This window comes from Bufo gargarizans, chromosome 3 (assembly GCF_014858855.1).
Source record: "Bufo gargarizans isolate SCDJY-AF-19 chromosome 3, ASM1485885v1, whole genome shotgun sequence".
Classification (NCBI taxonomy): domain Eukaryota; kingdom Metazoa; phylum Chordata; class Amphibia; order Anura; family Bufonidae; genus Bufo; species Bufo gargarizans.
The window spans coordinates 99,599,251-99,743,429 of record NC_058082.1 but is presented as its reverse complement, the minus strand read 5'-3'; the positions used below and the strand labels follow the sequence as shown (position 1 = coordinate 99,743,429).

General features: G+C 45.1%; 1 protein-coding gene across 1 annotated transcript; it reads left to right on the top strand.

Annotated features, from left to right (window-relative positions):
• Positions 1–39,437: 39,437 nt before the first annotated feature.
• Positions 39,438–104,832, top strand: ENDOU (endonuclease, poly(U) specific). Its single transcript, XM_044288044.1, has 12 exons — positions 39,438–39,547; positions 63,495–63,614; positions 68,955–68,999; positions 69,125–69,181; positions 83,573–83,617; positions 88,248–88,292; positions 94,005–94,152; positions 96,070–96,269; positions 98,239–98,352; positions 101,926–102,032; positions 103,538–103,680; positions 104,134–104,832. The coding sequence occupies exons 1-12, from the start codon at positions 39,472–39,474 to the stop codon at positions 104,243–104,245; spliced, it is 1,212 nt and encodes a 403-aa protein (XP_044143979.1). The 5' UTR covers positions 39,438–39,471; the 3' UTR covers positions 104,246–104,832.
• The last annotated feature ends 39,347 nt before the right edge of the window (positions 104,833–144,179 follow it).

The following is a 144,179-nucleotide window of genomic DNA, read 5'->3' as shown; positions in this document are numbered from 1 at the left end:
GAGACAGTGGAAGATAGAGGGGACTGGCGTGCTGTGGTCCATGGGGTCGCAAAAAGTCGAGCACGACTAAATTGCGACTGAACAACAACAAAGTCGCATTTTAACTAGTGATGAGGGGCATAGGCAGTATTTGAATTTGCAATATTTTGGAAATTGTTAGCTGAATATTTGTGAATTTGAATTACTATACTGTTGTCATGTAAAATAATTTACATAAACAAGGGCATATGGGAAAGACATGGAAATTTGCTGAATCTGCCTTGCTTTTCAGCTGAAACACTATTTGCATGTCTTTCCCATATGCCCATGTTTATGCAAATAAGTTAGAATGACAAAACAGTATAGAAAGGTTATTGAATATAAATGTTAGGACAATAAGAAAACTGAACATTTTTCTTTTTATGCAGCCCTCCTAAGCAGTGAGAGAGGAGTTAGCTGGCATTCAAAACAAAAATTTACAATCTTTGTCACTCTAATGATAATGATCTAGGTGCGCAGGACCCCAAGTCATCCGACTTAAGAAACTTTGAGGCTTACTGGCTCTCAGTCAGGTCTTGAATGTCTCATTGCACACACAGCTACCATTGTAAGGTATGCTGACTGTACCTGTCTAATGGATAGGTTGCTGGCTTGCACATACCTGGCTTTTGGCATACAGCCTTTGTGTGACTGGCTGTTATATGTTGTTTATTATGAGTTATAGGTAATAATTTAGTTTAAAAATAATATAACCTCTATAAAAATAAATTATTAATGATAAGTAGGAAAATACTTATAATAGAAGTTAATTAATTTTAACAGGTAAAATAATAACTATGGATGATAAATAGCGTAATAAAGATTAAGAGTAGATATATAAAATAAGTGAAAATAAAAATCTAGAATATTTGCTATTGCTAATATTTTCTAGAACTTTGCGAATTCACGAAAGTGCCGATATTCACGATAAAATTTTGCGATTAGAATATTCGCGCTCAACACTAATTTTAACAGACATAAAGTAGGTGAAATTCCAGTGATGTCACTCTCGTTTCTCCTACATGGACTGGACACTATGGCTGGATTTGTTGTTAAACTCCTGTCGCCACAAAATGTAGTGCAATCTGCAGGCCGCATATTATAGAGCAAGAGGAGCTAAGCAGATTGATATATAGTTTTATGGGAAAAGAATAAGTAAATGTATAAAATATTCTGTAATTTATACATTTATATCTCTGCCTTTCCTAATTTAAGACCATCCCCTTGAACAGTTCTCAGTACACAGGGCAGGTGTTATCAGTGGCTATCTGTATATACACACTTATACATACAGTGCTATCACTCACTGTGTACTGAGGGGTGTTCTCAGGGATGGTCTTGAAGGGAATGTCTAACAAAAACTATTCTAGTTTTCAAACCAGCACCTGGATCTGAGACGTCATGTACTATACTATGTCTGATTATATATTTTTTTTACATTATTCATGGGATAACCCCTTTAAGTTAGAAGAAGCTGATTTATAAATGTATAAATTACAAGTTTTCCCACAAAAATACACAACAATCTAATCAGCTCCTCTGGTTCTGTAACATGCTGCCTGCAGTTTGCATTGCATTTTTGTGGTGACAGCTTCTCTTTAAAATATGGTTGTGTGTAAGTACCATTAATTGCACAACTGAATCCTTGGAGTGCTGACTGTGCTTCCTGTTGTATATGTAAAGACATGTGGTCACATGAAACATGCATCAATAGTTTGTCATCCAACCACTGGAGAGACTGGTTCACTGTGAAGACTGCCAGTGACCCTAATGTCAAAGTCATCAGCACTATTTCTATGTGAAAATGTTGTGAAGCTCATAAGTAGAGTTGAGCGAACACCTGGATGTTCGGGTTCGAGAAGTTCGGCCGAACATCCCGGAAATGTTCGGGTTCAGGATCCGAACCCGATCCGAACTTCGTCCCGAACCGAACCCCATTGAAGTCAATGGGGACCCGAACTTTTCGGCACTAAAACGGCTGTAAAACAGCCCAGGAAAGGGCTAGAGGGCTGCAAAAGGCAGCAACATGTAGGTAAATCCCCTGCAAACAAATGTGGATAGGGAAATGAATTAAAATAAAAATTAAATAAATAAAAATTAACCAAAATCAATTGGAGAGAGGTTCCATAGCAGAGAATCTGGCTTCCCGTCACCCACCACTGGAACAGTCCATTCTCAGATATTTAGGCCCCGGCACCCAGGCAGAGGAGAGAGGTCCCGTAACAGACAATCTGGCTTCATGTCAGCAGAGAATCAGTCTTCATGTCATAGCAGAGAATCAGGCTTCACGTCAGCCACCACTGCAACAGTCCATTGTCATAAATTTAGGCCCAGCACCCAGGCAGAGGAGAGAGGTCCCGTAACAGAGGATCTGGCTTCATGTCAGCAGAGAATCAGTCTGCATGTCATAGCAGAGAATCAGGCTTCACGTCAGCCACCACTGCAACAGTCCATTGGCATATATTTAGGCCTAGCACCCAGGCAGAGGAGAGAGGTCCCGTAACAGACAATCTGGCTTCATGTCAGCAGAGAATCAGTCTGCATGTCATAGCAGAGAATCAGGCTTCACGTCAGCCACCACTGCAACAATCCATTGGCATATATTTAGGCCTAGCACACAGGCAGAGGAGAGAGGTCCCGTAACAGACAATCTGGCTTCATGTCAGCAGAGAATTAGTCTGCATGTCATAGCAGAGAATGAGGCTTCACGTCAGCCACCACTGCAACAGTCCATTGGCATATATTTAGGCCTAGCACACAGGCAGAGGAGAGAGGTCCCGTAACAGACAATCTGGCTTCATGTCAGCAGAGAATCAGTCTGCATGTCATAGCAGAGAATCAGGCTTCACGTCAGCCACCACTGCAACAGTCCATTGTCATAAATTTAGGCCCAGCACCCAGGCAGAGGAGAGAGGTCCCGTAACAGACAATCTGGCTTCATGTCAGCAGAGAATTAGTCTGCATATCATAGCAGAGAATGAGGCTTCACGTCAGCCACCACTGCAACAGTCCATTGGCATATATTTAGGCCTAGCACACAGGCAGAGGAGAGAGGTCCCGTAACAGACAATCTGGCTTCATGTCAGCAGAGAATCAGTCTGCATGTCATAGCAGAGAATGAGGCTTCACGTCACCCACCACTGCAACAGTCCATTGGCATATATTTAGGCCTAGCACACAGGCAGAGCAGAGAGGTCCCGTAACAGACAATCTGGCTTCATGTCAGCAGAGAATCAGTCTGCATGTCATAGCAGAGAATGAGGCTTCACGTCACCCACCACTGCAACAGTCCATTGGCATATATTTAGGCCTAGCACACAGGCAGAGCAGAGAGGTCCCGTAACAGACAATCTGGCTTCATGTCAGCAGAGAATCAGTCTGCATGTCATAGCAGAGAATGAGGCTTCACGTCACCCACCACTGCAACAGTCCATTGGCATATATTTAGGCCTAGCACACAGGCAGAGCAGAGAGGTCCCGTAACAGACAATCTGGCTTCATGTCAGCAGAGAATCAGTCTGCATGTCATAGCAGAGAATGAGGCTTCACGTCACCCACCACTGCAACAGTCCATTGGCATATATTTAGGCCTAGCACACAGGCAGAGCAGAGAGGTCCCGTAACAGACAATCTGGCTTCATGTCAGCAGAGAATCAGTCTGCATGTCATAGCAGAGAATGAGGCTTCACGTCACCCACCACTGCAACAGTCCATTGGCATATATTTAGGCCTAGCACACAGGCAGAGGAGAGAGGTCCCGTAACAGACAATCTGGCTTCATGTCAGCAGAGAATCAGTCTGCATGTCATAGCAGAGAATGAGGCTTCACGTCACCCACCACTGCAACAGTCCATTGGCATATATTTAGGCCTAGCACACAGGCAGAGCAGAGAGGTCCCGTAACAGACAATCTGGCTTCATGTCAGCAGAGAATCAGTCTGCATGTCATAGCAGAGAATGAGGCTTCACGTCACCCACCACTGCAACAGTCCATTTTCATAAATTTAGGCCCAGCACCCAGGCAGAGGAGAGAGGTCCCGTAACAGAGGATCTGGCTTCATGTCAGCAGAGAATCAGTCTGCATGTCATAGCAGAGAATCAGGCTTCACGTCAGCCACCACTGCAACAGTCCATTGTCATAAATTTAGGCCCAGCACCCAGGCAGAGGAGAGAGGTCCCGTAACAGACAATCTGGCTTCATGTCAGCAGAGAATTAGTCTGCATGTCATAGCAGAGAATGAGGCTTCACGTCAGCCACCACTGCAACAGTCCATTGGCATATATTTAGGCCTAGCACACAGGCAGAGGAGAGGTTCATTCAACTTTGGGTAGCCTCGCAATATAATGGTAAAATGAAAATAAAAATAGGATTGAATGAGGAAGTGCCCTGGAGTCCAATAATATATGGTTATGGGGAGGTAGTTAATGTCTAATCTGGACAAGGGACGGACAGGTCCTGTGGGATCCATGCCTGGTTCATTTTTATGAACGTCAGCTTGTCCACATTGGCTGTAGACAGGCGGCTGCGTTTGTCTGTAATGACGCCCCCTGCCGTGCTGAATACACGTTCAGACAAAACGCTGGCTGCCGGGCAGGCCAGCACCTCCAAGGCATTAAAGGCTAGCTCTGGCCACGTGGACAATTTAGAGACCCAGAAGTTGAATGGGGCCGAACCATCAGTCAGTACGTGGAGGGGTGTGCACACGTACTGTTCCACCATGTTAGTGAAATGTTGCCTCCTGCTAACACGTTGCGTATCAGGTGGTGGTGCAGTTAGCTGTGGCGTGTTGACAAAAGTTTTCCACATCTCTGCCATGCTAACCCTGCCCTCAGAGGAGCTGGCCGTGACACAGCTGCCTTGGCGACCTCTTGCTCCTCCTCTGCCTTGGCCTTGGGCTTCCACTTGTTCCCCTGTGACATTTGGGAATGCTCTCAGTAGCGCGTCTACCAACGTGCGCTTGTACTCGCGCATCTTCCTATCACGCTCCAGTGCAGGAAGTAAGGTGGGCACATTGTCTTTGTAGCGTGGATCCAGCAGGGTGGCAACCCAGTAGTCCGCACAGGTTAAAATGTGGGCAACTCTGCTGTCGTTGCGCAGGCACTGCAGCATGTAGTCGCTCATGTGTGCCAGGCTGCCCAGGGGTAAGGACAAGCTGTCCTCTGTGGGAGGCGTATCGTCATCGTCCTGCCTTTCCCCCCAGCCACGCACCAGTGATGGACCCGAGCTGCGTTGGGTGCCACCCCGCTGTGACCATGCTTCATCCTCATCCTCCTCCACCTCCTCCTCATCCTCGTCCTCCTCGTCCTCCAGTAGTGGGCCCTGGCTGGCCACATTTGTACCTGGCCTCTGCTGTTGCCAAAAACCTCCCTCTGAGTCACTTCGAAGAGACTGGCCTGAAAGTGCTAAAAATGACCCCTCTTCCTCCTCCTCCTCCTCCTCCTCCTGGGCCACCTCCTCTTCCATCATCGCCCTAAGTGTTTTCTCAAGGAGACATAGAAGTGGTATTGTAACGCTGATAACGGTGTCATCGCCACTGGCCATGTTGGTGGAGTACTCGAAACAGCGCAACAGGGCACACAGGTCTCGCATGGAGGCCCAGTCATTGGTGGTGAAGTGGTGCTGTTCTGTAGTGCGACTGACCCGTGCGTGCTGCAGCTGAAACTCCACTATGGCCTGCTGCTGCTCGCACAGTCTGTCCAGCATGTGCAAGGTGGAGTTCCACCTGGTGGGCACGTCGCATATGAGGCGGTGAGCGGGAAGGCCGAAGTTACGCTGTAGCGCAGACAGGCGAGCAGCAGCAGGATGTGAACGCCGGAAGCGCGAACAGACGGCCCGCACTTTATGCAGCAGCTCTGACATGTCGGGGTAGTTGTGAATGAACTTCTGCACCACCAAATTCAGCACATGCGCCAAGCAAGGGATGTGCGTCAAATTGGCTAGTCCCAGAGCTGCAACGAGATTTCGCCCATTATCACACACCACCAGGCCGGGCTTGAGGCTCACCGGCAGCAACCACTCGTCGGTCTGTTGTTCAATACCCCGCCACAACTCCTGTGCGGTGTGGGGCCTGTCCCCCAAACATATGAGTTTCAGAATGGCCTGCTGACGTTTACCCCGGGCTGTGCTGAAGTTGGTGGTGAAGGTGTGTGGCTGACTGGATGAGCAGGTGGAAGAAGAGGAGGAGGAAGCCGAGAAGGAGGAGGTGGCAACAGGAGGCAAAGAATGTTGCCCTGCGATCCTTGGCGGCGGAAGGACGTGCGCCAAACAGCTCTCCGCCTGGGGCCCAGCTGCCACTACATTTACCCAGTGTGCAGTTAGGGAGATATAGCGTCCCTGGCCGTGCTTACTGGTCCACGTATCTGTGGTTAGGTGGACCTTGCCACAGATGGCGTTGCGCAGTGCACACTTGATTTTATCGGATACTTGGTTGTGCAGGGAAGGCACGGCTCTCTTGGAGAAGTAGTGCCGGCTGGGAACAACATACTGTGGGACAGCAAGCGACATGAGCTGTTTGAAGCTGTCTGTGTCCACCAGCCTAAATGACAGCATTTCATAGGCCAGTAGTTTAGAAATGCTGGCATTCAGGGCCAGGGATCGAGGGTGGCTAGGTGGGAATTTACGCTTTCTATCAAATGTTTGTGAGATGGAGAGCTGAACGCTGGCGTGTGACATGGTTGAGACGCTTGGTGACGGAGGTGGTGGTGGTGGTGTTGGTGGTACATCCCCTGTTTGCTGGGCGGCAGGTGCCAACGTTCCTCCAGAAGCGGAGGAAGAGGCCGAGGCGGCAGCAGCAGAATAGGCCGAGGCGGCAGCAGCAGAAGAGGTAGCAGGGGGAGCCTGAGTGACTTCCTTGGTTTTAAGGTGTTTACTCCACTGCAGTTCATGCTTTGCATGCAGGTGCCTGGTCATGCAGGTTGTGCTCAGGTTCAGAACGATAATGCCTCGCTTCAGGCTCTGATGGCACAGCGTGCAAACCACTCGGGTCTTGTCGTCAGCACATTGTTTGAAGAAGTGCCATGCCAGGGAACTCCTTGAAGCTGCCTTTGGGGTGCTCGGTCCCAGATGGCGGCGGTCAGTAGCAGGCGGAGTCTCTTGGCGGCGGGTGTTCTGCTTTTGCCCACTGCTCCCTCTTTTGCTACGCTGTTGGCTCGGTCTCACCACTGCCTCTTCCTCCGAACTGTGAAAGTCAGTGGCACGACCTTCATTCCATGTGGGGTCTAGGACCTCATCGTCCCCTGCATCGTCTTCCACCCAGTCTTGATCCCTGACCTCCTGTTCAGTCTGCACACTGCAGAAAGACGCAGCAGTTGGCACCTGTGTTTCGTCATCATCAGAGACATGCTGAGGTGGTATTCCCATGTCCTCATCATCAGGAAACATAAGTGGTTGTGCGTCAGTGCATTCTATGTCTTTCACCGCTGGGGAAGGGCTAGGTGGATGCCCTTGGGAAACCCTGCCAGCGGAGTCTTCAAACAGCATAAGAGACTGCTGCATAACTTGAGGCTGAGACAGTTTCCCTGGTATGCATGGGGGTGATGTGACAGACTGATGGGGTTGGTTTTCAGGCGCCATCTGTGCGCTTTCTGCAGAAGACTGGGTGGGAGATAATGTGAACGTGCTGGATCCACTGTCGGCCACCCAATTGACTAATGCCTGTACCTGCTCAGGCCTTACCATCCTTAGAACGGCATTGGGCCCCACCATATATCGCTGTAAATTCTGGCGGCTACTGGGACCTGAGGTAGTTGGTACACTAGGACGTGTGGATGTGGCAGAACGGCCACGTCCTCTCCCAGCACCAGAGGGTCCACTAACACCACCACGACCATGTCCACGTCCGCGTCCCTTACTAGATGTTTTTCTCATTGTTATGGTTCACCACAACAACAAATATATTATTTGGCCCAATGTATTGTATTCAAATTCAGCGGAATATAAATTTGAGGCCTAGTATTTAGGCGCTGGGTGACCGGTATGGATTTAGTGACAGAATTAGACTTGGAAATGCACAGAAGCGTGTGTGTGAAGTTATTCTGAATGACCCTATGTGCACCTTGAATATTATATACCCTTTTAGGGATAGATTTCAAATAGCTCTGATATAGCAGGAACCACTAAATTATGAAATTGCTAAATTGGGAATTGTACTTCAACCCAGAACAAAAAATGTGCTTTGACGGACACTAAATAACTTTCCCAGCTACAACAGGACAGCGGTAACGAGAGATTTAGCGGGATATAAATTTGAGGCCTAGTATTTAGGCGCTGGGTGACCGGTATGGATTTAGTGACAGAATTAGACTTGGAAATGCACAGAAGCGTGTGTGTGAAGTTATTCTGAATGACCCTATGTGCACCTTGAATATTATATACCCTTTTAGGGATAGATTTCAAATAGCTCTGATATAGCAGGAACCACTAAATTATGAAATTGCTAAATTGGGAATTGTACTTCAACCCAGAACAAAAAATGTGCTTTGACGGACACTAAATAACTTTCCCAGCTACAACAGGACAGCGGTAACGAGAGATTTAGCGGGATATAAATTTGAGGCCTAGTATTTAGGCGCTGGGTGACCGGTATGGATTTAGTGACAGAATTAGACTTGGAAATGCACAGAAGCGTGTGTGTGAAGTTATTCTGAATGACCCTATGTGCACCTTGAATATTATATACCCTTTTAGGGATAGATTTCAAATAGCTCTGATATAGCAGGAACCACTAAATTATGAAATTGCTAAATTGGGAATTGTACTTCAACCCAGAACAAAAAATGTGCTTTGACGGACACTAAATAACTTTCCCAGCTACAACAGGACAGCGGTAACGAGAGATTTAGCGGGATATAAATTTGAGGCCTAGTATTTAGGCGCTGGGTGACCGGTATGGATTTAGTGACAGAATTAGACTTGGAAATGCACAGTAGCGTGTGTGTGAAGTTATTCTGAATGACCCTATGTGCACCTTGAATATTATATACCCTTTTAGGGATAGATTTCAAATAGCTCTGATATAGCAGGAACCACTAAATTATGAAATTGCTAAATTGGGAATTGTACTTCAACCCAGAACAAAAAATGTGCTTTGACGGACACTAAATAACTTTCCCAGCTACAACAGGACAGCGGTAACGAGAGATTTAGCGGGATATAAATTTGAGGCCTAGTATTTAGGCGCTGGGTGACCGGTATGGATTTAGTGACAGAATTAGACTTGGAAATGCACAGAAGCGTGTGTGTGAAGTTATTCTGAATGACCCTATGTGCACCTTGAATATTATATACCCTTTTAGGGATAGATTTCAAATAGCTCTGATATAGCAGGAACCACTAAATTATGAAATTGCTAAATTGGGAATTGTACTTCAACCCAGAACAAAAAATGTGCTTTGACGGACACTAAATAACTTTCCCAGCTACAACAGGACAGCGGTAACGAGAGATTTAGCGGGATATAAATTTGAGGCCTAGTATTTAGGCGCTGGGTGACCGGTATGGATTTAGTGACAGAATTAGACTGGGATATGGCCAAAAAATAACCACACTATTGCTGGTTAAATGCACTTGGTGACGGGCGCAGCTTGCCCCTGATGTAGTATATGGCCAAAAAATGAACAGACTATTGCTGGTTAAATGCACTTGGTGTCACAGCTTGACCAACCACACTACTGAGGGTTAAATGCACTTGGTGACGGGCGCAGCTTGCCCCTGATGTAGTATATGGCCAAAAAATGAACAGACTATTGCTGGTTAAATGCACTTGGTGTGACAGCTTCACCCTGATGTAGGCTTTAGCCAAAAAACAACCACACCATTGAGGGTTAAATGCACTTGGTGACAGGCGCAGCTTGCCCCTGATTTAGTATATGGCCAAAAAATGAACAGACTATTGCTGGTTAAATGCACTTGGTGTGACAGCTTCACCCTGATGTAGGCTTTAGCCAAAAAACAACCACACCATTGAGGGTTAAATGCACTTGGTGACAGGCGCAGCTTGCCCCTGATTTAGTATATGGCCAAAAAATGAACAGACTATTGCTGGTTAAATGCACTTGGTGTGACAGCTTCACCCTGATGTAGGCTTTAGCCAAAAAACAACCACACCATTGAGGGTTAAATGCACTTGGTCGCAGCTTGGATGCACTTGGTCGCAGCACCGCACAAGACACAAAATGGCCGCCGATCACCCCATAAAAAAGTGACTGACAAACGGTCTGGGCAGCCTAAAAACAGTGAGTGAGCATTTGAGTATCAGCAGCTCAATGATGCACAGCTGCAGATCGATCGATTAATCAAGTGAAGTCCTTTGGAGGAGTTAATCTGCCTAATCTCGCCCTACTGTCGCATCCGCAACCTCTCCCTACGCTAATCAGAGCAGAGTGACGGGCGGCGCTATGTGACTCCAGCTTAAATAGAGGCTGGGTCACATGGTGCTCTGGCCAATCACAGCCATGCCAATAGTAGGCATGGCTGTGACGGCCTCTTGGGGCAAGTAGTATGACGCTTGTTGATTGGCTGCTTTGCAGCCTTTCAAAAAGCGCCAAGAAAGCGTCACAAAAGCGCCAAGAAAGCGACGAACACCGAACCCGAACCCGGACTTTTACGAAAATGTCCGGGTTCGGGTCCGTGTCACGGACACCCCAAAATTCGGTACGAACCCGAACTATACAGTTCGAGTTCGCTCATCCCTACTCATAAGATATGGATGAATTCACTGAAATTCTCTGTATATTCATCATACTTGAATTATTCAATAATAAACTTGAGAGCATTAAATCAAGCTGGACTGCATCAATAGTTCATCCTTCTGGAGTCCATCCATAGTCTATCCAGCTGAAGTCTATAAGTGGTCTACCCCAAGGTTCAGTGCTGGGCCCTCTATTATATCATTTATTTATTAATGATATCGAGGACAGGATTAATAGCACCATTTTGCAGATGACACTAAGCTATGTAGTACTGTACAGTTTATGGAAGATGTCCATAAACTACAAGTTGGCAAATGAGGTTCAATGTGGATAAATGTAAAGTTATGCATCTTGGTAGTAATAATCTCCATGCTTCATATGTCCTAGGGCAGGGATGCTCAACCTGCGGCCCTCCAGCTGTTGTAAAACTACAACTCCCACCATGCCCTGCTGTAGACTGATAGCTGTCTGGGAATGCTGGTTTTGCAACAGCTGGAGGGACACAGGTTGAGCATGCCTATCCTAGGGCAGTGATGACACAGTCCTGACCTCAGTATCTGAGGAAAGGGATTTAGGAGTAATTATTTCAGAAGACTTAAAGGTGGGAAGACAATGTAATAAAGCAGCACGAAATGCCAGCAGAATGCTTGGATGTATAGGGAGAGGTATAAGCAGTAGAAAGAGTGAAGTGCTTATGCCGCTGTACAGAGCACTAGTGAGACCTCATTTGGAGTACTGTGCGCAGTACTGGAGGCCATATCTCCAGAAGGATATAGATACTCTAGAGAGAGTTCAGAGAAGAGCTACTAAACTAGTACATGGATTGCAGGATAAAACTTACCAGGAAAGGTTAAAAGACCTTAATATGTATAGCTTGGAAGAAAGAAGAGACCGAGGGGATATGATAGAAACTTTTAAATACATAAAGGGAATCAACTCGGTAAAGGAGGAGAGCATATTTAAAAGAAGAAAAACTACCACAAGAGGACACAGTTTTAAATTAGAGGGGCAAAGGTTTAAAAGTAATATAAGGAAGTATTACTTTACTGAGAGAGTAGTGGATGCATGGAATAGCCTTCCTGCAGAAGTGGTAGCTGCAAATACAGTGAAGGAGTTTAAGCATGCATGGGATAGGCATAAGGCTATCCTTCATATAAGATAGGGCCAGGAACTAGTCATAGGATTCAGATATATTGGGCAGACTAGATGGGCCAAATGGTTCTTATCTGCCGACACATTCTATGTTTCTATGTTTCTATGATGGCAAACTGTTTAGTTGCAAAGTGCCCAAACTGCAACCCAAAAGCCACTTATTTATCTCAAAGTGCCAACACTGCAATTAATTCTGAATCAGTGGCATAACTAAAAATTACTTGGCCTCACAGCAAATTTTTGAACGGGGCCCCCTCCCTAGCAACTTCATCACAATCTTTACTCCTGTGGCTAGTCAGACAAGGCCCAGCAGCCACTCCGTCCATTTCCTACAGTGTCACTGCATATAATGTCATTGTATAATACTGTTGAGGGGGCTCTGATATTAAAATCATTTAGTCCACCTCCTGGATAGGCCCGTTCTAAGTTGGGGCCCCAAAGCAGCAGCTTCCCCTATAGCTATGTCCCTGACCCAGTGGCGTACACACATTCCATGGGGCCCCGGTGCGAAATTGATCCATGCCCCCCCCCCCCAACCCGCCGCCGCACCCACCGCCACTACCGCCCCTACCATTCACTCAACATGCCTCCAGTCCCAATAGTACCACTTTGTGCGGTAAAGTCTGATTTTGAATGCCAATCTTGCTGTCCTGCCAAGCTCCACCTCTGAGCGAATTGCCAGGGGTAAGAGTTGGGAGGTATGTACATTATATGTCATAAGCATGCAGAATGAAAAAAAAAATGGATGCATACTGTACTTATTCCACCAAAAACAAACTTTATTTAGGGGCATTAACAGTTTGGTGTTCTTCCAAAAACTATCCTCATCCTTCTTGAAAAGAGACATACCTACAAAATAAGAAAAAGGCAGACACATTACTACAGGAAATTTAATTCTGTTGTGCTAAACTAGTCTATGAAGCTAATTTTCATTCACCAATTAAAGACATTTTTATTTACTATCCTTTTGCCTTTGCCTCTATTGTGACAATTATTGTACAATTGGACCAAGAAAAAAAAACCCAACAACTTACTCAAATTCTCCGCTGGTTCCAAACCGTATTTTATTTGCTACAGCAAGCTGGATGAAGTCTGAACCTGCAGAAATAAGAAACAGCAATAACTTACCACTTTATACTATTTCCACTGTAGTTCAGACACATAATAGAAGTAACTTACTCAAATCTTCCATAACGAGGAATCTTATTCATGAAACAGGATTGCTAGACAAACAATGGTAACTTCCAACTTGGTAAATTCAAACGTGATGCCTTCCAGCTCCATAACATTAAAATCTTCTTTAACAGAACTTTTCAACAAACATCCACAACATAACGAGAAGATCGATCTGCAGAAAGTAACCAAAGAAGAACCATGTATTAGCACCTTTTAGTAACAATAAAGAATAAACTGTTAAATAACTTGGTTAGTACAACAATTTAAAACCATGCAACAAAGGTTAGTATAAACTCAAAACGGCAAGCCAAACTAAGGGCCAAAACGAGGCCCGACCACAAGGCAGAACTGAGGGCCGAACATCAAGGCCGAACACAAGGCAGAACTGAGGGCCGAACATCAAGGCCGAACACAAGGCAGAACTGAGGGCCGAACATCAAGGCCGAACACAAGGCAGAACTGAGGGCTGAACATCAAGGCCGAACACAAGGCAGAACTGAGGGCCGAACATCAAGGCCGAACACAAGGCAGAACTGAGGGCCGAACATCAAGGCCGAACACAAGGCAGAACTGAGGGCCGAACATCAAGGCCCGACACAAGGCAGAACTGAGGGCCGAACATCAAGGCCGAACACAAGGCAGAACTGAGGGCCGAACATCAAGGCCGAACTGAAAACTTACGAATCTCTTTAAAATGGACGCTGCCGTGCTTTCATTTCAGCAAAGTTGTCCACAATGGCTTCAATGTTAAGTCTTCTAGCTCTCTGATTTTCAATACTTAACAGAGCCAGGCCAGAAAGTCTCTGTTGGGACATGGTGCTTCTCAAGTAATTTTTTATAAACTTTAATTTTGAAAAGGACCTTTCTGCACTTGCAACTGTAACTGGAATGGTGAGGAACAGCAGCAACGCTATGCACACATCTTGTAGATTGGATGACAAGGCACAATTTTCAACAATTAGAAGGTGAGAAAGGTCCTTTACAGTGGAGCATCTACGAATCTCTTCCTGAAATGTTGATCGGAAGCTCAGAAGCTGTTCTGGGAAAGCTGGTGACATGTCCTCTGGGTAGCATTCCTGTAGCTGTGAAGCAGCTTTGAACAAATCATCATCGGTTTCAGAGGCAAGTACTGTAGGCTGTAGTATATTAAATCGCTGCATGACATTGCTCATTCCAGCAAATCGGTTAGACAGCTGGTTGGTCACAATGTCTAAACACCTATAAAACACACCCGTTTTAAAGTATTGTTCTGGATCCTGCAACCTTTCATCTATTGAAAGTTCATCAAAGTGACGCTTCACTTTTCTTGCTCTCTTGTTTTCAAACTGCGGCTGGATGTTCCACTTTTCTGCCAATTCTACCGCTGTTTGTTTTGCTCCATCAAAATTATCCCTATATTTTGTAAGGACTTGAGCTGCCTTTTGTATAAGATGTGCTGCACTGGATAAATCTATATTTTTGGACTGCAACAATTTAGAAACCACATTTATGGTGTCAAAAATCTTGCTTTGCAGGACAACGAGACAAACAAATTGAAAAGATCCTAATTTTTTTCTAAGGCGAGCAGCATCATCCCTTTCTTTTGGCTTGGATGACATCAAGTTTATTTTTGTTAAAGCTTGCATAATGTCCACAAAACGAAAGCGTAGAGCAAGCAGTGAATCATGGCGAGATGACCATCGAGTGGGGCAAAGTTTTTTCAATGTAATTGAGGACTCTGTAGAGAATGATGAAAGAATGTTCCATCTGCGTATGCTTTCCCCCAAAAAAACATACAATTCCTGGACCACTTCAAAAAAACTAGAAATTTCTGGTATGTTCCCAACAGCATCCTGAAGTACCAGGTTGAGATTGTGAGCTGCACAATGTACATACAAGGCATTTTTTTCTCTCTGTGCAATTCGAGCCTGAACACCAGAATACACCCCACTCATTGTCGCTGCCCCATCATACCCCTGGCCACGACATTTTGTTATATTGAGGCCGTTGCTCTCTATGCACGAGACAATGTCATGTTCAAGGCCTGCAGCACTCTGGTCCTCAACGGCATGAAACCCTAGGAAAACCTCTTTGATCTCCACACTAGTTGCTCTATTGTTTTGTTCTTCCTCCACTGTTCATACACTACACAGGCTTCTATATGAGTTTTGGAAGACTCATGAGCCTGAATTCTTGCAGAAAGCCTTTGCCATTTCTGTATTCCTTTGGCCCATGCAGGTTCAAATCCTGTCTTTTTACGGTCCCCAAACAGCCAGCATGGTTCACAGTAGGCTACGTTAAGTTTAGGCGAGTAGCATAGCCACATCACAGGGATCTTAAGGCCTGTTTTTGTAACGCGTACATAATAGCTTTCAGAAAAGCACCTTCTCTCATCATCTCGTGGAAAAGGTCCTGGAGGTCGGCACGGGCCATGAGCTATTATAAATCTTTTGACATTTGAATCCATTATTGTAATAGGGTAATGTCCCCTATCAGTAACATGTTTCTCTCCCACAATACTTTCTATAGAAACCTCTGTAGATTTCAACAATTCAAAATCATCACCTGATTTGGTGCTTTCTGTTGACTGCACTATTTCTTTAGTTGGTAGACTTGTGCTACTACCTTCATCGGGATTCTCGTCACCTGCTACATCTAAAGAACTGGAGTAAGTGCACTAGCTGATTTCCACCTCTCGGACATCAACAGCACTTTCCACCTCTCTGACATCAACAGCACTTTCCACAGACATTTCACTTTCAGTGTTACTCTGTACAGGAGGAACACTAGCAGGTGTAGGAGTGGAAAAGTAGCTGCTTATTTTTGGAAGTTTGGAAGTTCTCAAACTGTCTTCCCTTTTTTGTTTACGTTTCTGAGCACCACTCTTATGTTGATAGGATGCCATACTTTGAAGAATTAGTTTTCTGTAAATAAAGTTAAAAAAAAACCTTAACCTAATTATTCTTATAATTCCACCATAAACTGCAGCCCTGAATATGCGTCCCCAACTCCTCCATGTGTCTCCAATATGAAGCATGCTGGTATAACCTATGCATCTCCTGTATATAAGTATATATGTATAGCTGGTATAACCTGGACATCTCCTGTTATGTATATATAATAAATCAGGGAATGTGGGCAGCACCACTATCAGAATAGTACGGACGGAGTGCCAGCGGCTGAGTCGGCGATCCACCTCCAAATGGTATAGAAAAAATGAACTCCGCGGCACGTCCAAGTCGTGAAGAAGTAAAAGAAATTTTAATCACCAAACATGCGACGTTTCAATCCTCTCAATGGGATTTTTCTCAAGCAATGATTGCTTGAGAAAAATCCCATTGAGAGGATTGAAACGTCGCATGTTTGGTGATTAAAATTTCTTTAACTTCTTCACGACTTGGATGTGCCGCGGAGTTTATTTTTTCTATACTGTTATGTATATAATATATATATATGTACAGCTGGTATAACTTATACATCTTCCTGTATATAGTGATAGGGACCATGCTGGTATAACCTGGTATCTCCTTATATGATTATATATATACAGCTGGTATAAGTTATACATGTTAATATACCAGAAGATGTATACCTTATACCAGGTCAGCTGACATATAATAATATACAGAACATACCAAGGCCAGATAGTAACTCTTACCTGAGCTTGCTCCGGCTGAAAGCTGCTGAATCGACCTGCTGAAAGTTTGTTGCAACTGTCTGGCAAGGCTGAATGCTGGAGGCTGGATGGGCTCAGTGTGTGCTCTGGCTGGCTGAATGAGTGCTGCTCCTGGGCCAGGTTTCAGGCTGGCAAAAATGTCTAGCAGAGAGAGAGAGAATGAGGTGGGTGAGTGACTGTAGTATAGAGTCAGGCAAGGGGGCAGTGGCAGACGAGCAGTGACTATGCCTAAGCCGGACCTGCCGTCGCATCATCTTTAACAACAAAAAAGGGGGACTTATTATGGCCGTCTGTCGTGGCCTTGTGTCAGACCAGGAGTCTAAAAAACAGACTGTCAGGCCTAAAACCGGACGTCTGGCCACCCTAAAAGCAGCAGTGGCACAGACTGAATACAGCAGCAGCCATTACAGTCAGATTAGAGACAAAGCTGCAGAGTAGCTGTAATCTGACTAAAATGGCTACTGCTGGCCTCAGTGAGTCTCTCTGCAAAGAGACCTCATATCAGCTACCTCAATCCCCATCAGCCCAAAGACCCGCTCCCACTCAGCCACCAGATCAATCATCAGCCCAAAGACCCCCCCAGTCATCCCCCCATGCCCATCAGACCTCAGACTCAAAGTCGTCATCCCCCCATCAGCCACCAGATCAATCAGCCAATTGCCTTGCTTTGATGGGATTGCCAGATTGGGGCCTGGGCTGATTTGATCATCTGAGGGGTCTTTGAAAGCAAAGACCCCTCAGATGATCAGATCAGCCCAGGCCTCAATCTGGCAATCCCATGAATAAATTCAGGCTGCCCCCCAGGGCCCCACTGCTGCAGGTCATTGTTCTCAGCAGCAGGCCAGGGCCCTCTACTAAAAGTAGTCAGACTCTGTAAAGCAGCTGGCCTGCTGCTGAGAACAATGACCTGCAGCAGTGGGGCCCTGGGGCAGCCTGAATTTATTGATGGGATTGCCAGATTGGGGCCTGGGCTGATCTGATCATCTGAGGGGGTCTTTGAAAGCAAAGACGGTCTTTGCTTTCAAAGACCCCCTCAGATGATCAGATCAGCCCAGGCCCCAATCTGGCAATCCCATCAAAGCAAGGCAGATGACGGGAGGGAGGAGGGGGGGGGGTAGGGTTTACAGTCACTGGCACTCGTCTCTGGCAGGAAAAGCCCGCAGCAACAGGGCAAACTGAGCCCCCCCCCCCTGACAGACTACAGTCACTGGCACTCATCTCTGGCAGGAAAAGCCCGCAACAGGGCACACTGAGGCCCCCAGGCATCCCCCCTGGCAGATGACAGGGGGAGGGGGGGGAGGGTTTACAGTCAGACTCAGTGTGCCCTGTTGCAGGCTTTTCCTGCCAGAGACGAGTGCCAGTGACTGTAAACCCTCCCCCTGTCATCTGCCAGGGGGGATGCCTGGGGGCCTAGTGTGCCCTGTTGCTGCGGGCTTTTCTTGCCAGAGATTGCCACTGCCCCCAACTCCCCCCCCCTGGTCATCTGCCAGAGGGGATGCCTGAGGGGCTGGCGGCCTAGTGTGCCCTGTTGCTGCGGCCCTGCAGGCTTTTCCTGCCAGAGATTGCCGCTGCCCCCAACTCCCCCCCGCCCTGGTCATCTGCCAGGGGGGATGCCTGAGGGGCTGGGGGCCTAGTGTGCCCTGTTGCTGCGGCCCTGCAGGCTTTTCCTGCCAAAGATTGCCGCCGCTAAACCCCCCCGGATCATCTGCCACTCCGGGGGGGTGCCTGTGGGCCTAGTGTGCCCTGCCGCTAGCCCGCTACCCCCCCCCGGTCATCTGCCAGGGGGGGTGCCTGGGGAGCTGGGGGCCTGGTGTGCCCTGCTGGCTGCTGCAACCCCCCCCTGCCAGGGCCCGGGGGGGGCATAGTGTGCCATGCTGCTGCACCCCCCCCGGTAATTTGCCTGGGGGGCTGTGGGCCTGCTGCTGCCCCCCCCCCGGTCATTTGCCTGGGGGACTGTGGGCCTGCTGCTGCCCCCCCCGGTCATTTGCCTGGGGGGCTGTGGGCCTGCTGCTGCCCCCCCCCGGTCATTTGCCTGGGGGGCTGTGGGGCTGTGGGCCTGCTGCTGCCCCCCCCCCGGTCATTTGCCTGGGGGGCTGTGGGCCTGCTGCTGCCCCCCCCGGTCATTTGCCTGGGGGGCTGTGGGCCTAGTGTGCCCTCCTGCAGCTGCTACCCCCGTCGTCATCTGCTGGCGGCCCCAGGGTCCGGTTGGGTCGGGTCCGGTTGGGTCGGGGTCCGGTCCCGGTCCCGCGCGCCCCCCCCCCCCCGGCTTTTACTTACCGACTGTCGCGGGCAGGGCAGAGGAACTTCGGTTCTTCTTCTTCTGTTCTTCCGGTCGGCGCCTCGGCGGGTCCTCTTCTCACAAGACACGTCCTCTCGTCGTCACGTCCGGATCCCGTCTGAGAACAGGCGCGTGTTCCCGCGAGACCTGCACAGGAGTTCGCACAGGTCTCGCGGGAGTTCACGGGCCCGGCGCCGGCGCTGACGTGAGTGACCGCAGGGAGGAGGGAGGACTGGGAGGAGGAGGAGGGAGGACTGGAGGAGGGAGGAGGAAGAAGGAGGTGGAAGGAGGTGGAACTTGGAAGGAGGAGGAAGGAGGGCGGGCCCGGGCCGGGGGGCAACGTATGTGACGGTCCGTCTGAGTCTGAGACACAGCTGCAGCAGGGGCCCCAGGGGTCCGCAGGCGGCCGGGCCCCCCTGGGGTGCCGGGCTCGGTCGCAACTGCGACCCCTGCGACCCCTATATGTACGCCACTGCCCTGACCTGAATACTACAGTCCAATATAGTATATCTTCCACGTACTTTATCATTTAGCTATAATAGCCTGCCTGTATTCAATGCGCTGCCTATGCCGTTTATAGTGCGCCCTGCGCTAATTGAATGGCAGGAAAAGTCTAATGCATATTGGTAGGAGGTAGGAGGAGGGCTCTGAGTGTCGCCTCTGGCACCTGTGCCATATGTTTGCCACCACTGTCCTAGAGGATATAATACCGGGGGAGTCACTTGTAGAGAAGGAGTTCGGTGTCCTTGTAGATCATAGATTGAATAACAGCTTGCAATGTCAATCAGCTGCTTCTAAGGCCACCAGGATATTGTCATGCATTAAATGAGGCATGGACTTGTGGGGCCGGGATATAATATTACCGCTTTACAAAGCACTGGTGCGGCCTCATCTAGAATATACCAATCTGTAGAAAGGATGCACTGCAGCTGGAAAAAGTACAGAGGAGAATGACTAAACTGATAAGGGGCATGGAGGGTCTTAGTTATGAAGACAGATTAAAAGAATTGAATTTATTTAGTCTTGAAAAGAGACCTCTAAGGGGAGACATGATTAACCTATACAAATATATAAAATGACCATACAAAAAATATGGAGAAAAACAGTTTGATGTAAAATGCCCTCAAAAGACAAGGGGGCACTGGCTTTGACTGGAGAAGAAAAAGTTCAGTCTCAAGAAGCGTCAAAACTTCTTTACTGTAAGAACTGTGAATCTGTGGAATAGACTTCCTCAGGACGTGGTCACAGCAGGAACAGCGGACGGGGTTGCTTGTCGGGGAAGTGCTGCTAGGACGAGTCCTCCAATGTCAATCAGCTGTTCCTGGAAAAAATCGTGAAGTCCAACGCGATCTAGTGATGAAGGCTTCAGCCAGATCGCGTTGGACTTCACGATTTTTTCCAGGAACAGCTGATCGACATTGGAGGACTGGCACCGCCAGTTCTGTGAGAAGGTCTGGCAGACGTCCTTCTCTACCTCTTGCATGATGTTCTTTGTTTTGGTTTCACTTTGTCATCTCCTTTCCTTCTCCCATACTATACTGTCCTCATACACGTTAGCACGGTGTGTAATCTGACATGTAGCTAAACCTTTTTGTCCTCTGAGAGAAAAGAGACTGTTCCGCTTTAAGGTTCTCTTTATTGCTCATAGACTGACAGGAAAAGGTGAAACTACAGAATAAAACAGTAGTATTTTAGAACATAAATACCATGGTATATGGCATAAAACACAGATTAACCTCCTATACATTCAGTATATGATATAATACAATGATAGTAATGAGCTATCAATACAAGAAACATAATAAAATGCAGTAAATGACACATAGATAGTGCTCTTACCGACTATGCTCAAAAACAGGCTGAATAACAGATGATGTGACAAGAAAACCAGTGAGAGAGCATGATTGCTGAGACATAAGATGGTGGCTGCTTGCTGTACCAGCACAAGACTGGCAAGAACCAGGAACTACCCACAATGCACTGGGACTCCCATAATGCATAGAGAAAAACAGGCTGGGTGAAATACCTAAACTCATCAATAGATGGTGCTGTTACGACACAATGTAATGCAAATGAATTACAACAGTTAAAAATGCCATGTCAACTGATAATGAGACAGAAACAACTGGAACTGAATCTGGGGACAGAACACATACTAATCATCTCAATTTATTTTCCCTCCCATACTGCCTCACTTTGTGGTTTATACTACTTCCTGGATGAAGTGTTCACTGCTGGAGGCTGCTGCTGCTGTTTACTCAGATAAGTCTTTTCATGTATTGTGTTTTCTTGCTGGCTTGATTCTAGGTGACCCTGACTCCGTCCGTATTAAGTGCAGGGAGCCGGTGGTCGTGTCCCATCACTATTATAGGGTTTTCAGGTGTTACACAGTCTTAGGTACGTGGGGCATGCAATCGTCTACCATTGAGACCCTTGCATGGGAATAGCAGTCAGGGAGAGCTCTTAGGGTTTTATATGGCTCACCTATATGTTCCTTAGTTTGGGATTAAGCCAGTCGGACGTTTATTCATAAGTTCCAGCTATCTGCAACATTATCCGAGACAAGGACTCGTCCTAGCAGCACCGGTTGGTGGGTAAGTGATCTCTGAATCCGGAGACAGCGTGGGACGCCGCGCTCAGGCACAGAGCAACTTCTTTTCCCACAACACCGTGCAGCATTACAGCTACTTGACTTTATATACATTGTTTTTATTCATACATCCTGAAGCCTCAGATCAAGCAAGATCATTCCTGATATAATAAAAAGTAAAGAGATAAGCAGGCACACTCATATAGTGTGCTAGAAGAGAAAGCAGGAGGAGCAAGGGTGCACACAGTGGCTTGGGCCCACCCTTGCCTGGTTTTACAGTGACTTTCTGGTGACAGACTCTCTTTAAATGTATTTAAACTGCCTTTTCATTATGACCGTTGCCCTGGTGTCCTGATTTCAGCACTGGTCTGCTTCACTTGCGGGTTCGTTCTGGCACAGGAAAGGAAGTTTTCCCTCTCTCTGTTTCGGCACATGATTAGTGAGGTGCTTGAAGGGGACTGTCTGTTTGACGTGATCTGACAGGAGAGTCATGAGGCCTCATGCACATTAGATAGTTGGGCAGTCTCGACAAAAATAACAGGTTCAGTGGATGATATTCTAATATGTAGGGGGATTTTTTCCACTTATGGCTATTAATTGCAAAGTAAGATAACATCAATGAAAAAATTACTTTTACATTGTTCTGTACAATCATGAAATGTTATTGAAAAGGTAAAACTGATATAATACAAGATCTGTGATCATCACCACGTATCCTCATAATACGGTGGAACTCTATTTATTGAATACATTTATTCATTTATTACCATTTTTTACCATAAGTGGCTATTATATATATTTATTTATATTTTTATTTTTATTCTCTATTTTTATTTTTATTTTTACTCCAAGGAATATTTTATTGAATTACACTTTGGACTATTGATTTTATTTGTCTCTTAATTAGCACTATCTATAATATTCCTATAAATAAATTAGATCAGACTCTACCCATATATGAGTGTGCCTGCTTATCTCTTTACTTTTTATTCCACTATCCTGACTGGGTGAGTCAGATTTAGCAGTTCTTGCACCTCTATCATTTGCTTGAACAGTAGAGACGTCTATCACATTCACCTTTTCATTCATTGTCTAATAGTTGTAATTTTTTTCTCATCTGAAGTTCAGATTGGAAAAAAATTACAACTATAAAAAAAGATTATAACACTATATTAGCTAAATTGTTCTACATTCGTTTTTTATTTATCTGTACTGTTGTTTCACTTTGGGATACTCCTCCCCGACAAGCATCCTCGTCACCATCGGAATGCCTGGGGGTTAGAATATATCATCAGATCTGAGTTTTCACAATCTCTTTGATTCTCATTACAAAAATTAGCATTACAAAAATTCACATTACGAAAATTCGCAATCAACACTACTCCTAAAGTCAAAGATATTGTGGCCTTCTCATTGGCCCACAAGCTAGAAGCAGGGAGGGATCATGTCTATTGATAAAAAAAAATCTCGAATATTCAAAATTACGAATATATATCACTATATTCTAAATATTCGCGAATTCTCGAAGTGCCGATATTCTCAATAAAAATTTGCAATTCAAATATTCGTGATCAACCCTAGTCCCTACCTATCCCTTGGTTGAACTTGATGGACTTATGTCTTTTTCAACCGTATTAACTATGTAACTATCTACATATGGTCTGCAATAAAGTCAAGTTGACCTTTTACAGAATGCTGTGTAATAAAGCGGTCTATTTTTTTTATATATGGTTTCTACAGTTAATCTCTCCCAATAGCAGAAATTGTGACAAAGTCAAATAGTGGTTGTCTAGCAATATGGAAAGGTATACCGGCACAGCACCTTGTAGGGCTAGCTCAGCTGAATGTAATGATACATTTTACTTAATGATCCATTGCTTAATTTTGGAGAAAAAGTACTTTTAATTCATATGCAGATGAACAGTTAAGTGCACTGAGGGTGGGACTAAGTCACTCTGTGGACCCTTTTCCGGATTTCACTTCCAGACCCTCACTCTCCTTCCCTGATTCTTAGAGCCAAGAGAGATGACTATACAGGAACCTGGCCCTGTCAATGAAGAAGAATGAGGAGCTAGAAGAGAAATCAGGAGGAGCAAGGGTGCACACAGTGGCTTGGGCCCACCCTTGCCTGGTTTTACAGTGACTTTCTGGTGACAGACTCTCTTTAAATGTATTTAAACTGCCTTTTCATTATGACCGTTGCCCTGGTATCCTGATTTCAGCACTGGTCTGCTTCACTTGCGGGTTCGTTCCGGCACAGGAAAGGAAGTTTTCCCTCTCTCTGTTTCGGCACATGATTAGTGAGGTGCTTGAAGGGGACTGTCTGTTTGACGTGATCTGACAGGAGAGTCATGAGGCCTCATGCACATTAGATAGTTGGGCAGTCTTGACAAAAATAATGGGTTCAGTGGATGATATTCTAATATGTAGGGGGATTTTTTCCACTTATGGCTATTGATTGCAAAGTAAGATAACATCAATGAAAAATTTTATTTTACATTGTTCTGTACAATCATGAAATGTTATTGAAAAGGTAAAACTACATTGTTTATGTAGTGCTAATATATTCCGCTGTGCTGTACAGAGATTGTCACTTTTTACATCATTTCCATGCCCAATAAGGCTCATAATCTCATTGTCTATCACATTTACGATAGGGCCTTTTTAACAGAAAATAAGTTAAAGGGAGTCTGTCACCACTATATGAGCATATACAGCACTTACATGGCGCTGTAGCACACCTATGCAGGATTCTAATGGTACCTTTGTTATTTTCTTTAGACGTCCAGAAGCAGGAAAAACAAAGTTTTTTTCATATGCAAATGGAAACTCGCAAGTGCCCAGGGGCAGTGTTCAGTGTGTAGGTGCCCAGGCTGCTCTGCCTTTTAAACCGTTACTCCTCCCCCAGCCTCTTCCTTTGCCCGCCCTCCTATTCCCTTGTATCATGCCTTAGTCCGGCTGAGTTCCTGCGCCTGCACACTGCTTTGCCGGGCCAGGGCATGCACACTGCAATGCCCATTTTGGGTACGGCATCAATTCAACTAGTGCGCATGCGCCAGCCGGTGAGGCGCAGGATCTTGGCCGGACCTAGGGATGATACAAGGGAATAGGAGGGCTCATTTGCATATGAAATAAACGTTGTTTTTCCTGCTTCTGGACGTCTAAAGAAAATAACAAAGGTACCATTAGAATCCTGTAGAGGTGTGCTACAGCGCCATGTAAGTGCTGTATATGGTCATATAGTGGTGACAGACTCCCTTTGAGTAACCTGCATGTTTTTGGCTCTGGATGGAAATTAGAATGTTTAAAAAAACAACAACATACAAATACAGAGGAAAAATATGATTGCTTTAACTATATTAAAATGAGCCTGACAGCATGAAAATGCAGTGCAGTCTGCAGGCAGAATGTTATAGAGCAGGAGGAGCAGAGCAGATTGATATATAGTTGTATAGGAAAATAATTATGAAAATCACGTAGGAGATCCGATCAATGACTGACAGCCTTCCATGTGTAGTACCCCAGACCTTTGAGTACTACAAATTGTATATCGTTGTACATTATGTACAGTACAGACCAAAGGTTTGGACACACCTTCTCATTTAAAGAGTTTTCTTTATTTTCATGACTATCAAAATTGTAGATTTACAATGAAGGCATCAAAACTATGAATTAACACATTTGGAATTATATACATAACAAAAAAAGTATGAAACAACTGAAAATATGTCATATTCTAGGTTCTTCAAAGTAGCCACCTTTTCCTTTGATTACTGCTTTGCACACTCTCGGCATTCTCTTGATGAGCTTGAAGTGGCAGTCACCTGAAATGGTTTTCACTTCACAGGTGTGCCCTGTCAGGTTTAATAAGTGGCATTTCTTTCCTTATAAATGGGGTGGGGACCATCAGTTGCGTTGTGGAGAAGTCAGGTGGATACACAGCTGATAGTCCTACTAAATAGACTGTTAGAATTTGTATTATGGCAAGAAAAAAGCAGCTAAGTAAAGAAAAATGAGTGGCCATCATTACTTTAAGAAATGAAGGTCAGTCAGTCCGAAAAATTGGGAAAACTTTGAAAGTGTCCCCAAGTGCAGTCACAAAAACCATCAAGCGCTACAAAGAAAGTGGCTCACATGCGGACCGCCCCAGGAAAGGAAGACTAAGAGTCACCTCTGCTGCGGAGGATAAGTTCATCCGAGTCACCAGCCTTAGAAATCGCAGGTTAACAGCAGCTCAGATTAGAGACCAGGTCAATGCCACACAGAGTTCTAGCAGCAGACACATCTCTAGAACAACTGTTAAGAGGAGACTGTGTGAATCAGGCCTTCATGGTAGAATATCTGCTAGGAAACCACTGCTAAGGACAGGCAACAAGCAGAAGATACTTGTTTGGGCTAAAGAACACAAGGAATTGACATTAGACCAGTGGAAATCTGTGCTTTGGTCTGATGAGTCCAAATTTGAGATCTTTGGTTCCAATCACCGTGTCTTTGTGTGACGCAGAAAAGGTGAACGGATGGATTCTACATGCCTGGTTCCCACCATGAAGCATGGAGGAGGAGGTGTGATGGTGTGGGGGTGCTTTGCTGGTGACACTGTTGGGGATTTATTCAAAATTGAAGGCATACTGAACCAGCATAGCTACCACAGCATCTTGCAGCGGCATGCTATTCCATCCGGTTTGCGTTTAGTTGGACCATCATTTATTTTTCAACAGGACAATGACCCAAAACACACCTCCAGGCTGTGTAAGGGCTATTTGACCATGAAGGAGAGTGATGGGGTGCTGCGCCAGATGACCTGGCCTCTACAGTCACCGGACCTGAACCCAATTGAGATGGTTTAGGGTGAGTTGGACCGCAGAGTGAAGGCAAAAGGGCCAACAAGTGCTAAGCATCTCTGGGAACTCCTTCAAGACTGTTGGAAGACCATTTCAGGTGACTACCTCTTGAAGAGAATGCCAAGAGTGTGCAAAGCAGTAATCAAAGCAAAGGTGGCTACTTTGAAGAACCTAGAATATGACATATTTTCAGTTGTTTCACACTTTTTTGTTATGTATATAATTCCACATGTGTTAATTCATAGTTTTGATGCCTTCAGTGTGAATCTACAATTTGCATAGTCATGAAAATAAAGAAAACTCTTTGAATGAGAAGGTGTGTCCAAACTTTTGGTCTGTACTGTATGTTATTGATATTTGCCTGTATCTTCCAGTTAAGAAATGCTTGACAAGGAACAGAGATGTTCTTCCCCCCTTGGTCGAGAGGGCGGTACCTGCTTCCTGCTAAGAGGGTGGGTTCCTGTCCAGCGGCAGAGAGGAGAAGAAGAAACCTGCAAAGCTCCTGGTCCTGTTACAAATTCTACAATTACTCCAATTTTCCTCAATTAAAGCATTGAAGACACTACTGTTAGGTGTGTGATTACAGCCAAGCCACCCATCACCAGACTACCACTAGGCCAGCATCACCTAAGTGCTGAATTGCCACCAACCAACCTGCTTCCATAGACTTACTGGTGCCAGGAAAGATTTGCACTTGAAGCCTGCTGCTACTGTATGTATTTAAAGTTCTATGTTGCACTAAGTAAAAAAGACGTTTAAATCTGGCCTCATTCTACAGTACTATATTTCCACTGCACCTATTCCCATGGAGCCAAAGCCTGAGGGAGTACACCATGACACAACACTTCATCAGGGTCACTACCTCTCCTATCCTATACAACGGTTGCTCAGGGGGTCACCGCACAAATATGCAAATTCATACTGACATAGCTGTCGATTAGAGATGAGCAGGGGCATCACTAGGTTAAAACATTCGGGGCCTGGGCCCCGGATGTTTTGTCCCAGGCCCCGAATGTCCTGCCTGCCTGCTAGATACAACTGTATTGCCATAGGCAGAACGGCAATACAATTGAATCTTACACTGGGAAGAGGTGAAGAACCTGTGGTGACATCACAGGTCATGTGATCAGCAAAACAGGCTGTGGTAGGATGACCTGGATGATGTCACCATCATGTGACCAGTGCAGTGACACCGGAGTGAAGAGGAGAAGGAGCCTAATGGTGATATCTGTACATGAGGAGAGGTAAGTTAAGGGAGAGGCAGATGCTGGGAGTTGTAGTTATTTAACTGAGATGTATGTTAGGGCTGAAGGGAGGGATGTTATTGACATGGAACTGTGTGCTTGAGGTGGCTGGGGGAGGGAGTGATGTTATTTACATGGGACTGTATATTTAAAGTGGATGGTGGGGGAGAATGATTTTTATGTCCATGGGACTTAATCTTTAGGCTACGTTCACACTTGCATTTGGGGATCGGCTTGTGAGATCCGTTTCAAGGCTCTCACAAGCAGCCCCAAATGCATCAGCTTAACCCCAATGCATTCTGAATGGATGCGGATCCATTCAGAATGCATTCATTCGGCTCCGTACGGCCCCCCGTTCCGTTTTGGAGGTGGACCCCAAAATGCTGCAAGCAGCGTTTTCGTGTCTGCATGGCCTTGCGGAGCCAAACGTATCCGTCCTGACTTACAATGTAAGTCAATGGGGACTGATCCCTTTGCATTGACACAAAATGGTGCAATTGTAAACGGATCCGTCCCCCATTGACTTTCAATGTAAGTCAGGACGGATCCGTATTGAGACATAGAAATTCAAATCTAATACAAACGAATTGGTCCTGAACGGATGCATTCGTTTGTATTATCGTGCGGATCCGTCCTGTACAAGTACAGGACAGATCCGCACGAACGCAAGTGTGAAAGTAGCTGTAGGGGGTGATGTTTACATTGGATTGTGCGTTGGAGGCGGCTGGGGAGGAGGTGATGTTATTTACATGGGACTGTATGGTGGAGGGAGGAGTATAACTGCATGGGGCACTGCAGATCCAGGGGACATTATAGTCGGCCTTATTACTACAGAGAGCTCTATAGGAGGGTCTTATAGATCCGCCTTATTTCTACTAAGCGCACTATGGTGGCCTTATTACTACTGAGGGGTCTGTAGGGAGCTTTATTACCACTGGGGGAACAATAGGGGGCCTTATTTCTACTGGAGACTCTGTGAGGGTATTATTAATATGGGAGGGCTCTTCTAATAATGGGGGCATTGTTGAGGAGCATTATCACGGTTGGGGCAGTGTTACTAATGAGGGCATTCTAGAAGGGTATTACTATTGGTGGGACTATGAGGAGCACTATTACTATGGGGGTAGTAATGTTTCTTCAGGATAGTACTTGGGGGTATTGGGGGGGCAGGGGCGTAACTAAAGGCTCATGGGCCCCGGTGCAAGAGTTCAGCTTGTGCTCCCCTTCCCTCAATGCTTTGTGTGTCTTCTTATGCAGCACAAGTGTCTTTGGGCCCCTTCAGGCTCCTGGGCCTGGTAGCGACTGCTAGCTCTGCACACCCTATAGCTACACCGCTGGGAGGGGGCACAACAAGCAGAAGGATAACACTGTGGGGACTCCAGTTGGGGGATAATGATAGAATGTGAGGAAGCTAAGATGTCTGTGTGTCACACTCTGCAGAGACTAGGCGGCTGAGAGAAGTGTCCGGACCGAGTGGAGAAGATCTACAGAGAAGATGATGACAGAGAGGAGACGTCACCTGGAGGCCCTGGATGTGACAGGTAAGTGCTGCTGTATAGCAAGTACAGCAAAGTGCGGGGGGGGGCAAAATTTTTTTGGGGGTTTGTGCCCTGGATCTTTTGAGACCCTAGCAACGCCCCTAGAGATGAGTGAGTCGAAGCTAATAAAGTGGAATTCGATCCAAATTTCGGAAAAATTCGATTCACACCGAATCCAAATTTCCTCACGCTTTGTGGTAGCGAATCACATTTTTTCCTAAAATGGCTGCTGCACGTGCATGAGGACATGGAGCAAGTAACTCTGGGAAGGCAGGATCACCCATAATGCCATGCATGCAGCCAATCAGCAACCAGACAGCCCTGTGATGTTACAGCCCTATAAATCTTGATATAGTTTGGGTTGGACGGCACTCCTCTAGTTTCGTTCGGTACGGTGCTCAATGGTAATGGAGGTAATGTAGTAAAAAGTAAACCACGGCACTCGTATTTGTAGTTATGAAGATTAATATTTTCATTAAATTTTTCATTTCATTTGTTTTTTCATTTTTGTCAGCATCCAGGAATAATATATGCAAAGTGGCCGCATCCCATAGGCAACGTGCTGCATACAACTAAGGCCGTGAACAAGATCCCGTGTTAGGACGGAAACGTTGGCCAGTTTGCATATATTATTCCTGGATGCTGACAAAAATGAAATAACAAATGAAATGAAGAATTAAATGAAAATATAAATCTTCATAACTACAAATACGAGTGCCGTGGTTTACTTTTTACTACAGACCTATAAATAGCCTCAGCCATCTTGGATTCTACAATTTTTCAGTGTACTTAGTGCAGGGAGAGATGTCTGAAAGCGCTAGGGACAGTGTTAGAAAAAACTTCATTGTGCTAAAAAACGATTTACAAGTGCAGGAAAAGATTATTTATGGTGTAGGGAAAGGATAGGGAGGAATCATTTCACAGCATTTATGTTGAACAGGGTTTAGTAGGGGAGTTTACAGCCTGGGTAATAGGAACAATCCATCGGATCCAGGGATGCAAGTACCAACATGCATGCTGAGCCCACTATATACCTCTCCTGGAGCCAAATGGCTACTAGTAGGCGCTATAAAAGCAGACTCAGTTTTATACTGACTTTAAAACCAGCCTCCAGGGCAGACTAACTGGTCAGGTGTGCATGACTGCATGGAGATCACCACGCCTCCAATATATACTACAAAGAAAAAATGTGGGGGGTGCAGTCAGCACAACCCTGTATGTAGGTGCACATTGCTATGGTGAAATACACATACAAACGCAAAAACACAAATGCAATCGCACTCTGCAACCAGCACTCTGCCCTGCCTCTATGCTGGATGTTGAATGAGGCATTAGTGTACATTTTGGCCAAAATATATTTGCCGTTCAGCTGTGCAGTTATATATTCTAAAGCCTTTTGTGGCGTGTATTAGTGGCAAAAGAAAAATATATTTGCCGTTCAGCGGTGCAGTTGTATGTTCTAAAGACCTTTTTTGTGTGTATTAGTGTTTCATTTTACTTTTTATTTATTTATTTGATCTAACAGTATGTCAGACAAAGAAGTGCCATGCCTTGCACAGGGGAGTGGCAGAGGCCTAAATGTTTCTGGCGCAGGCAGAAGTTGCGGCAGAGTAAAGGGCCGTGGCAGCAGCGGACATTTCAAGAGGCCTGAGCTCCCAGTGTCAGCTAGCAGTCATGTCTTGACCAGCAACCCAGCGGTTCTTGAATAGTTGACTCAATTTTCGACTTTGTCACAAGTGACAACAGACACCCCCAGCCAAGAGTCAGTGGGTTCGTCGGACACAACCCTTAGTTGGCATGTTCCGGGAGCAGGCCCTGTGCCCTCACCTGTCCTCAACCTGCCTCTGGCCTTTTCTGTTCCCTCAGCCAGAGAAGTATTGTATGCTGTGGTCTGAGCTCCACTATACAGTGAGGACAAGCTACTAGAAGACAGACAGCAGCTACTGGCAAGCCAAGACATCCATCGCTTCCTTCACTAGGCAGGCAAGTAGTAATCAGGAGATAGGCATGGGAACTGGTGTTGTGAGCAGTCAGGCTCCTGAGAAGGACATCAGTGACCTGCAGACAGTACTCGATGATGATAATGTAGCTGATCGCACTTGGGAGCCGGGTGAAGAAGGGGCTTCATCATCATCATCATCGGGAAAGGAGGGTGGCAGCTTGCCCATGAGGCAGCAGTGGAGCCAGGAAGTCGCTAGTGTGGCCGGGAGTCAGCAGGGTGGCAGCAGTGGGAGGTCGGGAGCCAAACGTTCTCGGGGTAGACCACCTTCTTCAGAGGAGCCTAACTGCCCGGGAAGTAGCGGTGCATGGGTTCACGGAGGCAGCAGCGGTAGCAATAAGTCAGTGTGTAGTGTTGGGGGTTAAATCAGTGTTGTGTTGGGGGTGTGCCAGTTTTTTGTTAAGCCGCCGGGGAAGGTGAACATGGCCATATGTAGAATCTGTGGGCAGAAGGTGAAGCGAGGCCAGGGTGTCAATGTTGGCACCACGACCCTGCGTCAACATATGCAGCGTCACCATAAAGTGGCCTGGGAGAACTGTGGCTCCGATGTGGTGATCCAGCCTGCCGCAGCAACCGTTGCATCACCTAGCGGCACCCAGCCTATTTCAGGCAGTGAAGGCTCCACCACCTCAGCCGAAGGAAGTTGTCTGTCCTTCCCATCATCTGCTGGTCCTGATGCTCCTCGCCCTCCTACTCCTCTTCAGTCATTCTGTCAGCAATCGATCACCGAAGCGATTGCCAAGAGACAACAGTATGCGTGTACTCATCCAACGGCACAAAAGCAGAATGTGCTCCTGTCCAAGTTGCTGGTGCTGCAGTTCCTCCCTTTTCAAGTGGTGGACTCTGCACCCCACTGGGGGAATATGGTTCCTTTATAGCCATACCAGCAACTTGGCCAGGTGATGCCACTTCCGCATCCACATTCTGACGCTGTTGGGCCTGCAACAATATCCGCCTCTACCTCCTTATCCTCCACCATGTCCTCAGCCTCCACTGCAGGGACAATTACCAGTGCCCTTCCAGCCTACCACATGTGCAGGGCATGGCGGTGTCACGCTGTTCTGCAACTTGTTTGCTTGGGCGAATGGAGTCACAAAGGGGAGGAACTGCTCCGTGTCCTTCATCTAGAAATCGAATCCTGGATTTCTCCGCAACAGCTCAAAATCGGAACCACGGTTACCGAAAAATGGAAAGAACATGGTGTCGGCTCTGCGTCAAGGAGAGCTGAGCCATGCGCCCTGCATAGCACACATGTTCAATCTGGTTGTCAAGCGGTTCCTGAAGTCTTCCACCCATCTGCAAGACATCCTAAAAATGGCCTTTGCATTCACTTCAGCCACTCGTACACCGCAAAGCACACCCTCCTTGAGCTGCAGCAGCAGAATGGCATCCCCCAACATAGCCTGATATGCGACCTTTCCACCTGTTGGAATTCTACCCTCCATATGTTGGACCGACTGTAGGAACAGAGAAAGGCCATAAATGATTTCTTGATGATCCAAGAGGACAGGAGTACTCCCCTGTGTAACTTCAATGTCAGCCAGTGGCAGCTCATGCGTAACACCTGCTGTTTTCTCAGGCCCTTTGAGGAAGCCACGTTATTTGTCAGTCGCCAGGGCTACAAGATGAACAATGTCATTCCACTGCTTCATGTCCCGGAACAGATGCTGGTAAATCTGGCTGGTCAGGGGACTGGAGACGTGGCGCCTATATCTCACAGCCACATGAGCCCTGTGGGGGCTGAACTGGAGGAGGACATTAGAGCACAAGCAATGTGTAGTGAAATGGGTGTTTTTTCTACAAAGGTGACAGGAGAGGAGGAGCAGGCAGAGGAGCTACAGGGCAATGAGGAAGACGAGGCAGAGGACCCAGACACACTGTAGCAGTATGCAGTGGAGACAGAGGCAACGATTCTCTCCGAGTCAATTGCACAATGCTGATGCTGCTGCCACCTCCACACTATGTCACCTTGCAACTCTGTGGTCTCCTGATGCTGCTGCCACCTCCACACTATGTCACCTTGCCACTCTGTCGTCTCCTCATGCTGCTGCCACCTCCACACTGTCACCTTGCCACTCTGTGGTCTTCTGATGCTGCTGCCACCTCCACACTAAGTCACCGGGTCACTCTGTGGTCTCCTGATGCTGCTGCCACCTCCACACTGTCATTGTGCCACTCTGTGGCTTCCTCCTGATGCTGCCGCCACCTCCAGACTCTGTGGTCTCCTCATGCTACTTCCACCTCACCACTATGTCATAGGGACACTCTGTGGACTTCTCATTATGTTCCCACCCTCCCCACTTCATGACTGGGCCACTATTTTTCCTTTCGACCTTGGTGACATCATCATTTATTTCACCCTTCTTCTGATCTAACATAGTAACATAGTACATAAGGCCGAAAAAAGACATTTGTCCATCCAGTTCGGCCTGTCATCCTGCAAGTTGATCCAGAGTAAGGAAAAAAAAACTGTGAGGTAGAAGCCAATTTTCCTCACTTTAGGGGAATAAAAAATTCCTTCCCGACTCCAATCAGGCAATCAGAATAACTCCCTGGATCAACGATCCCTCTCTAGTAGCTATATCCTGTAAATATTATTACACTCCAGAAATACATCCAGGCCCCTCTTGAATTCCTTTATTGTACTCACCATCACCACCTCCTCAGGCAGAGAGTTCCATAGTCTCACTGCTCTTACTGTAAAGAATCCTCTTCTATGTTTGTGTACAAACCTTCTTTCCTCTAGATGCAGAGAATGTCCCCTCGTCAGAGTCACAGTCCTGGGGATAAACAGATGATGGGATAGATCTCTGTACTGACCCATGATATATTTATACATAGTAATTAGATCTCCCCTCAGTCGTCTTTTTTCTAATGTGAATAACCCTAATTTTGATAATCTTTCAGGGTACTATAGTTGCCCTATTACAGTTATTACTTTAGTTGCCCTCCTCTGGACTCTCTCCAGCTCTGATATGTCTGCCTTGTTCATTGGAGCCCAGCACTGTACACAGTACTCCATGTGTGGTCTGACTAATGATTTGTAAAGTGGTAGGACTATGTTCTCATCATGGGCATCTATGCCCCTTTTGATGCAACCCATTATCTTATTGGCCTTGGCAGCAGCTGCCTGACACTGTTTTTTGCAGCTTAGTTTGCTGTTTATTAAAATTCCTAGATCCTTTTCCATGTCAGTGTTACCGAGTTTTTTACCATTTAGTATGTACGGGTGACTTGCATTATTCCTTCCCATGTGCATAACTTTACATTTGTCAGTGTTAAACCTCATCTGCCACTTATCTGCCCAAGCCTCCAATCTATCCAGATCCCTCTATAGTAGTATACTGTCCTCTTCAGTGTTAATTACTTTACACAGTTTAGTGTCATCTGCGAAAATTGATATTTTACTATGCAAGCCTTCTACAAGATCATTAATAAATATATTGAAGAGAATAGGGCCCAATACTGACCCCTGAGGTACTCCACTAGTGACAGTGACCCAATCTGAGTATGTACCATTAATAACCACCCTCTGTTTTCTATCATTGAGCCAGTTACTTACCCACTTACAGACGTTTTCTCCCAGTCCGAGCATTCTCATTTTATATACTAACCTTTTATGTGGTGTCAAATGCTTTGGAGAAGTCCAGATACACGACATCCATTGATTCACCGCTGTCAAGTTTAGAAGTTACCTCCTCATAGAAACTGATTAAATTAGTTTGACATGACCGATCCCTCATGAAGCCATGCTGATATGGTGTTATTTGCTTATTTCCGTTAAGATGCTCTAACATGGAATCTCTCAGAAAACCTTCACACTGTTTACCCACAAAAGATGTTAAACTTACCGGCCTATAGTTTCCAGGCTCTGTTTTTGGACCCTTTTTGAATATTGGCACCACATTTGCCAATGTGCCAATCCTGTGGGACATTCCCTGTCAGTATAGAATCTGCAAATATCAGAAATAAGGGTCTGGCTATGACATTAGTTAATTCCCTTAGGATACGGGGGTGTATGCCATCCGGTCCTGGCGATTTGTCTATTTTAATATTTTTAAGTCGCTGTTGTACTTCTTCCTGGGTCAGACAGGACACTTTTAATGGGGAATTTATTTCAACATTCGGCATTTCATCTGACAGTTTATTTTCCTCAGTGAATACATTGGAGAAAAAAATATTTAACAGCTTTGCTTTCTCCTCGTCGCTCTCTGCGACTCCCCCCTCATTACTCTTTAAAGGGCCGACACCTTCAGATTTATACTTTTTAACATTTATATAATTGAAGAACATTTTAGGGTTAGTTTTACTCTCTTTGGCAATTAATCTCTCAGTCTCTAGTTTGGCCTCTTTTATTTGTTTTTTACATGTTCTATTTTTTTCCTTATAGTTTTTCAGTGCTTCCGTGCTACCCTCCTGTTTTAGTGTTTTATATGCTTTCGTTTTGTCATTTATTTATTTCTTTACATTTCTGATTATCCACATTGGTTTATTTTTGTTCTTTAACCTTTTATTCCCATACGGTATGTACCTCTCACAATGAGATTTTAAGATGCTTTTAAATATATCCCATTTTGTGACTGTTTTTTTGTTTGTGAGGACTTTATCCAATTTAGTTAGGCCTATGGCCTCTCTTAGTTGGCTAAATTTAGCTTTTTTGAAGTTTGGTATTTTTGTTCCTCCCTCTAGAAACGCTCTTTTGAATGATAATTGGAAGGTTATTACTTTATGGTCACTATTTCCCAGGTGTCCCCCAACCTGCACGTCTGTTGTTCTGTCAGGCCTATTGGTTAATACTAAGTCCAGTATGGCCGTCCCTCTAGTCGGGTCCTGAACCAGTTGGGAGAGGTAATTGTCTTTGGTTATTGCCAAGAACCTGTTTCCTTTATGAGATACACAAGTTTCCGTTTCCCAGTCTATATCTGGGTAGTTGAAGTCCCCCATAATAACCACCTCATTATGATTTTCCGCCTTGTCTATCTCATTTAGTAGTAGATTTTCTGTGGACTCTGGTATATTAGATGGTTTATAGTAAACTCCTATTAGTAATTTATTATTGTTTTTAGCTCCATGTATTGCTACCCACAGTGACTCCTCATGTTCATGTCCCTCACTTATATCTTCACGGAGTGTGGGCTTTAGACAGGACTTTACATAAAGGCAGACCCCTCCCCCTCTCCGGTTTTGACGATCCTTTCTAAACAGACTGTAACCTTGTACATTAACTGCCCAGTCATAGCTATCATCCAGCCATGTCTCAGTTATTCCCACTATGTCATAGTTCTCCTCACACATAACTCATTACAGCTTCCCAGTTTTATTAGTCAGGCTTCTGGCATTAGTATACATACATTTGAGAGGTTTATGTATATTATTTACCCTACACCTTTCCTTCTGAACTGTTCTAGTCCCTCCTTTCATTCCTCCCCCAGTCCCACTACCTTGCCCCCGGTCTCTATCTGCACTATCTTCCCCTCCTATAACATAATTACCCTCCCGCCCAGTCCCTAGTTTAAACACTCCTCCAACCTTCTAGCCATCTTCTTCCCCAACACAGCTGCCCCTTCCCCATTGAGGTGCAGCCCGTCCCTACGATAGAGCCTGTAGAGGATAGAGAAGTCGGCCCAGTTCTCCAGGAACCCAAACCCCTCCTTCCTACACCAGTTCTTGAGCCACTTGTTAATCTCCCTAATCTCCCGCTGCCTTTCTTGTGTGGCCCGTGGTACAGGTAGTATTTCGGAAAATACTACCTTTGAGGTCCTTGCCTGAAATCATTTTTAAGGACTCTCCACCTACCCCTAACGTTGTCATTGGTTCCGATATGGACCATGACCGCTGGATCTTCTCCAGCCCCTTCCAGTAATCTATCAACCCGATCCGCGATGTGTCGAACTCTAGCGCCAGGAAGACAGCACACTGTTCGGCGATCACGGTCTTTGTGACAGATTGTCCTATCTGTTCCCCTAATAATTGAGTCTCCCACTACCAGCACCTGTCTGGCCTGCCCTGCTCTCCTGGTCCCCTGCTTACCGGAGCTGACATTCCCCTGACTGGCAGAGGAAGTGTCCGGCTGCGGCAGTGCCGTCCCTGGATTGACATCCCCCTCACCTGCCAAATGTGCAAACTTGTTGGGGTGTGTCAGATCAGGGCTAGCCTCCCTGGCACTCTTCCCTCTACCCCGCTTTCTAACTGTTACCCAGCTACCTCACTTTCCTCAGCCTCCTCTCTGTCACCCTTCCCCTCATCTACCCCAAAGAGTGCTTGCTTGGTGAGAAGCAAACTCTTTTGCAAATTGTCAATGCCTCTCAGTGTTGCAACTTGCCCGTTTAGAGACTCGATTTGCGATTCCAAACGGGTAATTTGCTCACATCTTGAACAATGATATACACCCTTGAACGGCTGTTCCAGGACTGCATACATCATGCAAGATGTGCACTGGACTGCGTTGTCAATTGTGCAACACATACTAAATGGGGATTACACCACAAAAGCGAAAAATACAATATAATGTAGTACTAAGAAACTGGATAATTAAAGTCCCCCACTGAAGTCCCTGAATCTAAAGTCACTTAATCTTAAGTCACACACTTACACAACCACACTTAATCAACCACGCGTCGCGGTCAAACTCGCGTTATATATCTCCTTATATAAATATAAATGCAGCTCACTACACCAGCCTGGTTTGTTTTCCCTCTGGAAGAAGAAAATAAAAATTAGACGAACAACGGATCCTGTCTGTGTAGCAGCTGTAAGGCCTGTATGGTCCCATCAGAATTGGCTCGTGATTTGGTAGCCAAAAGCAGGAGTGGGTACAAAACACAGAAGACATGCAAATATTCCGTTCATGTGTCATTTCTGTTTTGGATCCACTCCTTTTTTTGGTATTAGCAATACTGATGGATTACTGACCAAATGCTGACCGAGTGAAGGCGGATGCTCAACAGACAGGATCCGTTTTTTTGGGGCTATTGTTCTGACGAATGAGAGGAAAGGCAAATAATCAGTGACATCAACACAAACTTACTGCTGACACCCTCTCCACTCTGTTGGGTTGCTCTACTTGTATTAGCGTTTAATAGAACAGGTTCTGTAGACATCTATGTGGAATCAGCTGCCGACGGTGTAAAAGGAGTGCGCTTCTTCTTGGTGCTAACATCGACCTGTAAGGCTGAGTTCATACTTGAGTTATTTGGTCAGTTTTGGCCCGTGACTGCCCAAATAAGTGAAGTGTGCAGTGATTCTAAGAGCGACACCTGTCATCTGAATGTCATACTGACTCTCAGAATAGTTTCACAAGCACAGCAGACTCCCTTTGTGTGTTACTTTAAGGCACAGTGTTCTACATCGCTATAAAGGCTCTCTGCAGCCAGGAAATAGTCGTTTTTTTAACAAGATTTTCAAACAATCCTGCAAACTGGCCGAATTGAATTTTTTAAAAATTGGCTCATCTCTATTGTCGATAACTGATGGGACCTCCTACAGGATTCCTGAGCCAAGAATGAGCAGTGGCTTAAATAAATGAATTACAAGTTTTACTGAATACTTTCCCATAAAGCTAGATATGATTCTGCTCAGCTTTTCCTGTACTATGGGGGCTATTTATTAATCTGAAATACACCTAAATTAGGCGTATTTCAGGAGAAGATGGCGGCGCAACGGTTAGCTCACTTCAAGTCTAAAAAAGTGGGCATGACGTGGATGGAGAAGGGAACGGGCCGGTAGGCCCATCTCATTCATCATTTTCTACCACTGTTGTAGGCATAGAAAATGGTCTAAATGTAAGACAGGCTGTAAGCTATCTTACATTTAGACCTGCGCTAGATGCGCCAAAGTTAGTTTCAGCAGTTACACCGCCAGAGCAGGCCTTTATTAAGACCGACATCTAAAAACGCCGGTCTTAATAAATGTGCATTTATGCCTGCAGACTGCACTGAAGTTTTATGACAGCGCGTTCCCTTTAATTTAGGTTATAGAAGAAATCGCTGAGTTTAAGCATAATTGTATATGCTATGCACCTTGAGCAGCCATCTGACATTTTAGAGGCATTCAGCATTTGGGTGGTACCGTCCTGCTTGCTATAGACAATAGTATAAGGAAACTATATTCTTTACACTGTCAGAAGAAATGCCGTAATGAAGAAATGTAATAACAAGTTGTTTCTTGATTATAACCTTTGGAGTGTCACCTCCTTGACAAATTAGCATAGAAGAAGTCACACCCTTCTTTATAATGAGTATTTCACAATAAATTGGATTCAGTCGAGGACTGGTGCAGCATTCTCATCCACAATGAAGACGCTGCTTGCTGTCCTTTTGCTGTCTGGCTTTGCAGTCATTTGGGCATCCGAGACCTGCTCCAGTGATAGTAAGTTGACAGGTTACTTTCTTCCGCACTACTAGTAAGATTATAATCAATAATAGCAATTATTATCCTAAACATCAGGGGTATTAGTAATAATTATAACTATTCTTTATATTTTTACTGCTACATTTTGTATAACCTTTCTCATGTGTTTGTTCGACCACATGACCACTTAACTAGTAAAATCATTGGTGCATACACAATGGGGGAGATTTATAAACAATTTTTTATTTATCAAAATGACACAAGTGGTATGATTAATTTGGCATAGCTAAGCATATTGTACTATACACATCCTGTACAAATGGCTGGTGCTTAAATACAACAAAATGGTAAATTTGGTTCTTCCTTCACTCGAGAAAACATTTTTTCTACACACTTTTCGGAATTGTGGACATAGGGTTTTAAAGTATGTGAAAAGTAATACATTCTGCCATGGACTCTACTTTAATAGATACAGTAACCCCATTATATAACAAGCAACTTGGAAATTGACTTGCTCTAGTTTCATATGGTTCTTATTTAGTATATAAATCGATTATATGGACAAAAGTTTTGGGATATACCTTAAATCACTGAATTCAGGTGTTTCATTCGGTCCAATTGCAATAGATATAAAATCCAGCCCCTAGCTATGCAGTCTGCCTTTGCAAACAGCTCAGAAAAAATTGGGTCACTCTAAAGAGGTCACTGAATCCCAGCGTAGTCCTGTAATAGGATGTCACCGCTGTAACAAGTCAGTTCATGCAATTTCTTCCCTCCTGGATATTTTACCATGAATCGTGAGTGATATTATTACAAAGTGGAAGCGTTTAGGAATCATAGCAACTCAGTCACAACGTGGAGACCACATAAAGTTACAGAGCTGGGTCATCGAGTGCTGAGGTGCATATTGTATCAAAGTCTCCAAACCTCTGCTGATTAGGGATGAGCGAACTCGAACTGTATAGTTCGGGTTCGTACCGAATTTTGGGGTGTCCGTGACACGGACCCGAACCCGGACATTTTCGTAAAAGTCCGGGTTCGGGTTCGGTGTTCGTCGCTTTCTTCGCGCTTTTGTGACGCTTTCTTGGCGCTTTTTGAAAGGCTGCAAAGCAGCCAATCAACAAGCGTCATACTACTTGCCCCAAGAGGCCATCACAGCCATGCCTACTATTGGCATGGCTGTGATTGGCCAGAGCACCATGTGACCCAGCCTCTATTTAAGCTGGAGTCACATAGCGCCGCCCGTCACTCTGCTCTGATTAGCGTAGGGAGAGGTTGCGGCTGCGACAGTAGGGCGAGATTAGGCAGATTAACTCCTCCAAAGGACTTGATTAACTGATCGATCTGCAGCTGTGGATCATTGAGCTGCTGATCCTCAATTGCTCACTGTTTTTAGGCTGCCCAGACCGTTTGTCAGTCACATTTTTCTGGGGTGATCGGCGGCCATTTTGTGTCTTGTGGTGCGCCAGCACAAGCTGCGACCAAGTGCATTTAACCCTCAATGGTGTGGTTGTTTTTTGGCTAAAGCCTACATCAGGGTGAAGCTGTCACACCAAGTGCATTTAACCAGCAATAGTCTGTTCATTTTTTGGCCATATACAAAATCAGGGGCAAGCTGCGCCTGTCACCAAGTGCATTTAACCCTCAATGGTGTGGTTGTTTTTTGGCTAAAGCCTACATCAGGGTGAAGCTGTCACACCAAGTGCATTTAACCAGCAATAGTCTGTTCATTTTTTGGCCATATACTAAATCAGGGGCAAGCTGCGCCTGTCACCAAGTGCATTTAACCCTCAATGGTGTGGTTGTTTTTTGGCTAAAGCCTACATCAGGGTGAAGCTGTCACACCAAGTGCATTTAACCAGCAATAGTCTGTTTATTTTTTGGCCATATCCCAGTCTAATTCTGTCACTAAATCCATACCGGTCACCCAGCGCCTAAATACTAGGCCTCAAATTTATATCCCGCTAAATCTGTCCTTAGTGCTGTAGCTGGGCGAGTTATTTAGTGTCCGTTCAAGCACATTTCTTGTTCTGGGTTGAAATACAATTCCCAATTTAGCAATTTCATAATTTAGTGGTTTCTGCTATATCAGAGCTATTTGAAATCTATCCCTAAAAGGGTATATAATATTCAAGGTGCACATTGGGTCATTCAGAATAACTTCACACACACCCGCTACTGTGTATTTCCAAGTCTAATTCTGGCACTAAACCCATACCTGTCACCCAGCGCCTAAATACTAGGCCTCAAATTTATATCCAGCTAAATCTGTCCCTAGTGCTGTAGCTGGGCGAGTTATTTAGTGTCCGTTCAAGCACATTTCTTGTTCTGGGTTGAAATACAATTCCCAATTTAGCAATTTCATAATTTAGTGGTTTCTGCTATATCAGAGCTATTTGAAATCTATCCCTAAAAGGGTATATAATATTCAAGGTGCACATTGGGTCATTCAGAATAACTTCACACACACCCGCTACTGTGTATTTCCAAGTCTAATTCTGGCACTAAACCCATACCTGTCACCCAGCGCCTAAATACTAGGCCTCAAATTTATATCCCGCTAAATCTGTCCTTAGTGCTGTAGCTGGGCGAGTTATTTAGTGTCCGTTCAAGCACATTTCTTGTTCTGGGTTGAAATACAATTCCCAATTTAGCAATTTCATAATTTAGTGGTTTCTGCTATATCAGAGCTATTTGAAATCTATCCCTAAAAGGGTATATAATATTCAAGGTGCACATTGGGTCATTCAGAATAACTTCACACACACCCGCTACTGTGTATTTCCAAGTCTAATTCTGGCACTAAACCCATACCTGTCACCCAGCGCCTAAATACTAGGCCTCAAATTTATATCCCGCTAAATCTGTCCTTAGTGCTGTAGCTGGGCGAGTTATTTAGTGTCCGTTCAAGCACATTTCTTGTTCTGGGTTGAAATACAATTCCCAATTTAGCAATTTCATAATTTAGTGGTTTCTGCTATATCAGAGCTATTTGAAATCTATCCCTAAAAGGGTATATAATATTCAAGGTGCACATTGGGTCATTCAGAATAACTTCACACACACCCGCTACTGTGTATTTCCAAGTCTAATTCTGGCACTAAACCCATACCTGTCACCCAGCGCCTAAATACTAGGCCTCAAATTTATATCCAGCTAAATCTGTCCCTAGTGCTGTAGCTGGGCGAGTTATTTAGTGTCCGTTCAAGCACATTTCTTGTTCTGGGTTGAAATACAATTCCCAATTTAGCAATTTCATAATTTAGTGGTTTCTGCTATATCAGAGCTATTTGAAATCTATCCCTAAAAGGGTATATAATATTCAAGGTGCACATTGGGTCATTCAGAATAACTTCACACACACCCGCTACTGTGTATTTCCAAGTCTAATTCTGGCACTAAACCCATACCTGTCACCCAGCGCCTAAATACTAGGCCTCAAATTTATATCCAGCTAAATCTGTCCCTAGTGCTGTAGCTGGGCGAGTTATTTAGTGTCCGTTCAAGCACATTTCTTGTTCTGGGTTGAAATACAATTCCCAATTTAGCAATTTCATAATTTAGTGGTTTCTGCTATATCAGAGATATTTGAAATCTATCCCTAAAAGGGTATATAATATTCAAGGTGCACATTGGGTCATTCAGAATAACTTCACACACACCCGCTACTGTGTATTTCCAAGTCTAATTCTGGCACTAAACCCATACCTGTCACCCAGCGCCTAAATACTAGGCCTCAAATTTATATCCCGCTAAATCTGTCCTTAGTGCTGTAGCTGGGCGAGTTATTTAGTGTCCGTTCAAGCACATTTCTTGTTCTGGGTTGAAATACAATTCCCAATTTAGCAATTTCATAATTTAGTGGTTTCTGCTATATCAGAGCTATTTGAAATCTATCCCTAAAAGGGTATATAATATTCAAGGTGCACATTGGGTCATTCAGAATAACTTCACACACACCCGCTACTGTGTATTTCCAAGTCTAATTCTGGCACTAAACCCATACCTGTCACCCAGCGCCTAAATACTAGGCCTCAAATTTATATCCCGCTAAATCTGTCCCTAGTGCTGTAGCTGGGCGAGTTATTTAGTGTCCGTTCAAGCACATTTCTTGTTCTGGGTTGAAATACAATTCCCAATTTAGCAATTTCATAATTTAGTGGTTTCTGCTATATCAGAGCTATTTGAAATCTATCCCTAAAAGGGTATATAATATTCAAGGTGCACATAGGGTCATTCAGAATAACTTCACACACCCGCTACTGTGCATTTCCAAATCTAATTCTGTCACTAAACCCATACCTGTCACCCAGCGCCTAAATACTAGGCCTCAAATTTATATCCCGCTAAATCTCTCGTTACCGCTGTCCTGTTGTGGCTGGGAAAGTTATTTAGTGTCCGTCAAAGCACATTTTTTGTTCTGGGTTGAAATACAATTCCCAATTTAGCAATTTCATAATTTAGTCGTTTCTGCTATATCAGAGCTATTTGAAATCTATCCCTAAAAGGGTAGATCATATTGAAGGTGCACATAGGGTCATTCAGAATAACTTCACACACACGCTTCTGTGCATTTCCAAGTCTAATTCTGTCACTAAATCCATACCGGTCACCCAGCGCCTAAATACTAGGCCTCAAATTTATATCCCGCTGAATTTGAATACAATACATTGGGCCAAATAATATATTTGTTGTTGTGGTGAACCATAACAATGAGAAAAACATCTAGTAAGGGACGCGGACGTGGACATGGTCGTGGTGGTGTTAGTGGACCCTCTGGTGCTGGGAGAGGACGTGGCCGTTCTGCCACATCCACACGTCCTAGTGTACCAACTACCTCAGGTCCCAGTAGCCGCCAGAATTTACAGCGATATATGGTGGGGCCCAATGCCGTTCTAAGGATGGTAAGGCCTGAGCAGGTACAGGCATTAGTCAATTGGGTGGCCGACAGTGGATCCAGCACGTTCACATTATCTCCCACCCAGTCTTCTGCAGAAAGCGCACAGATGGCGCCTGAAAACCAACCCCATCAGTCTGTCACATCACCCCCATGCATACCAGGGAAACTGTCTCAGCCTCAAGTTATGCAGCAGTCTCTTATGCTGTTTGAAGACTCCGCTGGCAGGGTTTCCCAAGGGCATCCACCTAGCCCTTCCCCAGCGGTGAAAGACATAGAATGCACTGACGCACAACCACTTATGTTTCCTGATGATGAGGACATGGGAATACCACCTCAGCATGTCTCTGATGATGACGAAACACAGGTGCCAACTGCTGCGTCTTTCTGCAGTGTGCAGACTGAACAGGAGGTCAGGGATCAAGACTGGGTGGAAGACGATGCAGGGGACGATGAGGTCCTAGACCCCACATGGAATGAAGGTCGTGCCACTGACTTTCACAGTTCGGAGGAAGAGGCAGTGGTGAGACCGAGCCAACAGCGTAGCAAAAGAGGGAGCAGTGGGCAAAAGCAGAACACCCGCCGCCAAGAGACTCCGCCTGCTACTGACCGCCGCCATCTGGGACCGAGCACCCCAAAGGCAGCTTCAAGGAGTTCCCTGGCATGGCACTTCTTCAAACAATGTGCTGACGACAAGACCCGAGTGGTTTGCACGCTGTGCCATCAGAGCCTGAAGCGAGGCATTAACGTTCTGAACCTGAGCACAACCTGCATGACCAGGCACCTGCATGCAAAGCATGAACTGCAGTGGAGTAAACACCTTAAAACCAAGGAAGTCACTCAGGCTCCCCCTGCTACCTCTTCTGCTGCTGCCGCCTCGGCCTATTCTGCTGCTGCCGCCTCGGCCTCTTCCTCCGCCTCTGGAGGAACGTTGGCACCTGCCGCCCAGCAAACAGGGGATGTACCACCAACACCACCACCACCACCTCCGTCACCAAGCGTCTCAACCATGTCACACGCCAGCGTTCAGCTCTCCATCTCACAAACATTTGATAGAAAGCGTAAATTCCCACCTAGCCACCCTCGATCCCTGGCCCTGAATGCCAGCATTTCTAAACTACTGGCCTATGAAATGCTGTCATTTAGGCTGGTGGACACAGACAGCTTCAAACAGCTCATGTCGCTTGCTGTCCCACAGTATGTTGTTCCCAGCCGGCACTACTTCTCCAAGAGAGCCGTGCCTTCCCTGCACAACCAAGTATCCGATAAAATCAAGTGTGCACTGCGCAACGCCATCTGTGGCAAGGTCCACCTAACCACAGATACGTGGACCAGTAAGCACGGCCAGGGACGCTATATCTCCCTAACTGCACACTGGGTAAATGTAGTGGCAGCTGGGCCCCAGGCGGAGAGCTGTTTGGCGCACGTCCTTCCGCCGCCAAGGATCGCAGGGCAACATTCTTTGCCTCCTGTTGCCACCTCCTCCTTCTCGGCTTCCTCCTCCTCTTCTTCCACCTGCTCATCCAGTCAGCCACACACCTTCACCACCAACTTCAGCACAGCCCGGGGTAAACGTCAGCAGGCCATTCTGAAACTCATATGTTTGGGGGACAGGCCCCACACCGCACAGGAGTTGTGGCGGGGTATAGAACAACAGACCGACGAGTGGTTGCTGCCGGTGAGCCTCAAGCCCGGCCTGGTGGTGTGTGATAATGGGCGAAATCTCGTTGCAGCTCTGGGACTAGCCAATTTGACGCACATCCCTTGCTTGGCGCATGTGCTGAATTTGGTGGTGCAGAAGTTCATTCACAACTACCCCGACATGTCAGAGCTGCTGCATAAAGTGCGGGCCGTCTGTTCGCGCTTCCGGCGTTCACATCCTGCTGCTGCTCGCCTGTCTGCGCTACAGCGTAACTTCGGCCTTCCCGCTCACCGCCTCATATGCGACGTGCCCACCAGGTGGAACTCCACCTTGCACATACTGGACAGACTGTGCGAGCAGCAGCAGGCCATAGTGGAGTTTCAGCTGCAGCACGCACGGGTCAGTCGCACTACAGAACAGCACCACTTCACCACCAATGACTGGGCCTCCATGCGAGACCTGTGTGCCCTGTTGCGCTGTTTCGAGTACTCCACCAACATGGCCAGTGGCGATGACACCGTTATCAGCGTTACAATACCACTTCTATGTCTCCTTGAGAAAACACTTAGGGCGATGATGGAAGAGGAGGTGGCCCAGGAGGAGGAGGAGGAGGAGGAGGAAGAGGGGTCATTTTTAGCACTTTCAGGCCAGTCTCTTCGAAGTGACTCAGAGGGAGGTTTTTGGCAACAGCAGAGGCCAGGTACAAATGTGGCCAGCCAGGGCCCACTACTGGAGGACGAGGAGGACGAGGATGAGGAGGAGGTGGAGGAGGATGAGGATGAAGCATGGTCACAGCGGGGTGGCACCCAACGCAGCTCGGGTCCATCACTGGTGCGTGGCTGGGGGGAAAGGCAGGACGATGACGATACGCCTCCCACAGAGGACAGCTTGTCCTTACCCCTGGGCAGCCTGGCACACATGAGCGACTACATGCTGCAGTGCCTGCGCAACGACAGCAGAGTTGCCCACATTTTAACCTGTGCGGACTACTGGGTTGCCACCCTGCTGGATCCACGCTACAAAGACAATGTGCCCACCTTACTTCCTGCACTGGAGCGTGATAGGAAGATGCGCGAGTACAAGCGCACGTTGGTAGACGCGCTACTGAGAGCATTCCCAAATGTCACAGGGGAACAAGTGGAAGCCCAAGGCCAAGGAAGAGGAGGAGCAAGAGGTCGCCAAGGCAGCTGTGTCACGGCCAGCTCCTCTGAGGGCAGGGTTAGCATGGCAGAGATGTGGAAAACTTTTGTCAACACGCCACAGCTAACTGCACCACCACCTGATACGCAACGTGTTAGCAGGAGGCAACATTTCACTAACATGGTGGAACAGTACGTGTGCACACCCCTCCACGTACTGACTGATGGTTCGGCCCCATTCAACTTCTGGGTCTCTAAATTGTCCACGTGGCCAGAGCTAGCCTTTTATGCCTTGGAGGTGCTGGCCTGCCCGGCAGCCAGCGTTTTGTCTGAACGTGTATTCAGCACGGCAGGGGGCGTCATTACAGACAAACGCAGCCGCCTGTCTACAGCCAATGTGGACAAGCTGACGTTCATAAAAATGAACCAGGCATGGATCCCACAGGACCTGTCCGTCCCTTGTCCAGATTAGACATTAACTACCTCCCCATAACCATATATTATTGGACTCCAGGGCACTTCCTCATTCAATCCTATTTTTATTTTCATTTTACCATTATATTGCGAGGCTACCCAAAGTTGAATGAACCTCTCCTCTGCCTGTGTGCTAGGCCTAAATATATGCCAATGGACTGTTGCAGTGGTGGCTGACGTGAAGCCTCATTCTCTGCTATGACATGCAGACTGATTCTCTGCTGACATGAAGACAGATTCTCTGTTACGGGACCTCCCTCCTCTGCCTGGGTGCTGGGCCTAAATATATGCCAATGGACTGTTGCAGTGGTGGCTGACATGAAGCCTGATTCTCTGCTATGACATGCAGACTAATTCTCTGCTGACATGAAGCCAGATTGTCTGTTACGGGACCTCTCTCCTCTGCCTGGGTGCTGGGCCTAAATTTATGACAATGGACTGTTGCAGTGGTGGCTGACGTGAAGCCTGATTCTCTGCTATGACATGCAGACTGATTCTCTGCTGACATGAAGCCAGATTGTCTGTTACGGGACCTCTCTGCTCTGCCTGTGTGCTAGGCCTAAATATATGCCAATGGACTGTTGCAGTGGTGGCTGACGTGAAGCCTCATTCTCTGCTATGACATGCAGACTGATTCTCTGCTGACATGAAGCCAGATTGTCTGTTACGGGACCTCTCTGCTCTGCCTGTGTGCTAGGCCTAAATATATGCCAATGGACTGTTGCAGTGGTGGCTGACGTGAAGCCTGATTCTCTGCTATGACATGCAGACTGATTCTCTGCTGACATGAAGCCAGATTGTCTGTTACGGGACCTCTCTGCTCTGCCTGTGTGCTAGGCCTAAATATATGCCAATGGACTGTTGCAGTGGTGGGTGACGTGAAGCCTCATTCTCTGCTATGACATGCAGACTGATTCTCTGCTGACATGAAGACAGATTCTCTGTTACGGGACCTCCCTCCTCTGCCTGGGTGCTGGGCCTAAATATATGCCAATGGACTGTTGCAGTGGTGGCTGACATGAAGCCTGATTCTCTGCTATGACATGCAGACTAATTCTCTGCTGACATGAAGCCAGATTGTCTGTTACGGGACCTCTCTCCTCTGCCTGGGTGCTGGGCCTAAATTTATGACAATGGACTGTTGCAGTGGTGGCTGACGTGAAGCCTGATTCTCTGCTATGACATGCAGACTGATTCTCTGCTGACATGAAGCCAGATTGTCTGTTACGGGACCTCTCTGCTCTGCCTGTGTGCTAGGCCTAAATATATGCCAATGGACTGTTGCAGTGGTGGCTGACGTGAAGCCTCATTCTCTGCTATGACATGCAGACTGATTCTCTGCTGACATGAAGCCAGATTGTCTGTTACGGGACCTCTCTGCTCTGCCTGTGTGCTAGGCCTAAATATATGCCAATGGACTGTTGCAGTGGTGGGTGACGTGAAGCCTCATTCTCTGCTATGACATGCAGACTGATTCTCTGCTGACATGAAGCCAGATTCTCTGTTACGGGACCTCTCTCCTCTGCCTGTGTGTGTGCTGGGCCTAAATATATGCCAATGGACTGTTGCAGTGGTGGCTGACGTGAAGCCTGATTCTCTGCTATGACATGCAGACTGATTCTCTGCTGACATGAAGCCAGATTGTCTGTTACGGGACCTCTCTCCTCTGCCTGTGTGCTAGGCCTAAATATATGCCAATGGACTGTTGCAGTGGTGGCTGACGTGAAGCCTCATTCTCTGCTATGACATGCAGACTGATTCTCTGCTGACATGAAGCCAGATTGTCTGTTACGGGACCTCTCTGCTCTGCCTGTGTGCTAGGCCTAAATATATGCCAATGGACTGTTGCAGTGGTGGGTGACGTGAAGCCTCATTCTCTGCTATGACATGCAGACTGATTCTCTGCTGACATGAAGCCAGATTCTCTGTTACGGGACCTCTCTCCTCTGCCTGTGTGTGTGCTGGGCCTAAATATATGCCAATGGACTGTTGCAGTGGTGGCTGACGTGAAGCCTGATTCTCTGCTATGACATGCAGACTGATTCTCTGCTGACATGAAGCCAGATTGTCTGTTACGGGACCTCTCTCCTCTGCCTGTGTGTGTGCTGGGCCTAAATATATGCCAATGGACTGTTGCAGTGGTGGCTGACATGAAGCCTGATTCTCTGCTATGACATGCAGACTAATTCTCTGCTGACATGAAGCCAGATTGTCTGTTACGGGACCTCTCTCCTCTGCCTGGGTGCTGGGCCTAAATTTATGACAATGGACTGTTGCAGTGGTGGCTGACGTGAAGCCTGATTCTCTGCTATGACATGCAGACTGATTCTCTGCTGACATGAAGCCAGATTGTCTGTTACGGGACCTCTCTGCTCTGCCTGTGTGCTAGGCCTAAATATATGCCAATGGACTGTTGCAGTGGTGGCTGACGTGAAGCCTCATTCTCTGCTATGACATGCAGACTGATTCTCTGCTGACATGAAGCCAGATTGTCTGTTACGGGACCTCTCTGCTCTGCCTGTGTGCTAGGCCTAAATATATGCCAATGGACTGTTGCAGTGGTGGGTGACGTGAAGCCTCATTCTCTGCTATGACATGCAGACTGATTCTCTGCTGACATGAAGCCAGATTCTCTGTTACGGGACCTCTCTCCTCTGCCTGTGTGTGTGCTGGGCCTAAATACATGCCAATGGACTGTTGCAGTGGTGGCTGACGTGAAGCCTGATTCTCTGCTATGACATGCAGACTGATTCTCTGCTGACATGAAGCCAGATTGTCTGTTACGGGACCTCTCTCCTCTGCCTGTGTGTGTGCTGGGCCTAAATATATGCCAATGGACTGTTGCAGTGGTGGCTGACGTGAAGCCTCATTCTCTGCTATGACATGCAGACTAATTCTCTGCTGACATGAAGACAGATTCTCTGTTACGGGACCTCTCTCCTCTGCCTGGGTGCCGGGGCCTAAATATCTGAGAATGGACTGTTCCAGTGGTGGGTGACAGGAAGCCAGATTCTCTGCTATGGAACCTCTCTCCAATTGATTTTGGTTAATTTTTATTTATTTAATTTTTATTTTAATTCATTTCCCTATCCACATTTGTTTGCAGGGGATTTACCTACATGTTGCTGCCTTTTGCAGCCCTCTAGCTCTTTCCTGGGCTGTTTTACAGCCTTTTTAGTGCCGAAAAGTTCGGGTCCCCATTGACTTCAATGGGGTTCGGGTTCGGGACGAAGTTCGGATCGGGTTCGGATCCCGAACCCGAACATTTCCGGGATGTTCGGCCGAACTTCTCGAACCCGAACATCCAGGTGTTCGCTCAACTCTACTGCTGATTCAAAAGCTGCTCAAGAGTCCAAACCTTCTCTGACATTAACAGCAACACAAAAACTATACACAGGGAGCTTCACAGCATGAGTTTTCATGACAGAGCAGCTAAATGGAAGCCTTATATCACCAAGCACAATAGCAAGCATCAGATGGAGTCGTGTAAAGCACACCACCAATGGACTCTGGGGCAGTGGAAATGTGTTTCGTGGAGTGATGAATCACCTTCTCTATCTGGCAGTTTCATGGACAAATGCCAGGAGAACGTTACCGGCCTGACTGCATTGTTCCAATTCTGTAAAGTTAGGTGGAGCAGGGATGCTATGGGGTTGTATTTTGGAGTTGGCCTAGGACCCTTAGTTCAGTATACCAAGACATTTAGACAATTATATGCTTCCAACTTTCTGGGAACAGTTTGGGGAAAGCCCTTTTCCCTTCCAGAATGACTGTGCCCCAGAGCACAAAGCAAGGACCATAACAGCATGGTTTAGTGAGTTTGGTGTGGAAGAGCTCGACTGGCTGCACAAAGCAATGACCTCAACCCAATTGAGCACATTTGGGATGAACTAGAAGAGAGATTGCAAGCCAGGCCCTCTCTTCCAACATCAGTATCAGACTAATCTTCAGGCTGAATGAGCAAAATTCCCCACAGACACACTCCAACGTCTTGTAGAAAGCTTCCCCTGAAGAGTGGAAGCTGTCAACTTCATATTAATGTCTCTAGCTTTGGAATAGGATGTCATGAAAGATCCTGTGACATGTACGTGTCAAATAAAACTGTTGTCTAAGTCAGACAATTTGGTCATTATCTGATGTCATGTGATTAGTGCGGAGAGATGGAGGAGAGGGTGGTAACAAGCAGGCTCGGGCTGGCCCACCGGGGAGATGGGGAAATCCTCGGGGGAGTCGGGGAAATCCTCGGTGGGCCCTTGCCTAGTTGAAGCCCTGCCCCTCTCCAGAGAAGCCCCACCCATCACAGACAGCTCTCTCACCAGGAGCAGCTCCAGAGACTGGACTAGACACTACTTTATGATTATAGGACCTGTGGTGATGTCACAGTCATGTGATAAGCCATGTGTGTGGGAGGAGTTAGGGGAACACAGGCTCCGTGTAGGACTGTGCTGGTTGAGAATGCAGAGGTACTTTATGTATGGAAGGTAAAGGAGAGCTATGTCAGTGTAACCGGTCTATTGTACCATTTTTTGTGTAATGTGCACAAAGTAATTCTATCTGCATCTGGTGGGCACTGTGTATGGCAGAGTCAGGTGGGAGCCGTGTATGGCAGCTTGAGGCAGGCACAGTGTATGGCAGCGTCAGGCGAGCCTTGTGTATGGCAGCTTCAAGCAGGCACAGTGTATGGCAGCTTCAGGGGGGCCCTGTGTATGGCAGCATCAGACGGGCGCTGTGTATGGCAGCGTCAGGTGGGCACTGTGTATGGCAGCGTCAGGTGGGCTCTGTGTAGGGCAGCATCAGGTGGGACCTCTGTATGGCAGCGTCAGGTGGGACCTCTGTATGGCAGCATCGGATGGGCGTTGTGTATGGCAGCGTCAGGTGGGCGCCGTGTATGGCAGCGTGAAATATAGGTAAATCTATAGTTTAATAAAAATATAATTTAACATTTTACTGCATTCCCCTCTGGAAATTAAAACTCCTAACATGCCCAAGCTGCTACATAAGACAATCGCCCACAAAATTAAAAAAAATATGGCTTTCAGGAAGTGGTAACACAAAAAGATATTTTTCACTGTGTAAAACTTAAAGGGATTGTCTTATCTCAGACAATGGGGGCATATGGCTTGTCTTATAGATGTGGTTCCGACCTATATCAGTAGCGGAGCCCCACGAGGTGGTGGCTGGAGGACTCCAATCTGGCCACCACCAAGCGGTCTCCCCATAGAAGTGAATGGGAGCGCACTGCTCATGACCAGCCACCGCTTCCATTCACTTCTGTGGGCCCGACGGAAATAGCCGAGTCACTGCACGGATATTTGTGGCGGCCCCATAGAAAATAAATAGAGGGCGGATGCTTATGCACAGTGCACCCTCCACCACTTTCACGGCTCTGTTCTCAATATAGGTGTGGGACCCAGCATAGGTGTGACCTGCACCTATAAGACAATGGGGCCATATCCTAGCAATATGCCCCCATTGTCTGAGATGAGAAAATCAATTTAATAGAAATAAAAAAAATTTACATATTAGGTATCGACCTGCTCTATAAAAATGACATGATCTATCCCCTCAGGTGAATGTCTTTTTTTGGTCCCCTTGCACCGAAAAAGTGTAATATCGAACAATCTAAAAATCATATGCAACCAAAAAATGCAACATTTAATTCAACTCTTCCCCCAAAAAAGGAGTCCCTACACAAGATCATTGGTAGAAAAATAAAAAATATATGGCTTTCAGAAATGGGAACATGATTTTAAAAAAATGCTTTATTATGTAAAAAAAATAAAGATAGACATATTGTCACAGTATACAGTAGTTCACTGTGACATGGGTTACCATGTTGCTCGCTTTAGTAGCTCTTGGGCGTACCGGCTGAGGTGGATGCCGTGTAGGCTGATTACCTGATGAACGAACAAAACGCTCATTCATTGGGTACCGTAATTCGATCGTTTGTGCGCACATAAAAATGATCATTTACTGGAAGTAGATTGTGCTGTGTAATCACAATCTGCTGCCGGCAAACAAGTTGTCAGTATGGGGAAGAACAATGACAGTAGTGATCACTGCTCCCCATACATGGAGATCACTGCGCATACAGCGTTCTCCTCCGTTAGAGAGCAGGCAATTGTCAGGAAGGAACGCTTCCTTCCCAACAATCTCCTGCTCTGTCGCCCTGTGTAAAGGGACCTTAAGGCTGAGTTCACACGGGCGAGATTTCCGCGCGGGTGCAATGCAGTAGGTGAACGTATTGCACCCGCACTGAATCCGGCACCATTCATTTCAATGGGGCTGTGTACACTTCTGCAATGCTTTAAAATTGCAGCATGCTCTATATTCTGCGTTTGTAACGCAGGACAGGCCCCATAGAAGTGAATGGGGCTGCGTGAAAAACGCATTGCATCCGCAAGCAAGTGCGGGTGCGATGCGTTTTCACTGATGGTTGCTAGGAGACGTTGTTTGTAAACCTTCAGTTTTTTATCACGCGCGTGAAAAACGCATCAAAACGCATTGCACCCGCGCGGAAAAAACTGAACAACTAAACGCAATTGCAGCCAAAACTGACTGAACTTGCTTGCAAAATAGTGCGAGTTTCACTGAACGCACCCTGAGCCAATCCGTCTTGCCCGTGTGAACCCAGCCTAACAGATTAGGTTATCAACTACAATGAGCTGCTTAATGAGAAACAATCTAATACAGAGCAGTGCGCAATACTGTTCTGTTTTGCACACTGTAGTGTGTGCTAAACTGCAAATATTCATGTGCATGAGCCCAAAAAATGAACAAGTAATATTTCTTTTTGGTAGCAGTAAGGTGGGCCCCTAGAATAATTTCCACTGGTGGGGCCCTAGGCACCCCAGTCCGACACTGGTAACAAGTGTTTGGCAACAACTTACAAGGCTGGTATGGCTGTTTCCTGGGGTCCTGATGCCCAGGGGGCCACAGAAGACCTGCTCACCCCCGCCAGCTGAGTTAATAAGGATATGATTCTCTTAGCATTAATGCTAGGGGCATGAAGTACTAAGCACCTGGCTGATGGCCACAGGTGCCATTCTGAATTCAACTATATTGCTGTCCTCAGGACAGTAGTAAAGTTGAATACTGCAGCAGGGACATCAGTATTTTGTGCTGCACTGTGGTATTGCTGCCCTATTCCACACTTTTGTTGTCCCTGCCTACTCGTATTTGCCCTTTCTACTTGTGTTGCCTCATCTTTGGTTAATTTGGACCTGTCTACAACATGGTGCCACTTTTAGAGTTTTTCCAAGGCCACTTTAAGTTCCCAGTCCGCCCCTGACAACTTATCTCTTGTGGCAACAGTAGGCTGGTCATGTTGAAATCCAATGTGCCCAACCATCAATTCCTCCAATATTTGCCACCAGAGGTAAGTTGGTAATCCCCCATAACCATAGGATTTGCACCTATTGGTGGGTTTTTGATCTTATTTGCATGACCAGATTTAGTTTGTATTCCAATAGCCACTGTAAATATGTTCAGGGTCCTAGCTCTCCTGAGTGCTACCATTGTTAGGATACAAAGTAAGGGAAATTGGCCCAAGGGTCACACCACACTCCTGCTCGTTCACACGACCGTTGGTGTCCTGTTCCCGTATTGTGGACCGCATTTGCGGACCCATTCATTTCAATGGGTCCGCAAATCTGGAGATGCGGAATGGAACACTACGGAAGTACTACGGAGTGCTTTCTGGGGTTCCGTCTGTGCCTCCGCACCACAAAAAAGATAGAACATGCTCTATCTTTTTGCGGAACAGAGGGATCGCGGACTTCGATCCGAATTGGAGGGAAAATTCGATCATTGTGAAATGACGGCGAAGCAGCCCATATCAAATTTTTGTAAACTTCACTCATCATTATACACCACAATTATCTCAAAAAGATGGCTTTACTAAGTGTAACTGTACAGCATATACATTATAAGTTTCATATATTGTAATCTTTAGTTTTATTGCTTAATCTCTTAATATCTTCAGTTTGTAAACAACTATGGCAATAACTACCAGGAACTAACTTGTAAAAGTTAGATTATGTCAACAATAGGGATTTGGAGAGTGCTGTCATATGGCTTTCATTGCCGAATCTGTCTCAATGGAAAGACATTAAGGCTTATGTTTTAACAATGCGACAAGTGGGAAGATAAAAGGATTAAATCAGATATTTATGGGTAGAGTCATCCTTACGAGCTGACATGTGAGAGAAGGATTATAGTGCTCAGTTTCATAGAATGAGTCAGCGGGTATAAACTATAACTGCATTATGTTAGCAGGTAGCATTACGACTATGAGACACTTACTGACTAGTCAAAACATAAAGTTTCATAAAGTGAATCTTCCAAAAGTTAGTTTCCAGCACTAGACTGAAGACTGCAGAAATAAAAAATCCTGTTTTACAGGCTAAAGCTAAGTACAAACTTGCACAACTGAATGACACTATATATTGTATCATCTACACCCATATCATATGCTGTATATCAAAAATAACTTCCCCTTAGTTGCTCAAAAAACCATTGATCATAATAGCACAAGGCTTGAGTCATGACAGGAAGACTGACGCTTAATGGGTTCTCGAGGCTTCTGAAATTGATGACCTATCCTCAGGTCCAATCAGTAGACCTGAGGATAGATCATTACACACTGCTAGTATTCAGGGGCTACGACCACCATGTACTCCAGCAGAGGTGGTTGTGCTTGCACACTATGGAGAGGACCCTCAGCCTCTCTGGTGGCCGGGACAGTATGCATAGGATGACGCTTTTTCCTATAGTGTGCACTCCTGGATTGTTGGGTGGTCATAACCCCTGGAAATGAGAAGTGTATAATGTGGTGGAAAAATGAATCCAGCCAGCAAAGGAGCCAATATGGACAATCACAGTACATTAGTCATACCTCACAACTTTATGGACTTTTAAAGAGGGACACTTATGGATCATTGCGTGAACGATCCATTTTTCCTTCATACATCTACACACTTCGATAGTTTTCTCTTGTGAAATAGCGCAAAAATAATCTGAATATAGAAATTTTGAAAAATCCCAACTGCATCAAATAATGAAATAATATACAAGATGAGATCTTATAGGAGCAGGAGAACGGAAAGGATGAGCCGAACTGAGCCTACAGACCCCATAGACTACAATGGGGTCCGTTAGGTCTCCGTCCAGACGAAGATTTTTGAAGCGGAGACAAAAGTCCTGCATGCGCAACTTTTGTCTCTGCTTCAAATATCTTCCTCTGAGCGGAAACCTAATGGACCCCATTATAGTCTATGGGGTCTGTAGGCTCAGTTCGGCTCATTTATGTGCCGAATCCGTCCTTACCGTTCTCCTGCTCCTATAACGGAGCAGAACGGAAAGGCTGAATGCTGATGTGACCTCAGCCTTAGGGCTCATGCACACCACCGTATTTATTTTGCGGTCTACAAAAAACGGATCCGTAAAAAATACAGATGACATCCATGTACATTTCGTATTTGGCAGAACAGCACAGCTGGTCCCTAATAGAACAGTCCTATCTTTGTCCGTAATGCGGACAATAATAGGACATGTTCTATTTTTTTGCGTAACGGAAATACGAACATACGGTAATAGAATGCACACGGAGTAACTTCCATTTTTTATTTGCGGACCCTTTGAAGTGAATGGTTACGGATACGGTCTGAAAAAAAATCGGAACGGACACGGAAAGAGAATATGTTTGTGTGCATGAGCCCTAAGTAAGGGCCTTTTATTAATTTTTCTACATGATAATTGCCATTTGCTGAAGTGAGATAACCCCTTTAACATGGCTCCTTAATTTTCAAGACATAAAGCATAAGATAAAATATTTTTGCTAATGTCCCTTTAAAAACTGTGGCATGTTTTATTATGAGTGATAACGTATGATGAACCTTGTTAAACTGGATCCAGTATTGTGTATAGTACACCGAGTGTATAATTACAGTATATCTGCAATGTGGCAAGGAAGAACATAGCTGCATGTTCATTAACTAATCGTGCTTCCTTAGAGAACATGTACTGGGAAACAGAAATGTGGAGCGCACGCTGGATCCCCCGCCAATCCCAGGTAGACTGTCAGAATGTCTCATGTAAGGGCTCGCAGCCAAATACGGAGCTGCGCCCTGAGAGCACTCACTCAGCTCTGCCCTACATTGCCACACCGCACAGATCCCAGAAGTGTCCATCCAGCTGTTCAGACAGATGGGGCCTGGGGTCTCGCAGAAGACTGTTTTCCCCGTGGCTTAGGCAGCAATGCCTACCATCCCCCCTCTGCACTTGGTGGTCTGCACTAACGTAATAGACTGTACTGGGCATTCAATTGAGTTTTGTAAGGATATTACAACATGGTCAACCTCTAAATGCTGTCAACAATGGCTCAAGCAAGATGGCCGCCCCCATAATCATGTTCAGGCTAATAAGGCTACTTTCACATCCGTCATGGATCAGCAAAAACACTTCCGTCATGTTAATACAACCGTCTGCATCCGTTCAAACTGGATTTACTATGTAGAAGGATGATCGGTACCAGGAGCCCAGGGAGCTGAGAGGAGCGGGGGCTGTCTCTGTGCAGTAGGTAGATAAATCTGGAGACAGTACAGGGCTAATACAGACAGGGATGGATTAAGTGTATCATAGGCCCGGGCTGTTGGACCCCTCCCTCGATTTGGCCTAACCATCTTCCCTTTCACATACTATACCACATATATAGTATAACACCCCGCCCCTCATAGTGTATAATGTACAACACTCCACAGTATGCAGTATATAATATAACACCCCACAGTATATAGTATAACACCCCACAGCATACCATCTATAGTATAAGACTGCACAGTATGCAGTATATGGTATACCACCCCACAGTATATAGTATAACAATCCCGGCCCCTCATACTGTATAATGTACAGCACTCCAAAGTATATAGTATAACACCCCACAGCATACCATATAGTATAAGACTGCACAGTATGCAGTATATGGTATACCACCCCACAGTGTATAGCATAACACCCCCATCCCCTCATAGTGTATAATGTACAACACCACACAGTATATAGTATAACACCCCCATCCCCTCATAGTGTATAATGTACAACACCACACAGTATATAGTAAAACACCCCAGCTGAAATGAAGTTTAATGGCAGCTTTACTTTGAATAAACAGTTTTCCAAAACAGTTTGCGGGCTTTGTCCAGGCTTTAGAATTAAACTGGCAGGCAAACTCAACTCTGCTCTCTTTCTCTTTGACTCTGCTGTACTGACAAGCTTAAATATTATCTTTGCTTTCTTCTTGATGTTGCACTTTTTCTCTGTAGTATGACTCTAGGTTATGCCAGGGAACTTTCCTCCTGGCTCCTGAGGCTTTAAGCTTTGGCCTCCATGGCCAGCAGAGCTTAAGGTGCTCTAGCTGGCGTGGGCACGTCCAGCAGAGACGTGCCCCTGCACACCCTTCCCCTAGCAGGGGGTAAACTGGAACTAACTGGTACTGGCCCACACTCTTCCTGCAGGAAGTAGGGCTGTAAAATTGTATAACTTCTGGTGGAACAGACACTTTATCACCCGGTACTGAAGATAGAAAGAAATTTAATTTCAAACAATGGTTAAAAATTCTTAAAATACATATAAAAACTATACATAAGACATTACGAGCTGGATGTATTCCAACAGACACTTCCCTAATCGGGGCTGTGTATGTGGGAGTAGAAACAGCAGGCAAGGTGCGTCAAGGTACTGTCTGTAATGAGTCGGAGTATCAAAGCAATGAATTAAAACAGTAAATTAGAAATAAATACAAAGAATTAAACTGGGTTATTAGTCTTGCAAACCCCTATCGGATAGTAAAATATCAATCCATATAGCATTGGTAAGGTTAATAATGTCCCAATAGTCCCCGTTTATATGATAGTTATACCGTGTCATTTCTCTGTGTAATACATAAGAACAAGGTAGAATATATCAGGTTATGAGAACTGCAAAGATAGTAGGTCAATCAGATCTACTGTGACCCATACTGGACTAATTTGTATCTATTTTGGTAGTATTAACAATTTCACACAGTCCGTTACTTAATGCCACTTAGTATAGTGTACACTTATATGAATACTCCTCTTAAATCTACGGAATTTGTGGCTGAGGAAAATGTTGTCAACAAATGTTAAATAATTCGGTTTTACCGTATCTCCTGCGTGATTTAAATAGATGGTGGTCGACTTGGTGAAGCTCCGCTCGCTGCAGTATCGGAAATCTTGTCTCGCGGTCTGCGGGTCTCTTTCAGGCAGCGGGTCAGGTGTTGGCCGGCGAGTCACGTGGTGTCCCACGTGACAGGTTTGTAGGCCAGATTTCAAATTCCTTCAGCGCGCTATTGCCAATTTATGGATACTTAGTTAAAGTAGTCCCTCCAGAGTCCCTCAGGATTACGCAATGGCCATACGCGCTTCGAAGCGGCTTGGTTCTTCATCAGTGGATATCAACATTATCCCGTATAATTGCATCTTTTTATATCTCCAATGGGGGTGTAACCAGATTTCCAATTGAGATTAGGTAAAAGGTGGACTGGAGTCCCATACATGTGGGAGGGATCATATAGTATTGTAAGAAAAAAAGTTAAAAAGAGAGTGACAACTGTGACATGTATAAAAAATTAATAAACATATATATATAAATAAACACACATATATAAAAAAGGAATTAAGATAACATTTTCAATATCTTTCCACATCAGTATAGTCGGTGAGTAGATACATACGGTAATCACTTCCTAAAAAAAAGGGGGAAGTAGAGACACTATTGCTTAGATTCAAATATAGAAGCCTATTACAAATATATGTGGATTTTCTCTATCTAGATTGCTGGTTTACAGTGATCCAAACAATATAACAACAATTATAAGGAAAGTATGAAGTAGGGCTAGCCCACTCCTCTCCAGAGGGGGTTAGAATGGGATGATAAGTTCCATTCTCTCTAAGTACAGCTCTGCCATATTTGCTGCCACCTGCTGGGGAACCAGGCATATTGCATGTAATAAACAGTTACATAACATTAGAAATTCACATTGTGGAGGACCTGGAAAGACATACATAAGATGACATTATATTAGCCCATTAGAGATAGTAATAGGGTGCAGTAGTGGTAACACTTTCATACTATTTTTTAATGGGCGGGGGTTGCCATTACATTTTTTGCCTCAGGCAGCAGAGGAGCTAGAATCGGCCCCACAGCATACTATATATAGTATAAGACTGCACAGTATGCAGTATATGGTATACCACCCCACAGTATATAGTATAACACCTCACAGTATACAGTCTATGGTATACCACCCCACAGTATATAGTATAACACCTCACAGTATACAGTCTATGGTATACCACCCCACAGTATATAGTATAACACCTCACAGTATACAGTCTATGGTATACCACCCCACAGTATATAGTATAACACCTCACAGTATACAGTCTATGGTATACCACCCCACAGTACATGGTATAACACCTCACAGTATACAGTCTATGGTATACCACCCCACAGTATATAGTATAACACCTCACAGTATACAGTCTATGGTATACCACCCCACAGTATATAGTATAACACCTCACAGTATACAGTCTATGGTATACCACCCCACAGTATATGGTATAACACCTCACAGTATACAGTCTATGGTATACCACCCCACAGTATATAGTATAACACCTCACAGTATACAGTCTATGGTATACCACCCCACAGTATATGGTATAACACCTCACAGTATACAGTCTATGGTATACCACCCCACAGTATATAGTATAACACCTCACAGTATACAGTCTATGGTATACCACCCCACAGTATATAGTATAACACCTCACAGTATACAGTCTATGGTATACCACCCCACAGTATATAGTATAACACCTCACAGTATACAGTCTATGGTATACCACCCCACAGTACATGGTATAACACCTCACAGTATACAGTCTATGGTATACCACCCCACAGTATATAGTATAACACCTCACAGTATACAGTCTATGGTATACCACCCCACAGTATATAGTATAACACCTCACAGTATACAGTCTATGGTATACCACCCCACAGTATATGGTATAACACCTCACAGTATACAGTCTATGGTATACCACCCCACAGTATATAGTATAACACCTCACAGTATACAGTCTATGGTATACCACCCCACAGTATATGGTATAACACCTCACAGTATACAGTCTATGGTATACCACCCCACAGTATATAGTATAACACCTCACAGTATACAGTCTATGGTATACCACCCCACAGTATATAGTATAACACCTCACAGTATACAGTCTATGGTATACCACCCCACAGTATATAGTATAACACCTCACAGTATACAGTCTATGGTATACCACCCCACAGTACATGGTATAACACCTCACAGTATACAGTCTATGGTTTACCACCCCACATAGTATAACACTCTACAGTAATAAATATATACTATAACACACCGCCCTCACCGATCAGCTGTTCAAAGAGGAGATGATGCTCGTAAGAGCACTGCTTCCACCTCATGATTACACGTCATCTCGTTTACAGCGCTGGCGCGGGGTAATTATAAGTGCTTCTCCCATTTTAGTGAGTGGAACAAGCACTTGTAATTACACAGCGTAGCCAAGACTTCCGAGACGACGCGCAGTATGATCCTACAGAGGAAATAACGCTCATGCAAGTGCCACCTCCTCTCCAAACAGTAGATCGGTGGGGGTGCCAGGAATTAGACCCCCATTGAGGGCAGGTCATCAACATATACTGGGGACAGAACCCCTTTAATGTGTCTTTTGGTTGAGCAATTGTGTTAAAAGCTATAAAAACCTTGAAAAACATTGCATTCAGACTGAATACCAGTTCTGGGCGCTGCTCAGCCCCATTCACTTCAATGGAGCTGAGCTGCACCCAGGCCATGTGAGATCACCGAAAGCTACGAGACATCACTATGTGACCTATGTGACATCACTGAAAGCTACGAGAAGGCCATGTGACATCACTGAAAGCTACGAGAAGGCCATGTGACATCACTGAAAGCTACGAGAAGGCAATGTGACATCTCCGAAAGCTACGAGAAGGCCATGTGACATCTCCAAAAGCTATGAGAAGGCCATGTGACATCTCCGAAAGCTACGAGAAGGTCATGGGGCTACTGCGAGCGCCTCTGTCTTCTGATAAAGCTGATTGGCGGGAATCCCGGGTGTCGGGCCCCCACCTATCAGACACTAATGACCTATCCAGAGGATAGATTATTAGTAAATAAAAAGGTGTAGAACCTCTTTAATGATTGTGCTCCTGGCACGCCACCTGTACAATGTGACACTATTACAGAGGACCTGACATGTCTTTTTTACTACCTAATCGCATTTCCCAAGTAATAACAATCCTGGAGCATGCATTCTTATGACTGTATGTCTTGCTGTTCCTCTATTATTCCTACTACAAGTTTATCAATGAATCGCCAGCAGTTTATAATGAAGGTCCAGCTGGGTGACCTTCATTGCCAGTCAATGCTGCCAGGGTCAGACTGCGCAGGGACACGCTCCCAACTGGTAACACCTAGCTGGACCTTTATTGCAGACTGCTGGCAATTAATTAATAAACTTCTAGTAGGAATAATAGAGAATGGCACAACATAAAGTATTTCCTAAAACAGACACAACAGGAGGACTGATAGGTCCTTTTTGATACGTCTCGCCGGTGACTTTAACCATTCTGATGCTGCTGAATTGTAAACCAAACCATCTTCTAACATCTTCTTTTGTTTCCATTGTGCAGAATGCAAAAATTCGTGTAAGAATCGCTGTGGAGACAAGCCAAACAAGTCCTACGGCTGTCAGTGCAATGCTCACTGTGAAAGGTTCGGAGACTGCTGCAAGGACTACTCCATCTGCTCCTGTAAGAAAATAAACCTTTTATTAAGGAACATTGCAATGTAATAAACCAACGTGGAATATCCACATGGGCAGGGGGCTGATGCTCTGAGCATAGAATTTCATAGGCTATGTTTACTAAAGTGATTGCGCCAAGACCTTGTAAAACACGCCATAATTTGATGCATTTCCTTTCGAAACGTTCCGCTGCAGTGGGCTCACTAAGGGGTGTGGTTTAACTTGGAAAGGTGTGGCTTTGTGGAAAGGGGTGTGGTTTAAGACCCAGCTACTCATGCCAAATTTGCACTAAAGTCTACCTATATACAGTAGGTGAACCTATGGTCATATATCATATATTAGCAATACAGATATGATTCCAGATCATTCCAACATAACAGATAATAAAGCAGAACATGCTAAGGATTCAGATCCTGCGCCTCCAAGCCTTTATTTTTGGCATTTTCCAATGTTTAATGCAGCCAGTGGTGTGCCTAGAGTGTTTGGCACCTGGGGCAGGTCCTTTCTCTAGCAACCCCCCTCCCCCCAATACTTTAAAAAAAATTGTACCCCATCACAGTAGTATTGCCCTCATTGTACAACCTTCACAGTAGTTTTGTACAGATGTGTGCCCCCTCACAGTAGTTATGCCCTCTTTGTGCCCCTTTCACAGTTGTAATGCCCTCTTTGTGCTCCCTTCACAGTAATAATCCCCATTGTGCCCCTTCACAGTAATAATCCCCATTGTGTAACCCTTCATAGTAATAATCCCCATTGTGTAACCCTTCACAGTAATAATGCCCATTGTGCCCCTTAATAGTAGTAATGCCCACTGTACTAGTAATGCCCTCTGTGCCCCCTCCATAGTAGAAATCCCCACTGTGCCCCCTTCACAGTAAAAATGCCCTCTATGCCCCCTTCATTGTAGTAATGCCCTCTGGCTCTGTGCCCCACCCATAGTAGAAATGCCAATTGTGCCCCCTTCACATTAGTAATGCCCTCTGTGCCCCCTCCATAGTAATAAAGTCCTCTGTGTTCCTGCCATAGTAATAAAGCCCTCTGTGCCACCCCCTCCATAATAATAAAGTCCTCTGTGCCCTCTCCATAGTAATAAAGCCCTCTGTGCCCCTCCATAGTAATAAAGTCCTCTGTCTGTGCCCCCTTCATAGTAATAAGGGCCTCTTTGCCCCGTCCATAGTAATAAAGCCCTCTGTGCCCCCTTCATAGTAATAAAGTCCTCTGTGCCCCCTCCATAGTAATAAAGCCCTCTGTGCCCCCTCCATAGTGATAAAGCACTCTATGCCCCCTCCATAGTAATAAAGCCCTCTGTGCCCCCTCCGTAGTAATAAAGTCCTCTGTGCCCCCTCCATAGTGATAAAGCCCTCTGTGCCCCCTCCATAGTAATAAAGCCCTCTGTGCTCCCTCCATAGTAATAAATCCCTCTGTGCCCCCTCCATAGTAATCAATCCCTCTGTGCCCCCTCCATAGTAATAAAGTCCTCTGTGCCCCCTCCATAGTAATAAAGCCCTCTGTGCCCCCACCCCATAGTAATAAAGTCCTCTGTGCCCTCTCCATAGTAATCAATCCCTCTCTACCTCCTCTGTATAAAAAAATAAAAATAACACAGTAACTACTCACCTTGTCCCGTTCCTGAAACTCACATACCTCTCTTCGCTGCAGGCAGAGATCGCTCTACAGCATTGTGTGGGCGGAGCTTATGCAGATTTCTGGACTGCAGGCTCCGCCTACACAGGCTGGCAGCGCAATCTGTGTCTTCTCCCTGCTCCACCATTCAGCCTGCAGTCTTCCTGCTTCACCATTCAGAGTGCCCCCGGCCTGAAGAAGGGGAGGAGCGCTGGGAGCTGAGCAGTGAGTGACAGGACTGCAGCTCCCTGCGCTCCAGCAATGAGTGTTTCCATCTGTATTGATGGAAGCGCTCATTGCTTCTGCACACCACTGCAGACAGCGCACGGTGTGCAGTGCGCAACCATATGTCCGTTCCGCAGCCTCAAAAAAGAAATAGACCCTTGTCCTATTCTTATCCGTTTTGGGGACAAGAATAAGCTTTTTTAATATAGGCTAGAACCTGTGGAAGGACAAAATGCTGGGTGCACATGGTCAGTTTCCGCTATTTGGGGACCGCTAAAATGGATACAGTGGTGTGCATGAGGACTTATTCATTTGAAAAGCAGGCATGTAATACTACATTCGTGATTGACAGTTTATTACTATGAAGAGGACACAATGGGGATTATTACTATGAAGGGGGCACAATGGGGATTATTACTGTGAAGGGGGCACAATGGGGATTATTACTGTGAAGGGGGCACAAAGAGGGCATTCCAACTGTGAAAGGGGCACAGACAGGGCATAACTACTGTGAGGGGGGCACAATGTGGGCATAACTACTGTGAGGGGGCACACATCTGTACAAAACTACTGTGAAGGTTGTACAATGAGGGCAATACTACTTTGAGGGGGTACAATTTTTTTAAAGTATGGGGGGGGGGGAAGTATATTGCCAGAGAAAGGACCTGCCCTGGGTGCCAAACACCCTAGGCACGCCACTGTGCAGCCCCATTGAAATGAATGAAATACGGTTGTGTGCATGAGGCCTAATGTATAGGTGTATAGGTAGTGTAACTATATTAATAAATGCTATACAGCAAAGAGGCTTAGAATAGTCTTGCATTTCTCGTGCATGGTTTGGCGTCCAGCCCTCTGCTTAGTCATTCATTATAGTGCCTCAGAACCGAAAAGTTCTGTGTACAAAGGAGGAATATCTTCTGTTTAATTATCAGATCTTTTTGAAGCCTTAACTGAATGTGCAGTACTGGAGATTAATCGGTAGTAAAGGAGTCTCCTGCCCTCTGGTGGGCTGCAGCAATAACTACAGGGCCTGCTTTTTTTTATTCATGGAAACACTGACAACCGTCTACTTTGTAGACCAGCAATAAGCAAGCTGCTGGATTCAGCTGTTGTGAAACTACAACTCTCAGCATACACATTTGGGCTGTTGTTCTTGGAATTCCCATAGTAGTGAATGGAGTGGGCTGTGAGTTGTAGTTTTTCATAAGGGACGGCTGGAGGTCACTGACACCTGCACCACATTCACATGTGAAGGAAGCATACTTCGCACTAGATTTATGCCATTCAGTTATAGGTTCAGATGGAATGCAAAACGGCCAGATGGAATACAAAACGGAAGCCTTTAACCCCTTCCCGACCAGTGCCATAATAGTACAGCGCTGGCCGGGTCTTTAAAGATGCGCCCGCTCCTGAGCGATGCGGGCGCCATAGCCACGGGTGGCCACCTGCTTCTTATAGCAGACACCCACGGCTCATGTCCGCAACCAGCAGTAATGCGGATCGCGGACATTTAACCCCTCTAATGCCATGGTCAATCCTGACCACGGCATCTGAGCACGCTGAAAACTGAAAGCTCGCGCTTCTGGTGATGCTCCGGCTACCCCGTGCGGCGATCAGAGGAGCCGGAGCTTGTGAATGACAGGCTGGTGCATAGTATTTCCTGTGAAGCCCTTGTCTGTAATAGGGCTCCATAGGAAACAAGCAATTTTCTAATAGACTCCATTGGAGTCTATAAGAATAGCAACCTAATGATTGCATGTTATAGTTCTCTATGGGAACCATAAAAAAGTGTCAAAAAAATAAATAAATTCAAATCACCCTCCTTTTCCCAAAAGAAAAATTAAAGAAATATATATATATTTTTTTAAATAGACATCATGGGTGTTGCGATGTGCGAAAACGCCCATAGTATAAAAATATAAAAATATATTCCCCATATGGCAAACAGCAAAACGGAAAAAAATGTCCAAATGGCCGATTCGCAGTTTTTGGTCGCTTCATTTTCTACAAAAAATTAAGTAAAAAGTGATCAAAAGTCATACACACCCCAGAATGGTATCAATGAAAAGTTCAGATCGCTTCGCAAAAAATTAGCCCCCATACAGCTCCGTACACATAATTACAAAAACGTTATAGGGGTCAAAATATGGCGAAAAAAAAATAGAACAGATTTTTTCCCACTTTTTAATTTTTGTATCACTATCAAAACGCAAGAAAAACTATTCATATAAGGTATCGCCGGATTCGTACTGACCTGTAGAATAAAAGTAACCGGCCAGTTTTATCGAACGTCGTAAATAAAATACCCGTAAAACTGTGGCGGATTTTTTTGTTGTTGCAATTTCTCCCCATTTGGAATTTTTTCCCGCTTTCTACTACATCATATGCAATATTAAATGATGGCATTGGAAAGTACAACTTGTCCCGCAGAAATAAAGCCTTCATATGGCTATGTGAACTGACTAAAAAAGTTATGGCTCTGGGAAGGTAGGGAGCGCAAAACGAAAACTAAAAAAAATCAAAAACAAAAAATATCCGGGGGGTGAAAGGGTTAAGAGGCATTCTGTTTTTCTCCATCCTAAAGTCTATGGGCAAGCATAACGGATACGTCCTGCATAACGGAAACCAGACGGATCTGTTATGCTTGCCCATAGACTTCTATTAGGAGGGAGCAAAACGGAATGTCTTTTAAAGGCTTCCGTTTTGCATTCTGTTATAAACGGAACCTATAACGGAATGGCATAACACTAGTGCGAACCCACCCTTACCTGCGCTGTCTCCAGTCTTTTTCTCTCCGCTGCCAAGCTCCCAGTATGTAAACTGTTTTAAAAGAAATGTTTCACCAAAAATGTTTTCTGCCTGTTAAAACCAGATAGCAACACATCTCATTTTTTTCTAATCTGATTTTATTTTCTGATTACAGATTTTTTTATTCTTTTTCCTGAATATGATTATGGGGGCGGCCATCTTGCCTGAGCTGTTCTTAACACCATTTACAAAGCATTAAAAAAATTCCTTTAGGCACCCCCATGGGCCATAGACGCAGTGGTCAGGAGAGGACCTCACTGGGAGAGTTTTCTAGGCGTGCTCTGTGACCTGTGCAGAGGACATTGTACAAGGAAGGAATAGATAAGCTCTGACAACCACCTATTGTGACTGGTGGATCCTGTCTTATCTATCATCCTAATCCTGCCTGTAATTATATCACCTCTTTGCCACCGAGATCAGGGACGGCATGTTGGCTCAGTGGTTAGCACTGGCGCATTGCTAACCACTGAGCCACAGTATGGTGTTTCTGCTCCTAAATAGTTTATGCCATGATTGATGGAAAAAATGTAAATCAGAAATCCTATAGTACATGCCAATAACTTAGAACCAGCAGTGTATGCAGCCCCATGCACTAGACAATGCATAATACAATACATTGACCCTGCATCATTGAATGTACACATGAGAAATAACATACCCGACTGATTTCTTGCCTTTTTCTCTATAACAGATATTGATTCAGAACTGAATGAAGTTCATCATCATGGCAGTTCAGGTAGTGCTGTATTCCTCAATCTTATATCTAACATATTTGTCTATGTTTTTGTAATACGTTGTGCCTTTCTACATCTACAGCATTATGTGACGATATTTTCTCTTTATCTATTGTTATTTCACCAGATATTGATGACAAGTCTCACAAGGCGTCTCACGAGGCCCATTACACTGATAAATCAGGTATTACTATACCCAGAATTCAACATTTCAGTTTTATAACTACACATACTGTCCCAGCCTCCCCAAAAAGCTAGAGGTATAAACACCAGCAGAAAGAAAGGATTGTGTCTAGAATATGACTTAATGCTACTTGAATTTGAACTAGCGGTCTACGTGGTGCAATATTATACAGTATATGGTATACATGACATTTAAGTCACTGTTGCTTACCTGGGGAGGAGATGGCATCAGGCATGGCATGCTCTATGGAAAGATAGCAAGTCAGGGGAGTTAGTGTGACGGTCTGAGCAATGTTCTGCTAGGAAGACCCTGGGTCTCAGCAGTCACGTAGATGTTACTTTGTAATGTACCACCTACCTAAACATTGTTGCAGACCAAGGATGATGATAACAAGCCCTAGCCAGGGGTGCACCACCAAAGAGGCCAGGTGAGGGGATCGCCTCAAGCAGCACTAGGTAGGGGCAATAGGGGGGCAGCAGAAGGGCCATGGGCAATGAGCGCTTTCATTGTGGCAAAGGGGTTAGGTTAAGAAATTGGCATGGGGGGGCACCGTTTCAGTTTTCGCCTCAGGCAGCAGAAAGGCTATGTGCACCCCTGGCCCTACCACACTGTAAACATCGTTCAGGAATGGTTTGTGGAACACGACAAAGAGATCAGGGTGTCGACTCAGACTCCAAATACCTCAAAAATCTCCATCTGATGGATCGTCTAAGGTAGAGATGAGCAAAACAATTCTTTAAAATCAAAATTCAACCGGAATTTTTAAAAAACTAAATTCAGATTCGTCAGCGTCAGAATTTCTGGGCAAATTTTGATTCCAAGGAGAGACAGTGGGATTTTCCAGGCATTCATAGTACTTTCAGTTTGGGTAGAATCGATTCGTACCCAAATTTTATCTCATGGTCGATTCGGACTAATTAGGCCTGAAACAAATTTAAAGAAGTTTGTTCATCTCTAGTCTGTGAGATTACTGGAAAAATAAATCCAATCCATGGAGGCCCCACCTCAAAATTGAAATGATCTACAGCAGTGGTCCCCAACCTTTTTTGCACCAAGGACCAGTTTCATGTAGGACAATTTTTCCAGGGACCGGGTGGAGCGGGGGAGGGGGGGAAGGGGTGTTCTGGGGCGGGGCTTAGGGGGTGGGCGGGGTTTATGGGGGTGCTGGTCAGCGCTGACTGATTCACGCGCACGACAAAACACAAGGTGCATATTAAGATATATAACACTATATAACGATTACATTTATTATTTAAATGTGACTCCAAAAAAAAGTATTGAAACTCCAATTCGATACCATGAAGAAAAAAAATACTCACACGTTAACCACATGTTGCATGGGGTTAACGTGTGAGTATTTTTACATTTTTGCAAAGTATCAATTGCCCATTATGTGAGGAGGTACTTGATGGGGTCACTTGCTATTAATGTGAAGCAAAGTCTAAATTGATAAAGCCTTGTGCCTCATATTAATAGTAACACCAGCAAGTACTTCCTGACATAATGGACATCGAGCAGCATGGGGTTAATGTGTAGGCTGGTGTTGGGTACCACAGTATGATAAGGTTACTGGCTATTAATGTGAGGCACATGGATTCTAAATTGATGAAACCATGTGCCACATATTAATAGCAACCTCGTCAAGTACCACGCTTAACATAATGGACAACATGGGGTTAATGGCATCAGGTACATGCTGTTAATATGAGGCACATTGTTTTATCAATTTGGACCTGCATGTGCCTCACATTAATAGTAAGAAACCTCATTATGTGTACCTCATATTAATGGTTTACCCAATGTTGCCCATTATTTGATGATGTGCTTGGGGGCCACATACTTTTAATCTGAGGTACATGGGGGTACTAATGTAATAGCACCATGTACCTCAGATTAATAATAGGTGACCCCCATCTGTGGGACAGTGTGTGGGTACCTGTGCTTTCCGGATCACTAATGGCTGGGGACTGGTCTGAGAACACAAGTGTCAGGGGGAGGAGGAGGCTGCCGCTGCTGCCGTTTGCCGAGCGCACTAGCTGAGACGGTGCAGCGGTAAACCCTCCCCCGTCCCGCCTCCTACTTTAATATTAGAGACATATTCATTGGTGGCAGTGGTGCGGCGCCTCAGAGCCCGCTCATTGTATTGGGCTCTGCAGCGGCCGCGTCATGGGAGGGAGGGATTCCCTCTCTCCGTCCCTCCCTCCGTCTCCACTAATGTTGGCAAGATGAATGCGTCGGCCGTGCATGCACCTGGCGTCTGCGCTCCTCTCTTCTCTGCGGCCCGGCAACATATCTCCCAGGGCCCGGTCCTGGGCCGCGGCCCGGCGGTTGGGGACCGCTGATCTACAGGATCTGCTACTAACGTATTGGTGGCAGTAATCATAGGAAATCTTCAGAGGTTTTGTGAAGTCCATGTCTCAATGGTTCAGAGCTGTTTTAGCAAAATGACGGGGATCTACAAAATATTAGGTAAGGGTTTTTAAAGGATATTCCAGCCAGAATCATTTATCATCTATTCCCTAAACAGATGATTAATGCTAGATTGGTGAGGATTCAAACAATGGGACTTCCAGTAATCACCATTATGAGAGGCCCCGATGCCCCTTTCATTCCAGCAACAAGACTGTAGCTAGGAGCATTTAAATAGAGAGGAAGCATGAAAAAGTCTATGCTACTGACAGAAACTTGATCATCCACAATTATGTAATGTCCATACGGTTGTGTAAATTAGCTCTATTTAAAAAATAAATAAAAGAAAAGCTGTTCCTCTGGTGTCACCAGACGGAAGGTAACTGTCCTATAAGCCAATGTTCCACCTTTGAAACAGACTTGAGATATGTTAGGGTTATCATCTGCAGACAGCTGTTTCTTGAGCAATTACAATGCTTAGTATAAAATAGTGTGGACTTTCTACTCATTCCTTAATCTGCAGACACCTCCTGTCAAGGAAGATGTAAAGAAAAGTATAACAAGGCAAATCTCATTCACTGTGACACAAAACACTCTGAATACAGCAATTGCAGTAGTTGCAGTGTGCTGGTGCACAGTAGAGTAATAATGAGGTGTAGAGGATAGAAGTAGTGTCTGCAGCAATGATGGTGGCTAACCCTGCTCCCAGGGGGGTAGCTAAAGGTTCATGGGCCCTGGTGCAAGAGTTCAGCTTGGCCATCCCCCAGTGCTTTGTGGCAAGGGGCAGGGGAGCACCTAACCTTTCTACTGCCTGAGGTAAAAATGTAAACAACGGTCTGCCCGTGACACATTATCAACCTAACCCCTTCCCTCCAGCCCTACTGTTAAAGGGGTTGTCCTCTTTTTACTATTGATGACCTATTCCCCGGCACCCCGGCTGATCAGATGTTTGAAGAGAAGGAGCTGCTCGAGAGAATGCTGCCTTCTGTGCTATGTTTACCTGCTCTACGCAGCAATTGCAGTAGTGAGCAGTGTAATTACAAGAATGGCGTCCCAATTCACTTTTATAGGACGGCTCTGTCTGATCAAGTGTATACTACAGAGCCACCTTATAGAAGTGAATGGGGACGCCATACTTGTAATTACACTGCTCACCACTGCAATTGCTGTGGTGAGCAGGTAAACAGAGCAGAGAAGGCAGCACTCCTGTGAATGCTGTCTTCTCTTCAAACAGCTGATCCCCGCTAATCTGATATCGATGACCTACCCTAAGGATAGGTCATCAACAATAAAAAGCAAACAACCCCTTTCAAAACATACTTGGAAAACATTACATACAGCTCTACAAAGCATACAGGAGAATACAGCACCACATACCTCTTACATCCAGCGACGTCTCCTCTGATGTAGACATTCTCTTTCCTCATCTTCTCCATTCGGACCAGACCACCATGATGATTTTTTCTGCCATCTCAAACAGATATCTTAGTTCCCTACCTTTTCATCATCTTCCCACATTCAGAACACCCCACCCTGCCACCCCCAATACAGTGCAAGCTGTGCTCCCCAATACTATACTGCAGAAACAGTCCAACTGAAAAATACCACCAACAGAAATAATTATTTAGTGTTAGCAGTGCCCCCAATAGTAATAATGCCCTCATTGTGCCCATACTAGTAATCATGTTCCTCATAGCCCCTGTAAGAGGGTACCTGGAATCATTGTGGATGGAAGGTATGTGTCACCAAGGTTCCTGGCCTTGGTTAAGTAAGAGCCAGTACTTTATGTGTCAGCAGCAGCTATTGCTAATTGACACTGTGAGATTTAGCATGGCTGTCATAGCTGATCCAAGATGGCTCTTACTGGGAGTAGTCAAAGTGCTGGGTGGGTGACTACTCCCCATGTTCCAGGCTGGGTTTTGCCAGGATTAAAAACCAGCCAGTACTGCCTGGTGTGTGGATTTACCTCCCTCTGACAGTGGAGCTCAGGAGTCTGTGTGCTGTGAACTGAGGGCTGTGCTGGGATTTGAGGTTTGAGCCGGGCTGGAGGACTCAGGCTCCTCTAAAGGCGAACAGGCCGCCTATGGACTTGATGAGGCTGAACTGCTAACAGGGTGTGAATTAACAACCAGGAGAAATGGTGACTTTTGTTGTTTATGGACTTTCCTTGTGTGTGAACAAACACCAAGCCATCTGCATTTTGTGATACACCTTATCTGCATTTGGTTATACACCAATGTGTGAATAAACACAGCTGTTTGTTAACTGCATCCGCTAGTCCTAACTACCAGAGCGAATCCCCACACCCCGCAGTAGTAAAACTGCTCCTTATAATGTGTGTTAATAGAAAATTACCACCTAATGTGTTCCAGTACAAATACTACCCCCCCCCCCCCATTATAGTGTGTGCCAGTACAAAAATAACCCCCTTCCCTAGGGCCATCTTTAATATTGATTGGACCCTGGGCAAGAATTTACTTGGGCCCCCTGGATCTCGCCGTCCCACACCTTAGCAGGCAATCACGCCCTCCACCACAACACACACACAAAAAAACAACAACACACACCTCGTATACAATGCACAGTAATGTGCGATGTGCAAGTACATCAGAGATCACCTCAGCAATAAAATGCATAGAAAAGTGCAGTGTGTGAGTATTGCAAGCTGCACAGCAATAGTCACAGGAATGTGCAGTGTGTGAGTGTATTACAGATCACCTCATCTATACAATGCACAGGGATGTGCAGTGTGTGAGTATATCATAACCAACCCACTGCTTTCCCATAGGAATGCATTGGAAGGCTATTGCGCATGCGAGGCTTCATAGAGATGCTTTGAATCAATGCATTTCGATGAGGAGTGTTTAGCGTGAATGCCAGAATTAGAGAAAAATAAAAGAATCAGCACAAAAGTATCAAATTAAATTATAGCCATATGTAATGCTATACAGTATTCTGGGCACATTAGAGGCTTAGATACACCTCTTAGAAGAAATGATCACACATAATAGACTTAGATGCACCTCCCAGAAGACAGTGATAGACATGGATACACCTTTCAGATGACAGTATCACACATGATAAAATTAGATACACATCTCAGTAGACACATGCAAAACTTAGACACAGCAGCTGAACAGCAAGTCATTTTCTGATGACACATTCCTTTTAAGAGTATGCACCTGAAAAATATCCTACCCTTCCTATTCATCTCCATTGCAGACCTATGTGTCCACACATATACAGTGCATACAGCACACACTGTATGTAAGACCTAGGGAAAAGAAGCACAGGAGTGCGATATGCCTGCAGGATCAGAATGCACTGAGTTTTCAGTGAAGACCAGGATATTTCTAATACATTCTATTGGCAAAGTTGATTCATGTTTATTCTTGATGCAGTGAAGCAGTAAAGTCAAGGGAGGGATTCAAATTTTTAACAACAGGTTCCCTACTCAACAGCGGACGCACAGGGTCACGACACATGTTTTCATATACATACACCATATATATGCAACACACATACACATAAATACATCATATACATTGTACACATACATAAATACACTATATATACACTACACACACATACACATAAATACATCATATACATTGTACACATACATAAATACACCATATATACACTACACACATACACATAAATACATCATATACATTGTACACATACATAAATACACTATATATACACCACACACACACACACACACACACATAAATACACCATATACATGGTGCACATACATAAATACACTATATATACACTACACACACATACACATAAATACATCATATACATGGTACACATACATAAATACACTATATATACACTACACATACATACACATAAATACATCATATACATGGTACACATACATAAATACACTATATATACACTGCACACACATACACATATATACACCATATACATGGTACACATACATAAATACACTATATATACACTGCACACACATACACATATATACACCATATACATGGTACACATACATAAATACACTATATATACACTGCACACACATACACATATATACACCATATACATTGTACACATACATAAATACACTATATATACACTGCACACACATACCACCTAACTTTTAAAAATCTTAAGGAGCCAAACTATCAGTGGTAGATTTACCTACTCCATACACATTTATACACATTTGTACCTAGCACTAAAGACATGTTTGCATGCACATTATATTCATTGCTATCAAACATACTTTATACAATTTGACAAAAAGACATCTTAGGTTCCTACTTTTCCATTATCCTCCTACCTTCTGAACAACTTATCCTGCCACCTCTAATACAGTGCCCGCTGTGCTCCCCAATACTATCCAGCAGAACCAGATAAACCCCCTGATACTACTAGTACCACACAGATAGTGTCCTTCAATAATTATTGGCACACAGTGCCCTAAAATAACAGCGCCCAGCAAATAGTGTCCCTGACACCAATAGCGTAAAAATTAGGTCCCCCAATTACTACTGGGAGACTATGGGGAACATGTTGGGGACATTATTGTTGGGGCACTATTACTACTAAGTGCACTCTGGCAGAGAATTATTACTATTGGTGGGAAGCACTATTTGTCATGGAACCATGAACCAGACGTACAACAAGAGATAAGTGGAAAATAAGAAGGTTTTATTGAAGAGCAAGCCGTAGCAAAGTCCGAACGGATGGCTAAACCAAAGCAGGGTCTTGCGGAGACAGAGGTCAGGAACCAGAAGGGTAGTCAGACGAAGCCAGGAACAGGAACCAACGGGGTAGTCAGACGAAGCCGGAATCAGGAACCAACGGGGTAGTCAGACGAAGCCGGAATCAGGAACCAACGGGGTAGTCAGACGAGGCCAGGATCAGGAACCAGAAGCAGCAGCAGTCTTGGAAGCATGTGAACACAGGAGGACCAAGCAAGGAACTGAAGCCACAGACCTCCTATATATATGAGCTAGGCATCCAGCTCCTCCCAGTGGGAAGGAGGAGCCGCAGGGTGGGAGGCTACAAGAAAACCCAGAAACCAAGATGGCCGCCAGCACATGTCAAACGAAGGGAACAGCAAGGAGGTAAGACCATGACAGTACCTCCCCCTCAAGGGCCCCTCCTCCGCGGAGTAAGGAACGGTTTCTGAGGGAAGCGTGCGTGGAAGGCTCGGAGCAAGACAGGAGCATGGACATCTGCGGAGGGAACCCAGGAACGCTCCTCTGGACCATAACCACGCCAATGGACCAAAAACTGCACCCGGCCGCGGACCAGGCGTGAGTCCAGGATATTGCTCACCTCATACTCCTCACGATTGCCCACTTGGACCGGACGAGGCCGAGGAATCGAGGAAGTGAAACGATTACACACCAGTGGCTTCAACAGGGAGACATGAAACACGTTGGAGATCCGCATGCCAGGAGGAAGCGCAAGGGCATAGGCTACCGGGTTTACCCTGCGAAGCACTCGGAAGGGACCAACAAAGCGAGGCGCCAGCTTGGGAGTGGGCACTCGAAGGTTGAGGTTGCGGGTGGACAACCATACGCGGTCTCCGACCTGGTAGGAAGGAGCGGGCGCTCGTCTGCGATCAGCCTGGAGTTTCTGGCGCTGCGCAGAGACCTCAAGGGACCTCTGGATCTGTACCCAAGAAGCACGTAGGACGGAAAGGTGATCCTCCACAGCCGGAATATCCTGGGGAGAGAATACCTCCGGTAACACGGCAGGTTGGAACCCATAATTGGCCATGAAGGGAGACGTCCCAGAGGAAGAGTTCACCGCCGTGTTCCTGGCAAACTCAGCCCAAGGCAGGAGGTCAACCCAATTGTCTTGGTGATCGGAGACATAGCAACGAAGGAATTGCTCCAAGGCCTGATTGGATCGTTCTGCAGCCCCATTGGACTGAGGGTGGTAGGCCGAGGAGAAAGAGAGATGAATCCCCAACTGGGAGCAAAAGGCGCGCCAGAACCTGGACACAAACTGACTCCCCCGATCCGACACAATCTCCTTGGGCAAACCGTGCAACCGGAAGACCTCCCTGGCAAAAATCGAGGCCAACTCTTGTGCAGAGGGTAACTTCTTGAGAGGAACACAGTGGCACATTTTGGAAAACCGATCCACAATCATGAGAATGACCGTATGGCCTCGGGATGCAGGGAGGTCCACAATGAAATCCATCCCCAGGTGTGACCATGGACGCTCCCCGGTGGCTATGGGTTGCAAAAGGCCCAACGGAAGGTGCCGAGGGGACTTACTCTGGGCACAAACGGAGCATGCCGCTACATATGCGGCGATGTCGGAACGTAGAGAAGGCCACCAGAACAGACGTGAAACCGCCCAGGACAGCTGATTCTTTCCAGGGTGCCCCGCGGCCTTGGAGTTATGGTAGGTTCGCAACAACCGAGTGCGCAACTCCTCAGGCACAAAACATCTGCCGTTGGGTCTCCCAGAGGGAGCACCAGATTGAGCCGCCAAAATCTGCTCACCCAGAGGAGAAGTCAGGCTGGTGCGAATAGCGGCCAGGATCTGATTGGGGGGTATGACCGTAGTCGGAATCGACTCCTCCCCGGACAGCTCGGAGTACTGCCGTGATAAGGCATCCGCTCTGATGTTCTTGGAGCCGGGTAGGTAGGAGACCACGTAATTAAAACGTGACAAGAACAGAGCCCATCTGGCCTGACGTGGTGTCAATCTCTTGGCCTCAGAGAGGTAGGTCAGATTCTTGTGGTCCGTCAGGATGAGGACCGGAACCACCGAGCCCTCGAGCAAGTGCCTCCATTCTTTAAGGGCCTGCACGATGGCCAATAACTCCCTGTCACCAATCTGATAGTTGCACTCCGCGGAAGACAGTTTCCGGGAGTAAAACCCACAAGGAAGCAGAGGACCCTCTGGTGTTCTACGCTGAGACAGGAGGGCGCCTACTCCCATCTCAGACGCGTCCACCTCGAGGACAAAAGGCAACCCAGGGTTGGGATGCGACAGAATCGGAGCCGACACAAAGGCGGACTTTAGAGCCTCAAAAGCTCGGATGGCCTCGAGCGGCCAGACCTGAGGATTACTGCCCTTCCTGGTCAGATCCGTGAGAGGCTTGGCTAGCATGGAAAAGTCCCTGATGAACTTCCGATAATAATTGGCGAAGCCCAAAAAGCGCTGCAGGGCACGAAGCCCACTGGGCTGGGGCCACTGTAAGACAGCCGAAACCTTCTCAGGATCCATGGAGAACCCCTCAGCGGAAATGATGTAACCTAAGAAGGTTACCTGGGATCGGTGAAATTCGCATTTCTCAAGCTTACCGAACAGCTTGTTCTCTCGTAAGCGTTGCAACACTCGTCTGACATCCAGAATGTGGGCCTCCATGGATGCAGAATATACCAAGATGTCATCCAAATAGACCACCACACACTGCTGCAACAGGTCACGGAAAACATCGTTGATGAATTCCTGGAAGACTGCGGGCGCATTGCACAACCCAAAGGGCATAACCAAGGATTCATAATGACCGGTCCTGGTGTTAAACGCGGTCTTCCACTCATCGCCCGCCTTGATCCTTACCAGGTTATATGCCGCCCTCAGGTCGAGTTTGGTAAAGACCGTGGCCCCTTTGAGGCGATCGAACAGCTCGGAAATCAAGGGTATCGGGTAAGCGTTCTTGATCGTGATGCGATTGAGACCCCTGTAATCGATGCAAGGCCTCAACTCGCCGCCCTTCTTTTTCACTAAGAAAAATCCAGCCCCTGCCGGGGACGAGGATTTGCGAATGTGTCCGCGTGAAAGCGCCTCCCTCACGTACTCCTCCATGGCCTCATTCTCCGCTACCGACAGTGGATAGACTTTGCCACGAGGAGGAACGGCACCGGATTGTAACTCTATGGCACAATCGTATGGGCGGTGCGGAGGTAGGGCAACCGCGCGCACCTTATCGAATACATCCCGGTACTCTTCGTATTCAGGAGGCAACAGAGAGTCCGAGGAAGTACACAGCAACTTGACAGGCCCATGGATGCAACTAGCCCCACACTGCGGTGACCACGAGAGGATCTCGACCGATCTCCAATCGAAAGTCGGATTATGCTTCTGGAGCCAGGGGTACCCCAAGACCACCGAGTAGTGTGGAGACGAAATAACCTGGAGACAGACCGACTCTCTGTGAACGGCACCAATGGCCATCCCCACTGGAAGGGTCTCATGAGTCACGTGTGGCGGCAGAAGGGGTCTGCCGTCTATCGCCTCAAGAGCCAGTGGGGAACCTCGAGGCTGCAGAGGAATGGAATTGGCGGCAACGAACACTCTATCAATGAACAAACCACCAGCACCAGAGTCCACCAACGCCTGGGTCGTCACCGAGCCCCCGACCCAGGAGAGGACAACCGTGATCAGTGGTTTGTCAACACGGGAAACCGGGGACGAGGAGACTCCACCCAAGATCTGCCCCCGACAGGACCTCAGGTGCGAGCGTTCTCCCGGACGGTTCGGACATGCCAACCGAAAATGCCCACCGAGACCACAGTACATGCATCGGCCCTCGCGTCTCCGGAGTACCCTCTCCCCCTCAGACAGGCGAGCAAACCCCCGCTGCATGGGTTCACCCCCAGACAAGTCATCCCCAGGAGGCGTGGGAGGAGAGGGAGGCACGGGTGGGACAGCAAACGTAGGCGCCAATCTGTTAGGAGACCTCCGCAGGCTCTCCTTAAAGGAAGGTCTCTCCCTGAGTCTGGTGTCAATCAAAATCAGGAAAGAAATAAGAGACTCGAGCTCCACTGGTAGGTCCTTAGCTGCAACCTCATCCTTCAAGGCATCCGAGAGACCATGAGAGAAAGCAGCGACCAGAGCCTCATTATTCCAGCCCACCTCTGCTGCCAGGGTACGAAACTCAATGGCGTATTCAGCTACGGATCGTGAACCCTGTCTGATGGACATAAGGAGCTTCGCAGCAGAGGCAGCACGAGCCGGCACATCGAATACCTTCCGAAGAGAAGCAACAAAACCGGAAAACTCGGCAACCACCGGATTGTTGTTCTCCCATAAAGGGCTGGCCCAGGCCAAGGCCTTGTCCGAGAGCAGCGAGATCAAGAAGCCCACCCTTGATCTCTCAGTAGGAAAGGCATGTGGCAGCAACTCGAAGTAAATGCCCACCTGGTTAAGGAAACCTCGGCACTGAGTTGGCTCTCCCCCAAAGCGCTGTGGAAGGGGGGCAGAACCAGTCATACCCTGAAACACCACAGGCGCAGCAACAGGTGTCAGGGTAGACTCTGGCGCAACAACCGGAGCGGCAGTAGGAGCGGGCCCAGGAGCGACAACCGACCCATCGGCAACGGAAGCTAAATGAGCCGTGCGTTCAAGCAGGGTTTGCAACGCCACAGCGAACCGACCCAACAGGTGATCCTGCTGATCAAGTCTGGCAACCAGCGTAGGTAGCGAGGGTGGCCCTGTACCGTCAGAATTCATGGCTTGGTCCTAATGTCATGGAACCATGAACCAGACGTACAACAAGAGATAAGTGGAAAATAAGAAGGTTTTATTGAAGAGCAAGCCGTAGCAAAGTCCGAACGGATGGCTAAACCAAAGCAGGGTCTTGCGGAGACAGAGGTCAGGAACCAGAAGGGTAGTCAGACGAAGCCAGGAACAGGAACCAACGGGGTAGTCAGACGAAGCCGGAATCAGGAACCAACGGGGTAGTCAGACGAAGCCGGAATCAGGAACCAACGGGGTAGTCAGACGAGGCCAGGATCAGGAACCAGAAGCAGCAGCAGTCTTGGAAGCATGTGAACACAGGAGGACCAAGCAAGGAACTGAAGCCACAGACCTCCTATATATATGAGCTAGGCATCCAGCTCCTCCCAGTGGGAAGGAGGAGCCGCAGGGTGGGAGGCTACAAGAAAACCCAGAAACCAAGATGGCCGCCAGCACATGTCAAACGAAGGGAACAGCAAGGAGGTAAGACCATGACACTATTACTGTGAGGGCAAACTGGCCACTTAAAAAGAGTACCAATACAAATAATGTCCCCCTATAATGTGCGCCAGTAGAAAAAATGCCCCCTAATAATGTGCACTAGTTCAAAAATGCTCTCATTCTGTGTGGCAGTACAAAAAAAATTCCCTCTCTTAGTGCCCCCAGCTAATCTCCACATAATGCCCCCAGAATATGTGCAAGTATAAAATACCCCTGTATAATGCCCCCAGTAAGTGCCCACATAGTGCTCCTCTCCCCTTCCCCATAGTTTCTCCCATATTGTGCCAGTATAAAAATGCCCCTATATAGTGCCCCAAGTAGATGCCCCCATAGTGCTCCTTCCCCATAGTACCCCATAATGTGCCTATATAATATGCCCCCATAGTGTTCTTCACCCCCAACCCCATAGTGCCCCCATAATGTGCCAACATAAATGCTCCTTCATAGTGCTCCCATAATGTCCCTATATAATATACCCCCATAGTGTTCTTTCCCCCCTCAAACACCATAGTACCCCCATAATGTGCCAGTATAAATGCCCCCGTAGTGTCCCCCCTGATGTGCCAGTGTAATGCCCCTATATGTTCCAGTATAAATGCCCCCATAGTCCCTCATGATGTGCCAGTAGATGCTCCCATAGTGTCCCCCATGATGTGCCAGTAATGCCCCCAGTAGATGCCCCCATAATGTCCCCCATGATGTGCCAGTAATGCCACCAGTAGATGGCCCCATAGTGTCCACTTATGATGTGCCAGTAGATTCCCCCCACAATGTCCCCCATGATGTGCCAGCAATGCCTCCTGTAGATGCCACGATAGTGTCCCCATGATGTTCCAGTAATGCCCCCATAGTGTCCCCCATGATGTGCCAGTAATGTTCCCAATAGTGTCCCCTATCATGTGCCAGTAATGCCCCCATAGTGTCCCCATCATGTGCCAGTAATGCCCCCAGTTGATGCCCTCATAGTGTGCCACATAAAATAAAATAAAAACTGTTATACTAACCTCCACGCTGGCAGCGATGCAGGGCTCTTCCGGCCTGTGTCCTGCATAATACAGAGCCCTGCTCAGGCGAATGCGAATTGCGCGGCCTGCCCCGGCCTAGTGCCTGCAGCTTATCAGAGCATCAGGGAAGCGAGACGCCTCTCCCTCGCCCTGCTGCAGCGTTTACCTGTCACTGTCCTGAGGACGGCAATACAGATGAATGTAGGGAGATGAGCGCTTCCACAATGGAAGCACTGACACCGCAACGGGAATCTGCCGGTAACATGGTTCTCTGATCCGGCTGTAATTTAAACTACTGGATCTGGAGAACCAGAGGGAACCAGCTGAGTCCCATGCCTGAGTAAAATGGTTGCCCTGGTAGACCTGTGTGTTGTTGAGATGCATTACAAGGGACTATTCATATTGTGTAATGGCGGTATGGTCCTTACTGCACCACTACTGCATCGAAATAAGGCCTCATGCACGCAAACATATTTTATATCTATGTCCTTTCTGCATTTTGTTTGCGTTTTGCACATGAACCTATTCATTTCTATGGGTCTGCACACGGGGGTCATCAGTGTGTCCGGACCATGGACCCATTGAAGTCAATGGGTCCACAAAAAAAAAAGACGGAACATGGACGTCACATGGATGTCATCTGTGTTTTGCTTACTGCAAAACAGATATGTTTTATGTGCATCAGGCCTAAAGAAAGGGAATGTGTCATCAGAAAATGACCTATTGTATAAATCATGTTTTTATGTTTAACATACTTTTAAAGAATTTTATGGTGGTTATTTGTAATGTGTCTATATTTAAGCAAAAACCATAAAATCCTGGCATCACTTCTTTAAAAAAGAATTGTCCCTCCCATTGTGCCTTTATACAGTTACAGCATAAATTAGCATAATTAGACTGTTGCTAGGTCACAAATATGGCAGTGAGGTGGATGATGAGAGTGTTACCTACAGCCGTGTGTTGCTAAGGTGAATGTTTAAATAAAATGTGTGTTTTAAATTAACAGATATCCATGACAAGTCGCACGAGGATCCGTACACTGACAACTCAGGTATTATTGCACCTAGAACTCTGTATACAGGAGCATTTATATCATTTTACAGTAGTAACTATTCACAATACGCATTGTCAGCCTCCATGGTGCATAGCAACCAATCAGATTTAACCTTTCATTTTTCAGAATTCCTTTGGAAAATAAAAGACTCAATATGATTGGTTGCTATGGGCAACTAAGACAGTCTTCTTTTGCACCCGTTTTGATAAATCCCCCCCCCCAAAAAAAAAAAATACTTAGACACAGCAGCTGAACAGCAAGTCATTTTCTGATGACACATTCCTTTTAAGAGTATGCACCTGAAAAATATCCTACCCTTCCTATTCATCTCCATTGCAGACCTATGTGTCCACACATATACAGTGCATACAGCACACACTGTATGTAAGACCTAGGGAAAAGAAGCACAGGAGTGCGATATGCCTGCAGGATCAGAATGCACTGAGTTTTCAGTGAAGACTCGGATATTTCTAATACATTCTATTGGCAAAGTTGATTCGTGTTTATTCTTGATGCAGTGAAGCAGTAAAGTCAAGGGAGGGATTCAAATTTTTAACAGGTTCCCTACTCAACAGCGGACGCACAGGGTCACGACACATGTTTACATATACATACACCATATATATGCAACACACATACACATAAATACATCATATACATTGTACACATACATAAATACACTATATATACACTGCACACACATACACATATATACACCATATACATGGTACACATACATAAATACACTATATATACACTGCACACATACACATAAATACATCATATACATGGTACACATACATAAATACACTATATATACACTACACACACATACACATATATACACCATATACATTGTACACATACATAAATACACTATATATACACTGCACACATACACATAAATACATCATATACATTGTACACATACATAAATACACTATATATACACACTACACACACATACACATATATACATCATATACATGGTACACATACATAAATACACTATATATACACTACACACACATAAATACATCATATACATTGTACACATACATAAATACACTATATATACACACTACACACACATACACATATATACATCATATACATTGTACACATACATAAATACACTATATATACACTACACACACATACACATAAATACATCATATACATTGTACACATACATAAATACACTATATATACACTACACACACACATACACATAAATACATCATATACATTGTACACATACATAAATACACTATATATACACTGCACACACACACACATATATACACCATATACATGGTACACATACATAAATACACTATATATACACTACACACACATATATACACCATATACATGGTACACATACATAAATACACTATATATACGCCACACATACACATAAATACATCATATACATGGTACACATACATAAATACACTATATATACACTACACACACATATATACACCATATACATTGTACACATACATAAATACACTATATATACATTACACACCCATACACATATATACACCATATACATGGTACACATACATAAATACACTATATATACACTACACACACATATATACACCATATACATTGTACACATACATAAATACACTATATATACACTACACACCCATACACATATATACACCATATACATGGTACACATACATAAATACACTATATATACACACACTACACACACATACACATAAATACATCATATACATGGTACACATACATAAATACACTATATATACACTGCACACCCATACACATATATACACCATATACATGGTACACATACATAAATACACTATATATACACACACTACACACACATACACATAAATACATCATATACATGGTACACATACATAAATACACTATATATACACTGCACACACATACACATATATACATCATATACATTGTACACATACATAAATACACTATATATACACACTACACACACATACACATATATACACCATATACATTGTACACATACATAAATACACTATATATACACACTACACACATACACATATATACACCATATACATTGTACACATACATAAATACACTATATATACACTACACACACATACACATATATACATCATATACATGGTACACATACATAAATACACTATATATACACCACACACACACACACACACATAAATACACCATATACATGGTGCACATACATAAATACACTATATATACACTGCATACCCATACACATATATACACCATATACATTGTACACATACATAAATACACTATATATACACTGCACACACATACACATATATACATCATATACATGGTACACATACATAAATACACTATATATACACACTACACACACATACACATAAATACACCATATACATTGTACACATACATAAATACACTATATATACACTGCACACACATACACATAAATACATCATATACATTGTACACATACATAATACACTATATACACTACACACATATATACATCATATACATGGTACACATACATAAATACACTATATATACACTACACACACATAAATACACCATATACATTGTACACATACATAAATACACTATATATACACTACACACACATACACATATATACATCATATACATGGTACACATACATAAATACACTATATATACACTGCACACACATACACATATATACACCATATACATTGTACACATACATAAATACACTATATATACACTGCACACACATACACATATATACACCATATACATGGTACACATACATAAATACACTATATATACACTACACATACATACACATAAATACATCATATACATGGTACACATACATAAATACACTATATATACACTGCACACACATACACATATATACACCATATACATTGTACACATACATAAATACACTATATATACACTGCACACCCATACACATAAATACATCATATACATGGTACACATACATAAATACACTATATATACACTACACATACATACACATAAATACATCATATACATGGTACACATACATAAATACACTATATATACACTACACACACATACACATATATACACCATATACATTGTACACATACATAAATACACTATATATACACTGCACACCCATACACATAAATACATCATATACATGGTACACATACATAAATACACTATATATACACTACACACACATACACATATATACACCATATACATTGTACACATACATAAATACACTATATATACACTGCACACACATACACATATATACACCATATACATGGTACACATACATAAATACACTATATATACACTGCACACACATACACATATATACACCATATACATGGTACACATACATAAATACACTATATATACACTGCACACACATACACATATATACATCATATACATGGTACACATACATAAATACACTATATATACACTGCACACACACATATATACACCATATACATGGTACACATACATAAATACACTATATATACACTGCACACACATACACATATATACACCATATACATGGTACACATACATAAATACACTATATATACACTGCACACACACATATATACACCATATACATGGTACACATACATAAATACACTATATATACACTGCACACACATACACATATATACACCATATACATGGTACACATACATAAATACACTATATATACACTACACACACATACCACCTAACTTTTAAAAATCTTAAGGAGCCAAACTATCAGTGGTAGATTTACCTACTCCATACACATTTATACACATTTGTACCTAGCACTAAAGACATGTTTGCATACACATTATATTCATTGCTATCAAACATACTTCATACAATTTGACAAAAAGACATCTTAGGTTCCTACTTTTCCATCATCCTCCTACCTTCTGAACAACTTATCCTGCCACCTCTAATACAGTGCCCGCTGTGCTCCCCAATACTATCCAGCAGAACCAGATAAACCCCCTGATACTACTAGTACCACACAGATAGTGTCCTTCAATAATTATTGGCACACAGTGCCCTAAAATAACAGCGCCCAGCAAATAGTGTCCCTGACACCAATAGCGTAAAAATTAGGTCCCCCAATTACTACTGGGAGACTATGGGGAACATGTTGGGGACATTATTGTTGGGGCACTATTACTACTACAGAACATGGACGTCACGCGGATGTCATCTGTGTTTTGCTTACTGCAAAACAGATATGTTTTATGTGCATCAGGCCTAAAGAAAGGGAATGTGTCATCAGAAAATGACCTATTGTATAAATCATGTTTTTATGTTTAACATACTTTTAAAGAATTTTATGGTGGTTATTTGTAATGTGTCTATATTTAAGCAAAAACCATAAAATCCTGGCATCACTTCTTTAAAACAGAATTGTCCCTCCCATTGTGCCTTTATACAGTTACAGCATAAATTAGCATAATTAGACTGTTGCTAGGTCACAAATATGGCAGTGAGGTGGATGATGAGAGTGTTACCTACAGCCGTGTGTTGCTAAGGTGAATGTTTAAATAAAATGTGTGTTTTAAATTAACAGATATCCATGACAAGTCGCACGAGGATCCGTACACTGACAACTCAGGTATTACTGCACCTAGAACTCTGTATACAGGAGCATTTATATCATTTTACAGTAGTAACTAGTCACAATACGCATTGTCAGCCTCCATGGTGCAATACTATACTTATCAAAACTGTTGCAAAGGAAAGTAGCTTAGTTGCCCATAGCAACCAATCAGATTTAACCTTTAATTTTTCAGAATTCCTTTGGAAAATAAAAGACTCAATATGATTGGTTGCTATGGGCAACTAAGACAGTCTTCTTTTGATAAATTAGCTGGGGAAGAGATGGCACCAGGATAAAGAATGGAAACTGGAGGAGACAGTGTGATGCTCTATGTAATGTTCTGGGTCCCAGTATTCATGTGGATCTAACACATACCACCTGCCTAAACTAGGGTGGCCATACATCTGGCTTTAGGCCAAACAGTCCGGTTTCCTGACACCCTGTCCTTCGTACAGTGCAAGGAAAATGACAAAAAGTTGTTGACTTGGCCTCCAAAGTCCCCAGATCTCAATCTGATCAACTCTCTGTGGGTTATGCGGGGGAAAAAACTAGATCAGGGGTGCACAACCTTTTTTGGTCTGGGGGCCGCATTGTCACATCGCTCAATTTCAAGGGGCCGCAAATAAAAAAAATGTTGATTGGCGCTCATCTGCCTATTACACAAGCCAGTGCAAAGTGACTGGGGAGGAGTGATCGCTGCCACAGTCGTGCTGCAGATAATCGGACATCTTTCATCATGATAAAATATGCAAATCAGCCGACAAATGAGGAATTCCTTGTTTATCGACTGATCAGCTGCACGATTATACCGGCCAGATATAAGATATGAGCACTCCTTATGAACACTTGTTCCCAGTAATTGTCCCAAATATCGTGCTGAAGCAAAGCCCTTGGAACCGAAGAGTTATACTTACCTGCTCCCCGCCGCTCCGGTCCTTCGAACTGCCACTGCTGTTTACACCTGGCAGTGCATGGACATGGTCATACACCACTCCAGCCAATGACTGGCTTACGCGGTGATGTGGCCACAAGCAACGTGTCACTGCTGAAGCCAGTCAGGTGTACACAGAGCAGAAACCGGAAGATGGAGGCAGCGCAGAGGACCAGAGCGGAGTGGAGCAGGTAATTATGAATTTTCTATTTCAGAGGCCATGCTGCAGGAACTTGTTAAAAATCTTTTTTACCAGAAAAGTGGTGACATTTCCTTCCATCCTGCCTCAGCATTTTCCTTCACTGCAGAGGACGGAGCTCACTGGTTATCACCATCTCCTGCCAATCCAGTTATAGGCGCCCTCCAGTAACCAGTAAGCACATTGCCTTGCTAGTGGGGAAGGCGCCTATTGTTTAATGCTTGAATGACCAGGCCCGAAAAGGCCTTAATGACCAGACACTTTTTTGTGATTTAGCGCGCATGGTGGTTCAAATGGTTGTAACTATCTTATTTGTTGGACTACCAAGATCATTTTTGCAACAATTTTTTTGGGGGGGAAACTGTACAAAACGTTTTTAAAAAGTATATATTTTTTCAAACTATAGCTCTTTATTCTTTAAATATGCAAACTGACACCAAAATAAATTATTATAATTAGTTCTGTATTTTGTGTATTTTGCTATATAATATAAAAAGTTTCACATGAATGGGGCGGTAATGGTGACGGTTTTGATTGGTTTCTGCTACATAATATGTCCCCCAAGAGGTCATAAAAAGACCTTGGGGGACACTGTCACTTTTTTAAATTTTGCACTTTTTCATAAAAAGACTCTGGTGGGACAGTGAACACTCTTTTATTAAGCACTTTTTCCTTTTTATTTTATGTTTTAATTTTATTTAGTTTTCAAATTTTTTAAATCATTTTGTAACTTTTAAAAAAATAGATTTTTACCACATAATTTGTCCCCAAGAGGTCACTGAAAGACCTTTGGGAGACAATAAGTGACTTTTTTTTGTACTATTTCCACTGTAACTGGAGCATCCAAAGGAGCCCCAGTTACAGGGAAACCAACCTGCTGTGGAGTCTTTGTACCAGGGCAGCGCTCCTCTGTTCCTGAGACACCCAGCAATCACGTGATCGCTGGGTCTACACTGCAGAGCGCTCATAGAGGAGAAGGCAGAAGCGCTAATAAATCACTTCTGTCTTCTCCTCGGCTTCCCCGCTCTCACTTATAGCCGGGGACCCTTTCTGCTCCTGCTACAGTGCAGGAGCAAAACCTGTGATCTATCTGCTGTGCGGTGCTCTGTGCAGAAACACAGCTGATTGCAGGATCAGCTGTGTTTCTGCCCAGCAGGGTGGGGGCCGCAAACCATGGTTCTGGGGGCCGCAGGTTGTGCACCCCTGAACTAGATCAATGGAGGCCCCACCTCATAACAGGAGTGACAGCATCTGCTGCTAATGCCTTGGTGCTGTATCTCACAGAACATCTTCAAAGGTCACTAATATGGGCACGTAGGGTATTCTCCAGCTGCAAATGAAGGGCTTTTTCATATACATGACATACAGGGGGAAGTCAGTTTTGCTCCAGTCTGTGTTGGAGATTTATCAAATGTCAGGTTGTTTGATACATTTGTCTTGTCCTTAAACCTAACCCTTGTGTCTAGAGAAGCTCCTCCAGTTTTCCTACTCCACCCTCCTCCTAGAGTGAGATTGTGACATAGGCCTCATGCACACAACCATTGTGTGCATCCGTGGCCGTTGTGCCGTTTTCCTTTTTTTTTCGCGGACCCATTGACTTGGCGGCCGCACTGGCCACCAATGAGTTAAAAACAGGGGGGGGGGGGGGGGTCTGCCCCCTGCCAGGCAGCAGGGGGCAGTCATGTACACAGTTCTTTTAGTATATTCTAACCTGAAGCGTCCCCATCACCATGGGAACACCTCTGTGTTAGAATATACTGTCGGATCTGAGTTTCACGATCTAACTCATATCCGACAGTATATTCTAACATAGAGGCGTTCCCATGGTGATGGGGACGCTTCAAGTTAAAATATACCATCGGATTGGAGAAAACTCCGTTCCGATGGTATAAAAGGGACTCCTGACTTTACATTGAAAGTCAATGGGGGACAGATCCGTTTGCAATTGCACCATATTGTGTCAACGTCAAACGGATCCATCCCCATTGACTTGCATTGTAATTCAGGACGGATCCGTTGGGCTCCGCACGGCCAGGCGGACACCAAAACAACTTTTTTTTCATGTCAGTGGATCCTCCAAAAATCAAGGAAGACCCACGGAAGGAAAAACGGTCACGGATCACGGACCTACGGACCCCGTTTTTGCGGACCGTGAAAAAATACTGTCGTGTGCATGAGGCCTTATTTGTGACTTTTTAAAAATGTCGCAATAATAAATCATTAACATAGCTAACCAAACCTACTTTCCCACCCATATTACAAAACTGGAGTGAGTGGCGTAAAAATGCAAAAAGTCGCAAAATTTTGCTCAACTGAGTGCAAAAAGTCGCAAAAGCCCTAATGTGTGACTTTTTGATGCCAGAAGTCTGGAGTGAAGTTATGATAAATAAAGGCCACAGTGTGTATAATACATCTGAGCTACAGAGCACATGTCAGTTTTGTCTCATCACTGGCATATAGAGAAGCATGGACTATAGGGAATGTCCTATTGCTTCAAGCATGTTGCATGTCAAATATATCAAAAATGTCTCAGGGGGTCATTTATCAAACTGGTGTTAGCAACCAATCAGATTCAACCTTTCATCTTGGACAGCTCCTTTGGAAAATGAAAGTATGAATCTGATTGGTTGCTATGGGTTCTACTTTACATCAGTTTGATAAATGACCCCCTCTCTGGCCAATGGCAGTTCTATCATACGATAGATGAAACTGACTCCTAACAGACCTTTTGACTTTGGTTTTGTTGGGTTTTGTAATGGTGTCCATCCTTTAGGCCCCATGCACATGATCATATTGTTAGTCTGTAACATTAATTACAAAGGGGCCACAAAAAATTGAGACAGCACCCCGTGTGCTGTCCGCATCCGTATGTCGGTTCTGCCATCCTGCATGAAAAAATGTCCTAATCTTGTCCTTTTTTTATACCAAAAAAGCCATTTTTAACATAGGATTGGATGTACAGAATGTGAAAATGTGGCATGCACATAGCCGGTATCCGTGTTTTGAGGATCCACAATTTTCAGACCACAAAATGGCCGTGAATGAGGCAGAGAACTGGTGGAATTTGCATCCAACATAAGTTTGAAGATAGCCATACTTGGGGCAGTATGAAAATAACATGCAGTACTAGAGAGAGAAATCTTAAGATGGCCATGCTCATTTTGGCTAGATAAAATGACCATCTTACTTGTATGGGGGTGTCCCAACTTTCCCCTTATGGCAGATATCAGGGAAAAGAAGGGTTTGGGCATGCTGGATTTCAACGTGCCCAATTATTTATTATGACAAGAAATAAGCAGTATCGGGCAGTGGTTTATGCCCCTCTCCCTACTGAGAGCACATGCATGCAGTACCCCAGCAGGACTACTGCAAAGGGATCATTATTACTATGACCGTTAATTCAATTATTGAGTTAAATTTTGTGATTTATTATGTATAGGCACTTAATAGCCTTGTATGGACAACCTGACAAATTGGCAGTTAAGTTACCTTGAGATGGAATGAGTCTGCCCCTGGTTAGTTAGTGAGATTAATCTGAGCATAGCCAGGAACAAGACCTACATGTCCTAGCTTCTGAGCGCTAGGCCCGAGTTCTGAGAACTTCTGTCTCTGAGACTTCAGCTGCCAAGGAAGCAACTCTACTATTAGTGTATGCCTAAGAGAAGGCGAAAAAAAGGACCAGAACCTACCAGGCCAGCAAGGTATTGGGGACATCTATGGCAAAAAGGCTTTACTGCTGTAGAAGGGAATATTGTAAAAGCATCCTACCACATTTTGAGATGGATTAGCCATCCATATCTTAGTTCTGCACGCCTCAGCTCGGGAACTGCAGAAATAGCTAAGAAGGAAACTCACTGCATGTCTGTGGTTCTGTTAAGAGACTGAAGAGTATCTTTAAAGAAAGGTTGTACTACAAGTATCATAATTTTTGTTATCCATGCACTGCTATTGGGAAAGGATTGCACTACGGCATAGGATCTGTGCTGTTGTGCTGCTGTATGTACTACTACCCCATCTTCACTACAGTAAAAAAATAAATAAAACTTTATTACAATCTGCGGCCTGATTATTGACTCCACCATAATTCAGCTGGCCCTCTGCATCCGCACTCCTACCTTGTACCCAACAAGCCTACTCCATCAAGAGCATCCCAACTACTACCAGGCAGGATCCCCAATATCAGGTTGTGGCCGAGGGAAGAAAGGGTGCGTCCTCCAGTCATTGCATGGCCCTAGAGTTGAGATTGCAATTGTGAATTAAAAGTACTGCTACCACCAGCATATCCACTGCCACTACCCCCATCCTCGCCTCCCCTGAGGGTCAGGAAGTAGTGTTTAGATGACTGCTATCTAAAGGTGGCTACAAACACAAAATAGACAATTACAACTAAAATGATTGTTTTAGGCAGCAACCAATTGTTCATGAACGATCTTTCCAAAAAGGTAATTTCTATAGGGCAAAAATTTTGGACAATAATTCACCAGGTGATTTATTGTTCAATGGCTAATCATCCATCAACCTCCAACCTTCTCTACCACCGCCAACTGCAATTAAAAGTCTTCGCTAAATGATACGGATTATTATTTTATTTTTTTAGGAACTGAGATCAGCAAGAGCGACATCAAGGCTGTGTCCGAGATCTTGTATCAGTCAGATGTGAACAAAGCAGCAGAGACAGATATTATCTTGAACAAGCAGGAAATGTCTGAGAACACTAAGAAAAAAGATGACCTGTGTGATCACCCGTAAGTTCTGACACAGCAGTTTCCTACGATCATCTGGGGAGTGGGTGGAAGGTATCAAGAAACAATGTAATTACAACCCATGTTTCCTGGCCGGCGGCCTCTTCCCGCCCAAATGGATGAAGTGAGTATGAATTTTTTTTTTGTTTTTACCACTATTTCAGGGAAAATTGATTCGTTACCACAAAGCGTGAGGAAATTCGGCTTTGCGGCAAATCGATTTTTTCCTGAAATTAAGATCGAAGTCCACTTCGAATACTTCGATTCGCAAATTATGGTCACCAATGCATGGAGCGGCCCATCAACGGGCGTGTATGTGAGGCCAAAATCTTATGGTGCACTGAGATACAGGAATAGAGCAGACAGAAGAAGACTTATGGATGCACAAACTGCATAATATCCCCCACTGTCAGGAAGGAGATCATTACCCTTTTAATGGCAAAAGAAAAAGCAGCATACTGTAAAGTAAAGGAAGGGAAGCTGTGGAAAAGAATGCAGATTGGCAGCTGCAAGAGTTAAAGTGCTCTCATATCACTTATCTGTATAGAAGGGGATTCTCAACTGTACTTCTGATTATACTACACCACCACCATTGTTAGCTCCATATCAGAACCTACAGTACAGCTCAAGTAGATTAAGTTGACTGTTCATGCACTAACTGACACCAGAGAGCAAGTACTTGCGTAGAACTGTATACAAAGCAAAAGGTGGTGTTAATGGCGCAATTGGGAAACGCAAAACTCCAATCACAGAAGATATATCTGGGCTGCAATCCCTTGAGCCACTGTTGTGTTAGAAATGTTGTCTTAAAGATATGGGAGTGGGATCAAAATATATATCTTGTGCACCTGATCTTTTAAAACCTTAGCAGCGAACCTGGCCGCTAGCGTAGCATTGATGGGTCTCTTAAGAGATCCAGCAATGCTGCAAAAAAGTTATGGGTGGGCTGCAGCTGGTGACACGGAGAGGATGCACTGGGGTCCAAGTTGAATTTTTGCAGCAGAGCCCTTGAGCTTATAGTTACATCCCTGCTTACAACTTCACATCTGCGCTTTCCCTTTCCGCTATTGAGAGCCGTCATAGGATCTCAATAGCGGGTGAAAACGCTTCCATTTTGTCCCCATTCATTGTCAATAGGGACAAAACCGAAATGAACGAAACGGAGTGCACCAAAATGCTTTCCGTTCCGTTTGATTGCATCCCCATCGCGGATAGAATAACGCTGCAAGCAGCGTTTTTCTGTCCGCGAAGTTGTGCGGAGCAAGAAGGCGGGTCCGTTTTCTCAGACACAAAAGAAAACGGATCCGTACCCCATTGACTTACCATGGTTTTAGAGACGGAACTGTCTTGTCATTTTTAGAGATAATACAACCGGATCCGTTCAGAAAGGATGCAGACGGTTGTATTGTTATGATGGAAGCGTTTTTGCTGATCCATGATTGATACAGCAAAAACACTGGTGTGAAAGTACACACAGTATGTAATTCCTATACGCCATGTACGGCCCCCAACAAAGAACAGAAGCATCACAGAGAAGCTTTCCTATGGAACAGTTTTGTGCCAAGTGGTATGCTGGACCGGAGTACTCAAAACGTCCAACTATTGTGTCCATCTCTGGCCGGCCACTAATCCTGTACGCTATGTAAATCCTGCCTGACAGGTCCCCCCACCTGCCATGCGGCATTTACATAACTGGTGCACTTCCTATTGTTAGGGCAATGGGGAACGTGTCCGTTTTGGTCCCTGCAATGTAATTTCTGCAAAGCCTTTGTTTTTTTTGGGTTTTTTTTTTTTGCAAATCAAAGAGGTCATCTCATCTGGAAAGAGAAGAAATCAATTCATAGAGTATGTGACCAGTGCTGATGATGAGAGTGGTAGTTGCTGATGATGATTCATTACACAGCATCTTTTTTTTATCAGATTGTACAAGCATGTGAATGAAGAGATATTTAAACGGCCTACATATAAAGCGTTTATCAAGCTACTGGACAATTACGACAGGAAGACTGGAAAAGATGAAACATTCACAGAAGAGGAAATAGAGGAGCAGGAGATTTTCTTAAAGGAGATTATGAAAACAAAAGTTATGAAGGAGCTTTACAAATTCTTCCACAAAAAAGGTACTTTTTTAGGTTTTACCTGGTGAAATGTCACAGTAAAAAGGATTCTATGTTTTGCAAGATTATTAGATTTATTTATGTTAATAATAGAGTATCCGGAAACTGATCGTACACCGCTATTGAAAGAAATTGGCCAAGATATAAACTGCCAGTACCTGTAGGAATTCAACATTGGGGCCTCATTCTACAGCCATAACACCTCTCATTTATTAAGGCCTGTTGTATATATATGTCTTCAGATTCATCCAAATTGTATAATAATCTATATATTTTTTTTAAAATCTGGAATCCAATGATCCCAAAGCTCTGTACTGTATGATATTATTGTATTGAACAGGTTGACTTGGGACAAATGTTCTATCTACGTCTTTGTAGCTACTGATTGGGACAGTTAAGGGGGTGGGCGCTTTTCCCTTTTACTTGGGGGATAAAAAAGAGCAGCAAATACATACTGCAGTATAGCCCCAAATAATTAGCCACAATAAGCTAGGGAGCCTGATGGATTTACAGTAACATGTGCAGAGAATGGGGCTAATGTCTGCAATTTTGGTGATCCAGAGCAGTGAAAGAGTTAATGTCTGTACCCCTGGTAGGCTCCCTGATGGTTTAAGTCATATAAAGGGTTAATTGTAACATTCCTGGTAGTCTAGGGTAGCTACACAGTTAATGTGTACATCCCTAGTGGTCTGGCACAATCTAAAGGTTAATGACATCATCCTTTGAGGTCTAGTAAAAGGGTTAATATCTATATTCTCGGTAGTCTTCTAGGGCACAGAAAAGGTAGCCGCCCGACTCCAGCAACCCCACCAATTAGCTAGTAGTAGTTCTGGCACTGGAAATAAGTTCTGTATCTATAAATCAGCGTCTACTATTACTGCGGTTATGCTCCCATTCACTAGAACAAGGACATTGGGCAGAGTTTTGCAATTCGGGTGCCTGAGCTACTGCCAAACAGCAGATTGGTGGGGTGGCTGGCAGTCCGACCCACACTGATCTGATATTATTTAGGCCTCATGCACACGACCGCTGTTTTGATCCGCATCCGCGGACCCATTCATTTCCGCATCCGTTGCTCCGTTCCCTGGTTCGCCCCAAAAAATATAACCTGTCCTATTCTTGTCCGTTTTGCGGACAAGTATAGGCAGTTATATCAATGGCTGTCCGTGTCGTTCCGCAAATTGCGGAACGCACACAGACGCCTTCCGTGTTTTGCGGATCCGCAATTTGCGGACCGCAAAACACACAACGGTCGTTTGCATGAGGCCTTATTCTAAGGATAGGCCATCAATATGAAAGTCCTGGAAAACCCCTTTAATGTTAAAATACTTTGTGATATACTGTAGAGCTGATAACATTTTCACATTAAAATCCATGGTGGTCTAGGGCAGCGTAGGGGTTAATCCTTCATTCATGAAGTTAATCTTCTAGTCTTTTCTAGTCTGGTTCAGTTTGTAACAGCAGACATAGCAAAGAGATAGAGAGGACTGTGCACCTGTAGCTCTACAGCGACACAATTCTCTCTATGATCAGGCTGAGGGTTTTTATGGACAGGGGGGAGAGCCCAGGGAGCGTGCACAAAAGCAGAATCTCCATGAGTGAGGCGGTTTTAAATCTGCATGAGACGTTTTAACCATACAACAAAATTTATATATCTGTATACAATTTCAGAATATCCGATAATCCAGCACCTATCAGATCCTAACATTATTACAGCAGTAGCTGTATTGTTCTTTGCTTATGAGCAGAAGCATTTAAAAACCAGAGCATGGTAATTAAATACAGAGGGTCAGCACTCTGCGGGTCTCCATTTATCACAGCCTCATTTCTAAATGTAGTGCGACCGAAAGAAATTGAAATTAGAGATGGTAGATGCAGCCAATTTACCATCTGCTGCTATATTATTATAATCTTCCTTATCGTATACAAATTACCAATATACAAGTACCTATATATACTGTATTATCTGTAGGACTGTACAGAAATGAAAAGCAGTTTGTTGATGACCTGAGGAACATGTGGTTTGGACTTTACTCTCGGTCTTCTGGGGAACAAGACTCAAGTGGCTTTGAACATGTGTTTGTAGGTATGTATAATCAATTGACTGTTCTGTTTTAGGAGATTGGAACATGTACATACAGTATACTGTATGTGGAAAGGAGATGTGCAGTGACCCAGAGGATCACTGTTAAAGAGTTAATATCACTGCTAAATGGTAAATTTTCTATGCCATGTCTGTAAATCCAAGATCTGTATATGGGTAAAGCAGATTAGCTACCTGGCCCTATTCAGTGGAGTAAGGCTGGCTCTGCCCTGTCTGGGTTAGGATTGCTGTGTAGTCTGGTCTAGGCAGCCGAAGTGTGGGGAGATGAATGTTCCTGTGCAGTGTGCGGCCTACTACATGGACCCTTCATCCTTGCTTGCGATGCACAAGTGTCAAAGCTCTGAAAGAAGGAAGCATTCGATTTACACAGTAAAGGGTCATTACAGGGCCAGGACTGGTACATCGACAAATAATAAAGGTAATCGGTTGTTTATGGCAACAGACTTTACTGCTTGTGGAGAGGGTATATTGCTTCGGCGCCCACCACACTTCTGTAATGGATTGGCTATCCATTTGAGGATCTTCACTCCGCAGCCTGGGAACTGGATTGCATATTGTGAAAAACATTTTGCATCCCTTTGTTTGAATTGGGAAGTTGTTTGGATTTAATAGAGAAACTCAGAGTGAGCCATCTTACAGCCTGCCATTCCATATTCAGCATTGGAAAGATTGTATGTGTTCTCTAGAGAAAAACTGAACTTATTACTACCAGTGACTTTGTTTATGAACTGCCAACACTACCCCAGTAAAGTGCCTTGGACTTGTTACCCGCAAATACGGCCTGGTTATTGTCTTGCACCTCCTTCAGCCATTATCCGCCCAGGCCTCCTGTCTTGCAGCCCATCACAACACACATCTAACATCAAAGGCACCCCATCCACCATCAGGCAGGAGCCCCAGTACCAGGGTATGCCCCGAGGGGAAAAAGGGTTGTGTCTCTCCATTCAATGCACTGCCCCAGAGAGTGCAGGAGTGAGGACAGCCACCGTGAACCACCACCACTACTACAAGTGCCACATTCACCATGAACTTCACTCATCAAGACGATCCCTTCCAAACAACCAGCCACCCCTGGAATCCCCAGTGATCATTTGTCATCATTGGGGCAAATGTAGCATTATGTGGTGACCTTTCAAAGCAATGCTTGATGGTGTAAAATGCGTCTGAATTAAGAGGGCCTCACTGCTCTCGGTAACAGAAGATGATACAAGCTGGGACCCCCATCTATGATGTCCAAATGCCCTAATAAGGTATAGGGCAGGAGTTATTTCATGGGAAAGACAATTTAACTTCAGGTATTTCATCTTAATTTCCATCTGCTCTATACATATTGAGTTTTTGTTTACATAAAAGTACATAAACTAATGTATCCTGGAGCCAACACCCAGTATATAGTCACAGCTGAGACGTGGATACAACTGTGTCTGATCCAGAAACTTTGAAAGTACATCACCAAAAGCACAAATTTGTAACAGGTGTTAGGCCTCTTTCACATGTCCGTGTCTGTGACGATGTTCATGACAAGATGCTCATCCATGAAGATGTCCGTGAAGGATCCGTGTTTGGTCCATGTGTCCATGTATTGCCCTCCATGTGTCATCTGTATTCCATGGATACTGCTAGGCTGAAAATTTGTTCCCAGTGCATCTCCTACCAATGGTCTGTAAAACGTCTGTTCATCAGTCTCATGGCCTAGGAACAGTGCATGTTAACGGATCTGAGCTGCAATACCAAGCACAGCCGCTATACAATGTATGGAGCTGTGCTTGGTAAGCTGTGAGAAGGTCAATCGGTGGGTGTCCTAAATGCTGGACCCCAACTAAAGAAAAAATACCAGCCAAATTTAAATAGGTAAAAAGGGGGTTAAAAATGTCAAATTTAGAATTTTGCTCCTTTAAAAAAAAAAAAAACCTCTATTTCCCTTTTGGGGACACCACTGTGTAATTTACTTTTAGTCCCTCTTTTTAGAACATCTCTGCTGGGTATCAAACCCACCATCATCTGCATTAAAGGCAAAAACCGTAGCCAGTGAGCTATAGACCTCAATACTGACAAGACAAAGATATTCTCTGGCTAAAAACCTCATTAGCAGTTTCCCATGTATTATGTATTCACATACTGCAGGTGTTTTTTTTTTTTTTTTTTTTTTTTGCAAAAAGTTTCATGGCGCAAAATAAATTACAATAAGCACAAACCTGTCCATTATAAAAGGAGAACAATTAAAATAAAGTGCCGTCCCAATCCAATGATCTAAATGAACGCCACCTGATGGACCGCACTGACTATAAGGCCGCATGCACACAACTAGATCAATTTTGGGGTCCACATCCATATGTCCGTTCCAGAAATTATAAAATATGTCCTATTCTGGGCCTTAAAATGTGGTCTAAAGATCTATTGAAGTCAATAAAAAAATGCGGATGCATGATATTTTGCAGCCTGCAAAACGGATGCGATCGTGTGCATGAGGCCTTATCGTCAGTGCAGTCCATCAAGTGATGTTCATTTCTGGCATTTGATGGAGACAGTGCTTCAATTATTTTAATTGCTTTTCTATAATGGAGAGTTTATTGTAATTTATTTTGTGCCATACATTTTTTTGCGGTTATTAAAAAAAATATAAAATGATTACTTTATCTATATATGGATACATAATACATGGGAAAATATTACTGAGGTTTTTAGACAGAGAATATCTTCTACTTATTAGCATTGAGCCTTATAGCTCAGTGTTCATGGTTTTCATCTTGAATTGAGAAGGAGATGGGTTTAAAACCCCATAAAGACATTTTTAAAATAGAGGCTAAATAAGCTTAAAGAGGTTCTACAGTTTGTTTTAACTGATGATCTATCCTCTGGATAGATCATCAGGGGTCCGACACCCGGGACCCCCCGCCGATCAGCTGTTAGAGAAGGCAGCGGCGCTCCAGCAGCCCCGCGGCCTTCTCACTGTTTACCGCTGGCCCAGTGACATCATGACTAGTATCAACTGGTCTGGGCGCGGCTATGCTCCGTTCACTTGAATGGAGCTTAGCACCGCCCAGACCAGTTGATACTAGTCGTGACATCACTGGGCCAGCGGTAAACAGTGAGAAGGCCGCTGCGCTGCTGAAGCGCCGCTGCCTTCTCAAACAGCTGATCGGCGGGGGTCCCGGGTGTCGGACCTCCGCCGGTCAGATGCTGATGATCTATTCAGAGGATAGATCATCAGTTAAAACAAACTGCAGAACCCCTTTAATACACAGGGGTATCACCAAGCATACATAGGTCATCAGTATAAAACAGTCGGAAAACCTTTTTTTTTACTTGAATGTGACTCAGCTGCAATACCAGGCGCTGCCCAAGGACAAAAGTGTCACCGTTTCTGGGAAAAATGCAGTCCCTTTTTTCTAATTTCTACGGAGCCAGTATGTCTCACTAAATTACAATAGTTAAATTACAAGTTTGCTTGTTACAAAAAAAAGAATATTTTCTATATATAGATACAGCGATGCCTTTGTCTAATATGATTTGCAAGTTCTAAACCGGAACAATTCCCATTTTGACTGTTACCAGGTGAAGTCAAGAAAGGCAAAGTATCTGGTTTCCACTGTTGGATTCGGTTCTACTTCTTAGAAAAGAAGAAACAGATTGACTATTACAGTCATAATTATGATGGTCCGGTAAGTTCTATCACTACAAGCTAATTATAGATATAGTCCAGGAGAGAGTATACAGATGATGTAGTGTTAAAGGGGTTGTGCCATGAAAAATATTCTACATTTTTCAAACCAGTCCCTGGATCTGAATACTCTTATAATTGCATGTAATTAACAATTTGGTATAGCCAGTGAGCTATTCAATAAAATGTATCTGTATAGTGCCACCTACTGTTTCTTTTGCTCTTTTGCTTACCTGTCCATCTAACTGAGACGGTCACATGTGCTCAGTATAACTACCACCAGCCAAATGTTCTGTTACAAGCTGTGGCATATACAGGGCATAAGCCACAGTAGGACGGACACAAGGACACATACCCCTGAGCTGCCAGCCTGAAATAAATCTAGCAGAACAGCTGGAGTGGTGAATGTGGAGAGCTCTGGACCCACGTGAGGTACAGGGCTGGTTCTAGCTTTGTTGGAAAGGTATTGTCATGTACTATATGGTGTCTGATTTTCTGTTTACATTAAGCATGGTATAACCCCTTTGAGGATCAGGAACGAACGTTCTCAGGAATATTTGTTCATCCGATCATTGGACCATCTAAACTCACCACCGATCAACCAACCAACACATAAGAATGTTCACTGGTCGGCAGCACATCTCTCGGAGTAAACAGGGGATGTGCTGCCGACATGATATAAAGTGTAAGGAGGATAAATGATTGTGGTATTGATTGCTTGGCCCCCCATACGGTTTCAATCAGCCCATGTACAGGCTACATAAAAGAAAGTTGATCGACTTGTGTCTAAAAGGGCCCTTGGTAGGGTAAACACAGGAGATACCGAGCACTGACCCAGAGAGGACATGTAAATCAGCGTTTGGACAGACATTATAATGTAATATATGTAAAACTGCCAGTGACATCTATTATATGAACAAGAATCTGTTCTGTTTGCTCAGACAATTATGATACATCTCACCCAGAGCATTGATACATAAGCGATTGTAGTATACCGCTCATGGGTCACATAGAGAAACCTGCAGCCTTTTCTACTAGACATAATTACATTAACTACTACGAATTCCTTGCACTGCAATCTATCCCTGTATCCATGAGAATGGCAGCAGAGCAAACAAGACAATCAAGTTAAGTTCCAAATGGTGGGGACACAATTTGATTACAAGTCACCGCCGTCTTGTCTTGTTGACACCTCAGATACGGTTGTTTGAAGGACAAATTAGGTTAAGTTCACTATGTTCATTGTCAGAAGACGCTGTGCCCGGCCAGCTGCAGGCGGCTGCACTGGGGTCATCAACTAAATCCTCCCCTTCCCCCAACCCAATCTTTTACTCATAATACATTGAACCCATTTAGTCCAGGAGCTATCAAGTTTTTGGGATTGGCTTCTGCCTTTCATAACACATTAAAAGCAACACGTTCTAGAAAAATGGTCCCAATGTAATAAGAAACACAGCAGCTTGATGTATTATTTTCAATTTAGTTATATCTTTTTTATCTTGACAGTGGGAAACCTACCCCGATGTGTTGGGGCAACAGTTCGAGTGGGACGGTTTCTATAAACAAGTTGGCACCCAAATAATTGGCTCCAGTCCTGAGTTTGACTTGGCACTTTATAGCCTGTGCTTCATCGCCCGCCCTGGTAGAAAGTAAGTTGTGTCTTAAACATTCCCATTACATCTATATGGCCTTAGGCATCTGACCATATTGTGATTCTGTACAACCTTCTAGTACGTAGAGGGGTCTACTGTAATAATATAGGCCTCCAATTTCCTACTGAACCAGACAGAAAAAACACTGTAGTATGCTCAATGAAATACTCTATTATTGAGATGTTTGCTTCTACTGGAGAAGAACTTGAAAAGAATAGCTCCATAGTACACTATTATTATTACTATTTTTCTGTGCAGTTCACATGGAACCTAAGAGGTACAGTAGGGCGTATAAGAGGTCTGTGGGTATCATATGATGGCCAGATAAGGTTGTTTGGAACCATTATACATCTATGTGCATGAGTATATAATAATCACAAGGTAACATTATGCATAGATAATTACCACTAAATTACTACTACTACTAACTTCTCTTCATTTCATCTGCAGATGCCGTGTCAGCATGGGAGGACATGAAATAGACATACAAACCTATGAATGGACCAAAAGCACCTATGGCAAAGACAAGAAGTTCATCGCTACAGCCTATGCTACATTTTAGAATGGTTAAATGGGTTTTCCAAGTTCTATAATGCCCCCCTTATGCCCGGCCCCCTCACACAGATTGTTGTTACCTTCGCTCCTCAGCACCCGCATCACTTCTCATACCAGCATGGCCACCGCTGCATCTCCCCGTCGCAAGCGGGGTCAGCCCACGATGGGAACAAACCTTCCTAGCGACGAGGGTGCTGGGGAGTGAAGTACAACCTCTGTGAGGGGCCCGGACATATGGGGGGCATTATAGAATTTGGATAACCCCTTTAATGCTAATCTTACCATTCTTAATAACTTACGCTTTAGAAACAGATTTGCTAAACTTAAGGCCTCATGCACATGACCATATGTATTCTGCGGATATGCAAAATACGGATACCATCCGTGCTGCATCCGCATTTTTTGCAGACCCATTAACTTTAGTGGGTCCGCAGGTCGGCCAAGTATAGGACATGCTCTATCATTTTGTGTAATGGACATAGGGATGTAGGAAGCACATGGATCATCCATATGCTTTCCGCATCCGTACGTCTGTTCCTCAAAAAGATAGAATATGTCAGCAAAATGCGGACCATGGATCCATTGTAATTAATGGGTCAGCTCAAAAAATGCAGCACGCACATGGACCCCATCCTTATTTCGCAGATCTGGCTGTCTAGACCTGCACCAGATTTATCACAGTGGCCCAGGCTGGAGGATAAATCTTGTAATCCCCTCTCCGGTCTCCTGCAATCAGTCACCGGTTGGCTTTAGCTGGAGCCGTTGTTCTCCCTTGGATCTGCTCCTAAAACAGCATCTGACAGTAAAGCACTGCCACTCCTGGATAGCATACCACTAGTACAAGGTTCGGGTTATCTAAGAATTCAGTGGTAGCGGAATCCATAACGGAATTCTTAGATAACCCGAACCTTGTACGCCGTACTTGAATACAGAAGTTCGCTCCACACTGCATACCCCATGATTTATTATACTTAAAAAAGTTTAAAAGTCAATGTACACCTATCATAAAATCATAGCCTTTTCCAGGACTGCCCAACCTAGGTTTCACCTCTTCTTTAGGCCTCTTGCACACAAACGTATTTTATTTCCATTTCCGTTCCATTGTTGCTGTTTCCGTTGCGGTCCGTATGCGGAACCATTCATTTCAATGGTTCCGCAAAAAAAAGAAACGGTAGGTACTCCGTGTGCATTCTGTTTCCGTATTTCCGTATAACCGTCCTGCTAAAAGATAGAACTTGTCCTATTTTTGTCCACATAACGGACAAGGATAGGACTGTTCTATTAGGGGCCAGCTGTTCTGTTCCGCAAAATATGGAATGCACACGGACGTCATCTGTATTTTTTGAAGATCCATTTTTTGGGGACCGCAAAATAAATACGATTGTGTGTAAAAGGCCTTAGGGGCATCCCTGACGGCTCCAGGCAAAATCAACTCGATGAATGATTGCTCAAGATTGGAGAGGAGACTGCAGGATACTCGAGGAAAGGTGGTTGGTGCCTTTTTTTCTTTTACAGAGCTCAATATTCCGGAAGAAAAAGCAGTTCGGATCTGGTTTGTGTGTGTATTGCGACTTTAAGAATGAGACATTTGGACACAAACTAGATAAGGAACAGTTTTCTTTGTGTGGCTTAGATGATAAATCTGGTGGAGAGATAGAACCTCTCTCTTAGGACTCATCCACACGACCGTTGTTGTTTTGCGGTCTGTTTTTCGCGGATCTGTTTGTCCGTATCTTAAGTTTTTTTTTCCTCTGATTTAAGAAAATACGTTCGTGTGCATGAGCAACCTCCGGCACTCTAGCTGTTCTGAAACTACAACTCCCAGAATCCTACTTTCACTTCTGTAGGAGTGACAAGAACAGCCAAGTTAAGCGTGCATGCTGGGAGTTGTAGTTTCACAGCAGCTGGAGTGCCGAAGGTTTCTGATCCCTGCTCTATACCAGCTATTGGTTGGCTTATCATGAGACAGATTTTGTGCTGACATTTTGGCATAAAATGGTGGATCTTAGCTTGCATGCCCTTTTCAGTGACGCTTCTGCCAATTTTCGCTAAGCCCTGCTTCCAATTTGTACAATTTTTGGGCAGATTTTGGCACAGACACATTAGTAAATCTGGGCCTTTAATCTTATATGTATTAATTCTGTATTAAAGTATAAAACATCTACTGTACCCAGGCCTTAAAGGGACACTTCAAGTAAAACGATGCACTGATTTAAACCTAGTAGAGGACCTGCCAGGGTAATACATGATGACCCAAAAATGAGAGAAGTTATGTACTGCAACCGAACACCCCCCACCATTCACTAGCCATAAATCAGTGTACCATATTTTTTTTTTTACCAGATGTGTTCCTTTAAGATTTCCTTTCAAGAAATAAATCTTCAGGTTAGGAGGGAGAATAATTGTCTTTGCAGATACAATAGTAATTGTATTGTGGTATACTCCATTAAATGCCATATTACTGAAGTACTGATTCTGGGAACTCTGCATTTTATTGTAATTTGGGTTTAAACTTGAAATAAAAATAGAACTGTGTCCTTTGGGGCGGCTTACATGATTCCTTTTTTGTATAATATGACTATTTCCTATTGTTTTGTGTAAATTTGTTCCTACACATTTTGACTGGTGCTTATTAATCACAATTAGAAGTATTTATATTTCATGCATATTAAAAAATATATCTGATTAGATAGAACATTGGAATGTGATTATACTGCGGTTTTACAGTTTTGTGAATAATAGAAGTAATTAGGTATTATGCAAAAAATGAATATTAATTAAAGAATTGCTGTGTGTAAACATATACTGTTATGGGACGTTTTTATTTCCAACCAGTGATGGCCAGTTCGCCGTGTTCGCCCGCGAAAACATGTGGGCTGACATCCTAACTCACAAGTCCGGCGATGCACAGGTAAGCCCTTACCTGTGCCTGTGCGGGAGCCGGTCTGAAACAACTGCGGTCACCGGGAGCAGGCAGTTCCGAGAACAGCTGCCGGGGGCCTTCATCGGGCTGTTCTCGGAACTACCTGCTCCCGGTGACCGCATTTGTTTCAGACCAGCTCGCGCACAGGCACAGGTAAGGGCTTACCTCTGCATCGCCGGACTTGTGAGTTAGGATGGCAGCCGGCATATGTTCGCGGGCGAACACGGCTAACTGGCCATCACTGTTTCCAACACATCAATTTTTTTTAAGCCTTCAGTAATCAAACAGGTACAAATAACTAAGTGCAGTCTATTCAAACATCTGCAAAAAGATATGAATGGTATAGCACAAGCAGGGCCGTCTTTAATATTGATTGGACCCTGGGCAAGAATTTACTTGGGCCCCCTGGATAACGCCCCCCCCCCCCCCGCACTTTGCTGTACTTGCTATACAGCAGCACTTACCTGTCACATCCAGGGCCTCCAGGTGACGTCTCCTCTCTGTCATCTTCTCTGTAGATCTTCTCCACTCGGTCTGGACAACTTCTCTCAGCTGCCTCGTCTCTGCAGAGTGTGACACACAGACATCTTAGCTTTATCACATTCTATCATTATCCCCCAACTGGAGTCCTCACAGTGTTATCCTGCTGCTTGCTGTGCCCCCCCCCCCCCCCCAGGGGTGTAGCTATAGGGGGTGCAGAGGTAGCAGTCGCTACCGGGCCCAGGAGCATGAAGGGGCCCAAAGACACTTGTGCCGCATAAGAAGACACACAAAGCACTGAGGGAAGGGGGGTCCAAGCTGAACTCTTGCACTGGAGCCCACGAGCCTTTAGTTACGCCCCTACCCCCCCCCCCCCAATACCCCCAAATAATATCCTGAAGAAACATTACTGCCCCCCATAGTAATAGTGCTCCTCATAGTCCCACCAATAGTAATTCCCTTCTAGAATGCCCTCATTAGTAACACTGCCCCAACCATGATAATGCTCCTCAACAATGCCCCCCATTATTAGAAGAGCCCTCCCATATTAATAATACCCTCACAGAGTCCCTAGTAGAAATAAGGCCCCCTATTGTTCCCCCAGTGGGAATAAGGCTCCATACAGACCCCTCAGTAGTAATAAGACCCCCATAGTGCGCTTAGTAGAAATAAGGCGGATCTATAAGACCCTCTTATAGAGCCCCCAGTAGTAATAAGATGCCTATAATGTCCCCTGGATCTGCAGTGCCCCCTGCAGTTATAATCCTCCCTCCACCATACAGTCCCATGTAAATAACATCACCTCCTCCCCAGCCGCCTCCAACGCATAATCCAATGCAATCACCACCCCCCTAAGGCTACTTTCACACTTGCGTTCATGTGGATCTGTCCTGTACTTGTACAGGATGGATCAGCACCGATAATACAAACGAATGCATCCGTTCAGGACCGATTCGTTTGTATTAGATTTGAATTTCTAAGTCCCAATACGGATCCGTCCTGACTTACATTGAAAGTCAACGGGGGGATGGATCCGTTTACAATTGCACCATTTTGTGTCAATGCAAAGGGATCCGTCCCCATTTACTTACATTGTAAGTCAGGACGGATCCGTTTGCCTCCGCATGGACATGCAGACACAAAAACGCTGCTTGCAGCATTTTGGGGTCCGTCTCCAAAACGGAACAGTGGGGCTGTACGGAGCCGAACGAATGCATTCTGAATGGATCTGCATCCATTCAGAATGCATTGGGGTTAAACTGATGCATTTGGGGCTGCTTGTGAGAGCCTTGAAACGGATCTCACAAGCGGATCCCCAAATGCAAGTGTGAACGTAGCCTAAAGCCATGTACATAAACATTATTCCCCCCCATCATCCACTTTCAACATACAGTCCCATGTCAATAACATCCCTCCCTTCAGCCCTAACATACATCCCAGTTAAATAACTACAACTCCCAGCATTGCTCTGCCTCTCCCTTCACTTACCTCTCCAGTCCTGCATTAGGCTCCTCCTCTTCACTCTGGTCCAATCCTGCACTGGTCACATGATGGTGACATCATCCAGGTCATCCTATCACAGCCTGTTTTGCTGATCACATGACCTGTGATGTCACCAAAGGTCCTTCACCTCTTCCCAGTGTATTAGATTCAATTGTATTGCCGTTCTGTGTACGGCAATACAGTTGTATCTAGCAGGCAGGCAGGACATTCGGGGCCTGGGACAAAACATCCGGGGCCCAGGCCCCGAATGTTTTAACCTAGCGACGCCCCAACCTAGTCACTAGTGAATGGGAGTTGGGAAACGGAGCTCCCATGGGCCCCCAGGAGCAACTGGGCCCGGGGTAGCTGCCCCTTTTGCCCTGCGGCAAAGACGGCCCTGAGCACAAATAATAAAGTGTGTACATGCAGTTAGGCCCCGCTCACAAGGCGTCTTTGACATCGGAAATTTGGCCTGGATTCTATACCTAGAGGTCATCACTAGGGATGAGCGAACTCGAACTGTATAGTTCGGGTTCGTACCGAATTTTGGGGTGTCCGTGACACGGACCCGAACCCGGACATTTTCGTAAAAGTCCGGGTTCGGGTTCGGTGTTCGTCGCTTTCTTCGCGCTTTTGTGACGCTTTCTTGGCGCTTTTTGAAAGGCTGCAAAGCAGCCAATCAACAAGCGTCATACTACTTGCCCCAAGAGGCCATCACAGCCATGCCTACTATTGGCATGGCTGTGATTGGCCAGAGCACCATGTGACCCAGCCTCTATTTAAGCTGGAGTCACATAGCGCCGCCCGTCACTCTGCTCTGATTAGCGTAGGGAGAGGTTGCGGCTGCGACAGTAGGGCGAGATTAGGCAGATTAACTCCTCCAAAGGACTTGATTAACTGATCGATCTGCAGCTGTGGATCATTGAGCTGCTGATCCTCAATTGCTCACTGTTTTTAGGCTGCACAGACCGTTTGTCAGTCTCATTTTTCTGGGGTGATCGGCGGCCATTTTGTGTCTTGTGGTGCGCCAGCACAAGCTGCGACCAAGTGCATTTAACCCTCAATGGTGTGGTTGTTTTTTGGCTAAAGCCTACATCAGGGTGAAGCTGTGACACCAAGTGCATTTAACCAGCAATAGTCTGTTCATTTTTTGGCCATATCCCAGTCTAATTCTGTCACTAAATCCATACCGGTCACCCAGCGCCTAAATACTAGGCCTCAAATTTATATCCAGCTAAATCTGTCCCTAGTGCTGTAGCTGGGCGAGTTATTTAGTGTCCGTTCAAGCACATTTCTTGTTCTGGGTTGAAATACAATTCCCAATTTAGCAATTTCATAATTTAGTGGTTCCTGCTATATCAGAGCTCTTTGAAATCTATCCCAAAAAGGGTATATAATATTGAAGGTGCACATAGGGTCATTCAGAGTAACTTCACACACACCCGCTACTGTGTATTTCCAAGTCTAATTCTGTCACTAAATCCATACCGGTGACCCAGCGCCTAAATACTAGGCCTCAAATTTAATTCCCTCTAAATCTCTCGTTACCCACCGCTGTACTGTTGTTGCTGGGCAAGATATTTAGTGTCCGTCAAAGCACATTTTTTGTTCTGGGTTGAAGTACAATTCCCAATTTAGCAATTTCATAATTTAGTGGTTTCTGCTATATCAGAGCTATTTGAAATCTATCCCAAAAAGGGTATATAATATTGAAGGTGCACATAGGGTCATTCAGAATAACTTCACACACACCCGCTACTGTGTATTTCCAAGTCTAATTCTGTCACTAAACCCATACCTGTCACCCAGCGCCTAAATACTAGGCCTCAAATTTAAATCCCTCTAAATCTCTCGTTACCGTTGTCCTGTTGTAGCTGGGAAAGTTATTTAGTGCCCGTCAAAGCACATTTTTTGTTCTGGGTTGAAGTACAATTCCCAATTTAGCAATTTCATAATTTAGTGGTTCCTGCTATATCAGAGCTATTTGAAATCTATCCCAAAAAGGGTATATAATATTGAAGGTGCACATAGGGTCATTCAGAATAACTTCACACACACCCGCTACTGTGTATTTCCAAGTCTAATTCTGTCACTAAATCCATACCGGTGACCCAGCGCCTAAATACTAGGCCTCAAATTTAATTCCCTCTAAATCTCTCGTTACCCACCGGTGTACTGTTGTTGCTGGGCAAGATATTTAGTGTCCGTCAAAGCACATTTTTTGTTCTGGGTTGAAGTACAATTCCCAATTTAGCAATTTCATAATTTAGTGGTTTCTGCTATATCAGAGCTATTTGAAATCTATCCCAAAAAGGGTATATAATATTGAAGGTGCACATAGGGTCATTCAGAATAACTTCACACACACCCGCTACTGTGTATTTCCAAGTCTAATTCTGTCACTAAACCCATACCTGTCACCCAGCGCCTAAATACTAGGCCTCAAATTTAAATCCCTCTAAATCTCTCGTTACCGTTGTCCTGTTGTAGCTGGGAAAGTTATTTAGTGCCCGTCAAAGCACATTTTTTGTTCTGGGTTGAAGTACAATTCCCAATTTAGCAATTTCATAATTTAGTGGTTCCTGCTATATCAGAGCTATTTGAAATCTATCCCAAAAAGGGTATATAATATTGAAGGTGCACATAGGGTCATTCAGAATAACTTCACACACACCCGCTACTGTGTATTTCCAAGTCTAATTCTGTCACTAAATCCATACCGGTGACCCAGCGCCTAAATACTAGGCCTCAAATTTAATTCCCTCTAAATCTCTCGTTACCCACCGCTGTACTGTTGTTGCTGGGCAAGATATTTAGTGTCCGTCAAAGCACATTTTTTGTTCTGGGTTGAAGTACAATTCCCAATTTAGCAATTTCATAATTTAGTGGTTTCTGCTATATCAGAGCTATTTGAAATCTATCCCAAAAAGGGTATATAATATTGAAGGTGCACATAGGGTCATTCAGAATAACTTCACACACACCCGCTACTGTGTATTTCCAAGTCTAATTCTGTCACTAAACCCATACCTGTCACCCAGCGCCTAAATACTAGGCCTCAAATTTAAATCCCTCTAAATCTCTCGTTACCGTTGTCCTGTTGTAGCTGGGAAAGTTATTTAGTGCCCGTCAAAGCACATTTTTTGTTCTGGGTTGAAGTACAATTCCCAATTTAGCAATTTCATAATTTAGTGGTTCCTGCTATATCAGAGCTATTTGAAATCTATCCCAAAAAGGGTATATAATATTGAAGGTGCACATAGGGTCATTCAGAATAACTTCACACACACCCGCTACTGTGTATTTCCAAGTCTAATTCTGTCACTAAATCCATACCGGTGACCCAGCGCCTAAATACTAGGCCTCAAATTTAATTCCCTCTAAATCTCTCGTTACCCACCGCTGTACTGTTGTTGCTGGGCAAGATATTTAGTGTCCGTCAAAGCACATTTTTTGTTCTGGGTTGAAGTACAATTCCCAATTTAGCAATTTCATAATTTAGTGGTTTCTGCTATATCAGAGCTATTTGAAATCTATCCCTAAAAGGGTATATAATATTGAAGGTGCACATAGGGTCATTCAGAATAACTTCACACACACCCGCTACTGTGTATTTCCAAGTCTAATTCTGTCACTAAACCCATACCTGTCACCCAGCGCCTAAATACTAGGCCTCAAATTTAAATCCCTCTAAATCTCTCGTTACCGTTGTCCTGTTGTAGCTGGGAAAGTTATTTAGTGCCCGTCAAAGCACATTTTTTGTTCTGGGTTGAAGTACAATTCCCAATTTAGCAATTTCATAATTTAGTGGTTCCTGCTATATCAGAGCTATTTGAAATCTATCCCAAAAAGGGTATATAATATTGAAGGTGCACATTGGGTCATTCAGAATAACTTCACACACACGCTTCTGTGCATTTCCAAGTCTAATTCTGTCACTAAATCCATACCGGTGACCCAGCGCCTAAATACTAGGCCTCAAATTTAATTCCCTCTAAATCTCTCGTTACCCACCGCTGTACTGTTGTTGCTGGGCAAGATATTTAGTGTCCGTCAAAGCACATTTTTTGTTCTGGGTTGAAGTACAATTCCCAATTTAGCAATTTCATAATTTAGTGGTTTCTGCTATATCAGAGCTATTTGAAATCTATCCCTAAAAGGGTATATAATATTGAAGGTGCACATAGGGTCATTCAGAATAACTTCACACACCCGCTACTGTGTATTTCCAAGTCTAATTCTGTCACTAAATCCATACCGGTGACCCAGCGCCTAAATACTAGGCCTCAAATTTAATTCCCTCTAAATCTCTCGTTACCCACCGTTGTACTGTTGTTGCTGGGCAAGATATTTAGTGTCCGTCAAAGCACATTTTTTGTTCTGGGTTGAAGTACAATTCCCAATTTAGCAATTTCATAATTTAGTGGTTTCTGCTATATCAGAGCTATTTGAAATCTATCCCTAAAAGGGTATATAATATTCAAGGTGCACATTGGGTCATTCAGAATAACTTCACACACACACGCTTCTGTGCATTTCCAAGTCTAATTCTGTCACTAAATCCATACCGGTCACCCAGCGCCTAAATACTAGGCCTCAAATTTATATCCCGCTGAATTTGAATACAATACATTGGGCCAAATAATATATTTGTTGTTGTGGTGAACCATAACAATGAGAAAAACATCTAGTAAGGGACGCGGACGTGGACATGGTCGTGGTGGTGTTAGTGGACCCTCTGGTGCTGGGAGAGGACGTGGCCGTTCTGCCACATCCACACGTCCTAGTGTACCAACTACCTCAGGTCCCAGTAGCCGCCAGAATTTACAGCGATATATGGTGGGGCCCAATGCCGTTCTAAGGATGGTAAGGCCTGAGCAGGTACAGGCATTAGTCAATTGGGTGGCCGACAGTGGATCCAGCACGTTCACATTATCTCCCACCCAGTCTTCTGCAGAAAGCGCACAGATGGCGCCTGAAAACCAACCCCATCAGTCTGTCACATCACCCCCATGCATACCAGGGAAACTGTCTCAGCCTCAAGTTATGCAGCAGTCTCTTATGCTGTTTGAAGACTCCGCTGGCAGGGTTTCCCAAGGGCATCCACCTAGCCCTTCCCCAGCGGTGAAAGACATAGAATGCACTGACGCACAACCACTTATGTTTCCTGATGATGAGGACATGGGAATACCACCTCAGCATGTCTCTGATGATGACGAAACACAGGTGCCAACTGCTGCGTCTTTCTGCAGTGTGCAGACTGAACAGGAGGTCAGGGATCAAGACTGGGTGGAAGACGATGCAGGGGACGATGAGGTCCTAGACCCCACATGGAATGAAGGTCGTGCCACTGACTTTCACAGTTCGGAGGAAGAGGCAGTGGTGAGACCGAGCCAACAGCGTAGCAAAAGAGGGAGCAGTGGGCAAAAGCAGAACACCCGCCGCCAAGAGACTCCGCCTGCTACTGACCGCCGCCATCTGGGACCGAGCACCCCAAAGGCAGCTTCAAGGAGTTCCCTGGCATGGCACTTCTTCAAACAATGTGCTGACGACAAGACCCGAGTGGTTTGCACGCTGTGCCATCAGAGCCTGAAGCGAGGCATTAACGTTCTGAACCTGAGCACAACCTGCATGACCAGGCACCTGCATGCAAAGCATGAACTGCAGTGGAGTAAACACCTTAAAACCAAGGAAGTCACTCAGGCTCCCCCTGCTACCTCTTCTGCTGCTGCCGCCTCGGCCTATTCTGCTGCTGCCGCCTCGGCCTCTTCCTCCGCCTCTGGAGGAACGTTGGCACCTGCCGCCCAGCAAACAGGGGATGTACCACCAACACCACCACCACCACCTCCGTCACCAAGCGTCTCAACCATGTCACACGCCAGCGTTCAGCTCTCCATCTCACAAACATTTGATAGAAAGCGTAAATTCCCACCTAGCCACCCTCGATCCCTGGCCCTGAATGCCAGCATTTCTAAACTACTGGCCTATGAAATGCTGTCATTTAGGCTGGTGGACACAGACAGCTTCAAACAGCTCATGTCGCTTGCTGTCCCACAGTATGTTGTTCCCAGCCGGCACTACTTCTCCAAGAGAGCCGTGCCTTCCCTGCACAACCAAGTATCCGATAAAATCAAGTGTGCACTGCGCAACGCCATCTGTAGCAAGGTCCACCTAACCACAGATACGTGGACCAGTAAGCACGGCCAGGGACGCTATATCTCCCTAACTGCACACTGGGTAAATGTAGTGGCAGCTGGGCCCCAGGCGGAGAGCTGTTTGGCGCACGTCCTTCCGCCGCCAAGGATCGCAGGGCAACATTCTTTGCCTCCTGTTGCCACCTCCTCCTTCTCGGCTTCCTCCTCCTCTTCTTCCACCTGCTCATCCAGTCAGCCACACACCTTCACCACCAACTTCAGCACAGCCCGGGGTAAACGTCAGCAGGCCATTCTGAAACTCATATGTTTGGGGGACAGGCCCCACACCGCACAGGAGTTGTGGCGGGGTATAGAACAACAGACCGACGAGTGGTTGCTGCCGGTGAGCCTCAAGCCCGGCCTGGTGGTGTGTGATAATGGGCGAAATCTCGTTGCAGCTCTGGGACTAGCCAATTTGACGCACATCCCTTGCTTGGCGCATGTGCTGAATTTGGTGGTGCAGAAGTTCATTCACAACTACCCCGACATGTCAGAGCTGCTGCATAAAGTGCGGGCCGTCTGTTCGCGCTTCCGGCGTTCACATCCTGCTGCTGCTCGCCTGTCTGCGCTACAGCGTAACTTCGGCCTTCCCGCTCACCGCCTCATATGCGACGTGCCCACCAGGTGGAACTCCACCTTGCACATGCTGGACAGACTGTGCGAGCAGCAGCAGGCCATAGTGGAGTTTCAGCTGCAGCACGCACGGGTCAGTCGCACTACAGAACAGCACCACTTCACCACCAATGACTGGGCCTCCATGCGAGACCTGTGTGCCCTGTTGCGCTGTTTCGAGTACTCCACCAACATGGCCAGTGGCGATGACACCGTTATCAGCGTTACAATACCACTTCTATGTCTCCTTGAGAAAACACTTAGGGCGATGATGGAACAGGAGGTGGCCCAGGAGGAGGAGGAGGAGGATGAGGAAGAGGGGTCATTTTTAGCACTTTCAGGCCAGTCTCTTCGAAGTGACTCAGAGGGAGGTTTTTTGCAACAGCAGAGGCCAGGTACAAATGTGGCCAGCCAGGGCCCACTACTGGAGGACGAGGAGGACGAGGATGAGGAGGAGGTGGAGGAGGATGAGGATGAAGCATGGTCACAGCGGGGTGGCACCCAACGCAGCTCGGGTCCATCACTGGTGCGTGGCTGGGGGGAAAGGCAGGACGATGACGATACGCCTCCCACAGAGGACAGCTTGTCCTTACCCCTGGGCAGCCTGGCACACATGAGCGACTACATGCTGCAGTGCCTGCGCAACGACAGCAGAGTTGCCCACATTTTAACCTGTGCGGACTACTGGGTTGCCACCCTGCTGGATCCACGCTACAAAGACAATGTGCCCACCTTACTTCCTGCACTGGAGCGTGATAGGAAGATGCGCGAGTACAAGCGCACGTTGGTAGACGCGCTACTGAGAGCATTCCCAAATGTCACAGGGGAACAAGTGGAAGCCCAAGGCCAAGGCAGAGGAGGAGCAAGAGGTCGCCAAGGCAGCTGTGTCACGGCCAGCTCCTCTGAGGGCAGGGTTAGCATGGCAGAGATGTGGAAAACTTTTGTCAACACGCCACAGCTAACTGCACCACCACCTGATACGCAACGTGTTAGCAGGAGGCAACATTTTACTAACATGGTGGAACAGTACGTGTGCACACCCCTCCACGTACTGACTGATGGTTCGGCCCCATTCAACTTCTGGGTCTCTAAATTGTCCACGTGGCCAGAGCTAGCCTTTTATGCCTTGGAGGTGCTGGCCTGCCCGGCAGCCAGCGTTTTGTCTGAACGTGTATTCAGCACGGCAGGGGGCGTCATTACAGACAAACGCAGCCGCCTGTCTACAGCCAATGTGGACAAGCTGACGTTCATAAAAATGAACCAGGCATGGATCCCACAGGACCTGTCCGTCCCTTGTCCAGATTAGACATTAACTACCTCCCCATAACCATATATTATTGGACTCCAGGGCACTTCCTCATTCAATCCTATTTTTATTTTCATTTTACCATTATATTGCGATGCTACCCAAAGTTGAATGAACCTCTCCTCTGCCTGTGTGCTAGGCCTAAATATATGCCAATGGACTGTTGCAGTGGTGGCTGACATGAAGCCTGATTCTCTGCTATGACATGCAGACTAATTCTCTGCTGACATGAAGCCAGATTGTCTGTTACGGGACCTCTCTCCTCTGCCTGGGTGCTGGGCCTAAATTTATGACAATGGACTGTTGCAGTGGTGGCTGACGTGAAGCCTGATTCTCTGCTATGACATGCAGACTGATTCTCTGCTGTCATGAAGCCAGATTGTCTGTTACGGGACCTTTCTCCTCTACCTGGGTTCTGGGCCTAAATTTATGAAAATTGACTCTTACAGTGGTGGGTGACGTGAAGCCTGATTCTCTGCTATGATATGAAGACTGATTCTCTGCTGACATGAAGCCAGATTGTCTGTTACGGGACCTTTCTCCTCTGCCTGGGTTCTGGGCCTAAATTTATGAAAATTGACTCTTACAGTGGTGGGTGACGTGAAGCCTGATTCTCTGCTATGATATGAAGACTGATTCTCTGCTGACATGAAGCCAGATTGTCTGTTACGGGACCTTTCTCCTCTGCCTGGGTTCTGGGCCTAAATTTATGAAAATTGACTCTTACAGTGGTGGGTGACGTGAAGCCTGATTCTCTGCTATGATATGAAGACTGATTCTCTGCTGACATGAAGCCAGATTGTCTGTTACGGGACCTTTCTCCTCTGCCTGGGTTCTGGGCCTAAATTTATGAAAATTGACTCTTACAGTGGTGGGTGACGTGAAGCCTGATTCTCTGCTATGATATGAAGACTGATTCTCTGCTGACATGAAGCCAGATTGTCTGTTACGGGACCTTTCTCCTCTGCCTGGGTTCTGGGCCTAAATTTATGAAAATTGACTCTTACAGTGGTGGGTGACGTGAAGCCTGATTCTCTGCTATGATATGAAGACTGATTCTCTGCTGACATGAAGCCAGATTGTCTGTTACGGGACCTTTCTCCTCTGCCTGGGTTCTGGGCCTAAATTTATGAAAATTGACTCTTACAGTGGTGGGTGACGTGAAGCCTGATTCTCTGCTATGATATGAAGACTGATTCTCTGCTGACATGAAGCCAGATTCTCTGTTACGGGACCTCTCTCCTCTGCCTGTGTGTGTGCTGGGCCTAAATATATGCCAATGGACTGTTGCAGTGGTGGCTGACGTGAAGCCTCATTCTCTGCTATGACATGCAGACTAATTCTCTGCTGACATGAAGACAGATTCTCTGTTACGGGACCTCCCTCCTCTGCCTGGGTGCTGGGCCTAAATATATGCCAATGGACTGTTGCAGTGGTGGCTGACGTGAAGCCTCATTCTCTGCTATGACATGCAGACTGATTCTCTGCTGACATGAAGCCAGATTCTCTGTTACGGGACCTCTCTCCTCTGCCTGTGTGTGTGCTGGGCCTAAATATATGCCAATGGACTGTTGCAGTGGTGGCTGACGTGAAGCCTCATTCTCTGCTATGACATGCAGACTAATTCTCTGCTGACATGAAGACAGATTCTCTGTTACGGGACCTCTCTCCTCTGCCTGGGTGCCGGGGCCTAAATATCTGAGAATGGACTGTTCCAGTGGTGGCTGACGTGAAGCCTCATTCTCTGCTATGACATGCAGACTAATTCTCTGCTGACATGAAGACAGATTCTCTGTTACGGGACCTCCCTCCTCTGCCTGGGTGCTGGGCCTAAATATATGCCAATGGACTGTTGCAGTGGTGGCTGACGTGAAGCCTCATTCTCTGCTATGACATGCAGACTAATTCTCTGCTGACATGAAGACAGATTCTCTGTTACGGGACCTCCCTCCTCTGCCTGGGTGCTGGGCCTAAATATATGCCAATGGACTGTTGCAGTGGTGGCTGACGTGAAGCCTCATTCTCTGCTATGACATGCAGACTAATTCTCTGCTGACATGAAGACAGATTCTCTGTTACGGGACCTCCCTCCTCTGCCTGGGTGCTGGGCCTAAATATATGCCAATGGACTGTTGCAGTGGTGGCTGACGTGAAGCCTCATTCTCTGCTATGACATGCAGACTGATTCTCTGCTGACATGAAGCCAGATTCTCTGTTACGGGACCTCTCTCCTCTGCCTGTGTGTGTGCTGGGCCTAAATATATGCCAATGGACTGTTGCAGTGGTGGCTGACGTGAAGCCTCATTCTCTGCTATGACATGCAGACTAATTCTCTGCTGACATGAAGACAGATTCTCTGTTACGGGACCTCCCTCCTCTGCCTGGGTGCTGGGCCTAAATATATGCCAATGGACTGTTGCAGTGGTGGCTGACGTGAAGCCTCATTCTCTGCTATGACATGCAGACTAATTCTCTGCTGACATGAAGACAGATTCTCTGTTACGGGACCTCTCTCCTCTGCCTGGGTGCCGGGGCCTAAATATCTGAGAATGGACTGTTCCAGTGGTGGGTGACGGGAAGCCAGATTCTCTGCTATGGAACCTCTCTCCAATTGATTTTGGTTAATTTTTATTTATTTAATTTTTATTTTAATTCATTTCCCTATCCACATTTGTTTGCAGGGGATTTACCTACATGTTGCTGCCTTTTGCAGCCCTCTAGCTCTTTCCTGGGCTGTTTTACAGCCTTTTTAGTGCCGAAAAGTTCGGGTCCCCATTGACTTCAATGGGGTTCGGGTTCGGGACGAAGTTCGGATCGGGTTCGGATCCCGAACCCGAACATTTCCGGGATGTTCGGCCGAACTTCTCGAACCCGAACATCCAGGTGTTCGCTCAACTCTAGTCATCACCAATGGCTGAGCAGAATCTGCCTCTCCTTGTTTTCAATGGGAGGCCATACGGTCATTCATGTGGCTGGCAGTTTATAGCCATGACTCCGCTAAGCACCACCACATGAACAGACGTGCGGCCTCCTATTGAAAACAAATGAGAGGTGAATTCCACAATCTTGACCAATTTTTGGCACAGAATTGTAAGCAAATTACCAGGGTCAAAAGATGACGTGACTAGGTCTGAAAGTCCATACATTACACAATCAATAGACTTCTTTGAAGCAACATACACTAAACAGCCTAAGGTCCCTTTCACACGAGTATTCCGCGCGGGTGCAATGTGTGATGCAAACGCATTGCGCCCGCACGGTATCCGGACCCATTCATTTCAATGGGGCTTTGTACATGTGCTTTGGATTTCACGCATCACTTGTGCGTTGCGTGAAAATTGCAGCATGTTCTATATTCAGCGATTTTCACCCAATGCAGGCCCCATAGAAGTGAATGCAGTGATAATCGCATTGCATCCGCAAGCGCTGATGCGATGCATTTTTCACGGCGAGGTTGCTAAGAGATGTTTGTAAACATTACGTTTTCTTTAACGCGTTTTCTTTAACGCGTGTGCAAAACACAATAAATCGCATTGCAACTGAATGCGATCGCAGACAAAACTGAATGACTTTGTTTGCGAAATTGTGCATTTTTCACTGAATGCATTCGCAAAGCTTACCGATCTAATCCGTACATGCTCGTCGGCAAGGGGCCTAATATTGTATAGGTCCACCTCATGCCACCAAAACATCAAGGCATGAACTCCACAAAACGTCTGAAGGTGATAAGTGTTATCTGGTACCAAGGTATTAGCAGCAAATCCTTTAAAGGGGTTGTCTGGGTTCAGAGCTGGACCCGGACATATCCCCTTCTTTCCCCACTCAGCCCCTATGGCAGGAGCATCGTAGCATGAAATGCTCTGATGCTCTCCCTTGCCCTGTGCTAAATCGCGCAGGGCAAGAGCTTTTTCTGGAGATCTGGTGATATACCGGGTTCTCCATGTGTAATCTAGGCGGAGGCTTCCGCCTAGCAGAGTGACGGTGACGTCACCGGGCTCAAAAGGGCGGACTTTTTTACAGGCTGGGGTAGCGCTAAAGCCCAACCATCAGTTCTGGTGATGTCCCTGGGAATACTGCTAGGTGGAAGCCTCCGCCTAGCAGTGTGAAAATATAAACAAACAGCGCTTGCCATGCGTGATACAGCCCAGGGCAAGGCAGAGCATCGGACCATGAAATGCTCCGATGCTCATGTCACGGGGGGCTGAGTGGGTGAAGAAGGGGTCATGCCCTGTGCCCCTAGTATATAGTGCCACACACTCTGTGGCTTCTGAATATAGTGCCACACACAGTGCCCTTAATGGTAGTGCCACATGTTCTGTGTCTCCTTTATAAAGTGCCACATGCTTGGTGCCCCTTATAAATAGGGCAACTTATATGTGTTGCTTTTATAGATAGCACCTCTTATGTGCCCCCTGTATGTAAAGAGCCTCTTATATGCCCATTCTTTATGTATAGTGCCTCTTATATGTGCCCCCTTTATGTATAGTGCCTCTTATATGAGCCCCTTTATGTATAGTGCCTCTTATATGAGCCCCTTTTATGTATAGTGCCTCTTATATGAGCCCCTTTTATGTATAATGCCTCTTATATGAACCCCTTTATGTATAGTGCCTCTTATATGTGCCCTTTTATGTATAGTGCCTCTTATATGAGCCCCTTTATGTATAGTGCCTCTTATACGTGCCCCCTTTATGTATAGTGCCTCTTATATGAGCCCCTTTATGTATAGTGCCTCTTATACGTGCCCCCTTTATGTATAGTGCCTCTTATATGAGCCCCTTTATGTATAGTGCCTCTCATATGTGCCTCCTGAATACAGTGTATTATTATAATACTTGGTAGAAGCTAGAATGCAGTGGGTAACAGAAGGTGTGACCTCACCGGTTACACGCTGCTGATGGTCACGTGGTAAGAGGTATAATCGATGCAACGGGTATATAAAGTATCTGTACATACAGATGTAGCAGGTATATAAAGTATCTGTACATACAGATGTAGCAGGTATATAAAGTATCTGTACATACAGATGTAGCAGGTATATACAGTATCTGTACATACAGATGTAGCAGGTATATACAGTATCTGTACATACAGATGTAGCAGGTATATACAGTATCTGTACATACAGATGTAGCAGGGTTAGACCTCCAGCTCTTAACTCAAATTTCTTAACTCATCGTGTTATCTTGATACAAAAGCCATTGAAAAGCAATTGAAGGTGTTTGCTTAGATTAGATAACACAACTCAGAAATCTCAGAAAACAGGAGTGTTACCTCTACTACATCAGATGATTAGTATTAGTTGGGAGTCAGTATTAGGGTTAGTATTAAAGTTAGGAATAGTAATAGAATTAAGGCCTGTATTAGTATTAGGGTCAATAATAGTGTTAGGGTCAGTATTAGGGTTAGAGGGTCAATACTAGGGTTAAGGGCCAGTTTTAGGGTCAGTATTTGGGTCAGGGGCCAGTATAAGGGTTAGGGCACATGGAGAGAAAAGGGGGGGGGCAGTCTCTACTCACCTGTCCTGGCGTGGTCCCACGATGCAGTGATGTAGACCCAAGCTGTTCTGGTGGGTCTGCTCCTGTGGATCGTCGCAGGTGATGCAATGACATCATCGCGCTGCCTACATCTTATTCATGTGCCAGTGGTTCCCATTGTAGCTGCCGCAGTGGGCACAGGTACAATTGAGTGCAGGGGCCATAGTCAGAAACCAGTGGCCCTAAACATCTACAGGCCATATTACGGCCTTCTCGCAGGTTGCCCTGGGCCAGTGGCATTACAATTATCGGTCATGTGACCTTGACGCAGCTCAGCCCCAATCAAGTGAATAATGCGCTATACAATGTGCAGTGCTGTGCTTGGCGAGCTGTGAGGAGGCTGCGGTGCTCACAGGAGCTCCTGTCACCATTGCAGCTCCCTTGAGTGGCTGACCGGCAGGGGTCAGAGGTGTCAGACCCTCACTGGTTAGATACTGATGACCTATTCCGAGGATAGTATCCAAATGAACGGTGAAGGCAGCATTTCCAATCCAGAAAAGGTTTATTCACACAGGGTCCATGAGACAGTACAAAGGTCCAATAAAGGGAAATGTTTCGGCTACATGGTAGCCTTTCTCAAGCTACTTACGAAGTGCAAAACAGGAGTATAAAAGGTGCATTCGACCCCTCCTCACAATACAATGGTCACCTGCTCATATGTGTTCACCAATAGCCTGTGTTCCTGCATCAATTGCCATTACAATCCACCAGTGAATAAAACTTGCATTACCTGGAGGATGGCTGCGACTAGATACCCCATATCGGGCACATGCATATCGTCTTCTGGCGTCAATAATGTAGTGTCCCACTAGGTAGGGGTGGGCACTACACAAGGGTCAATTGGTGTGCGCGTTACTCCTACTCACAAGGAACAGAAATGTTATATTTAATTGTGCATTTAATGTATGTTCTAATGTGTTGTTCTATGCAATGTTTCCCTGTATGATGCAATAGCAGGCCTAGTTGGGTGTAGTTAGACATCCCAGACACTAGAGGGAGATAGGGAGCCCCTAGTATAAATGTCCAGGCCTAGACAGGGAGAGGGAGTGTGTGCAGAGTCAGGAGTCTGAGAAGACAGAGGTTAGAAAGCCTGCTCCTGACATGCAGCTTGATAGCCCTGGCTGCTAGTGATGTCCAGGAGGCTAGTGAGGAGATCCAGACTGCCTGAAGCCAAGAGAGCCTTAGTTAGCTCTGAAGTCACCCCAGTAGCAGGACCCAACCTCCTGGGAGAAACCCACAGTCAATCAACAGCCAAGTGAGAAAACTCCAGGGAAAGATAAGTAACCCTGATGGGCAGATGCAAATAGAAAGGAAAGCAAGGATTTAATTAATACCAGAGGAAGATAGTTACCAAGGATTTAAGCCACCCTTTAGGCATCCGGGCCTTGGGATATAAAGCCAGAACAGGAGTTCTAGAAAGGACAGTGTACATTGTTTCTGAGGAAAGGTACAACCTGCTTCTGAGTGCTTGTGAATTTACCCTCTGCGTATCTTGCATAATTATTACCTGCCGTTTTGTGAATAAGCCTACTTGTGGAACTGTGATTGAAAGACTGTGTTACCACCTGCTGTACAAAGTTGGACTGTTCAGTAAAAGTAACGTTTGGTTCACTATTCTACCTGTGTACCTCCATCATTCCAACTACCAACCGGTGTGCCACCGTCAAAGGCACTGGCGTCACGAATCCCCAAGGGACCTTGCCCCAGGCACTCAAAATACCTGTAACATCCAGGGCACCTCATCCACCATCAGGCCTGGTCCCTCCATACAGAGTGTGCCCCAGAGGAACCGTGTCTACCTCTCCTTCACTGCCACGCGCCTGCCCAGGGTTCTCCAATACAGTGAGTAACCCTCGATTGCCCATAACCGTGACCTCACTTCGCTATACCCTGCAGGTCTGGCGTGTTGCATAAATTGGCGTCACGAACAGGATACGAATATTCCTGCGCCATTGCGGATTTAAAAACTGTGTGCTGTAAATTGTCTTAAAGTGACAAGCCCCAATTGTTTTATTGAAAATTGCTGGGCCAAAGTGAACTGTAATAATTGCGGTGTGAAAATAGCATTGTGTGGACTGTTTTCTACTTATTTAAGCCACCGCTTGCTGTCAGTGAATAGACAGCTATTTTGCTCAAAGATGGCCGCTGAGCTTGATTGGATTTGTTTGCTGCGTCATCTTCATCCTGAATTGGCGGTAAAAATTGGCGCCTTCTGCGGAAAAGTGCGGGAAGGCTGTATGCTGGCGCCACCGCCCTGTCTGGACATTTGCATGTCTGCTGAAATGGACTCCGCCTCCCCCATACTGGAGTACCTGGGGGGCGGCCTCCCAGTGCAATGGGAGGATCTGTCTGAACTTGTTGGCGCCACCCTGTCGCTCTCCAGAGAAGGAATCGAGCATGTTGAGGAGTGAGGACTGCTCTGCTGAGATGTCTGCGCCTGATTTGCTAACGATGAATGTGACTGGTGTAGAGCAAGAGGACGCTCCACCGGCCTACTCTCCAGGACCGGAGAGACCCGCCTGCCCGCCACCGAGGACGCAACCGGAGACCTACTATGGCTCCTGGAGAGACTTCTTCCAGCCCTCATTCAAGTGGTCAGCGTTGATGGCAGAGATTCGGGAGGCCGCAATAAAGAAGACTACTAAGAACCAAAATCTATTATGAAGAACTGGCAAAGACCGTTCACGAGTGCCACACTGACACCCAACCCCACCTGGAAAGGAGAATGGGGTTGGTTGTGGCCTTTGACAAGGACCGAGGCTTCGGTTTCATAAAGGACTATCTTACCGGAAGAGACTTGTATGTCAATCGGAGGTCCGTCAAGCGGAGCTACCTCCCAGAACATTTGCATAACCTCCGCGAGGGAGAGGAGGTTGAGTTCACCCCTGCTGAGGGCCTGCGAGGCCCCTACGCCACTGCCGTGTCCCGTCCTAAAAAGAAAACGGAGGACTGGGACCTTGATGAGGACCACCCTGGCTGCGAGCGCGAACCTGTGTGCTCTCCAGAACCGGCCCATCATGCCTTTCAGAAACGGGGCTCTTTCATTGGCCCGAATGTATTTTGGCAACCAACAGTGGTGGAGAAGAGGGTTAGCCCATGGCCCTCACCTGAGCTGCCTCGCAGGGAGAAAACTGTCCGTGAACTTCAAGATGCAGAAAGATTCCGAGCTACCCTGGAGAATATCCGAAGAGGGAGGAAAGCGGACGCCTCACCTGAGCCTGCAGCGGCTGCGCAGGACGAGCCACCCACCTTCCAAGTGCCGACGGCGACAGCGGAGAACAGCGATCCCGACTCCGAAAGCCTGGACGACCAGATCGTGCGGCTGGAGATGAAACTACGGGAGCTACGCCAGATTGCCTCCGCCAGGATCCGGACTCCACCTGACCTAAAAGAAAGTGGACGTAAGGACTCGGACGTCTCCGGGTCTAAGGTGAGAGTACCTGTCCCTTCCAGTCGTCCCTCCTTAGTAACGGCACCTGCGGTGAGGTCTTCTTACGCTGTGCACCGGCGCACAGAGCCAGTCGTCCAAGAACCCACCGGACCGCTTGCAACAGCGGTACCCAGGCCAGTGCAGCAGCCCACTATTGTTATGCCTGCTCCGGTGCGGTCAGCAACTTTGATAACCCCTAGGCCTATGGGGCCTCTACCTATTAGGGGTCTGTTTATGCTGCAGTTGCTCCCCAATACGGTGTTGTGGGCACATCCGTCTGTTGATCCTCAATACAGGCCCAATATACAAATGGAGCCAGGGAGCACCACTGAAATGCAAAGTGGATATGACTTGCCCCTGTGAATTGGCCTGCTAGGCCCTTGATGTTGGATTTATTTTGCCAATGGATCCTAAAGAAGATTTAACCCTTTCAGGACAGGAGTCCTTCGTTGTTTTGGCCCTCTGTTGCTGCTGCCAGTTACCCACGGCTCAGTGGAGGCGGCAAACCACTGAAATACCACGTGCAGCAAGGCCATCTTGTTTACAGGACCTCCTGCCTGCTTTCTCAGAGTGAAAACCCAGTTGTGCCTGTTTTCATGTTGCACCTTTAACCCTCTCATCCCCCTTTTCAGGTTGATTGAGGGTATTGCAGCACTTACTTTGATGTGTATGCCATTTAAATAATGTGGACTATTTTATGTGCATGCTATTTTATTATGCAACTTAAATTTCAAGAATTGGGCCCAGGGATAGACTCAAATGCACATGAGCATCTGAGATTTTGCTACTATTTTGAAGAAATGTGCCCAGAGATGGACTCCACCATGTGCGAGCCTCTGTGATCCTATTCCCCTTGCTTTATCGTCTGGGATATCCTTACTTGGTTGGTGGAAAAAGAACCTGGGTACGGACTCATTTTATATGCTTTGAGCCTCCAAGAATTGTTATTTAATTGGTTTTTTACATTTTCTATGGACTACAACTGTTCTATTATGGACAATTTGCACTTAAAAGTATTATTATGGACTATCCTGGTATTTACTGTTACGCTGTGCCAGGTCAGCGCCCCTGTTCCCATTGTGCTATCCTGAAGAGAACGACGCCCCTTTTCACCATTACTTGTTCCTAAAGCCAGTAGAACTGCCTGATATATATGCATAAAATGTATTCTTGCAAATGTAGATGGAATTTTCCTGCTTTGCATTATTTCCTCTTTTTTAGGTGCAGTATCCAGCTGGGTAGGGCCCTTCCATGTTGCGCCGAGGACGGGCAATGTTATAGCGTGGGGGTATGTAGTGTCCCACTAGGTAGGGGTGGGCACTACACAAGGGTCAATTGGTGTGCGCGTTACTCCTACTCACAAGGAACAGAAATGTTATATTTAATTGTGCATTTAATGTATGTTCTAATGTGTTGTTCTATTCAATGTTCCCCTGTATGATGCAATAGCAGGCCTAGTTGGGTGTAGTTAGACATCCCAGACACTAGAGGGAGATAGGGAGCCCCTAGTATAAATGTCCAGGCCTAGACAGGGAGAGGTAGTGCAGTGCAGAGTCAGGAGTCTGAGAAGACAGAGGTTAGAAACGCCTGCTCCTGACATGCAGCTTGATAGCCCTGGCTGCTAGCTGATGTCCAGGAGGCTAGTGAGAAGATCCAGCCTGCCTGAAGCCAAGAGAGCCTTAGTTAGCTCTGAAGTCACCCCAGTAGCAGGACCCAACCTCCTGGGAGAAACCCACAGTCAATCAACAGCCAAGTGAGGAAGATCCAGGGTAAAGATAAGTAACCCTGATGGGCAGATGCAAATAGAAAGGAAAGCAAGGATTTAATTAATACCAGAGGAAGATAGTTACCAAGGATTTAAGCCACCCTTTAGGCATCCGGGCCTTGGGATATAAAGCCAGAACAGGAGTTCTAGAAAGGACAGTGTACATTGTTTCTGAGGAAAGGTACAACCTGCTTCTGAGTGCTTGTGAATTTACCCTCTGCGTATCTTGCATAATTATTACCTGCCGTTTTGTGAATAAGCCTACTTGTGGAACTGTGATTGAAAGACTGTTCAGTAAAAGTAACGTTTGGTTCACTATTCTACCTGTGTACCTCCATCATTCCAACTACCAACCGGTGTGCCACCGTCAAAGGCACTGGCGTCATGAATCCCCAAGGGACCTTGCCCCAGGCACTCAAAATACCTGTAACATCCAGGGCACCTCATCCACCATCAGGCCTGGTCCCTCCATACAGAGTGTGCCCCAGAGGAACCGTGTCTACCTCTCCTTCACTGCCACGCGCCTGCCCAGGGTTCTCCAATACAGTGAGTAACCCTCGATTGCCCATGACCGTGACCTCACTTCGCTATACCCTGCAGGTCTGGCGTGTTGCAATAATACCACCAATACAATCACTAATCTCATTCTTATATGCGCGATAGGAAGATAGAAAGGTGGATGAATGTAGGGCAATATTGCTATACGAGAGGCGTCCTGTGATCATTATGCTGGGATGAGTAATTTGGGTGAATTTGCGGTTAGGCTGCGCAATGAGGCTTGTCTCTATGGCGATGGAGACGCCTCTAACTTTAGGGTAGTTCCGGCAAGGTCAGGTGGACTGGGCGTGTATGTCACGTGAACCTCAATTGAGCACATGACGAGGATATGTCATGACCCAGGAAGAGGAGGATATTGGTCCTTACCGATCATGCGTAATGCGAATACGAGCATTGAAATTAACATATCATGTGATTCTTATTGAAGCACATGACGAGGGAGGTATTATCTGTTGCCGAGCATGTGCATTGCGAATGAACGAACGCCAAGACGATATGCATGTGCCCGATATGGGGTATCCAGTCGCAGCCATCCTCCAGGTAATGCAAGTTTTATTCACTGGTGGATTGTAATGGCAATTGATGCAGGGACACAGGCTATTGGTGACACACATGAGCAGGTGACCATTGTATTGTGAGGAGGGGTTGAATGCACCTTTTATACTTCTGTTTTGCACTTCGTAAGTAGCTTCAGAAAGGCTACCATGTAGCCAAAACGTTGCCATTTATTTGACCTTTGTACTGTCTCATGGACCCTGCTGCCTTCACCGTTCATTTGGATACTATTGCACTAAGGCTACAGTCACACGTCAGTATTTTTCTATATCCCGAATTTCAGTCCGTTTTTTGCAGATCCGTTGTTCCTGAAAATGTTTCCGTATGTCATCTGTATGTCATCCGTTTCAAAAAAAAAAAAAAAAAGTGAATAGGTGATTTCTGTGGGCAGGATTTTATTTCCAGGAACGGATTCCGCATAAAACGGATGACATACGTAATGACATACGAATGTCATCCGTTTTTTGCGAAACCATTGACTTTGTATTGTACCAGGATCCGATTTTTGCGGAAAAGAATAGGACAAGTTTTATATTTAATCGGACATGCGGAACGGAACAACGGAAACGGACAGCACACATTGTGTTGTCCGATTTTTTTCAGGACCCATTGAAAATGAATGGGTCTAGAACTGGCCCTGATCTGTTCCGCAAAAAACTGAACAGATCAGGAAAGAAACAACGGACGTGTGAATGGACCCTTACCCTGAGGCTTTGGCCTGGCTGATGCATTCCTGAGAAATCCGCAAGGTACTATAGTGCTGCTCTATTAATATATTTTTTCTATTCCGAGGATAGGTCACCAGTATAAGAAAAAGTCTGAAAACCCTTTAAATATTAGATTTTATAAACATTGATGGAAAATCCTTTTTAGTGTGATTTGTTTTGTATAAAATCGCCATCACATGAAATTTCAATAAACTCTAAAGGAATGTAAACTGCAAAAATCAAACACTGTTGGGTCTCCTGTGAGTACACCGTATGACCCCCATAGCACTGGTGCCTTGCAGCGCTGGGGTCCTAGGTTTGAATCCGTCCAAGGACAATAGCTGCATGGAGTTTGTATGTTCTCCCCATGTTTGCGTGGGTTTTCTCTGGGTACTCCGGTTTCCTCCAACACTCCAAAGACATACTGATAGGGACCTTAGATGGTGAGCCCCAGCTTGATGCTAATGTCAGAATATAGTAGTGCTATATAAATGCATGACATAACTAATTTCTAAATAATAACAGCATTAGATTGACCATACTGGGAAAATGATCTGCCTTCTGGCAAACTGGTTTCTTGAAAATGACTTCATTAGCTTTCCTGTCCAAAAAAAAGTTAAAGAATTTTGCATTGTTATACTCACTATTGCCACTAGAGGTCCCCACTTACACATATATTTAAATGGAAGAAATTGTATGGAGTGAATTAGGGAGAGTTGGAGATATAAAGTTATACATGAAGTAAAACTATGCGAGAAAACTTGAGGAAAGCACCTTCGTTCCTTTTATTAGTATAATTGGATTCAATATGTTTAACATTCAAAAGATGAGTTCAGATGACAAAATAGACCTTATAGGCAATGGGAGTCAGTGGTCTTAGCAGTAGGGGTATAGCTAAAGGTGTGCGGAGGCAGCAGTTGCACACGGACTTCTGAGGAAACCAACCATACTTTTGCCACGTAGAAGTGCATCAGCAGGGGCATAGCTATAGGGGTCTCAGCCGTCTCAATTGAGACCAGACCCCTAAGCCAGGGGGGACCTCACCAGTGGCACACCACCACCAATTATGTATTGCCATCCTCAAGACAGCGATACAGTTAGGTGCTGAGGCAAGACAAGATGTCTCCCTGCCCCACCTATCCCTTTGAAAGGCTATCGGCCTAGTCCCTGTAGCCAATCCAGTCCAGCACATGTGGCATAATGACATATCATCGTACCGCCTGAGCCGGACAGTATACAGCTCAGGAAACAGGACGGAAGAGGCCTGCACTGCATTGCTGACAGCTGCATGGCGGTAAGTATTTGAGTTTATTGTTTTTTATTTGGCACCGTGCTGTTGGGCCACCCTAAGGGGGGTGGAGCACTATGGGGGCACTAAATAGGGACATTTTGTACTGGCACACATTTTTTTTGGGGGGGGGGGGCCTATGGGGATATTGCTTGTACTGGGGGCAGTACGAGGGAGCATTTTTTGTACTGGAAAATAAAAGGTGACATTTTTTGTACTGTCACACATTTTAAGGGGGCATTTTTTGCACTGACACACATTATAAGAGAGTATTTTTTGTGCTTGTGCACAATATAAAGAGGTATTTTTTGGACTAACGCACACTATAAAGGGGTATTTTTGGGACTGGTGGATATTATGAGGGGCATGTTTTCTACTGTCGCACATTGTAAGGGGGTATTTTTAGCACTGGCACACATTATAAGGGGGTATGTTTTGCACTGGTGCTCATTATACAGGGCATTTTTTGTACGTGTGCACACTGTAAGGGGTATTTTTTTGTATTGGTGCACATTATAAGGGGGCATTTTTCTGCTGAAACCCATTATACGGAGAATTATTACTACTGGCAAACATGATTACTAATATAGGCACTATGGGGGCACTACTACTATTGGGGGCACAGCTTAGCACCATTATTTTTAAGGGACATAATTTTTACAGTATTAGTGTCAGGGACTAAATTCATGATGGCCGTCTGGTCTGAATGTAAAACATAAGGAAAAAGCTTGTCTACATCAGAGGAGACGTCACTGGATGTAAGAGGTATGTGGCACAGTTTCACCCTGTTTGTTTTGTAGTGCTGTATGTCGTATTTTCCAAGTATGTCTTTAAAATTCGGGCTGGAGGGAAGGAGTTAGGTCGAGAATTTGGCACGGGGGGAGGAGAGTACCGTTTTAATTTTTGCCTTAGGCAGCAGAAAAAAAAAACCCCCCCGTAAAACTTGAAATATATTCTTTTAAATCTCTGCTCATTCTGGTCTTTGAAGTCCAGGAGACGGTCCTGTCAGTGATTGACTGCTCTGTCTGTATACATAGTCATAGAGGGAAGGCTGTCATCACTGATAGGACCTTCTCCTGGATTTCAAAGCCCAGCATAACCACAATATAAATGAATTAAATACAGGTTATACTGAATATTTTCCCACAAACTATATATTATCTGCTCAGCTCTCAACATGCTGCCAGTGTGACAGGTCCCTTTTAAAATGTCAAAGAAGGTTTACTCCCCTCCACATTCCATGACTACTGCCGCTCTATCCAATCCCCACTGATAGGAAAGCAACTCAAGTCAATCACTGGCCTGAGCAGTGACCCTCTTCAGCAAGAGACTCGCTGAACAATGCCTTAGAAAAAATAGCAAAAACATAAAAGAAAAAACTAATTTCCTTACCTACCATTTCAACTCGTAAGTGGAAATTTTAAAGAAATATATGGTACTGTGGATATGGCAATGGATCAATTTGTCTTCAGTTTAAAGGGGTATTCCAATTTTTATTTTTTTATTATCTTTATTTGTTTATATAATAGGAAATCTTAAAATTTTCTAATATACACATAATATAAATTCTACATACATCCCTTTCTTATATCAGGCAGTTGATCCTTACATTTAGAAGAATGGTATATTCCATGTATCAGTCCTATGTAATGCATCCATGGCCTAACTGAAACATGGCATCAGTCATAAACACAAAAAGAGAAGACCCTATCTGGGGATAGATAGACAATTTTGTAAATGTCAAACAATCCCCACCAAAGGCTACATACCAAACTTGCCCCAGATATTGGCGGGGATGTAATGTCATCAGTCATGTGACACTCTTTACACCCTGACATTCAATAAGCAATGTTACATGACAAACATGCCCTGGGTCAGACAAGTAAATAGGAGTGGACTTGCGTTAGAATCATGATTTGTATAGTTGTTATTACAGTAACTACATCCAGGGGCGGACTGAGAACCCTTAGGGCCCCCTTACAGGCCCCACCCATGTTCTGCTGCAAGCCCCACCCTTGTCCCACCTCCATGCCCCGCCTCCAGCCACACCCTACACAATCTTTAATAAGATTTCAAAGTTAAAGTGACACAAAAGGCACCCAGACCACTTCAGCTCATTGACGTGGTCTGGGTACAGTGTCCCTTTTGCAAATCGAGCTGCAATGTTCTAGAGAAACTGCATTGTTTACGTTCCAGCAACAAGTCAGCCTCTAGTGCTGGCAGCCACCTGAGGGCTTCCTGGAGTAAAACAGACCTTTGGTCTGGTATCTGACGCTGGACGTCCTCACACCCTGCATGATGACCTCCAGGGTCAAATTTTTCCCCATAGGAAAGCATTGATTCAATGCTTTCGTATGGGGTGATCTAATCTCAGCGTCCATTAGGGAGCCTCTGTTAGAAGCAGTCCCCTCCAGGCCCCAGTATAGACTACAATTGAGGGACTAATAGGCCATGGAGAGGGGTCTTTCTAGCAGAGGCTATCTCAGTGTCCTTTAGAGAGTGTGTTCGAAAGAATCCCCTCCTATTAGAGACTACAATGGAGTCTAATGGGGCCTGGAGGGGGGTCTCTCCAACACTCTGGTTCCTATTCACAATATAGCAACACAACATAGCTCACTGATACCTAGGCCAAGTTGGCTCCTCTTACCTCAATTACGGTTGCTGGCTGGCAGGCTGTGGGCTTGCTGGCTGCGGCTGGCAGGCTTTGGACCTGGCTGGCTGGCCTGTAATCCAGAGAGGGATTGTCGAAGCTATGTAGGTAGTCATAAAAAACAGTAGAAGGGCCTGTTGGACAGTGGATGATTGTTATTTGGAGGTTGGAGGGAGAATAACTATTGTGAGAGGACACATATCTGGGCATAACTACTGTGAGAGGACACATATCTGGGCATAACTACTGTGAAGGGGGCACATATCTGGGCACAACTACTGTGAAGGGGGCACATATCTGGGCACAACTACTGTGAAGGGGGCACATATCTGGGTATAACTACTGTGAAAGGGGGGGAGGCCCTTCACAGTAGTTATTAATCCCTTTCAGCAGTTCCCCCTTCAGTGAATGGGGGACTGCTAAAAGGGGTTAATAACTACTGTGAAGGGCCTAGCCGTCTGGGCAACCCCACAGATCATCCCCCCACCCACCTTGTACTTGTTCCACTGATCCGCTACTTGTGGGCTACGTGGGCATGAGTTCAGTCCCTTCGGTGCGCAATCCTATCCTGCGGCGCGTGACCTACAGCAGCGGGTCTCGCAGGATCATGCGCTAGAGGACGGGATTGCCCACCGAAGTGACTGAACTCATTCCTGCGCAGCCCACAAGTAGCGGAACAATTCCAATAGGGGTGGGGAATAGCCAAATTAAAAAATATTTTGAACCAAAAGGTGTTATGGGGGCCTGTGAGTGAATGATCCCCAATACAGGGTCTGGGGGCCGGCATCTGGTGTTGTAATGGCAGCGGGGCCCGGTGCAGTCACTGTAGTCTATTACACCGGGCCCCGCTCACTGTAATACTAATATTCATATGTGAACAAGAGACATCCTCCGCGATCCTCTACCTCTCTGTACTCACAAACTCAGTAGTAGGCCAGGCGGCAGCACAACTCACTGACGTCACGCGCCTGCTCCTCTCACTTTATGAATGAAGTAGATGGCGCATGACATCAGTGAGTTACGCTGCCACCCAGCCTGCCTGCTACTGAGTATGTGAGTACAGAGAGGGAGAGGATCGCAGAGGATTTCTCTTGTTCACATGTGAATATTAGTATTACAGTGAGCGGGGCCCGGTGTAACAATGAGTGCACCGGGCCCCGCTGCCATTACCAGGCCAGCATAACATTCGGAATCGGGGTGCTAGGCATAACATTAACACATTATGTTATTCTGCGGCGGGCCCCCATACCGGCCGGGCCCTCGGACCATGTCCAAAGTGCCTGACCGGTCAGTCCGCCCCTGACTACATCATTATGTGCCTGTCTGTAGGTGATTTATAAAATAGCTGCCTGTCTCTAAGTGATGTTGTCATGTTGTTAATAAAGTTTAGTGTTAAAAAAACAAAATGCATACACAGAGATCTGCTTCTACACTGACAGATATGAGGTGCTGCTGCAGACAGTAATACAGTATATACTGTGTATGTTCTGTTCATCAATACACTGCTGTTCACCTGCTAGATACCCGGGCAGTTAACTGAAAGCCAGGTCACGTGACACTTGTGAGGGTCACATGACGGCTCAGATGACAGATGCCATGTTTAGTCCTATCTGACTCTCCTAAGGATGTATCTTATAGGACTATAATGGACTATGACATTTTTTTTCTTTAGGGATTGACAAATACACAGATACAATGAAGGTTGTAGAAGCCAAAATAACTGTTTAGAAATGGAACAATTGTTGACATCCTAAAATGAATAATTCAAATAAAAGAATACTTTTTAAGGATTAGCTACCAATAATGGATGGGATTTAGAAACACAACAGCATCATAATGCTACTCAATATTAATTAAAATATCCTTAAAGGAAAAACCTGTCACCAGAATGTCCCTATTGAGCTAATCACACGTGGTCATGCTGCCAAAGTTCATAATCATTGAATTTGTGTGAAAAAAAAAACAACTTGTAAAAATTAAAACTTAAAATTGAAACTATTTTGAATATGAGTCCTGGGGCGTCCATACTCATTTAAGCCCAGTTAATGAAGTGGCGTCAATGCGGCCCATATCGCTGCTATAGCCCGTCCCTTCTATCCTGCACATCTGGCCTGGCCAGAAGAACATCCTTCAGCGGCCCGGGATCCAGGCATCTGCAGTGAGCGCTTGAAGCCAAGGTGCATAGAAAGATGTAGCACAGTGAGCCCCCCAGCCGCCAATGGCAGCCTGGATGCAGCAGGACAGGGTTAGGTGAGACACAGATAGATATAGTTCCAGGGGTGAGACCTGCATCTTTCAGACATTTTCAGCTTATCCTGTCCACAGATTCCTGTCATCAGAATACTCATTTAACAACTGAGAAATATTTGTAGCCATGAATGATAAGTATTCTGACTGATGGAGCAGATTTCCACTAGTTGAATCCAAACATTTTTGATAGCAGAGACATATCCCATTTAAAGGGAGTCTGTCACCGGGATTTTGGACTGTCATGCTGCAGTAATACATGAGTAGTACTGCAGATATGGAGCCCAGATCAGTATTTTTTATATTCCTGCAGCCCCTATTCCCCCGTTGTTAGTGCTCAGAGGTGCTTTGAAATACATTGTTGGGGCTGCCATACATGCGTACAGGAGTCCTCTCCATTATGTTAGCACAGAATAGCAGACTGGACTATGTATTTCCGTGCAGCTTAGAGACCTGAAAGTGGGGGAACGGGGAGGAGTAGGAAAATACTAAGAAGTGATCTGGACTACTTATCAGCAGTACTACTCATGTATTACTGTAGATTATAGTCCAAAATCGAGGTGACAGATATGGTTGAGCCTATGAGCCCACAGCCCCTATGGTTATAATGCATACCCCATAAAAAAGCCCACACTGATCTGGCACTGCTGTCCCATTCCTGGCCGCTACTGTTCCCCGCAGGACCAGGAAGTGGAATGGTCCTGTGACTGCTGAAGTCAATCACAGGCCTCAGTGCTCACATCTGCTTCAATGGTACATCTCAGCTGTAAGGTGTCATTCCAGCAGATGTAACCGCTAAGGTCTCTGATTGACCACAGCAGTCACCGGACCAAGCCACTTCCTGGTTTTGCAGGGACTGGAAGCAGCAAGGAATGGAGCAGAGCAGGACCATAAGGATTGTTGGCTCCTAGGCTGGACAAACTCTTCAACTATCATAAAATAATTTACACTGACGAGCAAAAGGATAACAATGTTTTGAACTTTTGACTTTCAGGCTCCATATCTCACCATCCACTACAGCTTTGAACGTGAGACTATCATCATTTTATAGACAATCATCTTGGCTATCTCATACATAAATTGAACTTGCAACTATTTAGCATAAGATTAGTTATGCAGATTCTTGTCATGTAACCACTGTATTGTTACTGTTTTGCTCCTAACATTCTAAATTTTAATTTTTATTATTTTGTTAGTATTTTGTAAATCCACCTTTAGCTTTAACACTGCCTGAATCCTTCCGTGCATGCTCATGATCAGATTCAAGCATGTCTCGCCCGAAATCTGTTCCCCGGTCTCTTCTATTCGTTCATAATGTTGCTGCATACTGGTCGACTGACTTTGGTACGAATACAGCCTCAAGTGTTTGATTGGGTTGAGGTCTGGGGACTGTGGAGGCCAATTCAGCACCTCTACTTTATTGTCACTGAACCAATTCATTGCCAAGTCTCGACGTATGCTTCAGGTCGATGTCCTGTTGGAACACTATGTCGTCCTTTTCATACTCAAGTGTACAAAGTAAATTGTCTTGTAGGATACTCACATATAGCTAAGTATTGAGACCACCATCGATCCATATCAAGTTTCCATTGGCTGTGAAATAACCCCATATCATCAGGCTTCCTCCACTGAACTTGACAGTTCCATCAACTTCTCGCTCCGTTAGTCCCCTTTTCCGTTGTTTATTCCAGTCCTATTTGCACCCATCAGAGCCCATTCTATTGACTTTCGTGTCAACGCTTCAAGTCACCGGTTTCCGATCTTCCTCTGTTTGTACTTTTTTGCAAGCTTGAGCCAACACTTTTTATGATGATGTTAAAGTCGAGGCTTCTTCACCTTTTTTTGGATCACCATTCCAGACTTGTGTAATGCGCGTTGTACGGTGCTTGCATGGACGTCTGTGATCTCACTATTACGAAACATTCGAGCCACCTCCATTGCCGTGTTTGTCGCGCCAGAACTGATAGACCTTGTGATGAACCGACTTATTGACTCTGATATTTTGCCTGTATGTCCACCTCTTGGCTTTGGAATGGATGGACGGACTTCATTTTGTATTCTTCCAACTGTCATGGCACTCACATGATGTAGTGAGGTGATGCTGTTTCTCTTTTTTTGGGAAATCTTCATGGCTACTCCTCGATTCGAACCAGTGATCTTTTCCTTGGGAATCAACCTAATTACACACTAAGCTACTAGGGATTGTGAGAACAGGTCATAATTTGTAGTATTACAAGAAAAAAAAAGATTGTTCCACCACCAGGAGCAAAACAGTAACAATGCAGTTACATGACTAGACTCTGCATAACTAATCATATGCTAAATAGTTGCAGCTCCATTTTATGTGTGAGATAGCCAAGATGATTGTCTATAAAATGATAGGCTCGTCAGTGTATATAATTAACAATATACTTTATCATTAAAATGTGTAAACATGAGCCCGAGAAGATCACCAGGATATGTTTATCTGGTACAGAGAATAGGAGGCTTTTATATGGTGAGATAGACATTTCTTTGTATTCTAGCAAAACATCCATGTCTGTAAATGGCCAACTCATTTGTTATGGATATCGGTCGGATATCTGTGTGTGTAAATCCAGTCCTAGAACTCTGAATCATATATAACCAGCGCCGTTCCAAATATTCCGTTTGTTATCCTGTTTCTCAAGTCTCATTGTAATCTCGCACTTGAGTGAATAAGCCGGTTCCCTGTATAACGCCTCCTTTAATTATCTAATTCAAGTCTCTAGTGGTGATCAGATCGTAAGCCAACAACTCCAGATCCCTCCTTTTGTTGGGAACACATAACTGGAAAGGTTAATGAGAAGAACATAGCAATTGAGAAGTGGGAAACAGGGGAAGTAGGGAGGGGGGGAGTGTGGAGATGATGCTGGGACGGTTGAAAACCTAAAAGCTGACAGATGGGCCGCTTTCAATTTGCATTCCCCTGAGAAGCCTTTAGCAAAGCAATACCTCCTGATCAGACTAGGGGTAAGGGGCTGTGACAAAGCAACAGGGGCACCGTACATGAGTTTCCACCAAAAATGACACAGTCACCAAGCAGTAACATGCAATTACCTCATTTACTATATAGTCTAAAAGATAAATTATATGTTTTTATGTGGCTTTTGTCTCACCTCAGGTTTTTCTTGCAAAATAGTCAATAAATGTTTTCCCTGTATTCATTTTAGGTTTATCTATGGGGAAGTGACCATGAACTGAACCTTATATATGCATATATAGCAATTCCTTAACAAACTATCATCTATTATAGGAGTAACTCCATTTATGAGTGGGGAACGATATGCTTATAATAGCTACCCTGGTAAACAACCTGTGTTCGGTCTCTGGAGTGACAGACATAAAGAGGTATATTAGGGAAATGCTCTGTATACTGTATGATGCCCCAAAATATAAGTGTAGGCTCACTTTATGGTCATTGCATGAACTTATCTGCACATAAAGAGTTCATTGTTCATAAATTTATTGCATAGTGAATCTTAGTAATTTTGATAATGACCAACAGATAGATGTTACTGAATTTCCTTATATTAGAATATCAAAAAAGGTGTGTGTTCTCCGTAATCTGGTACAATATTATGGCATATATTATATAGAGCTGTATGGCTGTTTTCCTGATGTTAAAGGGGTTGTCCCACAAACAATATTCTACACCTGGATCTGATTAAAAATTACGTTTAGCCACTAAGCTATTCAATAAAATGTATCTGTATAGCGTTTGTTCTTTTTCTCTATTTCTCCATCCAACTCACTTACTCGCACAGTTTAAACCTTCAACTGTCCCCAGCCCTATCTTTTGTTAGAAGCTGAGGAAGATACAGAGAGAGGGCTGCAGCAGGAAGGACGTGCCTCTGAAAGAAATCAGGCAGAGCCACTGGATCAATGAACGGGGAGATCTCTAGACCCATGTGAGGTACGGGGTTGGTTCTAGCTTTGTTAGAAAGAGACATGTCGTGTACTATATGATGTCTGATTTCCATTTTTAAACATCAGTCATGGCGTAACCCCTTTAAGAGGGGCAACTATACAATAGTACTGTATGTGACATTTAGCTGTAATAATACTGCAGGCTACATATAATTCTGACTACATATAGTCATAAGGCAATGTGTGAATTTGAACAGTTTGGAGTTTTCACACACACACATAACACACACCTCTTCCTCAGAAAGGTGACAACCATTAGTGCTGACTAGAGAGGAGCGAAGTTTAAATAAATTTGATTTGGCAAGATATTCACCAAGAAATTCGGTTAATTTAGTTTGTCACTAATCCCTATAAATCAGTATACCCAGGCCACTCTGCCTTCTCACGTTCCGGAGGCCCAAGGCAGACCTCTGGGACGTCTTGTAAACAGGACACAGGCAGAAACAGGCCAGGAACCAAAGAAATACTTTATTACACATGTAATAAAGGAACATGACAGTAACATATGCAAGTTAGGCAATAGTGGTAGAACTACCACAGAACTAAGTGCACAGGGAGACCAGAGCAAAGCCCAGTGAGGAGCAAGTGAGCCCCGTTCTTCACAGAGCCCCTGGTTGTAGGGATGAACTGTGCCGAGGGTTCACTGGTCGCACCTCCAGGAAGGTCCCGGCACACTTGGTTGCTACTTGCAAGGAAGCACAGACAACAGGACTGGAACCCAACCAAACACAGGACATGGATCACATGACCAACAGGAACCAGCACACAAGAAGATGCCTGGACAATTCTGGAGTCTCCAGCATCCGAAAAAATCTGCGTCGTCTTTATTTCAAATCCGGTTCAAAGTACATAAATAAGACTTCACCACCCCCCACCACAGGCTAACATGTTTCAAACGCAATGTTCTTAATTATAACCTGGTTAAGGTTATGATTAAGAACGTTGCGTTTGAAACATGTTAGCCTATGGTGGGCGGTGGTGAAGTCTTATTATATACTTTTAACCGGAATTGAAATAAAGACGACGCTGATTTTTTTCGGATGCTGGAGACTCCAGAATTGTTCAATTGTGCAAAGGACGAGTCCGGTCCACTCCGTGCACCGATTATGTATAGTGAGCTGGAACTTTTTTTATTCATGAGCAGATGCCTGGACCTCATGCGAAACGGAAGCATGGCGGTCACAGGCAGACAGACTAGAAATCCTGCCTCCGGAGAACCCAGGAGCCCTCTCACGAAGGCAGGACATACACAGAACAGGAACAGAAGCAGTAAGGCACTACAGGTTAGACATGGAACAGACTGGATCAGAAGCAGTAGGCACTGCCAGGCTGGACATGGAACAGACAGGGTTAGAAGCAGTAGACACTGCCAGGCTGGACATGGAATAGACAGGATTAGAAGCAGTAGACACTGCCAGGCTGGGCATGGAATAGACAGGATTAGAAGCAGTAGACACTGCCAGGCTGGACATAGAACAGACTGGATCAGAAGCAGTAGACACTGCCAGGCTGGACATGGAACAGACAGGGTTAGAAGCAGTTTAGCACTGCCAAGCTATTAGGCGCAGTTAGAGCACTGCTAGGTTAAACATGGAACAGAGTGGATCAAGACACAGGTACAGAAGATCAGACAAGGCATGGACAATGATATAGCATCACCATCAACATCAACAATATCACCAATGCTTTACCGGGCGACACCACACAGAAAGACAGATGGCAAAAAAACCTGGGTCAGCTGCAAGGGGCTACACCCAGCAATTCACAAGACAGATTGACCCTAAGCCTCACAGCTCACAGGTAGAAATAACTGCAAAAAGGGGGGCATCTGATAAGTCACACCCAGGCACAGATCAGGGAATGTTAACCCCATCAGAACCAGGAGTACCAGAAGCACAAGACGTGCAATCACAGGTGTCAGTTCACACCAGTCACACTATGCGGCAGCCAGCACGCCCCAAACGACTACCAGCATACACAGGATAAACAGCAACTAGGAGTGACAGAACCACACTGTGATACCAACATAAGTGCATCCATACTCAGACCATGTTCACACACAAGGCCGTAGCCAACACGCATTGCAGAACCAGTATACATGGGAACACCCACAGCCAGTACACAAAGCGCATGCAGCCAGCCTGCACGGCATCGCTGACAGGAACTACAGAGATATGGACATGGAAGTCAAAAACACAGGCCCCGATTTACACACAGGGCCACAGCCAGTACGCAGTCCCAAGCAACCAGCATTTACAGGTGTCAGCCTGCAGCCAGTACGCAAGAGAGCATGCAGCCAGTTTACACGGCAACAGTGACAAAAACTGCACTGAGGTGCAGACACAGGGAGTACACACATACACAGGCATAGTTCACACAAGACACTGCAGCCAGCATGCAACCAGCATACACAGGAGTCAGCCTGTAGCCAGTACGTGAGAGGGCCTGCAGCCAGCCTGCATGGCCACAACTGTCAAAGTGAACCACACCGTAACATGCCTTAGGTTACAGCCACACAGAGCGGCCGTGCTGCGGGTGGGTTGTGGCCATGCTGCGGTGAAGAACTGTGCAGCCAATTAGCAGCTGCCATTTATTTATTCGGATTCATTGCAAATTGAGGTTTTCCTAAACTTTGAACCGAATTCTGCTTTGAATGCTTCGCTTCGCTCAACATTAGTGCTGACATTACAGCTACCAGGGCTTGACGTGAAGCTTCGATAAAGCTCTAAAGTCTATCTCGGTGTTAAAGGGATACAGAAAGAGGGATGTACATGTACCAATGCATAAATGAGCAGATTTGCATTAGAGAAGAAGTATAGGAACCTAGGTGACAACTCCTGTGTCCAGCTTGATTTTTTATATTTATTTTATTTGCTTTCTCTATTTCACTTAAAGTGTACCTAAACATTCACGTTAACTTTAAACTCTAACTGAAGTTCAGGTGCCTAAAAAAACTAAAAATAATATAATAATAATTAAAATATATTACAAGTATACTTTTTATTACATGTACAATAGAGTTTAATAAAGGTAAAGTGAACATTTAGGTACAGTTTACTTTTATTTATTTTTCTTTTCTTATTTCTTATTTTTATTTATTTGTTTTTCTTCTTTTCTTCTTTTTAATTATTTATTTTCTTTTATTTATTCACATTTTGTTGATTTTATTTATTTCAAATGAAAACTGTTCTTTAATCAGAGTTAAAGTTGTCATTTCCATTTATTACACAGTCCTGAGATTCCTAATTTGTGTATTTTCAGTATCATAACTCATATTAGGAGCATTAGCAATAGAATAATAGAACCACAAGACGGAGCTGAATGCTACCAAGAGCAGAGAGAGTTAGCAACGGGCTGCAATGGGAGTTCAGATGCAAACAGTGTCACATGCCTGCATTTAGAGTTAGGGGAAGTAGCAGATAAAGGACTTGTAAAGACTGGGCACTTCAGATATGTTGCTGCAGACACAGCCATGGAACAGATGTGACTGCCTTAGGACAATAGGACTTAGATGAGAGGCACGAGCAGAAACACAGGCAAGTGAGACAAAGGGAAGACAGGCTGACTTGTTAGACAGAACGCGCGAGTAATAGCAGTTCCATATGTTCTCTTCCACCAGTTGGGTGAAAAAGCCTCTGTCATAACACTGCAGGCTGTTTTCTTACAGACTCCTCTCCTCAATACCCGCCTTCGTTGCCCCATTGTTGCCATCATGTGAAGCTGGAAAAATTAACCTGTTGCAACCATCTGCTCAAAGTTTAAAGAAGAGAGACAGATTTATGGAGCTAAACATGCTATTTCCAAATGCCTATTACATGGGGTCATGCTCCTCGGCTTCATTTAATCGCTTGTAATTTATAATGAATTTATTGCAATTCTTCATCCAGAATTCAAAAACTAACACTGTAGTGGTGATATGTCTCTAGTCTTATAATCCAATGCTGATGATCTCAGTGTGTAGTGTTTTGCATCGATAACTCCTGCAAACAGTGTAAAAATGACATTTTTATTCCCATTATTAGGTAAGTATTACTGCATGGTGCAAAACACCATCACGGCCAGGACATATAAAAATATCTTACTTTATTGGATCAATAAAGGAAGATATTTTTATATTTTCTGGCCGCGATGGTGTTTTGCGCCATGCAGTAATACTTACCTGATACTGTGAACTATTCTCCTGGAAGAAGGCTATCTCCTGTGGGGGTATCTACATTACCTATGGCTGCATACCAAAAGACCAGAACCTATTTCACCTA

Excerpts from the sequence above, each read along its gene's own strand:
- ENDOU (XM_044288044.1), top strand. The coding sequence starts at position 39,472 with ATGAAGACGCTGCTTGCTGTCCTTTTGCTGTCTGGCTTTGCAGTCATT. Across the intron at positions 39,548-63,494 it reads CGAGACCTGCTCCAGTGATA|AATGCAAAAATTCGTGTAAG; the intron begins GTAAGTTGACAG and ends TCCATTGTGCAG. Across the intron at positions 83,618-88,247 it reads TCCGTACACTGACAACTCAG|ATATCCATGACAAGTCGCAC; the intron begins GTATTATTGCAC and ends TTAAATTAACAG.